The sequence below is a fragment of the Oncorhynchus nerka genome, linkage group LG14 (assembly GCF_034236695.1).
Source record: "Oncorhynchus nerka isolate Pitt River linkage group LG14, Oner_Uvic_2.0, whole genome shotgun sequence".
Taxonomy (NCBI): Eukaryota; Metazoa; Chordata; class Actinopteri; order Salmoniformes; family Salmonidae; genus Oncorhynchus; species Oncorhynchus nerka.
In genome coordinates, this window is record NC_088409.1 from 68,222,953 (window position 1) to 68,346,446 (window position 123,494).

The following is a 123,494-nucleotide window of genomic DNA, read 5'->3' on the forward strand; positions in this document are numbered from 1 at the left end:
TTGTTTCATCAGACCAGAGAACATTTCTCCAAAAAGTACAATCTTTGTCCCCATGTGCAGTTGCAAACCGTAGTCTGGCTTTTTTATGGCGGTTTTGGAGAAGTGGCTTCTTCCTTGCTGAGCGGCCTTTCAGGTTATGTCGATAAAGGACTTGTTTTACTGGGATATAGATACTGTAACGATTCTCGTCCACATCTGATGAGGAATATGAAGGGTCGGACCAAAATGCAGCATGGTACGTGTCCATGTTAACTTTATTAATCTGAACACAAAATAACAAAAGTGAAACAACGGAAAAACGAAACAGTCCTATCAGGTGACATAACACAAAACAGCAAACAACTACCCACAAACACAGGTGGGAACAGGCTACCTAAGTATGGTTCTCAATCAGAGACAACGATAGACAGCTGCCTCTGATTGGGAACCATACCAGGCCAAACACAGAAATACAAAACATAGAACAAAAACATAGAATGCCCACCCCAACTCACTCCCTGACCAAACCAAAAATAGAGACATAAAAAAAGGAACTAAGGTCAGAACTTGACAGATACTTTTGTGCCTGTTTCCTCCAGCATCTTCACAAGGTCCTTTGCTGTTGTTTTGGGATTTATTTGCACTTTTCGCACCAAAGTACGTTAATCTCTAGGAGACGGAACATGTTTCCTTCCTGAGCGGTATGACAGCTGCGTGAACCCATGGTGTTTATACCTGCATACTATTGTTTGTACAGATGAACGTGGTACCTTCAGGTGTTTGAAAATTGCTCCCAGGGATGAACCAGACTTGTGAAGGTCTTGTCACGGCTGTTGAAGGAGGAGGACCAAGGTGCAGAGTGGTGAGCGTATATATTCTTTATTTAAGATGACGCCAACAAAAACAATAAACACTACAAACAAATCGTGAAGCTAAAGGCAATGTGCCCTAAACAAAGTCAACTTCCCACATAGACAGGTGGAAAAAAGGGCTACCTAAGTATGCTACTACATACTACAATGAAATGGGCCCTTCTATCATTTGTTGAATGCAAATATACAGTATATACATCTCAAATGGCAAAAGTACTGCACTCTGGAATAGGGTGCCACTTGGTAAGCAACTTACTATAATGAAAAGGGCCCTTCTATAGTTTGTTTATTACTTATTTGGTAAGCAGTCTTTCCTGTGTTCAATTACAGCTACAAATCACTGTTCTAGGACTTTGTTAGGTCCCCGGCAGCTCTGTGCCGACCGCCTCCACCAAACATCGCCTGATGGAAATGAATTATCAATGAAAAGGGGAACACAAATGTTGGAATTTCACACGCACACGCACACGCACACGCACACAAAGCCTGGAGGAGCCCTGAAACTAGCAACTGGCTGGCTAACCAGGAGCAGGCTGGGCCGGTTGCTAAGTGACGAGTCCTGAGATGCGGCCTCAGAGTTTGGCCCACGGATGTTCAGGAAAAACACATATATTTTCCCACCCACCCTGTCTCTCTCCCCCCCTTCTCCCCCTCTCTCATCCTCCCTCCCTTCCTCCCTCCACCCTATCCCCTTCTCCCCCTCTCCCTCCCTCCCTCTGACTCTCTCCACAGTGCTGTGGTTGTAAGGCTGGCAGGGCAGGACAGGAGGCAGGGAGGGCGGGGCCTGGCCAAATGAGAAACAGATCGCCTTCACCCCACTATTGGCTTTTTCTCCCTGTGGCTTTTTTTGGTTTTCAAACGAAGAGAGAGAAAAAATAGAAAAGAACACGCTCCAAAAATAGATTTGGGAGATCGCGTGCCAGTGGGTCGTGAAACTTTTTTTTTCACTCCCTCCAGTCACGCAAGTAGCCTGGCAAGACCTTGAGTTAGAGAGCAGGAAAAAACAGAGGCCGTAAAAGACAGGAGGGAGAAGGAGAAAGTCCCTGTGGAGGAATGGAGAAAAGGAGGAGAGGAGGATTGTGGGAGACAAGGCGGGAGCATCCCTGGAGCTGGGCGTTACGCTGAGGGAGGGGTGTTGGGAAGAAGGGGAGAGAAGGGGAGGGGTGCATGGGGGGTGGGGTTGGCGTGCGAGCTGCAGGTATAAGGGGCTTATGGGTAATCCTGGTTGCAGTGGAAAGAGTATTCTCCAGATCAGGCCTGGTTGGAGATGGATAGTAGCTGTCCTCTACAGGTCCTACAGTGCAGACAGCTAGACGCCTAGACCGTGGCCCAAAACGGCATCCTATTCCCTATGTAGTGCACTACTTTTGACCTGGGCCAATAGGGATCTTGTCAAAAGGAGTACACTATATAGGACATATGCTGCCATTTGAGAGGCAGCCCTAGACCACGTCCCGGAACAAACAAACAAACAAACAAACAAACAAACAAACAAACAAACAAACAAACAAACAAACAAACAGTAGATGCACGGCACAGAGACCCCCACCACTTCCCCAGACAGCATCAGAGCTCCTCAACAAACAACCACTGTAGAGGAACCCTTAGCTGCAGGATCTTCAGTCCACCTCCACCCATTACAGCTAAGACCCTTCAAATCGCCACGAAACTTTGGAAGGAAATATGTCATAATGGCTATGGGAACACTGGCTACATTGTAAAAGAAGCAGAATTGTTATCGATTCTATTGGTTGCTAGGGATTAGCTCTACCTCAGAAGGCCCTCCCATCGTGGTCGTGTCACTACAGAACACTTGGGCTGCGTTCAAAATGCCATCCTATTTCCTACATAATGCACTACTTTTCACCAGAGTCCTATGAGCCAGCCCTCGTCAAAAGTAATACACTATGTAGGGAATAGGGTGCCATTTGCGATGCAGCCTAGCTGCCTTTGAACAGGAGACAGTAAAAATGCCACACGGCAGCCCTGCTTGCTCTACAGCAGACATGTTAAAACCATTATATCCTCCTTCCACAGTCCTTATAGTCATTATGGCTTCAAGGCTGTATAGAGCCTCTCCTCTCTCCTCCTGTCGTCTCCTCTCCTCTTTTTCTTTCCTCTCTCCTCTCCTCCTGTCATCTCCCCTCCTCTCCCCTATCCTCCCTCTTCTCTCGCTCTGAAATCTCCTTGGAACGACTGATCAAAGGTTAAAAAAAATTGCTAGCTTTATTATGACAGGACACAAGAAAAGTATTTAAAAGTTTTAAAAGAAAGCAGAGAAAATAAATCCTTGAACTGAGGAGAGTTTTCAAGTGTCTCACCACTGTGTCCAGGGAAAGTTACAATGTCCAGCACTAATACACACTGCTCACTCTACTGACCAGAGCCTGTGAGACAGAGGTCAGACTGCACCAGTTGATGTGAACGGATCCGGAAATGTGTGTGTATGTGTGTGTGTGTGTGTGTGTGTGTGTGTGTGTGTGTGTGTGTGTGTGTGTGTGTGTGTGTGTGTGTGTGTGTGTGTGTGTGTGTGTTGTGTGTGTGTGTGTGTGTGTGTGTGTGTGTGTGTGTGTGTGTGTGTGTGTGTGTGTGTGTGTGTGTGTGTGTGAGTGTGAAAAGAAAATAACCTCAACAGGCATTTCATAACACAATATAATTGGTACTCTGGTAAAAGTCATGTGGACTAATTCTACCGCAAAAGGCAAGGTCCCTTTGTTTGGCATTGGCTTGGGCAGTGAACGTGTATCTGAACTGCTTTCATTTTGATTTATGTATTTGTTTTTTGTTAGTTATATCTCATGCGTGTTGTTGGCATCCTGGCATCCCTATCTGCGTTGTTTTCACACACACACACAGACACTACACCACTCATGTACACACACACTTGCACCTCTACACTCATTACAGGTACCCATTCACACACACATGCACACACACATCCACCAACACACACACACACACGCACGCACGCACGCACGCACGCACGCACGCACGCACGCACGCACGCACACACACACACACACACACACACACACACACGTGTCAACCCACACCTGTTCCTTTAAAACATGTACATTTTATTTCCTGTTAGGGCCTATAAGTATTTCATAATATCATGTCCGTAAAAAAATAAAATTGTATCACATCTCAAATAGAGTCATTTGGTTTCTTATTCTATGAGTTATCATTTCCATGCTATAGATTTCATTGATTGTTTCTTTCCAATTTCTTATTTGTGGTGCCGGAGGTTTATACCAGTTTCTAGAAATCTGTTTAAGTGCTGTTATTCTCTGAATTCTGAAGAGGTACTTGAGGGGTGCATGAGGGATTCTCCCCAGAAGTATGTGTTCTGGATTTAGAGAGTGTGAGCATTCAAATGTGTCATCCAATACATTGTATACTTCAGCCAAGAAATGATTGAGGACTGGGCAGGAAAATATGATGTTATACAGGAGGTTGGTGGCACCTTAATTGGGGAGAATGGCTCGTGGTAATGACTGGAGCAGAATAGTTGGAATGGTGTCAAATACATCAAACACATGGTTTCCAGGTGGTTGATGCCATTCCATTTGCTCTGTTCCGGACATAATTATGAGCCTTCTGTGGTATGTGGGTGTGGTTATCCCTGCTCTCTCTTCAGTTATGCTAGTAACTTGGGGTGGTGTCACAGTTGTTCTTTGATTGTATCATAGGAGTTATGAAAAATCTTGACCTAATTCTCCAAGAGTATTCTCCCCAGAGTAGAGAGTTCGTTGCCTTAGACGTGTTTCTCTATATATCCTGCCAGTCCTCTTGGGTTTGCAGCTCGTCTTCCCAATTGGTTACCGCTATAATATTCTCATCTTTTGTTTCTTTTTCGATAATTCTGTATATGTGCCCCAGCACATTCTTGGCATTTACCTTGTTATATGTCTTTGCTATACATGTATATCTAATTAAAGAATGTATATCATTAAGCATTTTGTTATGTCCCACTGATTTAGTAAGCTAACTTCTTACTTGTAAGTAACTGTAAAATGTAGAATTCTGGAGGTTGTACTTCTTAAATGTACCCCTTGTCTGTGAACATCTGATAATACCTGGTCAGTCCCTTTTCAGCTATTTTAATGTGTCATCAATCATACTCAGCTTAAAGTCGCTATCCATTACAATTTCTCGCAGGTAGGTCAGGTCTGTTTCGATGCATTGTGTTTTGGTGATCTTTATACAGGTATTTTCTATCTTCCTAGTGGGTGTATTAATTGTCTTCATAAATATAGTTGGTTCTTTTTTTATCCATTTGTCAGATTTCCATCTGTCTCCATTTAGCTGTTGATGCCGGGTTCATCCATACAGTAATTGATTTTAGTTGGGCGGCTATGTAATAATTCATTAGGTTTGGTAGTGCTAGTCCCCTTGCTTGTTTACATTGTTTGATTGAAGTTTGACACAGGCTATTCTTCCTCCCTAGGTACATTTACTCAGGAGTTTGTCCCAATGTTTAAATGTATTTGGAGTAATAGTTATTAGTAGATCTTGGAACAGGAATATAAATCTTGTCATTCATTTTAATAGTTTCAAGTCTTCCTGTTATTGGAAAAGGTACATCATTGTAGGTACATCATTGTAGGTCCTGCCTGTTTAAGCTGTTTTTCCAGTGTTCCAAAGTTATACTGATGTAGTTTTGTCAGATCTTGGGGGTAGTAATCCCTAAGTATTTCAGTTTATTTTAATCCCTTTTAAGTTTAAACTTAGTTTTGATTTCTTGGGATATTGGTTGACCTTTTGCTTTTGATTTCCCTGTATTTTGTCTGTACCTAGATATGGCACTCTATTGCTTAATTTCATCCATGGTGGGAAATGATTGAGGTATGTTGGTAGAGAATCACATTGTCTGCGCACATTGCTAATTTGTGATCTTCCCGATTGATCTGTAGACTTTGTATTTTCCAATTGTTTCTTATATTTTCGGGCTAACAGTTCCCACTTAAAATGAAAATGAAAGGTGACAGAGGATCTCCTTGTCTTGTCCCCCTTAGGAGATCAAAAGAGTGTGATAATGTACAATTTACCCTTATTCTGGCATTTGGTCATTTGCAGACAGTTCAGAAACGTTTTACTAAAGTAAAATGTTTTACATGGATGTGTGGGTATCTAAGAGCATCTTCACAGACAAATACCTCATAAACCCTGTTATAAAAGTACATTGCTGGATAGATGTTACTCTGTTGGAGGGTATATAACTGTTTGTTTGGAAGGATTTCTCACCCTAGGAGTTTGGTACTATACTGTTCAACTTGTTAAGTACCTTTTATTCCATAATTGGTGAGTTAACATCTTTCAAGGAACAAGAAAAATACTTTGAACCTAACGTCTATGATCAAAGACGTGGCGCTGATCAAAGGAATATTGGCATATTGTTCTCCAGTAATTCGGAGTTTCAGCATTTCAACAGCTTTTTACCCAGTTGTAAACTAACAGCTTCAAACAGCTCAGTGGGAACAAAGGTGTCTTAATGAATCTATAGACATAAAACATATTTAAAGAGCTCCATCTCTCAGGAGGAGAGGAACGATAAGATCAGAGTAATTACCACATGAGTAATGTCTGTGTGTTTGAAAGTAATGAATAAGAAAGTAAGAGACAATGATTTGAGTTCAACAGAACAGAAGTCTATTTGAACTAAACTAGGATGCAGCCCAAAAGACACCCTATTCCATATTTAGTGCACTACTTTTGACAAGGGCCTATTGCGCAATATATTAACCTCTTAAGTCGACCCTCTACTTTTTTGAACATTCTGTTAAAAATCGCGCAACATTTCAGCGCCCTGCTACTCATGCCAGGAATATAGTATATGCATTTGCTTAGTCTGTGTGGATAGAAAACACTCAGACGTTTATAAAACTGGTTAAATCACTGCTGTGGCTTTACCAGAACGGCATTTACATTGAAAAGCACAGGAAAAACTGATCACTGAAAATGGGAAAATATATCCATGCGCTACTTGAACCCATTGATAAAGGTGAACCACAATTAATTGACTGAGGTTGCAGTACCTACAGCTTCCACACGGTGTCTAGAGTCTTGTCATTTCCCTTCGAGTTTTTTCTTGGTCAAACACATGCAGGGCACCGTATCTCCTCGGGTCTAGGACCGGATATTTTCGTTGAGTTTCTAGCCGGACATTTTTCCAGACGGACAGCTAATGATCTTTACATCGCCTCCTGATGAATTTTATCGCTTATTAACGTTTACTAATACCTAAAGTTGCATTACAAACGTATTTCGAAGTGTTTTGTGAAAGTTTATCGTCGACTTTTTGAATTTTAAAAAATGACGTTACGTTTTGAAACAATGTTTTTTTCGTTTATCACACAGTCTACATATAACGATATCTAGGCTTTATATGGACCGATTTAATCGAAATAAAGACCCAAATAGTGTTTATGGGACATCTAGGAGTGCCAACAAAGAAGATGGTGAAAGGTAATGAATGTTTTCTATTTTATTGTGCGGTTTGTGTAACGCCGAAATGCTAATTATTTTGTTTACGTCCCCTGTGGGTCTTTTGGTGTGTTACATGCTATCAGATAATAGCTTCTCATGCTTTCGCCGAAAAGCATTTTAAAAATCTGACTTGTTGCCTGGATTCACAACGAGTGTAGCTTTAATTCGATACCCTGCATGTGTATTTTAATGAACTTTTGAGTTTTAACTAATACTATTAGCATTTAGCGTAGCGCATTTGCATTTCCAGAGCTCTAGTTGGGACGCAAGCGTCCCGAGTAGAAGCAATAAGGTCCCATGGTCCCTAGTCAAATTTTGTGCACTTAATAGGGAATAGGGTGCCATTTGGGATGCAGATCAAGGAATGAGGACACAGGGGTGAAAGTAATATTTATTTTCAAGTCAAGATGTCCGTCAGAAAAATATAGGCTACTATTGCATGTGAATAGAGCGGCCAATATGAACTACCATCTCTAGTGACTGTGCTGTTGAAGTAAATATGATATTTTTCATTTGGTTCTGCCCAGAGTCTCTCATTTAAACTGTGTGTGATGACTACACTCCTGACTTATGACTCATCTATAGCATCATGACGGGAGTCCAGCTGTGTGTGTGTGTGTGTGTGTGTGGGTGGGGGGGGTCTATGTTACACTCACAGCAGGTTGTGCTAGGCTCTGTGATGGTTACACTCCTGTCCAGTGTTTCGTCACCCCTCCCTCTATAACCCCACTGTATGACAGTGCCCTGTGAGGAGTATAAATGAACCTGTCTAACTGTGTGTGTGTGTGTGTTCCTTGTGTGTCTGTGTTTGTGTGTGTATGTGTGTGTACGACGTGCGTACTTGCATATGTGTATGCATGTGTGTAATACAGTGCTGCATGCCAAGGTTTGGATTACATGTCCAGGAGTGTAGCAGAGCAGAGCCCTGGAGAGCAGCCTAGGCTTCAGCCCTGTTTTATCAGCCTGAAAAGGGAAGTGTTCGCCATCCAGCGCCTGGCTAGAGGAATTTTAGCCAGCACCAGGCCTTCTCACAGAGTGACGCAATGTGAACCCACGACAGGCCAGGCATAGAAAATGAAGACCTTCTCCTCAACTGACCTTCCATTATCTCTATAAGTATGTGTACATCCCAAATGGCACCCTATTCCCTATTTAGTGCACTAATTTTGACCAGCAATGTGTATAGGGTGCCATTTGGGACACACTTGCGAACAAATAACATACGATATCCATGAGTTTCCCGTGTCCCATGATGCCTTGCGTGAATTATGGGCGTTATTTCCGGTTCGAAGTAAACAAACGGTTTCTTCATCCATTCATTCATGAAGAGCTTGCCAAACTAATAATGATGTGGTAACACAACCTGACGGAGATCAAAAATGGTAATATTAGCCTACCTTTACCCTCCGTAATTGATGGTTGGGAAGATGACGTGAAGAAGTGGCCTCGTATCACGTACGGTAGCATATTCACATTCTTTGTTGAATCCGTAGCTTGCGGATTCAACCTCAACTTGAGCAACTTAAAAAGTTTGGAGGTGTACCAACCAACACAGTAACAAAGTTGGTCGGGTGATATACGCATAGAGCCGAGTCAGAGCCTGCACGCATCTCATCACAAGGCGTGGGTACTAGCATCAACGACAGGTGTCATACAGACAGCGGACACATCTCATCACAAGGCGTGGGTACTAGCATCAACGACAGGTGTCATACAGACAGCGGACACATCTCATCACAAGGCGTGGGTACTAGCATCAACGACAGGTGTCATACAGACAGCGGACACATCTCATCACAAGGCGTGGGTACTAGCATCAACGACAGGTGTCATACAGACAGCGGACACATCTCATCACAAGGCGTGGGTACTAGCATCAACGACAGGTGTCATACAGACAGCGGACACATCTCATCACAAGGCGTGGGTACTAGCATCAACGACAGGTGTCATACAGACAGCGGACACATGTCATCACAAGGCGTGGGTACGAGCATCAACGACAGATGTCATACAGTCAGCGGACACATCTCATCACAAGGCGTGGGTACTAGCATCAACGGGTTGATAATGTATTGCAGGGCCAGGACGCTCTTGTAGTCACGCTGCAGCAATTCTGTGGAAGGTCAGTAAAAGTAACAACCAAAAATGACATGAAAGTGCAGGACAACGGGTATTCCAGGAGAGGTTTGGGAAACACTGGGTTAGATAATAACTAAAAATATTTTCTTCAATATAGGTTGAGAGTGCAGTCAGGCAAGGCAAAACAGGAATGGGATGCACGGATGTGCAAAGGAAGTGGAACTTGGGTGTGAGGAAGAATGTAGGGCTGAGGAAGGCGAAACATACATTGGCATACATACATAAACACTTCAGACCCCACCACACATATCCAGGCCCATCAATGTTCCACAATCTCCCCCCGACTTTTTAGGAACCACACAGAGTTCACAAGCCACATACACTCCTCGCTAATGGCCCCACTATTTCGGCTCCAGACAAATGGTCTTCTTCAGCCAAGTTACAGAGCAGATGTAGACAGCAGCAGCAAGGCAGGCCCAAGGCAACATGATTCAGCCCACACAAACACACTGTGTCACACTGAACACAGCACAACACTAACCTGTAGGAAGTGCACAATATTATGAGGCCTATAAATGACCCCCGTGCAAGCAGCTACATTGATGGAAGAAACCAAGATCCAAAGTGCTTCACATCTACATCTACTGCATGATGCTAGGAAGCTGTCTCTAACAGCCAGCACAGCGAAACGAGTCCCCAAATGAAACATCACAGAAAAAATGTGTAAATGAGCATTTGTACCCAACCTTCACTGGCGAAGCATGACAAAGAAAACAGGTCAAGGTCATCACACTCCTGGAGAGCAGAGGGCGTGTTGTGGAGAACAGAGGCCTGGTGGTGCACCCTGACCATCCTTGGTTGTGAGCCAGCCCAGATAGGATCCTTGATGCAACACAGCTCCTTGAGATCAAGTGCCCCTTCAAGAGTTCCACGTCTCTGACAGAATTTCTGAGTCGGCCAAATGGTGACATGAAAAGCTTGGATGATGGAGAGTACCTAATTCACCCCAATGGAACAGATGGATACTACCTTCAGGTGGGTAATAATGGACAGCACCTAATTCACCCCAATGGAACAGATGGATACTACCTTCAGGTGGGTAATAATGGACAGCACCTAATTCACCCCAATGGAACAGATGGATACTACCTTCAGGTGGGTAATAATGGACAGCACCTAATTCACCCCAATGGAACAGATGGATACTACCTTCAGGTGGGTAATAATGGACAGCACCTAATTCACCCCAATGGAACAGATGGATACTACCTTCAGGTGGGTAATAATGGACAGCACCTAATTCACCCCAATGGAACAGATGGATACTACCTTCAGGTGGGTAATAATGGACAGCACCTAATTCACCCCAATGGAACAGATGGATACTACCTTCAGGTGGGTAATAATGGACAGCACCTAATTCACCCCAATGGAACAGATGGATACTACCTTCAGGTGGGTAATAATGGACAGCACCTAATTCACCCCAATGGAACAGATGGATACTACCTTCAGGTGGGTAATAATGGACAGCACCTAATTCACCCCAATGGAACAGATGGCACCTAATAATGGACAGCACCTAATTCCCAATGGAACAGATGGATACTACCTTCAGGTGGGTAATAATGGACAGCACCTAATTCACCCCAATGGAACAGATGGATACTACCTTCAGGTGGGTAATAATGGACAGCACCTAATTCACCCCAATGGAACAGATGGATACTACCTTCAGGTGGGTAATAATGGACAGCACCTAATTCACCCCAATGGAACAGATGGATACTACCTTCAGGTGGGTAATAATGGACAGCACCTAATTCACCCCAATGGAACAGATGGATACTACCTTCAGGTGGGTAATAATGGACAGCACCTAATTCACCCCAATGGAACAGATGGATACTACCTTCAGGTGGGTAATAATGGACAGCACCTAATTCACCCCAATGGAACAGATGGATACTACCTTCAGGTGGGTAATAATGGACAGCACCTAATTCACCCCAATGGAACAGATGGATACTACCTTCAGGTGGGTAATAATGGACAGCACCTAATTCACCCCAATGGAACAGATGGATACTACCTTCAGGTGGGTAATAATGGACAGCACCTAATTCACCCCAATGGAACAGATGGATACTACCTTCAGGTGGGTAATAATGGACAGCACCTAATTCACCCCAATGGAACAGATGGATACTACCTTCAGGTGGGTAATAATGGGAGCTACCTTCAGGTGGGTACAATGGACAGCACCTAATTCACCCCAATGGAACAGATGGATACTACCTTCAGGTGGGTAATAATGGACAGCACCTAATTCACCCCAATGGAACAGATGGATACTACCTTCAATGGTGGGTAATAATGGACAGCACCTAATTCACCCCAATGGAACAGATGGATATACTTCAGGTGGGTAATAATACCTTCAGGATGGGTAATAATGGACAGCACCTAATTCACCCCAATGGAACAGATGGATACTACCTTCAGGTGGGTAATAATGGACAGCACCTAATTCACCCCAATGGAACAGATGGATACTACCTTCAGGTGGGTAATAATGGACAGCACCTAATTCACCCCAATGGAACAGATGGATACTACCTTCAGGTGGGTAATAATGGACAGCACCTAATTCACCCCAATGGAACAGATGGATACTACCTTCAATGGTGGGTAATAATGGACAGCACCTAATTCACCCCAATGGAACAGATGGATACTACCTTCAGGTGGGTAATAATGGACAGCACCTAATTCACCCCAATGGAACAGATGGATACTACCTTCAGGTGGGTAATAATGGACAGCACCTAATTCACCCCAATGGAACAGATGGATACTACCTTCAGGTGGGTAATAATGGACAGCACCTAATTCACCCCAATGGAACAGATGGATACTACCTTCAGGTGGGTAATAATGGACAGCACCTAATTCACCCCAATGGAACAGATGGAAACTACCTTCAGGTGGGTAATAATGGACAGCACCTAATTCACCCCAATGGAACAGATGGATACTACCTTCAGGTGGGTAATAATGGACAGCACCTAATTCACCCCAATGGAACAGATGGATACACCTTCATGGGATACTACCTTCATGGGGTAATAATGGACAGCACCTAATTCACCCCAATGGAACAGATGGATACTACCTTCAGGTGGGTAATAATGGACAGCACCTAATTCACCCCAATGGAACAGATGGATACTACCTTCAGGTGGGTAATAATGGACAGCACCTAATTCACCCCAATGGAACAGATGGATACTACCTTCAGGTGGGTAATAATGGACAGCACCTAATTCACCCCAATGGAACAGATGGATACAGGTGGGTAATAATACCTTCAGGTGGGTAATAATGGACAGCACCTAATTCACCCCAATGGAACAGATGGATACTACCTTCAGGTGGGTAATAATGGACAGCACCTAATTCACCCCAATGGAACAGATGGATACTACCTTCAGGTGGGTAATAATGGACAGCACCTAATTCACCCCAATGGAACAGATGGATACTACCTTCAGGTGGGTAATAATGGACAGCACCTAATTCACCCCAATGGAACAGATGGATACTACCTTCAGGTGGGTAATAATGGACAGCACCTAATTCACCCCAATGGAACAGATGGATACTACCTTCAGGTGGGTAATAATGGACAGCACCTAATTCACCCCAATGGAACAGATGGATACTACCTTCAGGTGGGTAATAATGGACAGCACCTTATTCACCCCAATGGAACAGATGGATACTACCTTCAGGTGGGTAATAATGGACAGCACCTAATTCACCCCAATGGAACAGATGGATACTACCTTCAGGTGGGTAATAATGGACAGCACCTAATTCACCCCAATGGAACAGATGGATACTACCTTCAGGTGGGTAATAATGGACAGCACCTAATTCACCCCAATGGAACAGATGGATACTACCTTCAGGTGGGTAATAATGGACAGCACCTAATTCACCCCAATGGAACAGATGGATACTACCTTCAGGTGGGTAATTCACCCCAATGGAACAGCACCTACATTCACCCCAATGGAACAGATGGATACTACCTTCAGGTGGGTAATAATGGACAGCACCTAATTCACCCCAATGGAACAGATGGATACTACCTTCAGGTGGGTAATAATGGACAGCACCTAATTCACCCCAATGGAACAGATGGATACTACCTTCAGGTGGGTAATAATGGACAGCACCTAATTCACCCCAATGGAACAGATGGATACTACCTTCAGGTGGGTAATAATGGACAGCACCTAATTCACCCTAATTCACCCCAATGGAACAGATGGATACTACCTTCATGGTAATAATGGACAGCACCTAATTCACCCCAATGGAACAGATGGATACTACCTTCAGGTGGGTAATAATGGACAGCACCTAATTCACCCCAATGGAACAGATGGATACTACCTTCAGGTGGGTAATAATGGACAGCACCTAATTCACCCCAATGGAACAGATGGATACTACCTTCAGGTGGGTAATAATGGACAGCACCTAATTCACCCCAATGGAACAGATGGATACTACCTTCAGGTGGGTAATAATGGACAGCACCTAATTCACCCCAATGGAACAGATGGATACTACCTTCAGGTGGGTAATAATGGACAGCACCTAATTCACCACCAATGGAACAGATGGATACTACCTTCAGGTGGGTAATAATGGACAGCACCTAATTCACCCCAATGGAACAGATGGATACTACCTTCAGGTGGGTAATAATGGACAGCACCTAATTCACAGCCCGATGGAACAGATGGATACTACCTTCAGGTGGGTAATAATGGACAGCACCTAATTCACCCCAATGGAACAGATGGATACTACCTTCAGGTGGGTAATAATGGACAGCACCTAATTCACCCCAATGGAACAGATGGATACTACCTTCAGGTGGGTAATAATGGACAGCACCTAATTCACCCCGATGGAACAGATGGATACTACCTTCAGGTGGGTAATAATGGACAGCACCTAATTCACCCCGATGGAACAGATGGATACTACCTTCAGGTGGGTAATAATGGACAGCACCTAATTCACCCCAATGGAACAGATGGATACTACCTTCAGGTGGGTAATAATGGACAGCACCTAATTCACCCCAATGGAACAGATGGATACTACCTTCAGGTGGGTAATAATGGACAGCACCTAATTCACCCCAATGGAACAGATGGATACTACCTTCAGGTGGGTAATAATGGACAGCACCTAATTCACCCCAATGGAACAGATGGATACTACCTTCAGGTGGGTAATAATGGACAGCACCTAATTCACCCCAATGGAACAGATGGATACTACCTTCAGACAGCACCTAATTCACCCCAATGGGATAATAAGGTGGGTAATAATGGACAGCACCTAATTCACCCCAATGGAACAGATGGATACTACCTTCAGGTGGGTAATAATGGACAGCACCTTATTCACCCCGATGGAACAGATGGATACTACCTTCAGGTGGGTAATAATGGACAGCACCTAATTCACCCCGATGGAACAGATGGATACTACCTTCAGGTGGGTAATAATGGACAGCACCTAATTCACCCCAATGGAACAGATGGATACTACCTTCAGGTGGGTAATAATGGACAGCACCTAATTCACCCCAATGGAACAGATGGATACTACCTTCAGGTGGGTAATAATGGACAGCACCTAATTCACCCCAATGGAACAGATGGATACTACCTTCAGGTGGGTAATAATGGAACAGATGGATACACTTCAGGTGGGTAATAATGGACAGCACCTAATTCCCCAATGGAACAGATGGATACTACCTTCAGGTGGGTAATAATGGACAGCACCTAATTCACCCCAATGGAACAGATGGATACTACCTTCAGGTGGGTAATAATGGACAGCACCTAATTCACCCCAATGGAACAGATGGATACTACCTTCAGGTGGGTAATAATGGACAGCACCTAATTCACCCCAATGGAACAGATGGATACTACCTTCAGGTGGGTAATAATGGACAGCACCTAATTCACCCCAATGGAACAGATGGATACTACCTTCAGGTGGGTAATAATGGACAGCACCTAATTCACCCCAATGGAACAGATGGATACTACCTTCAGGTGGGTAATAATGGACAGCACCTAATTCACCCCAATGGAACAGATGGATACTACCTTCAGGTGGGTAATAATGGACAGCACCTAATTCACCCCGATGGAACAGATGGATACTACCTTCAGGTGGGTAATAATGGACAGCACTTAATTCACCTAATTCACCCCGATGGAACAGATGGATACAGGTGGGTAATAATGGACAGCACCTTCGATGGAACAGATGGGTGGGTAATAATGGACAGCACCTAATTCACCCCGATGGAACAGATGGATACTACCTTCAGGTGGGTAATAATGGACAGCACCTAATTCACCCCGATGGAACAGATGGATACTACCTTCAGGTGGGTAATAATGGACAGCAACTAATTCACCCCGATGGAACAGATGGATACTACCTTCAGGTGGGTAATAATGGACAGCACCTAATTCACCCCAATGGAACAGATGGATACTACCTTCAGGTGGGACAGCACCTAATTCACCCCAATGGAATAATGGACAGCACCTAATTCACCCCAATGGAACAGATGGATACTCCTTCAGGTGGGTAATAATGGACAGCACCTAATTCACCCCAATGGAACAGATGGATACTACCTTCAGGTGGGTAATAATGGACAGCACCTAATTCACCCCAATGGAACAGATGGATACTACCTTCAGGTGGGTAATAATGGACAGCACCTAATTCACCCCAATGGAACAGATGGATACTACCTTCAGGTGGGTAATAATGGACAGCACCTAATTCACCCCAATGGAACAGATGGATACTACCTTCAGGTGGGTAATAATGGACAGCACCTAATTCACCCCGATGGAACAGATGGATACTACCTTCAGGTGGGTAATAATGGACAGCACCTAATTCACCCCGATGGAACAGATGGATACTACCTTCAGGTGGGTAATATGGAACAGATGGATACTACCTTCCGGACACCTAATTCACCTAATTCACCCCGATGGAACAGATGGATACTACCTTCAGGTGGGTAATAATGGACAGCACCTAATTCACCCCAATGGAACAGATGGATACTACCTTCAGGTGGGTAATAATGGACAGAACACCTAATTCATTCACCCCAATGGAACAGATGGATACTACCTTCAGGTGGGTAATAATGGACAGCACCTAATTCACCCCAATGGAACAGATGGATACTACCTTCAGGTGGGTAATAATGGACAGCACCTAATTCACCCCAATGGAACAGATGGATACTACCTTCAGGTGGGTAATAATGGACAGCACCTAATTCACCCCAATGGAACAGATGGATACTACCTTCAGGTGGGTAATAATGGACAGCACCTAATTCACCCCAATGGAACAGAGATACTACCCAGGTGGGTAATAATCACACCCAATGGAACAGATGGATACTACCTTCAGGTGGGTAATAATGGACAGCACCTAATTCACCCCGATGGAACAGATGGATACTACCTTCAGGTGGGTAATAATGGACAGCACCTAATTCACCCCAATGGAACAGATGGATACTACCTTCAGGTGGGTAATAATGGACAGCACCTAATTCACCCCAATGGAACAGATGGATACTACCTTCAGGTGGGTAATAATGGAACAGCACCTAATTCACCCCAATGGAACAGATGGATACTACCTTCAGGTGGGTAATAATGGACAGCACCTAATTCACCCCAATGGAACAGATGGATACTACCTTCAGGTGGGTAATAATGGACAGCACCTAATTCACCCCAATGGAACAGATGGATACTACCTTCAGGTGGGTAATAATGGACAGCACCTAATTCACCCCAATGGAACAGATGGATACTACCTTCAGGTGGGTCATTTTTTCTTCCAGAAAATAGATTAGCTGTCTTATTACAAGTATTGAACATTGTATTGTAAACTCAAACTAATCAGTATTCTGTGCCTTCTTATTCCTTCTTTCAGACACAAGTGACCATGACATACCTGGACCTACAGAGCTGCAAGCTGGTTGTCTGGACACCAAGCGAGCACATAGAAGGGGACATTCCATTTGATAAAGACTAAACAGCTGCAGAAGTTCTACTTTTTAAACATGCCACCTCGGTTGGCTGATGATTTGGCTGAAAAGAAGATGCATCTCTGCCCAAAGTACCTGGAGCTCTTTAAGTAAATGGAGGTGAGCAGTAGATTGAATAAACTGGGAATACACAATTCAATTAGTTTGAGCGTGCACTTACTTCATTAAGTACTGTTTTAATAAATATACTGTATTTATTAAATAACACAAAATGCACTAATATATTAGATAATCAATTTATTAAGGTATTGTAATGAATGCGCTGAGAGTCGGGAAGCAAGTTCAGGGAGTGAGTGTTTTAATAAATAAAAGAAACAATGAACACGAAACACAAATAACGCACCGACATGAGAACAGAGTCAATAACACCTGAGGAAAGAACCAAGGGGAGTGACAGATATAGGGGAGATAATCAAGGAGGTGATGGAGTCCAGGTGAGTGTCATGAGGCGCAGGTGTGCAAGACGACGGTGACCTAGAGGCCGGAGAGGGAGTGTAAGTGACAGATATACCTACACGAACACAGTGTAATGATCTCTCACCAGTTTATTTTTCATAGGACAGAACTAGTTAAAATAGGCAAGTTGGTACAGGCAGTTGTGCGAGCTGACTAAACAAATACAGCTAAAACAGTTGGAATAACAAAATGTTACAAATGCTGACAATGTTTTGCAGTTCATTAATAGGAATAAAGTGATGTACATTTTTGGAATAAATAAACGATCAGTGCATGTTGTTAGTCATGTTGATTGTGTTAGACATTGTGTCTATTTGCTAGAAATAAACTCTCCTCTCAGATTTACCAGACCTGCACAGATGGTAAGTATGTTGTCAGTATTAGGGATCAAACTAATAGGCATAGTTTGTGAGAGAATCTTGTACACCTTGAGATGCCTTATTACTCGTTCCACACGAATACAGACATTAGCAATGTGTCGTGTGCGAGTGACCTGCTCATTTGTCAACTGGCATTGCTTGCGTGTAAATGCTGGTAAGACCAAGCGTACATTCCCTTCCTCGAGCAAGTCCCTAATTGTGAAGCCATCACCTCATCTCTGGTCCAGAAACCCTGAGTTCTGCGTTATGAACCCATCCGTACATTTCCCACCATAAGCCTCTGAAATGAACATAACCATTCCTGATGGAGCAGTTGCTGCTAGATATTTTAGAGAGAACACTTTCTGTGCAGTCAATAACACAAGTTGTGTTTGAAATATTCTCCTGAATAACCTAGTAGCCTTTATCGTCTCACGAGGCAGCCATGGAATGAGATCCTTGGTGTGCTCAGCAATGCTTAGCAATGACATTTATCCAGAATTTCACTGTTTTACTGACCTGACCGGGTGACCTTTTGAAGCGTCTTGATAAATCACCTATAACAAAGTTCTGTCTAAGTTTCAGTTGTTTCAACAGAATTTGGTCTACAACCAGCGTTGTTGATGATGTGGGGGCAACACCTTGTATGCAAGACACAAGAGTCTGCATCATCTTTCAATGTAACATCTGCAACAGACAGTGACCTCAGGGGATGGTGCAGTCGTCATGCCACGTGATGGGTCCTTTGGAGTAGGTGTGGTCCATTGCCTGGGCCGACTACTGTGTTTGGGCATCATGGAAGGGCTTTGAAATAGGACCTGGCTCCTCAGAAACCTTCACCACACCTGGCTCATCTGCAGGTGATGATTAGCTGAATGTGAATATAGATGTTTAGTTTATGAGATTATTAAGGATCTGGAAAAGCTAATACACTAATCAGGGATACTTGGAAAAAGATTTTAAACCCCCTGTGCCTTACTTATAGCGTTTATCAGACTATTCTCTACTGCAAATAAGCATTCTAAACCCATTGGGACACATAGACTAGGTTTAATATTTTCTAAGTAAATATTCTGTACCTATTAGCTAGAACAGCAAAAGAAATGAACATCTGCCAAATACAGGGTAAATGTTGGCTGTGGCAGGTAAACATTTCAGCTCACCTGCCACCATGGCAGATAATATTATTATAAATTAATAGAAGAAGAACCTAAGAATAATCATGGATTAAGGTTACACAATATGTACCCTATTTCTGATGTCAGGTAGCCTACCACTGACTCAGTGTTTACAATTATAAAGTGTTTAACAGATTTCACAAGTGTCAGATAATTTTTTTTTTTTTTTTAAAGTGGCTGGTAGATTAATTTTAGACCCTGACTAGAAGCTATCGTAGTCAGATTCTAGTCACAAAAACTGAAGACAAACACGCGATATCAATACTAGTTCACATGCCTGTTCTTGTGACATGTCTATCAACCCTCCCGCTGAGGTGGCGTCTCTTCTCTGGTGGCCTCTCATAACCCAGAAAGAGCGTTGGTTATGGGTTATTCTGCGTTGGCGTCTTATCAACAAAGTGAAACGAGCAAACATACAACTTTTTGGGGGGCTTTTTTAAGTTTTTCGCTTCATGGTCATTTGGAAACTGTACCAGTGAAGGGAAATCTTAATGCTTCAGCATACAATGACATTCTACACAATTATGTGCTACCAACTTTGTGGCAACAGTTTGGGGAAGGACAAAGCGAGGTCCATACAGAAATAGTTTGTCGAGATTGGTGTGGAAGAACTTGACTGTCCTGCCCAGAGCCCTGACCACAACCCCATTGAACACCTTTGGGATGAATTGGAATGCACACTGCGAGCCAGGCCGAATCGCCCGACATCAGTGCCCAACCTCACTAATGTTCATGTGGCTGAATGGAAGCAAGTCCCCGCAGCAATGTTTCAACATCTAGTGGAAAGCCTTCCCAGAAAAATGGAGGCTGTTATAGCAGCAAAGGGGGGAGCAATTCCATATTAATGCCCATGATTTTGGAATGAGATGTTTGAAAAGCAGGTGTCCATAGTTTTGGTCATAAAGTGTAGAAGGAGTATTAGATAATGGGGAACGTGTGTAAGCTACTGATCTACAAATAGATTAGACAACTACGTCAAGTGGAGGAGAACATTGGCATAATGGTCATTTTGATATGAATGTTAAAGTATATTAATAGTAATTATATATGACTGGAAAGAGCAGTATATACAGTATATGGTTTTGATGGGTTGGAGAGAGAGGGGACTGTTGTTGGAGACTGTCCTTGACTTTATATGGAGACTTTATCCTCTCAGGGCCGGTTTTCCAGACACAGTTTAAACCTAGTTCTGGACTAAGCACTTTTTATGGAGAATCGTCATTGAACAAGCTTTTTAGTCCAGGACTAGGCTTCATACTGTATCTGTCTTTGAAACCGGCCCTCAATGAAAAGCATCCTACATTGTACACATCAGATATTGAAACCACCGTTACGCTTCAATCATATTCACTCATGGAACCCCCTAGCTGGGCAGTTATATACCTGCCATTGACCTTCCATATAGCTAGCTACATACATCAACCTACCAGGAACACAAACCCTGTAACAAAGCAGGAACTGGTAGCTAGCAATCTGAATGTGTCACGACTTCCACCGAAGTCGGCTCCTCTCCTTGTTCGGGTGGCGTTCGGCGTTCGGCGGTCGACGTCACCGGCTTTCTAGCCAATGCCGCTCCATTTCTCATTATTCCATTTGTTTAGTCTTGTTTCATACACACCTGGTTAACATTCCATAATCAACTGCATGTATTTAGTCCTCTGTTCCTCTCCATGTCTTTGTGTGTAATTGTTTAGGGTGGCATTTGTTATGTATATTTTTCCAGGCGTTGCACTTTTGTTTTAGACCGTGTTTTGGCACTTGTTTAGTGTTATGTGCTGTATATTATTAACCGGTATTAAAGTGCGCCTGTTATATATATGTACTCCGCTCTCCTGCAGTTGACTTCGCCTCCATACACCTCCCCTAACAGAATGGAGTCTGGAGGAGAACCCTGCCACTTCATTTCCATGGACTGACTGCTCCTAATAACGAGGTTAGTGTGTAACTAGACCAGAAAAAGATGGGCCCCTATGGGCCCTGGTCAAAAGTAGTACACTACTTAAGGGATAGGGTGCTATTTGGGACACACTCATTTACATTCAGCCCTGGTCATAAACAATGCATTATCGACTATCCCAACCCATCTGGTCTTCATTCACTAGAGTGCTCAGTTAGTGGTCTTCTTTCTAATCTAGTCATGTAGTTGCTCCTCATATTTAACAACCACTCTTTGTTAATCAGAACAAGAGAGATAGAGACAGTACACTGTATTGTATTCACATAAGTACTTTAATCAGGCACTTTGACAAGAAGAAAAAAACATCTGGCACATCAGGGAAGATATATGATATGCGTAGACATTCGGGGGAACATGTATACTATGGGCTACGTTCGGTAAGAAAGAGGATGTACAATTGTATAAATAACAAACTGTAGAAACTGGTGAATGGACAAAGTAAAAGCTCAAAACAACATGATATCCCAGCTTCTTAATTTCAAACATATATAGCCTTGTGTTTTAGGGGCAATTTAACATGGCTTAACAAACACTTTTAAAGGTTTCTAAGTTGGAGTGTGTGCGTCCCAAATGGCACCCTATTCTCTACATGGTGCACTACTTTTATAGCACACTATAGGGAATAAAGTGCTATTTGGAACATAGCGTTTGTGTCTCAAGGTATTACTGTAGTCTCTCAGAGCCAATAAATGCAACGTTTCTTCAACTAACATGTTCACAATTCAAAATGGCATGAAGACTCACAAACTGTCAGGCTAGAAGAAGCTCCAATGTGATAAATTAAGGAAAATGTCACACAGTCACTACATGGTTGCGTCCTAAATGGCACCCTATTCCTTATTTAGTGAACTAATGTATAGGGAAGTGCACTCCTTTTGCGGAGAAAAATACCCCCATAGGGCCCTGGTCAAAAGTAGTGCACTATATAGGGAAATTGGTGTTATGTTCTGGTACCAAGAAGTGGTGCATCGTCAGACACTAGTTATTAGCTAGTTACACCTAACTATTAGTGAAAACTAATAATACTGTAAATTAACAATACTGATAATTTAAAATACTGTAGCTCAGAGAAGGAACTAAGAGAAAACTAAAAAGCAACGACAGCATTTTAGTTAGTGCTCTGGTCTCAGTCCTGCATGTGATTTGAAAAGCAGTATTTCAGAGATTAATCTGGCTATGTGCAACACAATGTCCCCTGCAAAGAAATTATGAAAATATCTGTTGCAACGAGCTCCTCCTGGTTCAGAATGCTGGAGAGAATCCCATCGATACTAAGATGAACTTAGTGAGCTACAGTCTGTCAGACGGACACACACAACCCCTACTCAAACCTCAAGAGGTACACAGACAACCCCTACTCAAACCTCAAGAGGTACACACACAACCCCTACTCAAACCTCAAGAGGTACACAGACAACCCCTACTCAAACCTCAAGAGGTACACACACAACCCCTACTCAAACCTCAAGAGGTACACAGACAACCCCTACTCAAACCTCAAGAGGTACACACACAACCCCTACTCAAACCTCAAGAGGTACACAGACAACCCCTACTCAAACCTCAAGAGGTACACAGACAACCCCTACTCAAACCTCAAGAGGTACACACACAACCCCTACTCAAACCTCAAGAGGTACACAGACAACCCCTACTCAAACCTCAAGAGGTACACACACAACCCCTACTCAAACCTCAAGAGGTACACACACAACCCCTACTCAAACCTCAAGAGGTACACACACAACCCCTACTCAAACCTCAGGGTTGTCCACAAAGAATGTAAGCGGGGCGCTGCGCCACAATGTGTACTGGCTGTGTCACTATATATATATATATATATATATATATATATATATATATATATATATATATAAAATAAAAAATAAATTGGTTTACCCCACCGTACTCAGCAGCACCACCTTGTTAAAAAATCCTGGGGAGAATTCAAACCTCACAGATCACACACAACCCCTACTCAAACCTCATGTCAGCTGTTTTGTCTTCTGTCTGTCTGGATGGTTCGACTACCACTACAATAACAACTAGACTTGTCTGTCTGGATGGTTCCACTACCACTACAATAACAACTAGACTTGTCTGTCTGGATGGTTCGACTACCACTACAATAACAACTAGACTTGTCTGTCTGGATGGTTCCACTACCACTACAATAACAACTAGACTTGTCTGTCTGGACGGTTCCACTACCACTACAATAACAACTAGACTTGTCTGTCTGGACGGTTCCACTACCACTACAATAACAACTAGACTTGTCTGTTTGGATGGTTCCACTACCACTACAATAACAACTAGACCTGTCTGTCTGGATGGTTCCACTACCACTACAATAACAACTAGACTTGTCTGTCTGGATGGTTCCACTACCACTACAATAACAACTAGACCTGTCTGTCTGGATGGTAAGACTGCCACTACAATAACAACTAGACTTGTCTGTCTGGATGGTTCGACTGCCACTACAATAACAACCCGCCTGTCTGTCTGGACGGTTCGACTGCCACTACAATAACAACTACACTTGTCTGTCTGGATGATAAGACTGCCACTACAATAACAACTAGACTTGTCTGTCTGGATGATAAGACTGCCACGACAATAACAACTGGACCTGTCTGTCTGGATGGTAAGACTGCCACTACAATAACAACTGGACCTGTCTGTCTGGATGGTAAGACTGCCACTACAATAACAACTAGACTTGTCTGTCTGGATGATAAGACTGCCACGACAATAACAACTGGACCTGTCTGTCTGGATGGTAAGACTGCCACTACAATAACAACTAGACTTGTCTGTCTGGATGATAAGACTGCCACGACAATAACAACTGGACCTGTCTGTCTGGATGGTAAGACTGCCACTACAATAACAACTGGACCTGTCTGTCTGGATGGTAAGACTGCCACTACAATAACAACTAGACTTGTCTGTCTGGATGATAAGACTGCCACGACAATAACAACTGGACCTGTCTGTCTGGATGATAAGACTGCCACGACAATAACAACTGGACCTGTCTGTCTGGATGGTTCGACTGCCACGACAATAACAACTGGACCTGTCTGTTGACATACATGACATTTGTTTTATTTTCCTTTGTTCTACTGCTGGCAACCTTGTAGTTATATTGCAGCTGGTCTCTGTGATGTTTCGGACCTCCCCTGTCTGTGTCTGAGTGGTTCTGCCCTTGTCTGGGTCTACTATGCCACTAGAATACCAAGTAGACCTGTACGGCTCATCGTGATTAAAATCACAGCAAAGACACCTGAAAAAAAGGACACGATCAATCGGTGTCAAGTTCACCTAAACTAGACTGGAGGAAGAAACAAAGGAACGTGCTCAGGACATGACTGATCCTTTCAAACAAGACTCAAAAAACTGTGTTTACATCCCGAATGGAACCCTATTCCCTTTATAGTGCACTACTTTTGACCAGGTAGTGCACTATATAGGCAATAGGTGCCATTTGGGAGACACACATATGGCACACTGAATTAGTATGAGAGGGATCCAACACTTCAGCAGATTATTTTTGAAAGCTTCTTGACCAAACACTGTATTGATACTGGTATCATGTTCTTCCAGCAACGCAAGCTCTTTTTTCGCTCCTCCGTAATAAATATTTACAAGAAATGACAGCATATCCCCCAATCAATCACACTAATAGAAATATAGAGCTTTTTTTCGTTCCAAGAACACAATGGTTAAGTACATAAAATAGAACAAACATGGAGTTCACACATACTGTTACATAGCTAGGAATATACACATATGGAAATATATTCTGAGGCTATAGCAGCCTTCTGGCACAGAATTAGTGCCATTTCTAGTCAGAAACCAAAGTCAGTATAAAAATATCTTCTACAGAATATTGACATCCTGGCTCCCCATTAGAATGTGCAAATCCTGGGTAGTTTTGTTCTCTTGACACTGATTGGATAGAGGGAAGAGGAAAAGGCAACATCCATTTTCGCCTCAGTTTTGATTCTGGTTCAGTTTGAGAGTCCCATTAGTTGATGATGCAGCTACCACCTTTTGAGCCCATTTGAGAGTTACTTCATTATTTAACTACAGTACTTAACCACACTCTGTTCTGGCCAGAATGGAAGGTACACTGTACGAAACAGTCTATTGACACCAGACTGTGACCATTACACATTAGGAGGGGTACCACCCTGCAACCTAAATAGGGTGTCAATTGATTCATCACCTCTGTCTTTTGAGGAACAATAACTCAGTATCAGTCTTCCAATCTCTAGTACCTCAGAATCTACAGAGTCTATATCCTCATCTCAGTCTACAGTCTGTATCCTCATCTGTGAGTCGATAGTCTATATCCTCATCTGTTAGTCAATAGAGTCTATATCCTCATCTGTTAGTCAATAGAGTCTATATCCTCATCTGTGAGTCGATAGAATCTATATCCTCATCTGTTAGTCAATAGAGTCTATATCTTAATTTCAGTCTACAGAGTCTATTTCCTCCTCAGTCTACAGAGTCTATATCCTCATCTGTGAGTCTATAGTCTATATCCTCATCTCGGCCTCTTCACTGTGCTCCATGCTGTGTTCAGTGGTGCTGATCATGGAGGCTGAGGGGCCCTGGGTGACGCCGAAAGGTGTGATGGCCGGGGAGCGGGCGGCCAGGGGGGACAGGGAGGGGGAGAAGCTGGGGGACATGGCTACTGAGGAGGGGGAGCCCTCGTGACTGATGGGGGACCTCCGTAGGGAGGCCAGATGGGGGAAGGAGGACCTCCCCACAGAGGGCTTAACGGGGGCAGGCTTGACCGGGACTGTCTTCGCCCCGGGGTGGGCTATGGAGGTGATTAGGGGCGGGGGGTCAATGCGAGGGGGTTTGGGGTCCACCTTGGCTTTGTGCTGGAGCGGTCTGCGAGGGTTAGGAGGGGCCGTCTCATCCTTTAACCTCGCTATCTCCGTGAAGACGCTTGCTAATGGCTGGAACTGTGGGCACCAGTCCAGCAGGTAGTCCCAGTTATAACTACCCCTCAGCTCCTCGTCACTGGCCACTATGGCTGTGAGGGAGCCGTCCACAGCGGGTTTACCATCCACTGGGAAGGCATAGTCTTTAGGGTGGGAGATGTTCAGCCCCCTCCCTACCCCCAGATAACCTCCACCATCCTCCCTGTAGACAGGCACCTGGCCAGCCAGCAGAGTCCCACTGAGACTGGCCAGCTTCTTGGCCTTGAACCACTGGTTGGCGTCCATGTTGGGCTCACAGGAGACGTCAGACAGCTGGTCAGCGTCCTGCTGGATACCAGAGTCTGGCCCGCGGGCTGAGATGTGTTCCTGCATGGACGAAGAGATGGAGGAGACACGGGGGTACTCGTTGATCATCCGGATCTCATCGTCTTCTGCCGCCTCTGCCGAGCCACGCCCGCTGGAGTGGGATGGGTCCAGGGAGCCCCCGCGGGGGTATGGCCCTCCCACACCACTCCCAGTTTGGTCAGAAGTGTACCCTGGTAAGGCCTGGTGGTAGATGCGGTCGCTCCGGTCGGTGCCAGTGACTTTAGTCTCCTCTAGTTTGTGCAGCATCGTGCCGTGGCCGGGAGAGGCTGGAGGTCTGCAGCGACTCTGCTGCTCCTTCCTCTGACGTCTCAGTCTCACACAGAACAGAGCCATGGCGATGAAGATGAGGATGAGGATGGCTCCCAGGGACACAGCGATCACACTGACCAGCAGCAGGTTCATGTCCGATGCCACGCCAAAGGAGGTGTGTGTTACGTCAACGGTGAGGCGAGCGGTGGCCACACGGGATGTCTCCAGAGGGCTGTGGGCCTTCAGGTCAAGGTTCATCACACGGACCTCCCTCTTGGACCTGCTCAGATGATGGACGTGGCTGTCCATCTTCAGGAAAACCACGCCCGTCGATGCATTGACCTGGAAGTAGGGCGAGGGGTCAGCTAGGGAGTACAGAACAATCCCGTCCACTCCCTCGTCCTCGTCTCTGGCTGTCACCTGACCAATGCTCTGGCCCTTCTTCGACCCCTCAGGAACTAAGAAGGAGAACTCTGGGTCGGAGAACACAGGGTCGTACTCATCCTCCCCTGTCACGTACACCTGGACGGTCACCGTGGCAGAGAAGTTCCCTGCGTCCATGGCCAGAGCTACAAAGTTGAACAAGTTGACTTTCTCAAAGTCGAAGGTGAAGCGAGTCCGGACCTCGCCTGACGTCTGGTTGACCAGGAAGGCGTCTTTCCCCTCTCCAGTCTTGTCCAACATGTAGTACCTCAGCTGTCCGAAGACTCCCGTGTCCTGGTCGATGGCGTGCAGCATGGTGACAAGGGTGTTGTGAGGCTGGTTCTCTCTGATGCTGGCGGTGAGGACAGGCAGGGGGAAGTAAGGTCTGTTGTCATTAATGTCCTTCACCTCCACAGTGACTGGAGCCAGCGCATAGTGACCCTGTCCATCTGACGCCTGCACAATGATCACATGGGATGCCTAGTAGGAGGAAGAGAGGGAGACAGCAGAGAGAGAGTGAGATGGAGAGATAAAGAGAGAGATTAATACTTTCTTAATCACTGAAGGGAAATGAATTGCCAGCAGCAGAATATACAAACAGGTGGATAACCAACGACTAATCCAATCTTTTCTATGTCAAACTATTTCCTATATAGTGCACTAGTTTTGACCTGGGCCCATAGGGCTCTTTAAAAAAGTAGTGCACTATATAGGAAATAGGGTGCCATTTTGGGCACATCCCAAGCCAGAAGTTCCATGGTACCTGTCTCTCATTTTCCAGTGGTCTCTGCAGCCTCAGGGCTCCGGTCCAGCGGTCTACCTGGAACATACCCGTCTCATCCCCAGAGCTGATCAGGTACTGCACCTTCCCTACTGCCGAGGAGTCTGGGTCTGTTGCAGACAGGCTGAGGACTTCAGTCCCTGCGGCTGTTCCTTCACTCAGCACCACACTGCAGGGTTCAAGGGGGTTTTGTCAATCGCTTTTCCTTAAAACATGACATTTGGTCCCCCAGTGCAAACACATGTAAAGAGTAATTAAGGACATCTAACAAACAACAAAGTACCAAAGTACCTGTACTCTGCCCTGCTGAACGCCGGAGGGTTGTCATTAGTATCCGTCACACTGATCAGCGCAGAGACAGCCGAGCTCCTCTGGGGCACGCCACGGTCCGACACGACCACGGTCAGGTTGTAACTAGACACTGCCTCGAAGTCCAGCCCCTCACCGGTCAATACCACGCTGCCTACCGTCTGGAAGCCCCGTCCTTCCAGGAAGCGTACGCTGCTCTCGATTTGGAAGGCATTGCCTGAGTTTCCGCTGGCTATGGTGAAGTCGAAGCCGCAGTTGTCGCGTGACGCGTCGCCGTCGGTCGCCTCCAGGGTCAGGATGGTGGCGCCCGGAAGGCCATCCTCCGACACCGTGGCTCTGTACTCTGATTGGTGGAAGACGGGCGCGTTGTCATTGACGTCAGTCACCTGGACCTGTACAGTAGCGATGGAGGAGAGGGCTGGTGTTCCCATGTCTCTGGACTCTATTACCACCAGGATAGAAGGGTTTTCAGAGTCAAACTCTGCCTGCTGGGTGATGAACAGGGTACCATTGCTGGGGTCGATGTAGAAGATGTCCCGGGTTGATGACATCACTCTGTAGGTGACGCGGCCGTTCTCCCCAGAGTCGCGGTCCGTGGCTGTCACAGTGACAACTGCACTGCCAGCTGGGGAGTGCTCTGCCAGAGTCATCTGGAAAACACAAACATGACCGGGTGTATTCAGGGATGTACCCAGAATAATTGAGGCATGTTGGACAGGCAGGTTAATGGTTAATGGTATCAGGTATCTGTCTTAGTAAACTAAATGAGGAAGATCGATACATACATACACACATGGCATCATTATTGATCTGCATGTACATATAATAATTCAGCTAAATCTGATCAAATTCTCATTGTCTCTTATGGCATCATTACACAAATGCCTGCCAACACAAACGCAGATCTTCCAAAGGCTAGTGGAGGCCGGTTAGAGGATAGACTACCTGGTAAAGATCCTGTGTGAACGTAGGAGCGTTATCATTGACATCCTCCACCAGTATGGTGAGGTTAGCTTCAGTCTGGTGTTTGGAGTCAGTAGCCCTGACAGTCAGCGTGTACCAGGTCTTCTCCTCGTAGTCCAGAGGGGCGGTCAGAGACACCCCGCCCCCGTAGCGGTGGATCCCAAATACGCCCTGGGAAGACAGGTCCAGGTGGAGGGTGTAGGACAGGGCGGGGCCTGAGTCCACGTCATTTCCTGTCACCTGGGTTATTACCGAGCCAACCGGAGTGTCTGGAGGGAGAGGGGAAATTGGAGGGAGAGAGAATGAGGGAGATGGAAGGGAGGAGAGAGAGAGAGAGAGAACTTACGGAGAGAGAATGAGGGAGATGGAAGGGAGGAGAGAGAGAGAGAGAGAGAGAACTTACGGAGAGAGAGAGAGAGAGAGAACTTACGGAGAGAGAGAGAGAGAGAGAACTTACGGAGAGAGAGAGAGAGAGAGAACTTACGGAGAGAGAGAGAGAGAGAACTTACGGAGAGAGAGATACATTTTTTTTATTGTTTGTTTCACTTGTGTTTATTATCTATTTCACTTGCTTTGGCAATGTAAACATATGTTTCCCATGCCAATAAAGCACCTTGAATTCCTATTGAATTGAGAGAGAGAAAACAGGGCTTGTGAGATTGTTATATGGGAACAACATTATAGCCCTAGAACTAGCTCCTACCTCATAACATATCCTATTACATCACGTTGCTTAATAGGAATATATTGCAGACTTCTGATTTCTTTTCTTTCTGAATTGGATATTTTATGCAAGAAACTGTAGACTTCAGATGTACAGCAGGATATGAACAGAGGGGAACTTGGCTTCAGAACGACTCATAAAAAGGTCAGTTTTATCACTGAGAACTGCTGAGTGCTGCTAGAGAGAGAATGAGTAAGGATCAGGGATAAGATCTCTGGACTAAAGGTTCACTGTTAAATTGACTGTGTCTCAAATGTCTGAGATTCTTGATATATACACCCCTTGGTCAAAAGTAGTGCCCTACATAGTGAATAGGGTGTCAGTTGGGTTCAAATACAGTATTTCAAATCATCTCAATACTTCGAGTGTTTGCTTTAGCCTGCCTGAAGTGTCTGATGGGGGGGGGGGGTCTGCAGTTGAGACCTGTGGGTCATTGACTTACTCTCTGGTACTCTGATCTCACGCGGCAGAGGGATTGTAGGACTGTTGTCGTTGAGGTCCACGATGATCACCGTGAGGGTCGCCGAGCCGGCCAATCGTGGTGTGCCCCGGTCCGTCGCCGTAACAACCAGCCTGATGCCATGGAGATGAAAAAATAAACTGTCAGTTGGAGTTTAGTTCTTATCTTTTATGTTTCAGGTTTCATTCTCCTACTGTCTTACATCAGAACCTGTTGTTTCCCAGAGCATGACAGAAATATAGATTCCAATACATAGAGAGAGTACAGGAACAGGGAGAGTATTTATAGATTGAAAACAAGGGTTAGCCCACTGAGGGAAACCACATGTCAGGCCCATTGTGAACAAACACACACATACACATACACTCACACACTCTCACAACCACATCCCAAGGCCCTGCACCTCACTTGGTTTGTGTCCAGATCTCTCGGTCCATGATAGCGGCGGTGGTGATGCTTCCGGTCAGCGAGTCGATCTTGAACAGGCCGCTGAGAGACGACGACCTCAGGCTGTAGGTCACCTGACCATTCTGGCCCTGGTCTAGGTCATCAGCCACCACCTGCATTGGACAGACAGGAAGTCAGAAAGAAAATCAAAACAAAAAAATCAGTCTTCTGATATCACTGGTTTTCTTTTGTCTTAAAAGCAAAGTGTACTTGTGTTTATGGTTAGCCATTTCCAATCTGTTTTAACGTGGATTTTTCTGTCATTGGCTGTTGTTCAGCCTTCATTTGCTGTTCATTGTTTTGAATGTTGTTTTGTTTTTGAAAGCAATACAAAAAAATATCAAAAATAATAATAATCTGCCAACACCTGGGGACAGACAGGAAGTCACAAGATCAGAGGTTAGAGAGGAAATCAATCAAAACAAAGAACGGATTTACAACAGCTGTGGAACAGTAACAGAACCTGGTAATGAATATGGGACTTGGAACAGTGGAACCAGAGTTTATAAAAGGGTTCTATATGGCCGTGGTTTCATACAGCATAGTATATATACTCAACAGGGACGTTGAAAACACACTGCCTTATAGGGACAGGAACAGACTGTCACCTCTCAGAACTATCACAGCAGCACTGAAACGTTCCAGGTCTTCTCTACTGTCTGAGCATCTTCTAGCCCACAACCTAACACTCCATCCACAGTCAAGCATAATACAGGTGTGTGTGTGTGTGTGTGTGTGTGTGTGTGTGTGTGTGTGTGTGTGCATGCATGCATGCTCGTTAGTGTACCTACCTGTATGATAGGAAAATGATATCCCTGTGCCTCTCGTATGTAGGCTACATAGTTCTGCAGCTGGAAGCGCGGCAGGTTGTCATTGACGTCCTGAAGGATCAGGTTGACCGCCATGAAGGAACTGGAGGATGCAGTTTCAGCCTTCACCACTAGGCGGAGTCTAGGGGACTCCTCATAATCCAGCCCCATGGAGCTCTGTACCCAGATCTCACCTGGTTAGAACAATAACAAGCACATATCTCACCTGGTTAGAACAATAACTAGGACAGATCTCACCTGGTTAGAACAATAACTAGGACAGATCTCACCTGGTTACAACAATAACTAGGACAGATCTCACCTGGTTACAACAATAACTAGGACAGATCTCACCTGGTTACAACAATAACTAGCACAGATGTCACCTGGTTACAACAATAACTAGGACATATCTCACCTGGTTACAACAATAACTAGGACAGATCTCACCTGGTTACAACAATAACTAGGACAGATCTCACCTGGTTACAACAATAACTAGGACAGATCTCACCTGGTTACAACAATAACTAGGACAGATCTCACCTGGTTACAACAATAACTAGGACAGATCTCACCTGGTTACAACAATAACTAGACATATCTCACCTGGTTACAACAATAACTAGGACAGATCTCACCTGGTTACAACAATAACTAGGACAGATCTCACCTGGTTACAACAATAACTAGGACAGATCTCACCTGGTTACAACAATAACTAGGACAGATCTCACCTGGTTACAACAATAACTAGGACAGATCTCACCTGGTTACAACAATAACTAGGACAGATCTCACCTGGTTAGAACAATAACTAGGACAGATCTCACCTGGTTAGAACAATAACTAGGACAGATCTCACCTGGTTACAACAATAACTAGGACAGATCTCACCTGGTTACAACAATAACTAGGACAGATCTCACCTGGTTACAACAATAACTAGGACAGATCTCACCTGGTTAGAACAATAACTAGGACATATCTCACCTGGTTACAACAATAACTAGGACAGATCTCACCTGGTTAGAACAATAACTAGGACAGATCTCACCTGGTTAGAACAATAACTAGGACAGATCTCACCTGGTTACAACAATAACTAGGACAGATCTCACCTGGTTACAACAATAACTAGGACATATCTCACCTGGTTACAACAATAACTAGGACATATCTCACCTGGTTACAACAATAACTAGGACAGATCTCACCTGGTTACAACAATAACTAGGACATATCTCACCTGGTTACAACAATAACTAGGACAGATCTCACCTGGTTACAACAATAACTAGGACAGATCTCACCTGGTTACAACAATAACTAGGACAGATCTCACCTGGTTACAACAATAACTAGGACAGATCTCACCTGGTTACAACAATAACTAGGACAGATCTCACCTGGTTACAACAATAACTAGGACAGATCTCACCTGGTTACAACAATAACTAGGACAGATCTCACCTGGTTAGAACAATAACTAGGACAGATCTCACCTGGTTAGAACAATAACTAGGACAGATCTCACCTGGTTACAACAATAACTAGGACAGATCTCACCTGGTTACAACAATAACTAGGACAGATCTCACCTGGTTACAACAATAACTAGGACAGATCTCACCTGGTTAGAACAATAACTAGGACATATCTCACCTGGTTACAACAATAACAGGGACAGATCTCACCTGGTTAGAACAATAACTAGGACAGATCTCACCTGGTTAGAACAATAACTAGGACAGATCTCACCTGGTTACAACAATAACTAGGACAGATCTCACCTGGTTACAACAATAACTAGGACATATCTCACCTGGTTACAACAATAACTAGGACATATCTCACCTGGTTACAACAATAACTAGGACAGATCTCACCTGGTTACAACAATAACTAGGACATATCTCACCTGGTTACAACAATAACTAGGACAGATCTCACCTGGTTACAACAATAACTAGGACAGATCTCACCTGGTTACAACAATAACTAGGACAGATCTCACCTGGTTACAACAATAACTAGGACAGATCTCACCTGGTTACAACAATAACTAGGACAGATCTCACCTGGTTAGAACAATAACTAGGACATATCTCACCTGGTTACAACAATAACTAGGACAGATCTCACCTGGTTAGAACAATAACTAGGACAGATCTCACCTGGTTACAACAATAACTAGGACAGATCTCACCTGGTTAGAACAATAACTAGGACATATCTCACCTGGTTACAACAATAACTAGGACAGATCTCACCTGGTTAGAACAATAACTAGGACATATCTCACCTGGTTAGAACAATAACTAGGGACTGAGAACCAATTGGGCAATGGATATTCATCCTTCTCCTATTCCTTGTGAGGGTTTTGTGGAGTGTAAAATGTGTTAACACACTTTTTGTCAAAATGGGTTTTATATAATATCCCACCCCAGCAGCTTACCAGTGGAGGAGCTGATTCCAAAGGAGAGTAGGGTGTTGCCACTGAAGATGCTGTAACTGATCCCACTACGGGATCCATCAGGGTACTGGGCCTGAGTCTGCACCACGGTGGTACCTGGAGGAGGACAACACACACCTCACTATCACCCTGTGTTCTATACACACACACCTCACTATCACACTGTGTTCTAAACACACACCTCACTATCACACTGTGTTCTAAACACACACCTCACTATCACACTGTGTTCTAAACACACACACCTCTCACTATCACACTGTGTCCTAAACACACACACCTCACTATCACACTGTGTTCTAAACACACACCTCACTATCACACTGTGTTCTAAACACACACACCTCTCACTATCACACTGTGTCCTAAACACACACACCTCACTATCACACTGTGTCCTAAACACACACACCTCACTATCACACTGTGTTCTAAACACACACACACCTCTCACTATCACACTGTGTTCTAAACACACACCTCACTATCACACTGTGTTCTAAACACACACCTCACTATCACACTGTGTTCTAAACACACAAACCTCAATATCACACTGTGTTCTAAACACACCTCTCACTATCACACTGTGTTCTAAACACACACCTCACTATCACACTGTGTCCTAAACACACACACCTCACTATCACACTGTGTTCTAAACACACACCTCACTATCACACTGTGTTCTAAACACACACCTCACTATCACACTGTGTTCTAAACACACACCTCACTATCACACTGTGTTCTAAACACACACACCTCACTATCACACTGTGTTCTAAACACACCTCTCACTATCACACTGTGTTCTAAACACACACCTCACTATCACACTGTGTTCTAAACACACACCTCACTATCACACTGTGTTCTAAACACACACCTCACTATCACACTGTGTTCTAAACACACACACCTCACTATCACCCTGTGTTCCAAACACACACCTCACTATCACACTGTGTTCCAAACACACACCTCACTATCACACTGTGTTCTAAACACACACACCTCTCACTATCACACTGTGTTCTAAACACACCTCTCACTATCACACTGTGTTCTAAACACAAACACCTCACTATCACACTGTGTTCTAAACACACACCTCACTATCACAATGTGTTCTAAACACACACACACACACCTCTCACTATCACACTGTGTTCTAAACACACACCTCACTATCACACTGTGTTCTAAACACACACACCTCTCACTATCACACTGTGTTCTAAACACACCTCTCACTATCACACTGTGTTCTAAACACAAACACCTCACTATCACACTGTGTTCTAAACACACACCTCACTATCACACTGTGTTCTAAACACACACCTCACTATCACACTGTGTTCCAAACACACACCTCACTATCACACTGTGTTCTAAACACACACCTCACTATCACACTGTGTTCTAAACACACACACACCTCTCACTATCACACTGTGTTCTAAACACACACACCTCACTATCACACTGTTCTAAACACACACCTCACTATCACACTGTGTTCTAAACACACACCTCACTATCACACTGTGTTCTAAACACACACCTCACTATCACACTGTGTTCTAAAGACACACCTCACTATCACACTGTATTATAAACACACGCACACCTCACTATCACACTGTGTTCTAAACACACACCTCACTATCACACTGTGTTCTAAACACACACCTCACTATCACACTGTGTTCTAAACACACACCTCACTATCACACTGTGTTCTAAACACACCTCACTATCACACTGTGTTCTAAACACACACCTCACTATCACACTGTGTTCTAAACACACATCTCACTATCACACTGTGTTCTAAACACACACACCTCACTATCACATTGCGTTCTAAACACACACACACCTCACTATCACACTGTGTTCTAAACACACACCTCACTATCACACTGTGTTCTATACACACACACCTCACTATCACACTGTGTTCTAAACACACACACACCTCACTATCACACTGTGTTCTAAACACACACACCTCACTATCACACTGTGTTCTAAACACACACACCTCACTATCACACTGTGTTCTATACACACACACCTCACTATCACACTGTGTTCTAAACACACACACCTCACTATCACACTGTGTTCTATACACACATCACATCACACTGTGTTCTATACACACACACCTCACTATCACACTGTGTTCTATAACACACACCTCACTATCACACTGTGTTCTAAACACACACCTCACTATCACACTGTGTTCACACACACCTCACTATCACACTGTGTTCTAAACACACACCTCACTATCACACTGTGTTCTAAACACACACCTCACTATCACACTGTGTTCTAAACACACACCTCACTATCACACTGTGTTCTAAACACACACCTCACTATCACACTGTGTTCTATACACACACACCTCACTATCACACTGTGTTCTAAACACACACACCTCACTATCACACTGTGTTCTATACACACACACCTCACTATCACACTGTGTTCTATACACACACACCTCACTATCACACTGTGTTCTAAACACACACCTCACTATCACACTGTGTTCTAAACACACACCTCACTATCACACTGTGTTCTAAACACACACACCTCACTATCACACTGTTCTAAACACACACCTCACTATCACACTGTGTTCTAAACACACACCTCACTATCACACTGTGTTCTAAACACACACACCTCACTATCACCCTGTGTTCTAAACACACACCTCACTATCACACTGTGTTCTAAAGACACACCTCACTATCACACTGTATTCTAAACACACACACCACTCACTATCACACTGTGTTCTAAACACACACCTCACTATCACACTGTGTTCTAAACACACACCTCACTATCACACTGTGTTCTAAACACACACCTCACTATCACACTGTGTTCTAAACACACACCTCACTATCACACTAAAACACACCTCACTATCACACTGTGTTCTAAACACACATCTCACTATCACACTGTGTTCTAAACACACACACCTCACTATCACATTGCGTTCTAAACACACACACACCTCACTATCACACTGTGTTCTAAACACACACCTCACTATCACACTGTGTTCTATACACACACACCTCACTATCACACTGTGTTCTAAACACACACACACCTCTCACTATCACACTGTGTTCTAAACACACACACCTCACTATCACACTGTGTTCTAAACACACACACCTCACTATCACACTGTGTTCTATACACACACACCTCACTATCACACTGTGTTCTAAACACACACACCTCACTATCACACTGTGTTCTAAACACACACCTCACTATCACACTGTGTTCTAAACACACACACCTCACTATCACACTGTGTTCTAAACACACACCTCACTATCACACTGTGTTCTAAACACACACACCTCACTATCACACTGTGTTCTAAACACACACCTCACTATCACACTGTGTTCTAAACACACACCTCACTATCACACTGTGTTCTAACACACACACCTCACTATCACACTGTGTTCTAAACACACACACCTCACTATCACACTGTGTTCTAAACACACACCTCACTATCACACTGTGTTCTAAACACACACCTCACTATCACACTGTGTTCTAAACACACACACCTCACTATCACACTGTGTTCTAAACACACACCTCACTATCACACTGTGTTCTAAACACACACCTCACTATCACACTGTGTTCTAAACACACACCTCACTATCACACTGTGTTCTAAACACACACACCTCACTATCACACTGTGTTCTAAACACACACACCTCACTATCACCCTGTGTTCCAAACACACACCTCACTATCACACTGTGTTCCAAACACACCTCACTATCACACTGTGTTCTAAACACACACCTCACTATCACACTGTGTTCTAAACACACACACACCTCACTATCACACTGTGTTCTAAACACACACCTCACTATCACACTGTGTTCTAAACACACACACCTCTCACTATCACACTGTGTTCTAAACACACACCTCACTATCACACTGTGTTCTAAACACACACCTCACTATCACACTGTGTTCTAAACACACACCTCACTATCACACTGTGTTCTAAACACACACCTCACTATCACACTGTGTTCCAAACACACCTCACTATCACACTGTGTTCTAAACACACACCTCACTATCACACTGTGTTCTAAACACACACACACCTCACTATCACACTGTGTTCTAAACACACACCTCACTATCACACTGTGTTCTAAACACACACCTCACTATCACACTGTGTTCTAAACACACACCTCACTATCACACTGTGTTCTAAACACACACACTCACTATCACACTGTGTTCTAAACACACACCTCACTATCACACTGTGTTCTAAAGACACACCTCACTATCACACTGTATTCTAAACACACACACACCTCACTATCACACTGTGTTCTAAACACACACCTCACTATCACACTGTGTTCTAAACACACACCTCACTATCACACTGTGTTCTAAACACACACCTCACTAACACACTGTGTTCTAAACACACACCTCTCACTATCACACTGTGTTCTAAACACACACCTCACTAACACACTGTGTTCTAAACACACACACCTCACTATCACACTGTGTTCTAAACACACACACCTCACTATCACACTGTGTTCTAAAACACACACACCTCACTATCACACTGTGTTCTAAACACACACCTCACTATCACACTGTGTTCTATACACACACACCTCACTATCACACTGTGTTCTAAACACACACACACACCTCACTATCACACTGTGTTCTAAACACACACACCTCACTATCACACTGTGTTCTAAACACACACACACCTCACTATCACACTGTGTTCTAAACACACACCTCACTATCACACTGTGTTCTAAACACACACACCTCACTATCACACTGTGTTCTAACACACACACCTCACTATCACACTGTGTTCTAAACACACACCTCACTATCACACTGTGTTCTAAACACACACCTCACTATCACACTGTGTTCTAAACACACACACCTCACTATCACACTGTGTTCTAAACACACACCTCACTATCACACTGTGTTCTAAACACACACACCTCACTATCACACTGTGTTCTAAACACACACCTCACTATCACACTGTGTTCTAAACACACACCTCACTATCACACTGTGTTCTATACACACACACCTCACTATCACACTGTGTTCTAAACACACACACCTCACTATCACACTGTGTTCTAAACACACACCTCACTATCACACTGTGTTCTAAACACACACACCTCACTATCACACTGTGTTCTAAACACACACCTCACTATCACACTGTGTTCTAAAACACACACCTCACTATCACACTGTGTTCTAAACACACACACCTCACTATCACACTGTTCTAAACACACACCTCACTATCACACTGTGTTCTAAACACACACCTCACTATCACACTGTGTTCTAAACACACACACCTCACTATCACCCTGTGTTCTAAACACACACCTCACTATCACACTGTGTTCTAAAGACACACCTCACTATCACACTGTATTCTAAACACACACACCACTCACTATCACACTGTGTTCTAAACACACACCTCACTATCACACTGTGTTCTAAACACACACCTCACTATCACACTGTGTTCTAAACACACACCTCACTATCACACTGTGTTCTAAACACACACCTCACTATCACACTGTGTTCTAAACACACACCTCACTATCACACTGTGTTCTAAACACACATCTCACTATCACACTGTGTTCTAAACACACACACCTCACTATCACATTGCGTTCTAAACACACACACACCTCACTATCACACTGTGTTCTAAACACACACCTCACTATCACACTGTGTTCTATACACACACACCTCACTATCACACTGTGTTCTAAACACACACACACCTCTCACTATCACACTGTGTTCTAAACACACACACCTCACTATCACACTGTGTTCTAAACACACACACCTCACTATCACACTGTGTTCTATACACACACACCTCACTATCACACTGTGTTCTAAACACACACACCTCACTATCACACTGTGTTCTAAACACACACCTCACTATCACACTGTGTTCTAACACACACACCTCACTATCACACTGTGTTCTAAACACACACCTCACTATCACACTGTGTTCTAAACACACACCTCACTATCACACTGTGTTCTAAACACACACCTCACTATCACACTGTGTTCTAAACACACACCTCACTATCACACTGTGTTCTATACACACACCTCACTATCACACTGTGTTCTAAACACACACACCTCACTATCACACTGTGTTCTAAACACACACACCTCACTATCACACTGTGTTCTAAACACACACACTCACTATCACACTGTGTTCTAAACACACACCTCACTATCACACTGTGTTCTAAACACACACCTCACTATCACACTGTGTTCTAAACACACACCTCACTATCACACTGTGTTCTAAACACACACCTCACTATCACACTGTGTTCTAAACACACACCTCACTATCACACACTGTGTTCTAAAAACACACACCTCACTATCACACTGTGTTCTAAAACACACACACCTCACTATCACACTGTGTTCTAAACACACACCTCACTATCACACTGTGTTCTAAACACACACACCTCACTATCACACTGTGTTCTAAAAACACACACCTCACTATCACACTGTGTTCTAAAACACACACACTCACTATCACACTGTGTTCTAAACACACACACCTCACTATCACACTGTGTTCTAAACACACACACCTCACTATCACACTGTGTTCTAAACACACACACACACCTCACTATCACACTGTGTTCTAAACACACACACACCTCACTATCACACTGTGTTCTAAACACACACCTCACTATCACACTGTGTTCTAAACACACACCTCACTATCACACTGTGTTCTAAAACACACACCTCACTATCACACTGTGTTCTAAACACACACCTCACTATCACACTGTGTTCTAAACACACACACCTCACTATCACACTGTGTTCTAAACACACACCTCACTATCACACTGTGTTCTAAACACACACCTCACTATCACACTGTGTTCTATACACACACACCTCACTATCACACTGTGTTCTAAACACACACACTCACTATCACACTGTGTTCTAAACACACACACCTCACTATCACACTGTGTTCTAAACACACACACCTCACTATCACACTGTGTTCTAAACACACACCTCACTATCACACTGTGTTCTAAACACACACCTCACTATCACACTGTGTTCTAAACACACACACCTCACTATCACACTGTGTTCTAAACACACACCTCACTATCACACTGTGTTCTAAACACACACCTCACTATCACACTGTGTTCTAAACACACACCTCACTATCACACTGTGTTCTAAACACACACTCACTATCACACTGTGTTCTAAAACACACCTCACTATCACACTGTATTCTAAACACACACACCACTCACTATCACACTGTGTTCTAAACACACACTCACTATCACACTGTGTTCTAAACACACACCTCACTATCACACTGTGTTCTAAAACACACACCTCACTATCACACTGTGTTCTAAACACACACCTCACTATCACACTGTGTTCTAAAAACACACACCTCACTATCACACTGTGTTCTAAACACACACTCACTATCACACTGTGTTCTAAACACACACACCTCACTATCACACTGTGTTCTAAAAACACACACCTCACTATCACACTGTGTTCTAAACACACACCTCACTATCACACTGTGTTCTAAACACACACTGTGTTCTCACTATCACACTGTGTTCTAAACACACACACCTCACTATCACACTGTGTTCTAAACACACACACCTCACTATCACACTGTGTTCTAAACACACACCTCACTATCACACTGTGTTCTAAACACACACCTCACTATCACACTGTGTTCTAAAACACACACCTCACTATCACACTGTGTTCTAAACACACACCTCACTATCACACTGTGTTCTAAAACACACTCACCTCACTATCACACTGTGTTCTAAACACACACACCTCACTATCACACTGTGTTCTAAAAACACACACTCACTATCACACTGTGTTCTAAACACACACCTCACTATCACACTGTGTTCTAAACACACACCTCACTATCACACTGTGTTCTAAACACACACCTCACTATCACACTGTGTTCTAAACACACACCTCACTATCACACTGTGTTCTAAACACACATCTCACTATCACACTGTGTTCTAAAACACACACCTCACTATCACACTGTGTTCTAAACACACACACCTCACTATCACACTGTGTTCTAAACACACACCTCACTATCACACTGTGTTCTAAACACACACACCTCACTATCACACTGTGTTCTAAAAACACACACCTCACTATCACACTGTGTTCTAAAACACACACCTCACTATCACACTGTGTTCTAAACACACACACCTCACTATCACACTGTGTTCTAACACACACACCTCACTATCACACTGTGTTCTAAACACACACCTCACTATCACACTGTGTTCTAAAAACACACCTCACTATCACACTGTGTTCTAACACACACACCTCACTATCACACTGTGTTCTAAAAACACACACCTCACTATCACACTGTGTTCTAAACACACACCTCACTATCACACTGTGTTCTAAACACACACCTCACTATCACACTGTGTTCTAAAACACACACCTCACTATCACACTGTGTTCTAAACACACACCTCACTATCACACTGTGTTCTAAAACACACACCTCACTATCACACTGTGTTCTAAAACACACACCTCACTATCACACTGTGTTCTAAACACACACCTCACTATCACACTGTGTTCTAAACACACACACCTCACTATCACACTGTGTTCTAAACACACACCTCACTATCACACTGTGTTCTAAACACACACACCTCACTATCACACTGTGTTCTAAACACACACACCTCACTATCACACTGTGTTCTAAACACACACCTCACTATCACACTGTGTTCTAAACACACACCTCACTATCACACTGTGTTCTAAACACACACACACCTCTCACTATCACACTGTGTTCTAAACACACACCTCACTATCACACTGTGTTCTAAACACACACCTCACTATCACACTGTGTTCTAAACACACACCTCACTATCACACTGTGTTCTAAACACACACCTCACTATCACACTGTGTTCTAAACACACCTCACTATCACACTGTGTTCTAAACACACACCTCACTATCACACTGTGTTCTAAACACACACCTCACTATCACACTGTGTTCTAAACACACACACCTCACTATCACACTGTGTTCTAAACACACACCTCACTATCACACTGTGTTCTAACACACACACCTCACTATCACACTGTGTTCTAAACACACACACACCTCACTATCACACTGTGTTCTAAACACACACACCTCACTATCACACTGTGTTCTAAACACACACACCTCACTATCACACTGTGTTCTAAACACACACCTCACTATCACACTGTGTTCTAAACACACACACCTCACTATCACACTGTGTTCTAAAACACACACTATCACACTGTGTTCTAAACACACACTCACTATCACACTGTGTTCTAAACACACACCTCACTATCACACTGTGTTCTAAACACACACACCTCACTATCACACTGTGTTCTAAACACACACCTCACTATCAAACTGTGTTCTAAACACACACCTCACTATCACAATGTGTTCTAAACACACACCTCACTATCACACTGTGTTCTAAAACACACACCTCACTATCACACTGTGTTCTAACACACACACCTCACTATCACACTGTGTTCTAAACACACACCTCACTATCACACTGTGTTCTAAAACACACACCTCACTATCACACTGTGTTCTAAACACACACCTCACTATCACACTGTGTTCTAAACACACACCTCACTATCACACTGTGTTCTAAACACACACCTCACTATCACACTGTGTTCTAAAACACACACTCACTATCACACTGTGTTCTAAACACACACACCTCACTATCACACTGTGTTCTAAACACACACTCACTATCACACTGTGTTCTAAACACACACCTCACTATCACACTGTGTTCTAAACACACACCTCACTATCACACTGTGTTCTAAACACACACACACACTCACTATCACACTGTGTTCTAAAACACACACCTCACTATCACACTGTGTTCTAAAACACACACCTCACTATCACACTGTGTTCTAAACACACACCTCACTATCACACTGTGTTCTAAACACACACACCTCACTATCACACTGTGTTCTAAACACACACCTCACTATCACACTGTGTTCTAAACACACACTCACTATCACACTGTGTTCTAAACACACACCTCACTATCACACTGTGTTCTAAACACACACCTCACTATCACACTGTGTTCTAAACACACACACCTCACTATCACACTGTGTTCTAAACACACACCTCACTATCACACTGTGTTCTAAACACACACCTCACTATCACACTGTGTTCTAAACACACACCTCACTATCACACTGTGTTCTAAACACACACACCTCACTATCACACTGTGTTCTAAACACACACACCTCACTATCACACTGTGTTCTAAACACACACCTCACTATCACACTGTGTTCTAAACACACACACACTCACTATCACACTGTGTTCTAAACACACACCTCACTATCACACTGTGTTCTAAACACACACCTCACTATCACACTGTGTTCTAAACACACACCTCACTATCACACTGTGTTCTAAACACACACCTCACTATCACACTGTGTTCTAAACACACACCTCACTATCACACTGTGTTCTAAACACACACACCTCACTATCACACTGTGTTCTAAACACACACACCTCACTATCACACTGTGTTCTAAACACACACACACCTCACTATCACACTGTGTTCTAAACACACACCTCACTATCACACTGTGTTCTAAACACACACCTCACTATCACACTGTGTTCTAAACACACACACCTCACTATCACACTGTGTTCTAAACACACACCTCACTATCACACTGTGTTCTATACACACACACCTCACTATCACACTGTGTTCTAACACACACACCTCACTATCACACTGTGTTCTAAACACACACACACCTCACTATCACACTGTGTTCTAACACACACACCTCACTATCACACTGTGTTCTAAACACACACACCTCACTATCACACTGTGTTCTAAACACACACCTCACTATCACATTGCGTTCTAAACACACACACACCTCACTATCACACCCTGTTCTAAACACACACCTCACTATCACACTGTGTTCTAAAACACACACCTCACTATCACACTGTGTTCTAAACACACACTCACTATCACACTGTGTTCTAAACACACACACTATCACACTGTGTTCTAAACACACACTCACTATCACACTGTGTTCTAAACACACACACCTCACTATCACACTGTGTTCTAACACACACACCTCACTATCACACTGTGTTCTAAACACACACCTCACTATCACACTGTGTTCTAAACACACACCTCACTATCACACTGTGTTCTAAACACACACCTCACTATCACACTGTGTTCTAAACACACACCTCACTATCACACTGTGTTCTAAAAACACACACTCACTATCACACTGTGTTCTAAACACACACCTCACTATCACACTGTGTTCTAAACACACACACCTCACTACACCCTGTGTTCTAAACACACACTCACTATCACACTGTGTTCTAAACACACACCTCACTATCACACTGTGTTCTAAACACACACACCACTCACTATCACACTGTGTTCTAAAACACACACTCACTATCACACTGTGTTCTAAACACACACCTCACTATCACACTGTGTTCTAAACACACACCTCACTATCACACTGTGTTCTAAACACACACCTCACTATCACACTGTGTTCTAAACACACACCTCACTATCACACTGTGTTCTAAACACACATCTCACTATCACACTGTGTTCTAAACACACACACCTCACTATCACATTGTGTTCTAAAACACACACACCTCACTATCACACTGTGTTCTAAACACACACCTCACTATCACACTGTGTTCTAAACACACACACCTCACTATCACACTGTGTTCTAAACACACACACACACCTCTCACTATCACACTGTGTTCTAAACACACACACCTCACTATCACACTGTGTTCTAAACACACCTCTCACTATCACACTGTGTTCTAAACACACACCTCACTATCACACTGTGTTCTATACACACACACCTCACTATCACACTGTGTTCTAAACACACACCTCACTATCACACTGTGTTCTAAACACACACCTCACTATCACACTGTGTTCTAAACACACACCTCACTATCACACTGTGTTCTAAACACACACCTCACTATCACACTGTGTTCTAAACACACACCTCACTATCACACTGTGTTCTAAACACACACCTCACTATCACACTGTGTTCTAAACACACACACCTCACTATCACACTGTGTTCTAAAACACACACTCACTATCACACTGTGTTCTCACTATCACAACACACACCTCACTATCACACTGTGTTCTAAACACACACCTCACTATCACACTGTGTTCTAAACACACACTCACTATCACACTGTGTTCTAAACACACACCTCACTATCACACTGTGTTCTAAACACACACCTCACTATCACACTGTGTTCTAAACACACACACTCACTATCACACTGTGTTCTAAAACACACACCTCACTATCACACTGTGTTCTAAAACACACACACTCACTATCACACTGTGTTCTAAACACACACCTCACTATCACACTGTGTTCTAAACACACACCTCACTATCACACTGTGTTCTAAACACACACACCTCACTATCACACTGTGTTCTAAACACACACACTCACTATCACACTGTGTTCTAAAACACACACACTCACTATCACACTGTGTTCTAACACACACACCTCACTATCACACTGTGTTCTAAACACACACACCTCACTATCACACTGTGTTCTAAACACACACACTCACTATCACACTGTGTTCTAAACACACACACTCACTATCACACTGTGTTCTAAACACACACCTCACTATCACACTGTGTTCTAAACACACACTCACTATCACACTGTGTTCTAAACACACACTCACTATCACACTGTGTTCTAAACACACACACCTCACTATCACACTGTGTTCTAAAAAACACACACCTCACTATCACACTGTGTTCTAAACACACACCTCACTATCACACTGTGTTCTAAAACACACACACCTCACTATCACACTGTGTTCTAAACACACACTCACTATCACACTGTGTTCTAAAACACACACCTCACTATCACACTGTGTTCTAAAACACACACCTCACTATCACACTGTGTTCTAAACACACACTCACTATCACACTGTGTTCTAAACACACACTCACTATCACACTGTGTTCTAAAACACACACCTCACTATCACACTGTGTTCTAAACACACACCTCACTATCACACTGTGTTCTAAACACACACCTCACTATCACACTGTGTTCTAAACACACACCTCACTATCACACTGTGTTCTAAACACACACACTCACTATCACACTGTGTTCTAAACACACACCTCACTATCACACTGTGTTCTAAAACACACACACCTCACTATCACACTGTGTTCTAAACACACACCTCACTATCACACTGTGTTCTAAACACACACCTCACTATCACACTGTGTTCTAAACACACACACTCACTATCACACTGTGTTCTAAACACACACCTCACTATCACACTGTGTTCTAAAACACACACTCACTATCACACTGTGTTCTAAACACACACACCTCACTATCACACTGTGTTCTAAACACACACCTCACTATCACACTGTGTTCTAAACACACACTCACTATCACACTGTGTTCTAAACACACACTCACTATCACACTGTGTTCTAACACACACACTCACTATCACACTGTGTTCTAAAACACACACACCTCACTATCACACTGTGTTCTAAAACACACACCTCACTATCACACTGTGTTCTAAAAACACACACCTCACTATCACACTGTGTTCTAAACACACACACTCACTATCACACTGTGTTCTAAAACACACACCTCACTATCACACTGTGTTCTAAACACACACCTCACTATCACACTGTGTTCTAAACACACACCTCACTATCACACTGTGTTCTAAAACACACACACCTCACTATCACACTGTGTTCTAAACACACACCTCACTATCACACTGTGTTCTAAACACACACCTCACTATCACACTGTGTTCTAAACACACACCTCACTATCACACTGTGTTCTAAACACACACACTCACTATCACACTGTGTTCTAAACACACACTCACTATCACACTGTGTTCTAAACACACATCTCACTATCACACTGTGTTCTAAACACACACACCTCACTATCACACTGTGTTCTAAACAACACACACCTCACTATCACACTGTGTTCTAAACACACACCTCACTATCACACTGTGTTCTAAACACACACCTCACTATCACACTGTGTTCTAAACACACACACACCTCACTATCACACTGTGTTCTAAACACACACACCTCACTATCACACTGTGTTCTAAAACACACACCTCACTATCACACTGTGTTCTAACACACACACCTCACTATCACACTGTGTTCTAAACACACACACCTCACTATCACACTGTGTTCTAAAACACACACCTCACTATCACACTGTGTTCTAAACACACACTCACTATCACACTGTGTTCTAAACACACACTCACTATCACACTGTGTTCTAAACACACACACCTCACTATCACACTGTGTTCTAAACACACACCTCACTATCACACTGTGTTCTAAAAACACACACCTCACTATCACACTGTGTTCTAAACACACACCTCACTATCACACTGTGTTCTAAACACACACTCACTATCACACTGTGTTCTAAACACACACCTCACTATCACACTGTGTTCTAAACACACACTCACTATCACACTGTGTTCTAACACACACACCTCACTATCACACTGTGTTCTAAACACACACACTCACTATCACACTGTGTTCTAAAACACACACTCACTATCACACTGTGTTCTAAAACACACACTATCACACTGTGTTCTAAACACACACTCACTATCACACTGTGTTCTAAACACACACTCACTATCACACTGTGTTCTAAACACACACTCACTATCACACTGTGTTCTAAAACACACACCTCACTATCACACTGTGTTCTAAACACACACACCTCACTATCACACTGTGTTCTAAACACACACCTCACTATCACACTGTGTTCTAAACACACACCTCACTATCAAACTGTGTTCTAAACACACCTCACTATCACACTGTGTTCTAAACACACACCTCACTATCACACTGTGTTCTAAACACACACCTCACTATCACACTGTGTTCTAAACACACACCTCACTATCACACTGTGTTCTAAACACACACCTCACTATCACACTGTGTTCTAAACACACACACGTCACTATCACACTGTGTTCTAAACACACACACCTCACTATCACACTGTGTTCTAAACACACACACACTCACTATCACACTGTGTTCTAAACACACACCTCACTATCACACTGTGTTCTAAACACACACACCTCACTATCACACTGTGTTCTAAACACACACACCCCTCACTATCACACTGTGTTCTAAACACACACACCTCACTATCACACTGTGTTCTAAACACACACACCTCACTATCACACTGTGTTCTAAACACACACACCTCACTATCACACTGTGTTCTAAACACACACACACCTCACTATCACACTGTGTTCTAAACACACACCTCACTATCACACTGTGTTCTAAACACACACACTGTGTTCTCACTATCACACTGTGTTCTAAACACACACCTCACTATCACACTGTGTTCTAAAACACACACACTCACTATCACACTGTGTTCTAAACACACACCTCACTATCACACTGTGTTCTAAACACACACACCTCACTATCACACTGTGTTCTAAACACACACTCACACACACTGTGTTCTAAACACACACACCTCACTATCACACTGTGTTCTAAAACACACACCTCACTATCACACTGTGTTCTAAACACACACACCTCACTATCACACTGTGTTCTAAACACACACACTATCACACTGTGTTCTAAACACACACCTCACTATCACACTGTGTTCTAAAACACACACTCACTATCACACTGTGTTCTAAACACACACCTCACTATCACACTGTGTTCTAAACACACACCTCACTATCACACTGTGTTCTAAAACACACACCTCACTATCACACTGTGTTCTAAACACACACTCACTATCACACTGTGTTCTAAAACACACACTCACTATCACACTGTGTTCTAAACACACACACACACTGTGTTCTCACTATCACACTGTGTTCTAAAAAACACACACCTCACTATCACACTGTGTTCTAAACACACACCTCACTATCACACTGTGTTCTAAACACACACTCACTATCACACTGTGTTCTAAACACACACACCTCACTATCACACTGTGTTCTAAAACACACACCTCACTATCACACTGTGTTCTAAACACACACACTCACTATCACACTGTGTTCTAAACACACACCTCACTATCACACTGTGTTCTAAACACACACCTCACTATCACACTGTGTTCTAACACACACCTCACTATCACACTGTGTTCTAAAACACACACCTCACTATCACACTGTGTTCTAAAACACACACTCACTATCACACTGTGTTCTAAACACACACACCTCACTATCACACTGTGTTCTAAAACACACACCTCACTATCACACTGTGTTCTATACACACACACCTCACTATCACACTGTGTTCTAAAACACACACACCTCACTATCACACTGTGTTCTAAACACACACCTCACTATCACACTGTGTTCTAAACACACACCTCACTATCACACTGTGTTCTAAACACACACCTCACTATCACACTGTGTTCTAAACACACACCTCACTATCACACTGTGTTCTAAACACACACCTCACTATCACACTGTGTTCTAAACACACACTCACTATCACACTGTGTTCTAAAACACACCTCACTATCACACTGTGTTCTAAACACACACACTCACTATCACACTGTGTTCTAAACACACACCTCACTATCACACTGTGTTCTAAACACACACTCACTATCACACTGTGTTCTAAAAACACACACTCACTATCACACTGTGTTCTAAACACACACCTCACTATCACACTGTGTTCTAAACACACACCTCACTATCACACTGTGTTCTAAACACACACCTCACTATCACACTGTGTTCTAAAACACACACTCACTATCACACTGTGTTCTAAACACACACCTCACTATCACACTGTGTTCTAAACACACATCTCACTATCACACTGTGTTCTAAACACACACACCTCACTATCACATTGCGTTCTAAACACACACACACTCACTATCACACTGTGTTCTAAACACACACCTCACTATCACACTGTGTTCTATACACACACACCTCACTATCACACTGTGTTCTAAACACACACACACCTCTCACTATCACACTGTGTTCTAAACACACACACCTCACTATCACACTGTGTTCTAAACACACACACACTCACTATCACACTGTGTTCTATAACACACACCTCACTATCACACTGTGTTCTAAAACACACACCTCACTATCACACTGTGTTCTAAACACACACACCTCACTATCACACTGTGTTCTAAACACACACCTCACTATCACACTGTGTTCTAAACACACACACTCACTATCACACTGTGTTCTAAACACACACACTATCACACTGTGTTCTAAAAACACACACTCACTATCACACTGTGTTCTAAACACACACTCACTATCACACTGTGTTCTAAACACACACCTCACTATCACACTGTGTTCTAAAACACACACACTCACTATCACACTGTGTTCTAAACACACACCTCACTATCACACTGTGTTCTAAAAACACACACCTCACTATCACACTGTGTTCTAAAACACACACCTCACTATCACACTGTGTTCTAAAACACACACACTCACTATCACACTGTGTTCTAAACACACACTCACTATCACACTGTGTTCTAAACACACACTCACTATCACACTGTGTTCTAAACACACACCTCACACATCACACTGTGTTCTAAACACACACCTCACTATCACACTGTGTTCTAAACACACACCTCACTATCACACTGTGTTCTAAACACACACCTCACTATCACACTGTGTTCTAAACACACACACTCACTATCACACTGTGTTCTAAACACACACCTCACTATCACACTGTGTTCTAAAACACACACTCACTATCACACTGTGTTCTAAACACACACACCTCACTATCACACTGTGTTCTAAAACACACACTCACTATCACACTGTGTTCTAAAACACACACCTCACTATCACACTGTGTTCTAAAAACACACACCTCACTATCACACTGTGTTCTAAAACACACACTCACTATCACACTGTGTTCTAAACACACACCTCACTATCACACTGTGTTCTAAACACACACCTCACTATCACACTGTGTTCTAAACACACACCTCACTATCACACTGTGTTCTCTCACTATCACAACTAAACACACACACCTCACTATCACACTGTGTTCTAAACACACACACCTCACTATCACACTGTGTTCTAAACACACACCTCACTATCACACTGTGTTCTAAAACACACACACACACTGTGTTCTAAACACATCACATCACACTGTGTTCTAAACACACACTCACTATCACACTGTGTTCTAAACACACACCTCACTATCACACTGTGTTCTAAACACACACACCTCACTATCACACTGTGTTCTAAAACACACACACCTCACTATCACACTGTGTTCTAAACACACACCTCACTATCACACTGTGTTCTAAACACACACCTCACTATCACACTGTGTTCTAAAACACACACACTCACTATCACACTGTGTTCTAAACACACACCTCACTATCACACTGTGTTCTAAAAACACACACCTCACTATCACACTGTGTTCTAAACACACACCTCACTATCACACTGTGTTCTAAACACACACCTCACTATCACACTGTGTTCTAAACACACACCTCACTATCACACTGTGTTCTAAAACACACACCTCACTATCACACTGTGTTCTAAAACACACACCTCACTATCACACTGTGTTCTAAAACACACACACCTCACTATCACACTGTGTTCTAAACACACACCTCACTATCACACTGTGTTCTAAACACACACCTCACTATCACACTGTGTTCTAAAACACACACCTCACTATCACACTGTGTTCTAAACACACACTCACTATCACACTGTGTTCTAAACACACACCTCACTATCACACTGTGTTCTAAACACACACCTCACTATCACACTGTGTTCTAAACACACACCTCACTATCACACTGTGTTCTAAACACACACACACCTCTCACTATCACACTGTGTTCTAAACACACACCTCACTATCACACTGTGTTCTAAACACACACCTCACTATCACACTGTGTTCTAAACACACACCTCACTATCACACTGTGTTCTAAACACACACCTCACTATCACACTGTGTTCTAAACACACACACCTCACTATCACCCTGTGTTCTAAACACACACCTCACTATCACACTGTGTTCTAAACACACACTCACTATCACACTGTGTTCCAAACACACACCTCACTATCACACTGTGTTCCAAACACACACCTCACTATCACACTGTGTTCTAAACACACACCTCACTATCACACTGTGTTCTAAACACACACACACCTCTCACTATCACACTGTGTTCTAAACACACACCTCACTATCACACTGTGTTCTAAACACACACCTCACTATCACACTGTGTTCTAAAACACACCTCACTATCACACTGTGTTCTAAACACACACACTCACTATCACACTGTGTTCTAAACACACACTCACTATCACACTGTGTTCTAAACACACACCTCACTATCACACTGTGTTCTAAAACACACACCTCACTATCACACTGTGTTCTAAAACACACACACCTCACTATCACACTGTGTTCTAAACACACACCTCACTATCACACTGTGTTCTAACACACACACCTCACTATCACACTGTGTTCTAAACACACACACACCTCACTATCACACTGTGTTCTAAACACACACCTCACTATCACACTGTGTTCTAAACACACACCTCACTATCACACTGTGTTCTAAACACACACACCTCACTATCACACTGTGTTCTAAACACACACACACCTCACTATCACACTGTGTTCTAAACACACACACCTCACTATCACACTGTGTTCTAAACACACACCTCACTATCACACTGTGTTCTAAACACACACCTCACTATCACACTGTGTTCTAAACACACACCTCACTATCACACTGTGTTCTAAACACACACCTCACTATCACACTGTGTTCTAAACACACACACCTCACTATCACACTGTGTTCTAAACACACACCTCACTATCAAACTGTGTTCTAAACACACACCTCACTATCACACTGTGTTCTAAACACACACTCACTATCACACTGTGTTCTAAAACACACACCTCACTATCACACTGTGTTCTAAACACACACTCACTATCACACTGTGTTCTAAAAACACACACCTCACTATCACACTGTGTTCTAAACACACACACTCACACTATCACACTGTGTTCTAAAACACACACACCTCACTATCACACTGTGTTCTAAAACACACACTCACTATCACACTGTGTTCTAAACACACACTCACTATCACACTGTGTTCTAAACACACACACCTCACTATCACACTGTGTTCTAAACACACACCTCACTATCACACTGTGTTCTAAACACACACCTCACTATCACACTGTGTTCTAAACACACACCTCACTATCACACTGTGTTCTAAAACACACACCTCACTATCACACTGTGTTCTAAACACACACCTCACTATCACACTGTGTTCTAAACACACACACTCACTATCACACTGTGTTCTAAACACACACACCTCACTATCACACTGTGTTCTAAAACACACACCTCACTATCACACTGTGTTCTAAAACACACCTCACTATCACACTGTGTTCTAAACACACACCTCACTATCACACTGTGTTCTAAACACACACCTCACTATCACACTGTGTTCTAAAACACACACCTCACTATCACACTGTGTTCTAAACACACACACCTCACTATCACACTGTGTTCTAAACAAACACACACCTCACTATCACACTGTGTTCTAAACACACACACTATCACACTGTGTTCTAAAACACACACCTCACTATCACACTGTGTTCTAAACACACACACCTCACTATCACACTGTGTTCTAAACACACACCTCACTATCACACTGTGTTCTAAACACACACCTCACTATCACACTGTGTTCTAAAACACACACCTCACTATCACACTGTGTTCTAAAACACACACACCTCACTATCACACTGTGTTCTAAAACACACACCTCACTATCACACTGTGTTCTAAAACACACACCTCACTATCACACTGTGTTCTAAAACACACACCTCACTATCACACTGTGTTCTAAACACACACCTCACTATCACACTGTGTTCTAAACACACACACCTCACTATCACACTGTGTTCTAAACACACACCTCACTATCACACTGTGTTCTAAACACACACCTCACTATCACACTGTGTTCTAAACACACACACTCACTATCACACTGTGTTCTAAACACACACACCTCACTATCACACTGTGTTCTAAACACACACCTCACATCACACTGTGTTCTAAACACACACCTCACTATCACACTGTGTTCTAAAAAACACACACACCTCTAAAACACTATCACACTGTGTTCTAAACACACACACCTCACTATCACACTGTGTTCTAAAACACACACCTCACTATCACACTGTGTTCTAAACACACACCTCACTATCACACTGTGTTCTAAACACACACCTCACTATCACACTGTGTTCTAAACACACACCTCACTATCACACTGTGTTAAAAACACACACACTCACTATCACACTGTGTTCTAAACACACACCTCACTATCACACTGTGTTCTAAAACACACACCTCACTATCACACTGTGTTCTAAACACACACCTCACTATCACACTGTGTTCTGTCACTATCACACTGTGTTCTAAACACACACACCTCACTATCACACTGTGTTCTAAACACACACACTCACTATCACACTGTGTTCTAAAACACACACCTCACTATCACACTGTGTTCTAAAACACACACCTCACTATCACACTGTGTTCTAAAACACACACACCTCACTATCACACTGTGTTCTAAACACACACACCTCACTATCACACTGTGTTCTAAACACACACCTCACTATCACACTGTGTTCTAAACACACACACCTCACTATCACACTGTGTTCTAAACACACACCTCACTATCACACTGTGTTCTAAACACACACCTCACTATCACACTGTGTTCTAAACACACACCTCACTATCACACTGTGTTCTAACACACACACCTCACTATCACACTGTGTTCTAAACACACACCTCACTATCACACTGTGTTCTAAACACACACACCTCACTATCACACTGTGTTCTAAAACACACACTCACTATCACACTGTGTTCTAAACACACACCTCACTATCACACTGTGTTCTAAACACACACCTCACTATCACACTGTGTTCTAAACACACACCTCACTATCACACTGTGTTCTAAACACACACCTCACTATCACACTGTGTTCTAAACACACACCTCACTATCACACTGTGTTCTAAACACACACACCTCACTATCACACTGTGTTCTAAACACACACCTCACTATCACACTGTGTTCTAAACACACACCTCACTATCACACTGTGTTCTAAACACACACACCTCACTATCACACTGTGTTCTAAAACACACACCTCACTATCACACTGTGTTCTAAACACACACCTCACTATCACACTGTGTTCTAAACACACACCTCACTATCACACTGTGTTCTAAACACACACCTCACTATCACACTGTGTTCTAAACACACACCTCACTATCACACTGTGTTCTAAACACACATCTCACTATCACACTGTGTTCTAAACACACACACCTCACTATCACATTGCGTTCTAAACACACACACACCTCACTATCACACTGTGTTCTAAACACACACCTCACTATCACACTGTGTTCTATACACACACACCTCACTATCACACTGTGTTCTAAACACACACACACCTCTCACTATCACACTGTGTTCTAAACACACACACCTCACTATCACACTGTGTTCTAAACACACACACCTCACTATCACACTGTGTTCTATACACACACACCTCACTATCACACTGTGTTCTAAACACACACACCTCACTATCACACTGTGTTCTATACACACACACCTCACTATCACACTGTGTTCTATACACACACACCTCACTATCACACTGTGTTCTAAACACACACCTCACTATCACACTGTGTTCTAAACACACACCTCACTATCACACTGTGTTCTAAACACACACACACCTCACTATCACACTGTGTTCTAAACACACACCTCACTATCACACTGTGTTCTAAACACACACCTCACTATCACACTGTGTTCTAAACACACACCTCACTATCACACTGTGTTCTAAACACACACCTCACTATCACACTGTGTTCTAAACACACACACCTCACTATCACCCTGTGTTCCAAACACACACCTCACTATCACACTGTGTTCCAAACACACCTCACTATCACACTGTGTTCTAAACACACACCTCACTATCACACTGTGTTCTAAACACACACACACCTCACTATCACACTGTGTTCTAAACACACACCTCACTATCACACTGTGTTCTAAACACACACCTCACTATCACACTGTGTTCTAAACACACACCTCACTATCACACTGTGTTCTAAAACACACACTATCACACTGTGTTCTAAACACACATCTCACTATCACACTGTGTTCTAAACACACACACCTCACTATCACACTGTGTTCTAAACACACACCTCACTATCACACTGTGTTCTAAACACACACCTCACTATCACACTGTGTTCTAAACACACACCTCACTATCACACTGTGTTCTAAACACACACACACCTCTCACTATCACATCACACTGTGTTCTAAACACACACACCTCACTATCACACTGTGTTCTAAAACACACACCTCACTATCACACTGTGTTCTAAACACACACCTCACTATCACACTGTGTTCTAAACACACACCTCACTATCACACTGTGTTCTAAACACACACCTCACTATCACACTGTGTTCTAAACACACACACACCTCTCACTATCACACTGTGTTCTAAACACACACCTCACTATCACACTGTGTTCTAAACACACACCTCACTATCACACTGTGTTCTAAACACACACCTCACTATCACACTGTGTTCTAAACACACACACCTCACTATCACACTGTGTTCTAAACACACACCTCACTATCACACTGTGTTCTAAACACACACCTCACTATCACACTGTGTTCTAAACACACACCTCACTATCACACTGTGTTCTAAACACACACCTCACTATCACACTGTGTTCTAAACACACACCTCACTATCACACTGTGTTCTAAAACACACTCACTATCACACTGTGTTCTAAACACACACCTCACTATCACACTGTGTTCTAAACACACACACACCTCACTATCACACTGTGTTCTAAACACACACCTCACTATCACACTGTGTTCTAAACACACACCTCACTATCACACTGTGTTCTAAACACACACACCTCACTATCACACTGTGTTCTAAACACACACACCTCACTATCACACTGTGTTCTAAACACACACACCTCACTATCACACTGTGTTCTAAACACACACACCTCACTATCACACTGTGTTCTAAACACACACACACCTCACTATCACACTGTGTTCTAAACACACACCTCACTATCACACTGTGTTCTAAACACACACACCTCACTATCACACTGTGTTCTAAACACACACACCTCACTATCACACTGTGTTCTAAACACACACCTCACTATCACACTGTGTTCTAAACACACACCTCACTATCACACTGTGTTCTAAACACACACCTCACTATCACACTGTGTTCTAAACACACACCTCACTATCACACTGTGTTCTAAAACACACACCTCACTATCACACTGTGTTCTAAACACACACCTCACTATCACACTGTGTTCTAAACACACACCTCACTATCACACTGTGTTCTAAACACACACCTCACTATCACACTGTGTTCTAAAACACACACTCACTATCACACTGTGTTCTAAAACACACACCTCACTATCACACTGTGTTCTAAACACACACCTCACTATCACACTGTGTTCTAAACACACACCTCACTATCACACTGTGTTCTAACACACACCTCACTATCACACTGTGTTCTAAAAACACACACCTCACTATCACACTGTGTTCTAAAACACACACCTCACTATCACACTGTGTTCTAAACACACACCTCACTATCACACTGTGTTCTAAACACACACCTCACTATCACACTGTGTTCTAACACACACACCTCACTATCACACTGTGTTCTAAACACACACCTCACTATCACACTGTGTTCTAAAAACACACACCTCACTATCACACTGTGTTCTAAACACACACCTCACTATCACACTGTGTTCTAAACACACACCTCACTATCACACTGTGTTCTAAAACACACACCTCACTATCACACTGTGTTCTAAACACACACCTCACTATCACACTGTGTTCTAAACACACACCTCACTATCACACTGTGTTCTAAAACACACACCTCACTATCACACTGTGTTCTAAACACACACACCTCACTATCACACTGTGTTCTAAACACACACCTCACTATCACACTGTGTTCTAAACACACACCTCACTATCACACTGTGTTCTAAAACACACACCTCACTATCACACTGTGTTCTAAAACACACACCTCACTATCACACTGTGTTCTAAACACACACCTCACTATCACACTGTGTTCTAAACACACACCTCACTATCACACTGTGTTCTAAACACACACCTCACTATCACACTGTGTTCTAAACACACACTCACTATCACACTGTGTTCTAAACACACACCTCACTATCACACTGTGTTCTAAAAAACACACACACCTCACTATCACACTGTGTTCTAAACACACACCTCACTATCACACTGTGTTCTAAAACACACACCTCACTATCACACTGTGTTCTAAAACACACACACCTCACTATCACACTGTGTTCTAAAACACACACACCTCACTATCACACTGTGTTCTAAACACACACACCTCACTATCACACTGTGTTCTAAAACACACACCTCACTATCACACTGTGTTCTAAACACACACACCTCACTATCACACTGTGTTCTAAACACACACACACACCTCACTATCACACTGTGTTCTAAACACACACACACCTCACTATCACACTGTGTTCTAAACACACACCTCACTATCACACTGTGTTCTAAACACACACACCTCACTATCACACTGTGTTCTAAACACACACACCTCACTATCACACTGTGTTCTATACACACACACCTCACTATCACACTGTGTTCTAAACACACACACCTCACTATCACACTGTGTTCTATACACACACACCTCACTATCACACTGTGTTCTAAACACACACCTCACTATCACACTGTGTTCTAAACACACACCTCACTATCACACTGTGTTCTAAACACACACCTCACTATCACACTGTGTTCTAAACACACACCTCACTATCACACTGTGTTCTAAACACACACACCTCACTATCACCCTGTGTTCTAAACACACACCTCACTATCACACTGTGTTCTAAAGACACACCTCACTATCACACTGTATTCTAAACACACACACCACTCACTATCACACTGTGTTCTAAACACACACCTCACTATCACACTGTGTTCTAAACACAGACCTCACTATCACACTGTGTTCTAAACACACACCTCACTATCACACTGTGTTCTAAACACACACCTCACTATCACACTGTGTTCTAAATACACACCTCACTATCACACTGTGTTCTAAACACACATCTCACTATCACACTGTGTTCTAAACACACACACCTCACTATCACATTGTGTTCTAAACACACACACACCTCACTATCACACTGTGTTCTAAACACACACCTCACTATCACACTGTGTTCTAACACACACACCTCACTATCACACTGTGTTCTAAAACACACACACCCTCACTATCACACTGTGTTCTAAACACACACACCTCACTATCACACTGTGTTCTAAACACACACACACCTCACTATCACACTGTGTTCTATACACACACACCTCACTATCACACTGTGTTCTAAACACACACACCTCACTATCACACTGTGTTCTAAACACACACACCTCACTATCACACTGTGTTCTATACACACACACCTCACTATCACACTGTGTTCTAAACACACACCTCACTATCACACTGTGTTCTAAACACACACCTCACTATCACACTGTGTTCTAAAACACACACACCTCACTATCACACTGTGTTCTAAACACACACCTCACTATCACACTGTGTTCTAAACACACACCTCACTATCACACTGTGTTCTAAACACACACCTCACTATCACACTGTGTTCTAAACACACACCTCACTATCACACTGTGTTCTAAAACACACACCTCACTATCACACTGTGTTCCTAAAAAACACACACCTCACTATCACACTGTGTTCTAAACACACACACTCACTATCACACTGTGTTCTAAACACACACCTCACTATCACACTGTGTTCTAAACACACACCTCTCACTATCACACTGTGTTCTAAACACACTCACTATCACACTGTGTTCTAAACACACACCTCACTATCACACTGTGTTCTAAACACACACCTCACTATCACACTGTGTTCTAAACACACACCTCACTATCACACTGTGTTCTAAAACACACATCTCACTATCACACTGTGTTCTAAAACACACACCTCACTATCACACTGTGTTCTAAACACACACACCTCACTATCACACTGTGTTCTAAACACACACCTCACTATCACACTGTGTTCTATACACACACACCTCACTATCACACTGTGTTCTAAACACACACACACCTCTCACTATCACACTGTGTTCTAAACACACACCTCACTATCACACTGTGTTCTAAACACACACCTCACTATCACACTGTGTTCTAAACACACACCTCACTATCACACTGTGTTCTAAACACACACCTCACTATCACACTGTGTTCTAAACACACACCTCACTATCACACTGTGTTCTAAAACACACACCTCACTATCACACTGTGTTCTAAAACACACACACCTCACTATCACACTGTGTTCTAAACACACACCTCACTATCACACTGTGTTCTAAACACACACCTCACTATCACACTGTGTTCTAAACACACACCTCACTATCACACTGTGTTCTAAACACACACCTCACTATCACACTGTGTTCTAAACACACACACCTCACTATCACCCTGTGTTCCAAACACACACCTCACTATCACACTGTGTTCCAAACACACACCTCACTATCACACTGTGTTCTAAACACACACCTCACTATCACACTGTGTTCTAAACACACACACACCTCACTATCAAACTGTGTTCTAAACACACCTCACTATCACACTGTGTTCTAAACACACACCTCACTATCACACTGTGTTCTAAACACACACCTCACTATCACACTGTGTTCTAAACACACACACCTCACTATCACACTGTGTTCTAAACACACACACCTCACTATCACACTGTGTTCTAAACACACACCTCACTATCACACTGTGTTCTAAACACACACCTCACTATCACACTGTGTTCTAAAACACACACACCTCACTATCACACTGTGTTCTAAAACACACACCTCACTATCACACTGTGTTCTAAAACACACACCTCACTATCACACTGTGTTCTAAACACACACACCTCACTATCACACTGTGTTCTAAACACACACTCACTATCACACTGTGTTCTAAACACACACCTCACTATCACACTGTGTTCTAAAACACACACCTCACTATCACACTGTGTTCTAAACACACACACCTCACTATCACACTGTGTTCTAAACACACACCTCACTATCACACTGTGTTCTAAAACACACACCTCACTATCACACTGTGTTCTAAACACACACCTCACTATCACACTGTGTTCTAAACACACACCTCACTATCACACTGTGTTCTAAAACACACACCTCACTATCACACTGTGTTCTAAAAACACACACCTCACTATCACACTGTGTTCTAAAACACACACCTCACTATCACACTGTGTTCTAAACACACACCTCACTATCACACTGTGTTCTAAAACACACCTCACTATCACACTGTGTTCTAAACACACACACCCCTCACTATCACACTGTGTTCTAAACACACACCTCACTATCACACTGTGTTCTAAACACACACCTCACTATCACACTGTGTTCTAAACACACACACACCTCACTATCACACTGTGTTCTAAACACACACCTCACTATCACACTGTGTTCTAAACACACACCTCACTATCACACTGTGTTCTAAACACACATCTCACTATCACACTGTGTTCTAAACACACACACCTCACTATCACACTGTGTTCTAAAACACACACACCTCACTATCACACTGTGTTCTAAACACACACCTCACTATCACACTGTGTTCTAAACACACACACCTCACTATCACACTGTGTTCTAAACACACAAATCACACTAAACACACACACCTCACTATCACACTGTGTTCTAAAACACACACCTCACTATCACACTGTGTTCTACACACACACCTCACTATCACACTGTGTTCTAAACACACACCTCACTATCACACTGTGTTCTAAAACACACACCTCACTATCACACTGTGTTCTAAAAACACACACCTCACTATCACACTGTGTTCTAAAACACACACACCTCACTATCACACTGTGTTCTAAACACACACACCTCACTATCACACTGTGTTCTAAAACACACACCTCACTATCACACTGTGTTCTAAACACACACCTCACTATCACACTGTGTTCTAAACACACACCTCACTATCACACTGTGTTCTAAAACACACACCTCACTATCACACTGTGTTCTAAACACACACCTCACTATCACACTGTGTTCTAAACACACACCTCACTATCAAACTGTGTTCTAAACACACCTCACTATCACACTGTGTTCTAAACACACACCTCACTATCACACTGTGTTCTAAACACACACCTCACTATCACACTGTGTCCTAAACACACACACCTCACTATCACACTGTGTTCTAAACACACACACCTCACTATCACACTGTGTTCTAAAACACACACCTCACTATCACACTGTGTTCTAAAACACACACCTCACTATCACACTGTGTTCTAAAACACACACACCTCACTATCACACTGTGTTCTAAACACACACACCTCACTATCACACTGTGTTCTAAACACACACACACCTCACTATCACACTGTGTTCTAAACACACACACCTCACTATCACACTGTGTTCTAAACACACACACCTCACTATCACACTGTGTTCTAAACACACACACACCTCACTATCACACTGTGTTCTAAACACACACCTCACTATCACACTGTGTTCTAAACACACACCTCACTATCAAACTGTGTTCTAAACACACCTCACTATCACACTGTGTTCTAAACACACACCTCACTATCACACTGTGTTCTAAACACACACACCTCACTATCACACTGTGTTCTAAACACACACACCTCACTATCACACTGTGTTCTAAACACACACCTCACTATCACACTGTGTTCTAAACACACACACACCTCACTATCACACTGTGTTCTAAACACACACACCTCACTATCACACTGTGTTCTAAACACACACACCTCACTATCACACTGTGTTCTAAACACACACACCTCACTATCACACTGTGTTCTAAACACACACCTCACTATCACACTGTGTTCTAAACACACACACCTCACTATCACACTGTGTTCTAAACACACACACACCTCACTATCACACTGTGTTCTAAACACACACACACCTCACTATCACACTGTGTTCTAAACACACACACCTCACTATCACACTGTGTTCTAAACACACACACCTCACTATCACACTGTGTTCTAAACACACACACACACCTCACTATCACACTGTGTTCTAAACACACACACACCTCACTATCACACTGTGTTCTAAACACACACCTCACTATCACACTGTGTTCTAAACACACACACCTCACTATCACACTGTGTTCTAAACACACACCTCACTATCACACTGTGTTCTAAACACACACCTCACTATCACACTGTACTCTAAACACACATACACCTCACTATCACAATGTGTTCTAAACACACACACCTCACTATCACACTGTGTTCTAAACACACACCTCACTATCACACTGTGTTCTAAACACACACCTCACTATCAAACTGTGTTCTAAACACACCTCACTATCACACTGTGTTCTAAACACACACCTCACTATCACACTGTGTTCTAAACACACACCTCACTATCACACTGTGTCCTAAACACACACACCTCACTATCACACTGTGTTCTAAACACACACTCACTATCACACTGTGTTCTAAACACACACCTCACTATCACACTGTGTTCTAAAACACACACCTCACTATCACACTGTGTTCTAAACACACACCTCACTATCACACTGTGTTCTAAACACACACACTCACTATCACACTGTGTTCTAAAACACACACCTCACTATCACACTGTGTTCTAAAAACACACACCTCACTATCACACTGTGTTCTAAACACACACCTCACTATCACACTGTGTTCTAAAACACACACTCACTATCACACTGTGTTCTAAAAACACACACCTCACTATCACACTGTGTTCTAAACACACACCTCACTATCACACTGTGTTCTAAACACACACTCACTATCACACTGTGTTCTAAACACACACACCTCACTATCACACTGTGTTCTAAACACACACACCTCACTATCACACTGTGTTCTAAACACACACACCTCACTATCACACTGTGTTCTAAACACACACACCTCACTATCACACTGTGTTCTAAACACACACACACCTCACTATCACACTGTGTTCTAAACACACACACCTCACTATCACACTGTGTTCTAAACACACACCTCACTATCACACTGTGTCCTAAACACACACACCTCACTATCACACTGTGTTCTAAACACACACACACCTCACTATCACACTGTGTTCTAAACACACACCTCACTATCACACTGTGTTCTAAACACACACACACCTCACTATCACACTGTGTTCTAAACACACACACCTCACTATCACACTGTGTTCTAAACACACACACCTCACTATCACACTGTGTTCTAAACACACACACCTCACTATCACACTGTGTTCTAAACACACACCTCACTATCACACTGTGTTCTAAACACACACCTCACTATCACACTGTGTTCTAAAACACACACTCACTATCACACTGTGTTCTAAAACACACACCTCACTATCACACTGTGTTCTAAACACACACCTCACTATCACACTGTGTTCTAAACACACACCTCACTATCACACTGTGTTCTAAAAACACACACCTCACTATCACACTGTGTTCTAAAAACACACACCTCACTATCACACTGTGTTCTAAACACACACCTCACTATCACACTGTGTTCTAAACACACACACCTCACTATCACACTGTGTTCTAAACACACACACACACTGTGTTCTAAACACACACCACTATCACACTGTGTTCTAAACACACACACCTCACTATCACACTGTGTTCTAAACACACACACCTCACTATCACACTGTGTTCTAAACACACACACCTCACTATCACACTGTGTTCTAAACACACACACCTCACTATCACACTGTGTTCTAAACACACACACCTCACTATCACACTGTGTTCTAACACACACACCTCACTATCACACTGTGTTCTAAACACACACCTCACTATCACACTGTGTTCTAAACACACACACCTCACTATCACACTGTGTTCTAAACACACACACCTCACTATCACACTGTGTTCTAAACACACACCTCACTATCACACTGTGTTCTAAACACACACACCTCACTATCACACTGTGTTCTAAACACACACACCCCTCACTATCACACTGTGTTCTAAACACACACACCTCACTATCACACTGTGTTCTAAACACACACACCTCACTATCACACTGTGTTCTAAAACACACACACCTCACTATCACACTGTGTTCTAAACACACACCTCACTATCAAACTGTGTTCTAAACACACCTCACTATCACACTGTGTTCTAAACACACACCTCACTATCACACTGTGTTCTAAACACACACCTCACTATCACACTGTGTTCTAAACACACACACCTCACTATCACACTGTGTTCTAAACACACACACCTCACTATCACACTGTGTTCTAAAAAACACACACCTCACTATCACACTGTGTTCTAAAACACACACCTCACTATCACACTGTGTTCTAAACACACACACTCACTATCACACTGTGTTCTAAAAACACACACCTCACTATCACACTGTGTTCTAAAACACACACCTCACTATCACACTGTGTTCTAAAACACACACCTCACTATCACACTGTGTTCTAAACACACACACCTCACTATCACACTGTGTTCTAAACACACACCTCACTATCACACTGTGTTCTAAACACACACCTCACTAAACACACATCACACTGTGTTCTAAACACACACCTCACTATCACACTGTGTTCTAAAACACACACCCTCACTATCACACTGTGTTCTAAACACACACTCACTATCACACTGTGTTCTAAACACACACCTCACTATCACACTGTGTTCTAAACACACACCTCACTATCACACTGTGTTCTAAAACACACACCTCACTATCACACTGTGTTCTAAACACACACCTCACTATCACACTGTGTTCTAAACACACACACCTCACTATCACACTGTGTTCTAAACACACACACACCTCACTATCACACTGTGTTCTAAACACACACACCTCACTATCACACTGTGTTCTAAACACACACACCTCACTATCACACTGTGTTCTAAACACACACCTCACTATCACACTGTGTTCTAAACACACACCTCACTATCACACTGTGTTCTAAACACACACACCTCACTATCACACTGTGTTCTAAACACACACACCTCACTATCACACTGTGTTCTAAACACACACACCTCACTATCACACTGTGTTCTAAACACACACCTCACTATCACACTGTGTTCTAACACTGTGTTCACACCTCACTATCACACTGTGTTCTAAACACACACTCACTATCACACTGTGTTCTAAACACACACCTCACTATCACACTGTGTTCTAAACACACACCTCACTATCACACTGTGTTCTAAACACACACCTCACTATCACACTGTGTTCTAAACACACACCTCACTATCAAACTGTGTTCTAAACACACCTCACTATCACACTGTGTTCTAAACACACACCTCACTATCACACTGTGTTCTAAACACACACCTCACTATCACACTGTGTTCTAAACACACACACCTCACTATCACACTGTGTTCTAAACACACACCTCACTATCACACTGTGTTCTAAACACACACCTCACTATCACACTGTGTTCTAAACACACACCTCACTATCACACTGTGTTCTAAACACACACACCTCACTATCACACTGTGTTCTAAACACACACCTCACTATCACACTGTGTTCTAAACACACACCTCACTATCACACTGTGTTCTAAACACACACACCTCACTATCACACTGTGTTCTAAACACACACCTCACTATCACACTGTGTTCTAAACACACACCTCACTATCACACTGTGTTCTAAACACACACCTCACTATCACACTGTGTTCTAAACACACACCTCACTATCACACTGTGTTCTAAACACACACCTCACTATCACACTGTGTTCTAAACACACACCTCACTATCACACTGTGTTCTAAACACACACACCTCACTATCACACTGTGTTCTAAACACACACACACCTCACTATCACACTGTGTTCTAAACACACACCTCACTATCACACTGTGTTCTAAACACACACCTCACTATCACACTGTGTTCTAAACACACACACCCCTCACTATCACACTGTGTTCTAAACACACACACCTCACTATCACACTGTGTTCTAAACACACACACCTCACTATCACACTGTGTTCTAAACACACACCTCACTATCACACTGTGTTCTAAAACACACACTCACTATCACACTGTGTTCTAAAACACACACCTCACTATCACACTGTGTTCTAAACACACACACCTCACTATCACACTGTGTTCTAAAAACACACACCTCACTATCACACTGTGTTCTAATCACACACACACACCACTATCACACTGTGTTCTAAACACACACACCTCACTATCACACTGTGTTCTAAAAACACACACCTCACTATCACACTGTGTTCTAAACACACACACTCACTATCACACTGTGTTCTAAACACACACCTCACTATCACACTGTGTTCTAAACACACACACCTCACTATCACACTGTGTTCTAAAACACACACTCACTATCACACTGTGTTCTAAACACACACCTCACTATCACACTGTGTTCTAAAACACACCTCACTATCACAACTAAAACACACACTCACTATCACACTGTGTTCTAAACACACACACACCTCTCACTATCACACTGTGTTCTAAACACACACCTCACTATCACACTGTGTTCTAAACACACACCTCACTATCACACTGTGTTCTAAACACACACCTCACTATCACACTGTGTTCTAAACACACACCTCACTATCACACTGTGTTCTAAACACACACCTCACTATCACACTGTGTTCTAAACACACACCTCACTATCACACTGTGTTCTAAACACACACACACCTCACTATCACACTGTGTTCTAAACACACACCTCACTATCACACTGTGTTCTAAACACACACACACTCACTATCACACTGTGTTCTAAACACACACACCTCACTATCACACTGTGTTCTAAACACACACACCTCACTATCACACTGTGTTCTAAACACACACACCTCACTATCACACTGTGTTCTAAACACACACACTCACTATCACACTGTGTTCTAAACACACACCTCACTATCACACTGTGTTCTAAACACACACCTCACTATCACACTGTGTTCTAAACACACACCTCACTATCACATTGCGTTCTAAACACACACACACCTCACTATCACACTGTGTTCTAAACACACACCTCACTATCACACTGTGTTCTAAAACACACACTCACTATCACACTGTGTTCTAAACACACACCTCACTATCACACTGTGTTCTAAACACACACCTCACTATCACACTGTGTTCTAAACACACACACCACTATCACACTGTGTTCTAAACACACACCTCACTATCACACTGTGTTCTAAACACACACCTCACTATCACACTGTGTTCTAAACACACACCTCACTATCACACTGTGTTCTAAACACACACACACCTCTCACTATCACACTGTGTTCTAAACACACACCTCACTATCACACTGTGTTCTAAACACACACCTCACTATCACACTGTGTTCTAAACACACACCTCACTATCACACTGTGTTCTAAACACACACACACCTCTCACTATCACACTGTGTTCTAAACAACACACACCTCACTATCACACTGTGTTCTAAACACACACCTCACTATCACACTGTGTTCTAAACACACACACCTCACTATCACACTGTGTTCTAAACAACACACACCTCACTATCACACTGTGTTCTAAACACACACACTCACTATCACACTGTGTTCTAAAACACACACACCTCACTATCACACTGTGTTCTAAACACACACCTCACTATCACACTGTGTTCTAAAACACACACCTCACTATCACACTGTGTTCTAAACACACACCTCACTATCACACTGTGTTCTAAAACACACACTCACTATCACACTGTGTTCTAAAACACACACACCTCACTATCACACTGTGTTCTAAACACACACCTCACTATCACACTGTGTTCTAAACACACACCTCACTATCAAACTGTGTTCTAAACACACACCTCACTATCACACTGTGTTCTAAACACACACCTCACTATCACACTGTGTTCTAAAACACACACACTCACTATCACACTGTGTTCTAAAACACACCTCACTATCACACTGTGTTCTAAACACACACCTCACTATCACACTGTGTTCTAAAACACACACTCACTATCACACTGTGTTCTAAACACACACCTCACTATCACACTGTGTTCTAAAACACACACCCTCACTATCACACTGTGTTCTAAACACACACCTCACTATCACACTGTGTTCTAAACACACACCTCACTATCACACTGTGTTCTAAACACACACCTCACTATCACACTGTGTTCTAAACACACACCTCACTATCACACTGTGTTCTAAACACACACCTCACTATCAAACTGTGTTCTAAACACACACCTCACTATCACAATGTGTTCTAAACACACACCTCACTATCACATTGCGTTCTAAACACACACACACCTCACTATCACACTGTGTTCTAAACACACACCTCACTATCACACTGTGTTCTAAACACACACCTCACTATCACACTGTGTTCTAAACACACACACACCTCACTATCACACTGTGTTCTAAACACACACACCTCACTATCACACTGTGTTCTAAACACACACACCTCACTATCACACTGTGTTCTAAACACACACACTCACTATCACACTGTGTTCTAAACACACACACCTCACTATCACACTGTGTTCTAAACACACACCTCACTATCACACTGTGTTCTAAAACACACACCTCACTATCACACTGTGTTCTAAACACACACCTCACTATCACACTGTGTTCTAAACACACACCTCACTATCACACTGTGTTCTAAACACACACTCTCACTATCACACTGTGTTCTAAACACACACTCACTACACCTCACTATCACACTGTGTTCTAAACACACACCTCACTATCACACTGTGTTCTAAACACACACCTCACTAACACACTGTGTTCTAAACACACACCTCTCACTATCACACTGTGTTCTAAACACACACCTCACTAACACACTGTGTTCTAAACACACACACCTCACTATCACACTAAACTAATTACAGTAAACACACCTCACTATCACACTATCACACTGTGTTCTAAACATTAATTACAGTATACACACTCACTATCACACTGTGTTCTAAACATTAATTACAGTATACACACCTCACTATCACACTGTGTTCTAAACATTAATTACAGTATACACACATCACTATCACACTGTGTTCTAAACATTAATTACAGTATACACACCTCACTATCACACTGTGTTCTAAACATTAATTACAGTATACACACCTCACTATCACACTGTGTTCTAAACATTAATTACAGTATACACACCTCACTATCACACTGTGTTCTAAACACACACCTCACTATCACACTGTGTTCTAAACACACACACCTCACTATCACACTGTGTTCTAAACACACACCTCACTATCACACTGTGTTCTAAACACACACACCTCACTATCACACTGTGTTCTAAACACACACCTCACTATCACACTGTGTTCTAAACACACACCTCACTATCACACTGTGTTCTAAACACACACCTCACTATCACACTGTGTTCTAAAACACACTCACTATCACACTGTGTTCTAAAACACACACCTCACTATCACACTGTGTTCTAAACACACACCTCACTATCACACTGTGTTCTAAACAAACACTATCACACTGTGTTCTAAACACACACTCACTATCACACTGTGTTCTAAACACACACACCTCACTATCACACTGTGTTCTAAACACACACTCACTATCACACTGTGTTCTAAAAACACACACACTCACTATCACACTGTGTTCTAAACACACACACACCTCACTATCACACTGTGTTCTAAACCTCACTATCACACACTAAAACACACACTCACTATCACACTGTGTTCTAAAAACACACACCTCACTATCACACTGTGTTCTAAACACACACCTCACTATCACACTGTGTTCTAAACACACACCTCACTATCACACTGTGTTCTAAAAACACACACCTCACTATCACACTGTGTTCTAAAACACACACCTCACTATCACACTGTGTTCTAAAACACACCTCACTATCACACTGTGTTCTAAACACACACACACACCTCACTATCACACTGTGTTCTAAACACACACACCTCACTATCACACTGTGTTCTAAACACACACCTCACTATCACACTGTGTTCTAAACACACACACCTCACTATCACACTGTGTTCTAAACACACACACCTCACTATCACACTGTGTTCTAAACACACACACCTCACTATCACACTGTGTTCTAAACACACACACTCACTATCACACTGTGTTCTAAACTAAAGTACACACTCACTATCACACTGTGTTCTAAACACACACCTCACTAACACACTGTGTTCTAAACACACACACCTCACTATCACACTGTGTTCTAAACACACACACACCTCACTATCACATTGCGTTCTAAACACACACACACCTCACTATCACACTGTGTTCTAAACACACACCTCACTATCACACTGTGTTCTAAACACACACCTCACTATCACACTGTGTTCTAAACACACACCTCACTATCACACTGTGTTCTAAACACACACCTCACTATCACACTGTGTTCTAAACACACACCTCACTATCACACTGTGTTCTAAACACACACCTCACTATCACACTGTGTTCTAAACACACACACCTCACTATCACACTGTGTTCTAAACACACACCTCACTATCACACTGTGTTCTAAACACACACCTCTCACTATCACACTGTGTTCTAAACACACACACCTCACTATCACCCTGTGTTCTTAACATTAATTACAGTATACACAACTCACTATCACACTGTGTTCTAAACATTAATTACAGTATACACACATCACTATCACACTGTGTTCTAAACATTAATTACAGTATACACAACTCACTATCACACTGTGTTCTAAACATTAATTACAGTATACACACATCACTATCACACTGTGTTCTAAACATTAATTACAGTTCTAAACACACACTATCACACTGTGTTCTAAACATTAATTACAGTATACACACATCACTATCACACTGTGTTCTAAACATTAATTACAGTATACACACCTCACTATCACACTGTGTTCTAAACATTAATTACAGTATACACACATCACTATCACACTGTGTTCTAAACATTAATTACAGTATACACACCTCACTATCACACTGTGTTCTAAACATTAATTACAGTATACACAACTCACTATCACACTGTGTTCTAAACATTAATTACAGTATACACACCTCACTATCACACTGTGTTCTAAACATTAATTACAGTATACACACCTCACTATCACACTGTGTTCTAAACATTAATTACAGTATACACACCTCAGGCTCACAACAAAACAGAATCAAATAAACATGGCCTGTTCCTACCTTTGGCAGCGTTCTCCTGCAGACTGACATCTCTAGCGTGGCGTGAGAAGCGGATCCCCCTGTAGGTCTGTTCTCTGATGTAGATGACCACCACACCTAGAGAGGACTGGGCTGGGCTGCCCTGGTCCATAGCCTCTACAATCAGAGTCCTCTGGCCCTGGGTCAGTCCCTGCAGCTTCTCTGTAGCCTGGGATGAATGAATGAATGAATGAATAAATGAAGTATTTTCATCTGAAGTCTCCCTATACAAGCCATCCCTTACAGGGGTTATTTAAATACCCTGATGAATAATGAAACAACACCTGTATGTCCCCGGTCAGAGAGTTAATGGTGAAGCCCCGGACAGGGCTGGCGAAGCGGTAGAACACTGAGCCGTTGGCCCCAAAGTCACGGTCCTCTGCCCGCATGGTGGCCAGGACGCGGTGGGAGGAGACACTGGAGAAGAATAAGAATAATTTTATTATAATTTTTAAAATCCTATACATGGATGTCCAACTAAAACCTGGGCACAACAGTAGATGATGGCATCTAAGACACACAATAGTAGATGATGGCATCTAAGACACACAACAGTGGATGATGGCATCTAAGACACACAACAGCAGGTGATGGCATCTAAGACACACAACAGTAGATGATGGCATCTAAGACACACAACAGTAGATGATGTCATCTAAGACACACAGCAGCAGGTGATGGCATCTAAGACACACAACAGTAGATGGTGGCATCTAAGACACACAACAGCAGGTGATGGCATCTAAGACACACAACAGTAGATGGTGGCATCTAAGACACACAACAGTAGATGATGGCATCTAAGACACACAGCAGCAGGTGATGGCATCTAAGACACACAACAGTAGATGATGGCATCTAAGACACACAGCAGCAGGTGATGGCATCTAAGACACACAACAGTAGATGATGGCATCTAAGACACACAGCAGCAGGTGATGGCATCTAAGACACACAACAGTAGATGATGGCATCTAAGACACACAACAGCAGGTGATGGCATCTAAGACACACAACAGCAGGTGATGGCATCTAAGACACACAACAGCAGGTGATGGCATCTAAGACACACAACAGTAGATGGTGGCATGCAACAAAGAAGACATGTGAAAGAGTACAGATAAACCCTCCGGATGCAAGCCCACTCCAAACCAGATTCTTCCTTGTCAGACATGGGATTCGAACTGACAGACTTCCTGTTCGCTAACCTGTAGGCTACCTACCTGGAGGCAGAGATGTTGATAACCAGGGGATCCTGGATGAAGAATGGAGCATTGTCGTTCACGTCCTGTACATACACGGTGACCGTGGCGGTGGAGTTGCGTGGGCTGGCGGGGGACGAGTCTGTGGCACAGACATCGAAAGTGTACGACGCAGTTCGTTCCCGGTCGAGCGGCGCGGCGGTGATGACATGTCCCGTGTGCTGGTCAATGATGAACATGCCCTGGGAACCGCGCAACAGGAAGTACAGCACCTGGGATGAGAACAGAGCACAGTCGATTAGATTAGATTACAAAAAGTAACATCACTTTTAATGCTTAATGAAGCCTTCATTAACCCTTTGAAGGTCTAGATAGATGGCTTCCTTTTGTTAGCAAAATGTCATAAAGGGTGGCAAAAGTGTTATGCTACATTTGGCAAACCTTAAGGGGGCTCAGGAGTCATTGGGCTCTAATCAAAAGTAGTACACTATGTAGGGACTAGCGTGCCATTTGGGACGCAAGCCTATGAGTTCAGTCTGTGTACCTGGCTGTTAGACCCTTGGTCCAGGTCAGTAGCAGAGACCTCCAGCACCAGGGAGCCAATAGGAGCATCCTCAGAGAGGTCAGCGGTGTAGCTGGAGCTGGTGAACTGGGGGCTGTGGTCGTTGACGTCCAGGAGAGTGACCTCTACAGTGGCCGTGCTGCTCAGGGCCGGAGAGCCCCCGTCAAGGGCTGTCACTGTCAGACTGTACCTGGCCCTACGTTCCCTGTCCAGCGGTCTGGAGGTGGAGAGAACACCTGACTTCCTGTCCACACGGAAGTCACCTGATGGGTCGCCTGCTAGAGGAGGGAGGGAGGAAGTGGGAGAAACAGAAGAGGAAAAAGGAAGCGAGGAGGATGCGAGAAAGAGATGCAGAATATGAAAGGTAAATCTCACAATTGCGATCAATGGATCAGTAAATTATAAATTCAATTGGATTCCTGTGATCTACAAATAGTTGGATCTTACCTGTGATCTTGTAGGTCATCTCTCCGCTGTCCCCAGTGTCCAGGTCCGTAGCTCTGAGGGTGAACAGCTCAACAGCCTCCATGTTCTCAGGCACCTCCAGACTGTAGTACAGTCTACTGAACGTTGGGGCGTTGTCATTCTCATCCAACATCCGGATCCTCACTGACGCCCGGGCAAAGTTAGGAGGCATGCCACCGTCTCGGGCATACACTGGACAAAAGGGGAGATTAGGAATTAAACAAGGCTTCAGCAGTCTAAATGTATTTATTAACTAAACCATATTGTGTTTCTAAGAGAGATGTAAGACAAACAGAGAAAATAACACCAACATGGCCATTGTACCACTCATGTATCCCATAAAATCAGAACTATAAAAACATGGCCAGTTTGGAATGTTGTGGGTTCCTCATATAAAGGGCCAGTTAACTGTCAGAGTGTACAGTTGTGGGGCCTCTCTGTCCAGGGCTTTAGTGGTTAGGATTAGGATAAGGGTCAGGGTTAAGGACCAGGGTTAGAGCCAGGAGTTAGGCTGAGGGGTTACGGGTTAAGGGTCAGGGGACAGGGTCAAATGTTATGGTCAGAGCCAGTTACCTGTCAGTGTGTATTGTTCCTGTGCCTCTCTGTCCAGGGCTTTAGTGGTGGTTATAACACCTGTAGCTGGGTGAATGCTGAAACCCTCATCAGAGATGCCTCCATATGTCACCTGGCCATTGGTACCTGGAGAGAGAGAGACAGAAAGAGAGAGAAGGAGCATATGAAGTCAAACCCGAATACTATCTGTCAGCAGCCTACACCATCCCCTTGGCCCTTACCTTCAATGTTCTGAAGATGTGAAGGGTCTGGGTAGGTATACACACTGCAGCAGTGGTGGAGCTTCCACAATATTGCTTCCATCTTACAGATACAGTTTGAAAACATCAAAGGGTTAGGGCCAGTGGGAAGTGGTAGGGAGAAGGATTGGAGCCGGCTGTGTAAGTCAAATGGGCATCATTTTCATAGGGAGCTGGGCCGGCAGAGTCCTATTCCATTCAGTCATGTTATACTTTGAGCCCTCTCTACCCCCGGGCACTGAAAACATGCGCAAATAAGTGTTGCGAAAAAAAACACGATAATTTTTTCTCACCAAAAAGAGCAAAGACAGCAGCATTCCTGTTTTTATTTGTTTGTAGTTGGTTTTGCTGTGTAAGCGGATGGCTGGGCTGCACCGGGGTGGGCGGAGGCTGGTAGATTGTGTGTGTGTGTTGTGTTGTGTGTGTGTGATAGCGTGCTAACAGAGAAAGACTCTGGCACCATCACCTTACCCCACTAATCACCCTGGAGAGAAACTTTATAATCCTTCTGGGTTATGTGCTCTTGACTAACTCCAGGGGAATGTGAACACACACACACACACACACTCACACAAACAGACACACACACACACACTCACCGTCCCCCAGCACGGTCTTCAATTAAAACCAACTGTTACTGCCGATGCTGATGATGTGAACATACGTTGAACACATGGAGGATCAACACTTAGAACAAGAGGCTCTGCTGGCTGAAACTGAGTTCAATTTTTTAAAAGAAACAGTACAGCAAATATGTAGAAGAACTGTGTGTCATCATGTGTACTTTGTATATTACTATGTCATAAAGAAGGCCACCATAACATAGAGTTTATGATGAGGGCTTTACAGTCATGTGCTTGTCAGTGCTGTATACTATGTATGTAACGACTGAATCTCCTGTGTTAGCCCACTGAGCTCAAGCCTAGCATCTCTCACCTTGGTCCAGGTCGGAGGCTGACACCACCAGAACAGTGGTTCCTGCAGGCTGGTTCTCTGTAATCTGGGCTTGGTACTGGTTCTCCTGGAACCAGGGCACCTGGTCGTTCACGTCGATGACCTGGACAGACAGCAGCTGGCTGGATGAGAGTGCTGGTACCCCGTGGTCCTGGGCTACGATGGTCAGGTTGAACAGGACCTGCTCCTCCCGGTCGATGGGCTTCAGGATAGACAGAGAACCTGGAAATGTAGAGGAGAGGGGTAAGAGAGGGAGCCTGGGGTGGAGGAGAGGGGTAAGAGAAGGATCCTGGGGTGGCGGAGAGGAGAGGGGTTAGAGAGCGAGCCTGGGGTGGAGGAGAGGGGTAAGAGAAGGATCCTGAGGTGGAGGAGAGGAGTTAGAGAGGGAGCCAGGGGTGGAGGAGAGGAGTTAGAGAGGGAGCCTGGGGTGGAGGAGAGGAGAGGGGTTAGAGAGGGAGCTTGGGGTGGAGGAGAGGGGTTAGAGAGCGAGCCTGGGGTGGAGGAGAGGGGTAAGAGAAGGATCCTGGGGTGGAGGAGAGGAGAGGGGTTAGAGAGGGAGCCTGGGGTGGAGGAGAGGAGAGGGGTTAGAGAGGGAGCCTGGGGTGGAGGAGAGGGGTAAGAGAGGGAGCCTGGGGTGGAGGAGAGGAGCTAGAGAGGGAGCCTAGGGTGGAGGAGAGGAGTTAGAGAGGGAGCCTGGGGTGGAGGAGAGGAGCTAGAGAGGGAGCTTAGGGTGGAGGAGAGGAGTTAGAGAGGAAGCCTAGGGTGGAGGAGAGGAGAGGAGCTAGAGAGGGAGCCTTGGGTGGAGGAGAGGAGCTAGAGAGGGAGCCTGGGGTGGAGGAGAGGAGCTAGAGAGGGAGCCTAGGCTGGAGGAGAGGAGTTAGAGAGGAAGCCTAGGGTGGAGGAGAGGAGCTAGAGAGGAAGCCTGGGGTTGAGGAGAGGAGCTAGAGAGGAAGCCTGGGGTGGAGGAGAGGAGCTAGAGAGGAAGCCTAGGGTGGAGGAGAGGAGCTAGAGAGGAAGCCTGGGGTGGAGGAGAGGAGCTAGAGAGGGAGCCTGGGGTGGAGGAGAGGAGCTAGAGAGGGAGCCTAGGGTGGAGGAGAGGAGTTAGAGAGGAAGCCTAGGGTGGAGGAGAGGAGCTAGAGAGGAAGCCTGGGGTGGAGGAGAGGAGCTAGAGAGGGAGCCTGGGGTGGAGGAGAGGAGCTAGAGAGGGAGCCTAGGGTGGAGGAGAGGAGTTAGAGAGGAAGCCTAGGGTGGAGGAGAGGAGCTAGAGAGGAAGCCTGGGGTGGAGGAGAGGAGCTAGAGAGGGAGCCTGGGGTGGAGGAGAGGAGACTATACATATTCAAGGATGGAGAGAGAGCCTAGGGAGAGCCCTGGTCAAAAGTAGTGAACTTAGTTGGGATGCAGGGTGCTATTGGGAAGCAGACTCAGCTGGTCCCTCTCCCTACCTATTGTGCAGTCACACCCTGTGAAAGGTCCCTGTGGTCCAGCACAATTCTGCTAGCTTCAACTTATACTGCTAGCTTTAACACACTGCTAGCTTCAACTTTCACTGCTAGCTCCAACACTCTGCTAGCTTCAAGTTTCACTGCTAGCTCCAACACTCTGCTAGCTTCAACTTTCACTGCTAGCTCCAACACTCTGCTAGCTCCAACACTCCACTAGCGTCAACTTTCACTGCTAGCTCCAACACTGTGCTAGCTTCAACTTTCACTGCTAGCTCCAACACTCTGCTAGCTTCAACTTTCACTGCTAGCTCCAACACTCTGCTAGCTTCACAACTCTGCTAGCTTCGCTTTCACTGCTAGCTTCACTTCTCTGGTAGCTTCATCTTTCACCAGTGATTCTTCCCTCTCCGTCGGAGGCCAAGCGCTGCTGCTTGCCAAGAGCTTCACTTACTTACACACACCCACCCACCCTGTTCACCCAGTCATCTGTGTGTGTGGATCTATTCCCATGAAAGGCAGAAACAAAACACCAAAGAACCCCAACCTCAGACTGCTGGGAACCATTAAAGGAGCGATTAGAACTGCATGTGTGTGTGTGCGTGTTTGTGTGTGTGACTCAGTCCCTCTTTTGAGACTTTGATAACACCCACACACACGCACACTATTTGCAGTTTGGTCTTCTGGGCTTTGTTGTGGTGTGTGAGACATGCGTTGACCCTGGCTCCACCCCTCCCCCACTGCCCCACCAATCAGGAACCAAGGAATCCCCTGGTCGGCTGAGGAGATAGAAACAGGAAGCTGTCAAGATCTATCAGGTGTGTCACAGAGAGAGGGCGGCCATATTGATCTGGTTCCAGTATGTGTGTGTGTGTGTGTGTGTGTGTGTGTGTGTGTGTGTGTGTGTGTGTGTGTGTGTGTGTGTGTGTGTGTGTGTGTGTGTGTGTGTGTGTGTGTGTGTGTGTATACGTTCATGCCTTGCCCATCTTGAACTGGTTCCAGCAATGCAGGTAATTAGTCAGTATAATGACAGTTAATGGCATGAGTTAATCCTCTGACCACCTGGTCTGCTCCTGTCCTATCCTGTCCACCGGCCCAGGCCAGGGTCTACGATGACAGGAGAAACGGTCCCATCTCTACACATTCTGTTTTGGTTAGGTTCCCATTACACCAGTACAACAGGGAGCTGTGTAGGAGAAGCCTACTACAGATCATGGTAACCGTGGATCCTTCTGGGTGGAGGATGGGTGTCTCCTAACTCTATTAAGGGTTCTTTCCACCTCTGGGCTAAATGGAAATATTAAATCAAACTATGTGTGTCGAGTTTCCCTTTGATCCAGATGAATCCCAGTCAACTCCTGGAATAAACCTCTTTATTTAGGATATTTTTTGGTCCAGGAGTAGGCTTAATCTAGGCCTGAGAATTTGCCCCTGAAAGTTTTAAATTTGTATCAATTTGTGTAAGACGACACTGTTCCCTAGACTAATCCTATTCATAGAAGAAACTAATAGAATGTCTAACATGAGAAGAAACATGTGGGAGCAAGGAAACATCTTTACCTTAGTTCACCTCATTCTTCAGAACTGTGACTGCTCTACTCTAATACAACCATACATACACAATAAAACACTACGTAAACCAAAGAGACTGGAATTCCTCTCTCTCTCACTGAGGAGTCACAACGGCTGAAACTATTCCAGCCACTAACTCTGACCATACTAAAGGCTCTGGGGCAAGTTATCTCAGAGAGTACGGAGATACAGAGAGAAAACAACAAACCCAAAAACTTAAAACAGAACCAACATAACCCCCCTCATCCCTCCTTCCCCTCCCGCCTCACTCTCTCTTTGACGGTTGCGGCTCATTAAAGCATGAAATTGAAATGGAGTCAGTGCTGTGCCCTCTCTTTCCTCTGCTCCCAGGGCCAGGTAACGAGAAGGAGAGGGAAGCCCTAATCTCAGCGATGCATTGCAGGCCTGGTGTGTGTGTCTTTGTGTGTGTGTGTAATCTCAGCGCAGCACGGCAGCCCTGCCCGTTGCGTGTCTAGCAGTGTATGTTCACTGCCAGCCACACTCGATGCGGCCTTCTGCTATGGAAAAAGTAGTTAAACTGCAGCCAGATAGCTGTATCGTTACTTACAGCGATGGTGGTTGTTACAGCTGCAGCAGTGTTGGAGGTGGTAGGGTTTAGCGCTCAGGTAGGCAGGCATACGCAATGTACTGGGGTAACTTCGTTAACTCTGATTCGTCTCTCACACGACATCTCTTCACACTTCCCTGTTTATACTGTTTTAACTGTGCTAGGGCCTGATTATAGGTTGAACATTATGAGACTCTCTCACAGACTCAACCACATGCAAGCTAGTAATATGGTACCAATAGCCTTCTGACATCAGACCATGTGTTTACAGTACAGCTGGCAACTACATGATTGCTCTCGTGAGAAAACAATACCGTGTGCCAGTGTTACCGACTGGGTTTGAACTCGTCCCCTGCATGCCACAAGGCTGTGTTATCCAGCTGAGCTAAAGCCTAGGCATTAGCTTGGGGAGCTGACAAAAGCATTCAGGTCTCAGACTAGGTTACCTTTCCGTGAGCGTGGCTCATCAAGCCACTTCCATCACACTAGGAGTTCTTTAAATGACCCACCAGTATTACGGTTGAGGCTGAACGTCCCTCCAGCATTGCCAGTCTCGATGAAGTAGCTGACCCGTCTGTTCTCCCCCTGGTCGGCATCTCGCGCCACAACGTAGAGAACCACGAAGCCCACAGGCTGGTCCTCCATGACACTGACCGCGGAAGGCGAGCTAAACACTGGAGCGTTGTCGTTCTCGTCTGTCACAAACACCCTCGCTGTCACGGAGCCCCAGCGCCGCTGGCTGCCGTTCAGGGCGGAGTCTGTCGCCTGTATGACCAGGATGAGGGAGGAAGTAACCTCATGGTCCAGTTCCTGCGCCAGGGTCAGGACGCCAGTGGAAGGGTGAAGGGTCAGGATGTCAGGGAGGTCAGGGTACTGGAACACAGTAGAATTAAATATAACTTTATCAGTCCAGGGTACTGGAACAGAGTAGAATAGAATATAATGTTTTCAGTCCAGGGTACTGGAATAGAGTCAAATACAATATAACTTTATTAGTCCAGGGTACTGAAACAGAAGAGAATACAGAAGAGAATGACTTTATTAGTTCATCTGCAGAGATATAAATAATTATTCTGCTCTACTCCCTAAACCACTAGTTTATGGGGTTAAGTGTCTTGCTCAAGGGCACAACGGCAGGAGATGGTCTAGTTGCCAGTGAGTACATCTCAAATTTTCACGACCGGTCTGGAATTTGAAATAGCAATGTATCTGTTACTGATGTTTGCTTCTCTAACCTGTGGGTTCTAACCCTAACCTCCTAACTCTAACCACCTAACCCTAACCTCCTGACCCTAACCTTCAAACCCTAACCTCCTAACCCTAACCACCTAACCTCCTCCGGACCATAACCTCCGAACCATAACCTCACCCTAACCTCCTAACCCTAACCTCCTACCCCTACCTCTTAACCATAACCTCCTAATCCTAACCTCCTAACCCTAACCTGTGTTAGAGGTCCATCAGCCAACTTCTTGGGCTACAATACCTATTTTGCCAATTGGCCTGGAACCTTTTACTGCCTACATGAAGCCCTGCCAATCCAACACGACTGGTCTGCCAACGTAACCGTCCAAGGGGGCTACAACAACAGACTTCTTCCGTCGAGACGTTCCCCCTAAGGCACTTCTGCTAGCCTGCTATCCCCGGACCGCTAGCTGTCTGAATCGCCATGTCTCCAGCTCGCCTAGCCTCCCACTGGTGCCTATGATCACTCGGCTATGCATGCCTCTCCCTAATGTCAATATCTCTTGTCCATTGCTGTTTTGGTTAGCGATTATTGTCTTATTTCACTGTAGACTCCAGCCCTGCTCAATATGCCATAGCTAGCCCGTTTGTTTCACCTCCCACACATGTGGTGACCTCACCTGGTCTAAATGATGTCTCTAGAGACAAAACCTCTCTCATCGTCTCTCAATGCCTAGGTTTACCTCCACTGTATTCACATCCTACCTTACCCTTGTCTGTACATTATGCCTTGAATCGATTCTTCCGCGCCCAGAAACCTGCTCCTTTTAGTCTGTGTTCTGAACGCACTAGACAACCAGTTCTTATAGCCTTTAGCCATACCCTTATCCTACTCCTCCTCTGTTCCTCTGATGATTTAGAGGTTAATCCAGGCCCTGCAGCGCCTAGCTCCACTCCCATTCCCCATGCGCTCTCATTTGTTGACTTCTGTAACCGTAAAAGCCTTGGTTTCATGCATGTTAACATTAGAAGCCATATGTGAATTGATTGCCCTCCATCTATCTTCAGAGCTCGTACTGTTAGGTGCCCTAAACTGTCAAACTCTCTCTAAAACATTTCAGAGAGCAGGCCTTTCTAATCAACCTGGCCCGGGAATCCTGGAAGGATATTGACCTCATTCCATCAGTAGAGGATGCCTGGTTATTCTTTAAAAGTGCTTTCCTCGTCATCTTAAATAAGCATGCCCCATTCAAAAAATGTAGAAGCAGGAACAGATATAACCATTGGTTCACTCCAGACCTGACTGCCCTTGATCAGCACTAAAACATCCTGTGGAGTTCTGAATTATGCAACTTTTCGGGGAAGTTAGGAACCAATACACACAGGCAGTTAGGAAAGCAAAGGCTAGCTTTTTCAAACGAAATTTGCATCCTGTAGTACTAAGTCCAAAAAGTTCTGGGACACTGTAAAGTCCATGGAGAATAAGAGCACCTCCCAGCTGCCCACTGCACTGAGGCTAGGAAACACTGTCACCACCGATAAATCCACGATAATTGAGAATTTCAATAAGCATTTTTCTACGGCTGGCCATACTTACCACCTGGCTACCCCTACACCAGTGAACAGCCCTGCACCCCCCAGAGCAACCTGCCCAGACTTCCCCATTTCTCCTTCACCCAAACCCAGATAGCTGATGTTCTGGAAGAGTTGCAAATTCTCAACCCCTACAAATCAGCTGGGCTAGACAATCTGGACCTCTTTCTAAAATTATCCACTGCAATTGTTGCAACCTCTATTACTAGCCTGTTCAACATCTCTTTCGTCCGTCTGAGATTCCCAAAGATTGGAAAGTTGCCGCGGTCATCCCCCTCTGCAAAGAGGGAGGCACTCTAGAACCAAACTGTTACAGGCATATATCTATCCTACCCTGCCTTTCTAAGGTCTTCGAAAGCCAAGTTAACAAACAGATCACCGACCATTTCGAATCCCACCGTACCTTCTCCGCTATGCAATCTGGTTTCTGAGCTGGTCATGAGTGTACCTCAGCCACGCTCAAGGTCCTAAACGATATCATAACCGCCATCGATAAAAGACAATACTGTGCAGCTGTATTCATCGACCTGGCCAGGGCTTTCGACTCTGTTCAATCATCACATTCTTATCGACAGAATCAACAGCCTTGGGTTCTCAAATGACTGCCTCGCCTGGTTTACCAACTACTTCTCAGACAGAGTTCAGTGTGTCAAATCGGAGGGCCTGTTGTCCGGACCTCTGGCAGTCTCTATGGGGGCGCCACAGGGTTCAATTCTCGGGCCGACTCTTTTCTCTGCTGGTGATTGCTGCTGGTGATTCTCTGATCCACCTCTACGCAGACGACACCATTCTGTATATTTCTGGCCCTTCCTTGGACACTGTGTTAACTAACCTCCAGACGAGCTTCAATGCCATACAACTCTCCTTCCGTGGCCTCCAACTGCTCTTAAATGCAAGTAAAACTAAATGCATGCTCTTCAACCAATAGCTGCCCGCACCTGCCCGCCCATCCAGGATCACTACTCTGGAAGGTTCTGACTTAGAATATGTGGACAATTACAAATATCTAGGTGTCTGGTTAGACTGTAAACTCTTCTTCCAGACTTACATTAAGCATCTCCAAACCATTAAATTTAGAATCGGCTTTCTATTTCATAACAAAGCATCCTTCACTCATGCTTCCAAACATACCCTCGTAAAACTGACTATCCTACCGATCCTTGACTTCGGCAATGTCATTTAAAAAATAGCCTCCAACACTCTACTCAGCAAATTGGATGCAGTCTATTACAGTGCCATCCGTTTTGTCACCAAAGCCCCATATACTACCCACCACTGCAACCTGTATGCTCTCGCTGGCTGGCCCTCGCTTCATATTCGTCGCCAAACCCACTGACTCCAGGTCATCTATAAGTCTTTGCTAGGTAAAGCCCCGCCTTATCTCAGCTCACTGGTCACCGTAGCAGCACACACCCATAGCATGCGCTCCAGCAGGTATATTTCACTGGTCACCCCCAAAGCCTATTCCTCATTTGGCCGCCTTTCCTTCCAGTTCTCTGCTGCCAAAGACTGGAATGGATTGCAAAAATCACTGAAGCTGGAGACTCAAATCTCCCTCACTAACTTTAAGCATCAGCTGTCAGAGCAGCTCACAGATCACTGCACCTGTACATAGCCCATCTGTAAATAGCCCATCCAACTACCTCATCCCCATATTGTTATTTATTTATGCTCCTTTGCACCCCAGTATCTCTACTTGCACATTCATCTTCCGCACATATATCACTCCAGTGTTTAATTGCTAAATTGTAATTACTTCGCCACTACGGCCTATTTATTGCCTCACCTCCCTAGTCTTACCTCATTTGCATACACTGTATATAGATTTGTTCTATTGTGTTATTGACTGTACGTTTGTTAATTCCATGTGTAACTCTGTGTTGTTGTTTGTGTCGCACTGCTTTGCTCTATCTTGGCCAGGTCGCAGTTGTAAATGAGAACTTGCTCTCAACTGGCCTACCTGGTTAAATAAAGGTGAAATAAATAAAAACATTTTTTTAAACTAATCCTAATCTCCTAACCCTAACCTCCTAATCCCAACCTCCTAACCATAACCTCCTAACCATAACCTCCTAACCCTAACCTCCTAACCCTAACCTCCTAACCCTAACCTCCTAACCCTAACCTCCTAACCCTAACCTCCTAACCCTAACCTCCTTCTTTTGCTCTACTCCCTAAACCACTAGTTTAAGGGGTTAAGTGTCTTGCTCAAGGGCACAACGGCAGGTATCTGTTACTGATTTTTGCTTCTCTAACCTGTGGGTCCTACCCCTAACCTCCTAACCTTAACCTGCTAACCCTAACCTCCTAACCCTAACCCCCAAACCCTACCTGGTGCAGGATGGAGTAGGTCAGCAGGCTGTTGGGTCCTGATCCATCCTGGTCCGAGGCCTGGAAGGTGTAGATGGACGCCCCAGGCTCCATGTTCTCAGGTATCACCATGGTAACGGGGTCCTCCGGGAAGTAGGGTGCGTGGTCGTTGCTGTCCTTCACCTCGATGTCCAGCTGCACCAGGTGGCTGCTGGGTAATGTCATGGAGAAGTCGTCCACCTCTATCTGTAGTGTGTAGCGGGCAGATCGCTCGTAGTCCAGCTCCCTCGCCAGGTACACGTCACCTGTCTGACGGTCCACCATGAACGTTCCGTCTCGGTCTGACCCGCCCACCACCGTATAGGTCACCTGACCAGCCTCAGGGAGCTCTAAGCTGTCATGTGACTTCACAGAGCCAATCACAGAGCCCGGTTTGGCCTCCTCGATGGAGTTTAAGTATATGGAGAGGGAGTTGGCTTTGGAAGGAGCTCTGCTCGCACTCAGGACCTGTGGACAGAGAGATAGGGTATTGGTAAAGCATATTATATATCCTCAATGCACCACTCAGGACCTATAGACAGAGCCATGGGGATATGGTAAGCATACTGTATATCCTCAATACACCACTCAGGACCTATAGACAGAGACATGGGGATATGGTAAGCATACTGTATATCCTCAATACACCACTCAGGACCTATAGACAGAGCCATAGGGATATGGTAAGCATACTGTATATCCTCCATACACCACTCAGGACCTATAGACAGAGCCATAGGGATATGGTAAGCATACTGTATATCCTCCATACACCACTCAGGACCTATAGACAGAGCCATAGGGATATGGTAAGCATACTGTATATCCTCAATACACCACTCAGGACCTATAGACAGAGACATGGGGATATGGTAAGCATACTGTATATCCCCAATACACCACTCAGGACCTATAGACAGAGACATGGGGATATGGTAAACATACTGTATATCCTCAATACACCACTCAGGACCTATAGACAGAGCCATAGGGATATGGTAAGCATACTGTATATCCTCCATACACCACTCAGGACCTATAGACAGAGCCATAGGGATATGGTAAGCATACGTTATATCCTCAATACACCACTCAGGACCTATAGACAGAGACATGGGGATATGGTAAGCATACTGTATATCCTCAATACACCACTCAGGACCTATAGACAGAGCCATAGGGATATGGTAAGCATACTGTATATCCCCAGTACACCACTCAGGACCTATAGACAGAGACATGGGGATATGGTAAGCATACTGTATATCCTCAATACACCACTCAGGACCTATAGACAGAGACATGGGGATATGGTAAGCATACTGTATATCCTCAATACACCACTCAGGACCTATAGACAGAGCCATAGGGATATGGTAAGCATATATCATCAATATATTGGTGTTAAAGGTTTGTAGGTAGCTAACTTCATCACCAGGTTCAATAGGGAGAGCCGGCTGGAGGACAAAATTAGTAGCTAGCTAATCAATGTTTTTTATAACTGGGATCTTCAAACAATCTGTTAACCTTTGAGGAACATTTTGAGCAACTATGAAAATCATTGACATTAATGATAATCCATTTAGCAAGATAGCTGAACATGAACACTCAGCAGACTCACGCTATGTGTCTAATAAAGACCATTATACATGCCTTGTGGCAGTTGGAGCTACATTTTCCAAAACAACGCTAAAGAATCCAAATATTCAATGGGACGCTGTGAACCTGCAACAGATTTCCCCCCTTCCACTCTCTTTTCTCACTGTGAATAAAAGAAACTGAACGTTTTAAGAGTTTTTTACAAACTCCCACAACAGGCCTGCTAGTGCTAATCACGTTTAATCAGATAGGCATGTCACTGCCAGGAAAAATAATAAGGGATAAAAGTCAACATAATCAAAAAAGGAAATTGTAGTAAGCTTTCAGATCTCACTGCAGTGGGCTGGACTCGGGCGTCTACAGTATTGAGTTTTTACACCTCCCTTGATGACCAATCAGAAGAACATGAAAGACTTCAGCTTTGACACATCGCTCCCTTTGTATGGAAACAGGCCCCAGAAGTTACACATATACCACATTGTTCTAATAAGCCTGTTTTTCAGATCGCTCAAAGCAGGGGATGGAGTCACAGGGTTTAAATATCTGACAGAGAGAGAGAGAGAGAGCGAGAGAGAATAAATGAATGAAAGTGAGAGAGTTAGACCAGGAGAAATAGAGAGAGAGAGAGCAAGACAAGGAGAAAGAGAGAGGAAGGAAAATAAAAGTTTTGTACTCTTATCCATTTTTCTCCTCAACAAATACTTGTTTATACTTAATTCATTACAATTACAACCTACAACACCTTGATAACCCATAGGTACACTATACAGCACCACTATGTTGGCAGTCACTAAACAGCCCATGCTCTTTATGAAACATAATATGACAATCTATTAATTAACTCCACATTAAACGGCAAATTGAATGTCAACAAGCGTTAGAATTTGTGAGATCATATCCTGTCCCTACTGCTGTACTTGTCTTGGACGAGGGCTCTGATAGAAACATGTCAACAGACAAGAACAACACAGCCATGTTAAATCCTATTACACACTAATTATTACTCACATTCTTCACAGAGAAATGAGGGAAGGAAAAAAATAAAAGAAATAAGGAACACAGAGACGCTGTTTTACTGCAGCCATTACAAGACCCTTCTATTTTCCTGGAACCTTAGAGATTCCGGTCTGTGTTCCAAATGGCAACCTATTCCCTACATAGGGCACTGGCCAAAAGAAGTGCACCATACAGGGAATAGGGTGTCATTTGGGATGCATCTTGGATTTACAGCTACAGAGTTCCTTCCATTGTGCTGGCCTGGTCGGTCACTATTAAGTTGTATATTAAATATTAATTAAATTAACTTGAATGGTGTATTTTATGTGGGTGCATATACCAGGCGGTGTCGTATTGAAGTGAGGCTACTGTATTAAAAGTGTTGAAGTCATTCAGTATGGTCTTGATCAGAGCAATCACAGCTGGTGATCATCATGGGCCAGATGGGAGCACTTGATTCATACCTACTGCAGTTTTCCATCTCTTTTGAAAAGTCACAGAGAAGGAGAAGTGAGGGAGGAAGGAAGGAAGGAAGGAAGGAAGGAAGGAAGGAAGGAAGGAAGGAAGGAAGGAAGGAAGGAAGGAAGGAAGGAAGGAAGGAAGGAAGGAAGGAAGGAAGGAAGGAAGGAAGGAAGGAAGGAAGGAAGGAAGGAGACTGCCACGTCTATTTGGAACGACTTTGTTGTGAGGGGCCAGACTTCTAGAGCCAGACTTCTAGAGCCAGACTTCTAGAGCAAGCTTGACGTAGTACTTCTCCCAATACTTTAGTTAAATATGGGATATTTGATAGATTGGTGTTGGCTATGATGTAGTAGTTTTCTGACCCTTATGATTAGGATACAGCTAGATCTGTGAGAAGAAAGGTGGTAGGGGATAGGAGATAGCAGTCTGAGGTAGGGCTCATACCTGTATGTGGGGGGTTAGGGGTCTCACCTGTATGTGGGGGGTTAGGGGTCTCACCTGTATGTGTAGTGTACAGGTAGAGCTGTGAGAGGGAAGGAGTTATGGGCTAGGGGTTAGGGGTCTCACCTGTATGTGTAGTGTACAGGTAGAGCTGTGAGAGGGAAGGAGTTATGGGCTAGGGGTTAGGGGTCTCACCTGTATGTGTAGTGTACCGGTAGAGCTGTGAGGGGGAAGGAGTTATGGGCTAGGGGTTAGGGGTCTCACCTGTATGTGTAGTGTACAGGTAGAGCTGTGAGAGGGAAGGAGTTATGGGCTAGGGGTTAGGGGTCTCACCTGTATGTGTAGTGTACAGGTAGAGCTGTGAGGGGGAAGGAGTTATGGGCTAGGGGTTAGGGGTCTCACCTGTATGTGTAGTGTACAGGTAGCGCTGTGAGAGGGAAGGAGTTATGGGCTAGGGGTTAGGGTCTCACCTGTATGTGTAGTGTACCGGTAGAGCTGTGAGGGGGAAGGAGTTATGGGCTAGGGGTTAGGGGTCTCACCTGTATGTGTAGTGAACAGGTAGCGCTGTGAGAGGGAAGGAGTTATGGGCTAGGGGTTAGGGGTCTCACCTGTATGTGTAGTGTACAGGTAGAGCTGTGAGGGGGAAGGAGTTATGGGCTAGGGGTTAGGGGTCTCACCTGTATGTGTAGTGTACAGGTAGAGCTGTGAGAGGGAAGGAGTTATGGGCTAGGGGTTAGGGGTCTCACCTGTATGTGTAGTGAACAGGTAGCGCTGTGAGAGGGAAGGAGTTATGGGCTAGGGGTTAGGGGTCTCACCTGTATGTGTAGTGTACAGGTAGAGCTGTGAGAGGGAAGGAGTTATGGGCTAGGGGTTAGGGGTCTCACCTGTATGTGTAGTGAACAGGTAGCGCTGTGAGATGGCTGGCCTCGGTCAGTGGCAGTCACAGTGAAGCTGTACTCAGCTCTGTCAGAATGACTCAGAGGAGAGGAGGAACGCAGTTCACCTGTAGTCGGGTTCAAAGAGAAACGCTCTGCTCTGGGACCTGTAGAGGAGGGAGGGAGAAAGAAAAAGAGAGCGAAAGAAAAAAAGAGACCGAGAGAGAGAGATACAGAGTGAGTGAGTGAGTGAGTGAGTCCAGCTACAAATTGTTACACAGAGTTGTTTTTGGAAACAATGCCAGAAAAAAACAATGCATTCCTCACATAATCACTCAACGGCAGAAAATAGCAAATTACTCTTCAATCATTAACTTATACACAATCCCTCCCTTACTCTCTCCCTCTCTCTCTTCCTTCTTCCATCCCTCTCTCACCTGACATGGAGTAGTACACCGTGCCGTTCTCTCCCTCATCAGGGTCTTTGGCCTGTACTTTCCCCAGCAGTAGACCTGATGCCTGGCCCTCCATCACCTACGGAATGAAATCACAAGGTAAAACGGTGACTTGTTTCCTTCTCAACGCTGACCACTAACATATCATGTGAGACCCCATGCCCTAAGGGCCCTGGTCAAAAGTAGTGTACAATATAGGGAATAGGCTGCCATTTGGGACGCAACCTCACTATCACCTGCATGGTCAGTCCTCTGCCAGGCTGGCTGTGTCTGAAGGAGGGAGTGTTGTCGTTCTCATCCAGGACGGTAATGAAGGCTGTCCCTGTAGCGCTGCGTGGGGGAGTACCTCCATCCTGGACCACCAACAACACCTGGTAACTACTCTGCTGCTCCCTGTCCAGACCTACACGGGTACTGATCTCACCTGAGGGAGAGAGGGAGAGGACACAGGGAGAGAGGAAGGAGGGAGAGAGAGAGAGAGAGAGTGAGAGAAACGGGAGGGAGAGAAGTAATGATGAGAAAGTAAAGGGAGAGCATGTCATCTTTGATCACCCACACACACACACACACACACACACACACACACACACACACACACACACACACACACACACACACACACACACACACACACACACACACACACACACACACACACACACAGGCATGGCAGCAACCTGAACAGCTGCAGTGAAGGTTAGAGTTATCTCGAGAGCGGCTACACACAATCTCACAGCAGGCCAATTAGGGCCCAGCAGGACACTCAACACTGCAGCTAACCTGATTTATTTTCACAGAGAACATACAGCACAGGGAGCTGCAGTAGGAGAATGAGTGAGGGTGAATGGTCATGTAAATTGTGGTGTTGTGTGTCTATTCTGAGTGCCACATCTGAAGTTCCTGTGGTAAATATAAAGTTATTATACACGGAGTGTGCAACGCCGCTGAGTCTTTCCTGCTCAACAGTTTCCCGTGTGTCTCAAGAATGGTCCACCTCCCAAAGGACATCGAGCCAACTTGACAACTGTGGGAAGCATTGGAGTCAACATGGGCCAGCATCCCTGTGGAACACTTTCGACACCTTTTAGAGTCCATGCCTGGACAAATTGAGCCTGTTCTGAGGGCAAAGGGGGGCTCAATATCAGGAAGGTGTTGTTAATGTTTTGTACACTCAGTGTATTTTTTTTTAGTCCATTCATTAACCAGTCGTTGAACTACCTGTGTGTGAGTTGATCTGGAAGCTTCTGTCTGGGTGTAGGAGTCTGTAACTGAGCCTGCCGTTGAGCCCTGAGTCGCGATCCATAGCCGAAACCCGTCCGAACCCTGACCCCGCCGGAAGGTTCTCTCTCACGGCCAGGAAAGCCCTCTCCTGTGTCAAACGAGGTGAGTTGTCGTTTTCATCGGTCACCGACACCCTCACCGTGGCACTGCCCGTCTTCGTCAGCTGTCCGTGGCCCGACGTGGCCAGAACCATCAACATGTACATGTCCTTCACCTGGGCAAAGGTCATGGACACACTTTTAAAGGACATGACACTTTCAATTCAAGTTTGTCAGACGTTTTCAGGCCTCTAAAGAAGTCTAATGTCAGATGAATAAGACCAACATGATCGATATCAATCAAAGTGGCTAAGAAGCATTCAGTGTGCGGGTCTGGACAAGTTTATATATCTTCCTGTCACATGTCCCTCACCTCTCTGTCCAGGGCGCTCTTCACAAACAGCCAGCCGCTGTCTGCTGCAATGCCAAACCCTGCTGCGTCTCCGTCAGGTCTCAGGTAGTACGCCAGTGGAGAGGAGGAGCCTGAACCCGTGGTGTCCAGGCTCAGAGCTCGCACCTGTAGATGGATGAATTAAGTGATTCATCAGAAATACATACAAAACATTACAGAACTGACAGTTCTGTTTGATATGTGAGATATTATGTCTATTGTTATATACAGAAAAATGTGTCCAAGACAATCTTCCCCTTTCAACCTGTGGATGAACAGTATACATGATGTGCAGCAGATATTGGGCCGGTTTCCAGGATACAGATGAAGCCTATTTTGGACAAGAGAAATCGCTTTCAATGGAAATTCAAATGGTTGTTACTCCACGGTAGGATTACTATAGTCTGGGTCTGGGAAACCTGCCCTCAATATCATTTTCTTACATACAGCAGAGTTGTATCCAATACTATTTTCCTCTTAGGGACAATAAAGGGTTCCACTTTATTTGGATAGTCCCATGTAGATGATCTGCAGATACTCAAACTATCAACAACCGATCAACTGCAACTCTGTTGATACATAACAGCGTGCTGATGTTACGTTTAGGGATAGTTAGAAGACATTTTTGTTGGCTGTTAGTTGAACAATCTACAGGACATACCTGTAGGAAGCGTGTGCTGAGCGGCGTGTTCTCCCTCAGCTCCACGCGGTAGGTCAGGGTGTCGAACACGGGACCGTGGTCGTTCTCCGCCTGGACGTGCACCACCAGCATCATGGTAGAGCTTAGCTGCGGCGCGCCGCCATCTTTAGCTGTCACCGTCAGGTCGTAACGCGGCGTTACGTCGTATGACAGCCCGCCAACCAGCCGGATCTCCCCTGTGCTGCGCTCCATGGAAAAGGTTCTTTGACCTCCGATTGAGGTCGCGGTGGAGGAAAGATCAAAGGTCATCTGGCCGTTGAGGCCGGAGTCCCGGTCTTTGGCCTGGACTCTGTAGACCACGGTCCCTATCTCTGTGTGCTCCGGGAGGAGGAGAGACTCAGAAGAGGAGGGCATGAAGACAGGAGCGTTGTCGTTGATGTCCTGGATGGTGATGTGGACGTGGGTCTGACCGAAGGCAGGGGGGCTGCCGCTACGAGCCTGGAGCTCCAGAGTTAGAGAGGGCTGGGCCTCGTGGTCCAGAGGAAGGCTGGTCCGCAGGGCACCACTCTCTGGGTCCACAGTGAAGTAGCCAGCAGGGTCTCCAGAGGAGATGGTGTACAGGATGTCCTTACTGGGGCCGCCTGGGAACAGACAGGGGAAGTTGAATGTTTTATTAGTCTTATGTACAGGATACACATGGTATACACCATCCAACGAAATGCCTCCTTGCAGGTTCTTTATCACCAACGCAACAACAATAAGAAATAATAAAAGACAACAGTATGAACATAAAGTAAATGGCTCAGTAGAATAGAATACATATCTTAGCATAAGTATAATACAGGAAGGAACCATTTATAGTCCAATATTTTACGTGTATTGGGGAAGGGATGCAAGTGTTTAAACTGTGCAGTATTTATCAATCATAATAACAGTCTGGTAGCAGCAGTTGTGATGTGTGTGTAGCATGAATGTGTGTGCGTGTGTGTGTGTGTGTGTGTGTGTGTGTGTGTGTGTGTGTGTGTGTGTGTGTGTGTGTGTGTGTGTGTGTGTGTGTGTGTGTGTGTGTGTGTGTGTGTGTGTGTGTGTATTTGTGTGGGTGTGTGAGTGTGTGAGTGTTTGAGTGCATGTTTGTGAATACAGATGCAATTGTGTGTGTGATTTTATTTGTATCTTTTGTGAGATGTGAGATGACAAGATCCAGAGCCAAACCAAACGAGGAGAATAGAACCAGACCAGACGAGGAGAATAGAACCAGACCAGACGAGGAGAATAGAATCAGACAAGACGAGGAGAATAGAACCAGACCAGACGAGGAGAATAGAATCAGACAAGACGAGGAGAATAGAACCAGACCAGACGAGGAGACCAGAAGCAGTCCAGACGAGGAGACCAGAACCAGAACAGACGAGGAGAATAGAACCAGACCAGACGAGGAGAATAGAACCAGACCAGACGAGGAGAATAGAACCAGACCAGACGAGGAGACCAGAACCAGACCAGACGAGGAGAATAGAACCAGACCAGACGAGGAGACCAGAACCAGTCCAGACGAGGAGACCAGAACTAGTCCAGATGAGGAGACCAGAACCAGACCAGACGAGGATGACCAGAACCAGAGCAGACAAGGAGACCAGAACCAGAACAGACGAAGAGAATAGAACCAGGACAGACGAGGAGGCCAGAACCAGACCAGACCAGATGAGGAGACCAGAACCAGACCAGGCAGAGAGCACTTCAGTTACAATATACTCCCCCTCAGTCATTTGTCAAGTATTTTACACTGTGACAGAGTCCTAAATATCCAAAGTAATGATTATAAAAACAATGTGCTGGGATGGAATGTGTGATTAATGTGATTTCTAAACGAGGTGTGTACAGTGGCTCGCTGCCTATTTGAACAACTGGTACAGGGAGCACAGAGGGAGCACAGAATGCCCCAGTGAGTCCTTTCAGCACATGCTGCCCACATACACACACACACACACACACACACACACACACACACACACACACACACACACACACACACACACACACACACACACACACACACACACACACTCACAGCAACACACACAGCAACACACACAGTAACACACACACACAAACACACAGTGAAACAATCAGAAGTTCCAATTCCAAGTCACACCCACCGTTCTTACTGATGGCCTGTACGATGCCAACCTCAGTCCCTCGCAGTACGTTTTCAGATACAGTGAAGCTGTACTGGCTGTGTTCGAACACAGGGGGCGCCACCAGGCCTGCCACCACACTGATGTTGACCCGGGCGTTGACCAGTGCTGCCAAACCCCCTCCGTCCTGGGCTGAAACCACCATGGGGATCACCGTGTTGGCCTTGCCATGCAGCGACCGGGACAGGGAGATCACACCTGGTGGAGAAAGGACACAAATCACAGTGGTCAAGGTCAGACACAGCTCCAAATACACACACAGAGACATGAGGATGGACACACACACACAAACACACTTTATACACACAGTTCAAGGAAAATTCAATTCCAGCGCGCTGGCATCTGGCATCTGTAAGATCTATTAAACACATGGTGGAAAATACAATAATGCCTTTTTCCTCGATACACCTGTAACTACATAAGAAGTTAATACAGTACCAACCTGTGTCTTTGTTGTTAAAGCTGTACTACATGTAAAAACACCAACCTGTGTCTTTGTTGTTAAAGCTGTACTACATGTAAAAACAGCAACCTGTGTCTTTGTTGTTAAAGCTGTATTACAGTAAAAGTACCAACCTGTGTCTTTGTTGTTAAAGCTGTAATACATGTAAAAACACCAACCTGTGTATTTGTTGTTAAAGCTGTACTACATGTAAAAACACCAACCTGTGTCTTTGTTGTTAAAGCTGTACTACATGTAAAAACACCAACCTGTGTCTTTGTTGTTAAAGCTGTACCACATGTAAAAACACCAACCCGTGTATTTGTTGTTAAAGCTGTACTACATGTAAAAACACCAACCTGTGTATTTGTTGTTAAAGCTGTACTACATGTAAAAACACCAACCTGTGTATTTGTTGTTAAAGCTGTACTACATGTAAAAACACCAACCTGTGTATTTGTTGTTAAAGCTCTACTACATGTAAAAACACCAACCTGTGTCTTTGTTGTTAAAGCTGTACTACATGTAAAAACACCAACCTGTGTCTTTGTTGTTAAAGCTGTACTACATGTAAAAACACCAACCTGTGTATTTGTTGTTAAAGCTGTACTACATGTAAAAACACCAACCTGTGTATTTGTTGTTAAAGCTGTACTACATGTAAAAACACCAACCTGTGTCTTTGTTGTTAAAGCTGTACTACATGTAAAAACACCAACCTGTGTCTTTGTTGTTAAAGCTGTACTACATGTAAAAACACCAACCTGTGTCTTTGTTGTTAAAGCTGTACTACATGTAAAAACACCAACCTGTGTCTTTGTTGTTAAAGCTGTACTACATGTAAAAACACCAAAAAACACCAACCTGTGTCTTTGTTGTTAAAGCTGTACTACATGTAAAAACACCAACCTGTGTATTTGTTGTTAAAGCTGTACTACATGTAAAAACACCAACCTGTGTATTTGTTGTTAAAGCTGTACTACATGTAAAAACACCAACCTGTGTCTTTGTTGTTAAAGCTGTACTACATGTAAAAACACCAACCTGTGTATTTGTTGTTAAAGCTGTACTACATGTAAAAACACCAACCTGTGTCTTTGTTGTTAAAGCTGTACTACATGTAAAAACACCAACCTGTGTATTTGTTGTTAAAGCTGTACTACATGTAAAAACACCAACCTGTGTATTTGTTGTTAAAGCTGTACTACATGTAAAAACACCAACCTGTGTATTTGTTGTTAAAGCTGTACTACATGTAAACACAAAAACACCAACCTGTGTATTTGTTGTTAAAGCTGTACTACATGTAAAAACACCAACCTGTGTATTTGTTGTTAAAGCTGTACTACATGTAAAAACACCAACCTGTGTATTTGTTGTTAAAGCTGTACTACATGTAAAAACACCAACCTGTGTCTTTGTTGTTAAAGCTGTACTACATGTAAAAACACCAACCTGTGTCTTTTTGTTGTTAAAGCTGTACTACATGTAAAAACACCAACCTGTGTCTTTGTTGTTAAAGCTGTACTACATGTAAAAACACCAACCTGTGTCTTTGTTGTTAAAGCTGTACTACATGTAAAAACACCAACCTGTGTCTTTGTTGTTAAAGCTGTACTACATGTAAAAACACCAACCTGTGTATTTGTTGTTAAAGCTGTACTACATGTAAAAACACCAACCTGTGTCTTTGTTGTTAAAGCTGTACTACATGTAAAAACACCAACCTGTGTATTTGTTGTTAAAGCTGTACCACATGTAAAAACACAAACCTGTGACTTTGTTGTTAAAGCTGTACTACATGTAAAAACACCAACCTGTGTCTTTGTTGTTAAAGCTGTACCACATGTAAAAACACCAACCTGTGTATTTGTTGTTAAAGCTGTACTACATGTAAAAACACCAACCTGTGTATTTTTGTTGTTAAACCTGTGTCTTTGTTGCTGTACTACATGTAAAAACACCAACCTGTGTATTTGTTGTTAAAGCTGTACTACATGTAAAAACACCAACCTGTGTATTTGTTGTTAAAGCTGTACTACATGTAAAAACACCAACCTGTGTATTTGTTGTTAAAGCTGTACTACATGTAAAAACACCAACCTGTGTCTTTGTTGTTAAAGCTGTATGTAAAAACACCAACCATGTAAAAACACCAACCTGTGTATTTGTTGTTAAAGCTGTACTACATGTAAAAACACCAACCTGTGTATTTGTTGTTAAAGCTGTACTACATGTAAAAACACCAACCTGTGTCTTTGTTGTTAAAGCTGTACTACATGTAAAAACACCAACCTGTGTATTTGTTGTTAAAGCTGTACTACATGTAAAAACACGAACCTGTGTATTTGTTGTTAAAGCTGTACTACATGTAAAAACACCAACCTGTGTCTTTGTTGTTAAAGCTGTACTACATGTAAAAACACCAACCTGTGTCTTTGTTGTTAAAGCTGTACTACATGTAAAAACACCAACCTGTGTCTTTGTTGTTAAAGCTGTACTACATGTAAAAACACCAACCTGTGTATTTGTTGTTAAAGCTGTACTACATGTAAAAACACCAACCTGTGTCTTTGTTGTTAAAGCTGTACTACATGTAAAAACACCAACCTGTGTATTTGTTGTTAAAGCTGTACTACATGTAAAAACACCAAAAAACACCAACCTGTGTATTTGTTGTTAAAGCTGTACATGTAAAAACACCAACCATTTGTTGTTAAAAACACCAACCTGTGTATTTGTTGTTAAAGCTGTACTACATGTAAAAACACCAACCTGTGTATTTGTTGTTAAAGCTGTACTACATGTAAAAACACCAACCTGTGTCTTTGTTGTTAAAGCTGTACTACATGTAAAAACACCAACCTGTGTCTTTGTTGTTAAAGCTGTACTACATGTAAAAACACCAACCTGTGTATTTGTTGTTAAAGCTGTACTACATGTAAAAACACCAACCTGTGTCTTTGTTGTTAAAGCTGTACTACATGTAAAAACACCAACCTGTGTATTTGTTGTTAAAGCTGTACTACATGTAAAAACACCAACCTGTGTATTTGTTGTTAAAGCTGTAAAAACACCAACATTTGTTGTTAAAAACACCAACCTGTGTCTTTGTTGTTAAAGCTGTACTACATGTAAAAACACCAACCTGTGTATTTGTTGTTAAAGCTGTACTACATGTAAAAACACAAAACTTTGTTGTCTTTGTTGTTAAAGCTGTACTACATGTAAAAACACCAACCTGTGTATTTGTTGTTAAAGCTGTACTACATGTAAAAACACCAACCTGTGTATTTGTTGTTAAAGCTGTACTACATGTAAAAACACCAACCTGTGTATTTGTTGTTAAAGCTGTACTACATGTAAAAACACCAACCTGTGTCTTTGTTGTTAAAGCTGTACTACATGTAAAAACACCAACCTGTGTCTTTGTTGTTAAAGCTGTATTACAGTAAAAGTACCAACCTGTGTCTTTGTTGTTAAAGCTGTACTACATGTAAAAACACCAACCTGTGTATTTGTTGTTAAAGCTGTATTACAGTAAAAGTACCAACCTGTGTCTTTGTTGTTAAAGCTGTACTACATGTAAAAACACCAACCTGTGTCTTTGTTGTTAAAGCTGTACTACATGTAAAAACACCAACCTGTGTCTTTGTTGTTAAAGCTGTACTACATGTAAAAACACCAACCTGTGTCTTTGTTGTTAAAGCTGTATTACAGTAAAAGTACCAACCTGTGTCTTTGTTGTTAAAGCTGTATTACAGTAAAAGTACCAACCTGTGTCTTTGTTGTTAAAGCTGTATTACAGTAAAAGTACCAACCTGTGTATTTGTTGTTAAAGCTGTACTACATGTAAAAACACCAACCTGTGTCTTTGTTGTTAAAGCTGTACCACATGTAAAAACACCAACCTGTGTATTTGTTGTTAAAGCTGTACTACATGTAAAAACACCAACCTGTGTATTTGTTGTTAAAGCTGTACTACATGTAAAAACACCAACCTGTGTCTTTGTTGTTAAAGCTGTACTACATGTAAAAACACCAACCTGTGTATTTGTTGTTAAAGCTGTACTACATGTAAAAACACCAACCTGTGTATTTGTTGTTAAAGCTGTACTACATGTAAAAACACCAACCTGTGTATTTGTTGTTAAAGCTGTACTACATGTAAAAACACCAACCTGTGTCTTTGTTGTTAAAGCTGTATTACAGTAAAAGTACCAACCTGTGTCTTTGTTGTTAAAGCTGTACTACATGTAAAAACACCAACCTGTGTATTTGTTGTTAAAGCTGTATTACAGTAAAAGTACCAACCTGTGTCTTTGTTGTTAAAGCTGTACTACATGTAAAAACACCAACCTGTGTCTTTGTTGTTAAAGCTGTATTACAGTAAAAGTACCAACCTGTGTCTTTGTTGTTAAAGCTGTATTACAGTAAAAGTACCAACCTGTGTCTTTGTTGTTAAAGCTGTACTACATGTAAAAACACCAACCTGTGTCTTTGTTGTTAAAGCTGTAATACATGTAAAAACACCAACCTGTGTCTTTGTTGTTAAAGCTGTACTACATGTAAAAACACCAACCTGTGTCTTTGTTGTTAAAGCTGTATTACAGTAAAAGTACCAACCTGTGTCTTTGTTGTTAAAGCTGTACTACATGTAAAAACACCAACCTGTGTCTTTGTTGTTAAAGCTGTAATACATGTAAAAACACCAACCTGTGTCTTTGTTGTTAAAGCTGTACTACATGTAAAAACACCAACCTGTGTCTTTGTTGTTAAAGCTGTATTACAGTAAAAGTACCAACCTGTGTCTTTGTTGTTAAAGCTGTACTACATGTAAAAACACCAACCTGTGTCTTTGTTGTTAAAGCTGTAAAAACACCAACCTGTGTCTTTGTTGTAAAAAACACCAACCTGTGTATTTGTTGTTAAAGCTGTACTACATGTAAAAACACCAACCTGTGTATTTGTTGTTAAAGCTGTACCACATGTAAAAACACCAACCTGTGTCTTTGTTGTTAAAGCTGTATTACAGTAAAAGTACCAACCTGTGTCTTTGTTGTTGAATCTGTATTACAGTAAAAGTACCAACCTGTGTCTTTGTTGAGGGTGAAGAAGGGGGAGTTGCCCCTGGGGACGGTTCGGTACGTGACCCTCCCGTTCTCCCCAGTGTCGGGGTCAAGGGCCGTAACCTTGACAACAGAAGTGCCAGGAGCACTCTGGGAGCTAAGGCTGACGGCGTAGCTCACAGGGTAGAAGACTGGTCTGTTGTCATTGATGTCCAGCAGGTCCACCCTGACGTAGGCCACAGAGTTCAGACCGCCCTGCAGGGGAATAGAAAGGAAAATCAAACAATAAATCAAAAAGACAACTCTCATTGGAATGTGTTAGAAGTATCAGTGACATTCTGTGTTGGTTTGTTGGAGATTTATGTGAAACCAATAATAAAACAATGGACAAATCCAGAATTTTCTGGGACAGTCACCACATGAAGTGTCCTGGGGTAGGAATGTTTTTTATTTCAACATGCTTCAGTTAAGCTGAGCACCTTTCCCCTTTTATATCAAAGCCCAGCTGTAGTGAGAGAGGTGTTGGGTTTGCACCTCTTCTAAGGACAAAAAGCTCTCTGTTCTACTAGACTTTGCATGCTGTTGTATATCAGCAGGACAAAGTGGTAAACAAACACATTTGACCACATTAATGGAGAGAGTTCAAATCAGCAGGAACCCTGGTAAAGACGTCTGACTCTGAAATCTAGTCCTGGCAGGTTGGTGGAGGGATACGGATTGATAGCTTCCCCAGGGAAACAGCAATCTGTCAGGATCTGTGGGGGTTGAGAGGGCTCGCTACTGCCACAGAGCAGAGAGCTCTGTTTCCCTGGCGGCTCGTTCTGAACAGAATACAGAGCAGGCTTTTCATTTGGCCGGACTGATGAGAGGGTGGAGGAGGGAGGAGGGAGGAGGGAGGAGGGAGGAGGGGGAGCAGCGGTCCAACTTATTAAATATTACTGCTCTCTGCCTGTCTGACTGTATGTCTGCATGTCTGCATGTCTGTCTGTGTATGTCTGTCTGACTGTCTGCCTGCCTGCGTTTCTGTCTGTCTGTCTGCATGTCTGTCTATCTGACTGTCTGTCTGCCAGTCTGCTTGACGTTGTATGTATATTTCTCTCTCTCTCTCTCTCTCTCACTCTCTCTTCTCTATCACTCTCTCTTCTCTATCTGATTATTTTACCATGACTGCAGTGATTTCCATTCATTTCTACCCTTTAACTTTCAAGTATGATTTGGCGGGTGGCGCTACAGGATGCTATCACAGCACAGTCCTGCCAGGAAGACTCATTCACAGCACAGTCCTGCCAGGGAGACTCAGTCAAAGCACAGTCCTGCCAGGGAGATTCATTCAAAGCACAGTCCTGCCAGGGAGACTCATTCAAAGCACAGTCCTGCCAGGGAAATTCATTCACAGCACAGCCCTGCCAGGGAGGCACATTCACAGCACAGTCCTACCAGGGAGATTCATTCACAGCACAGTCCTACCAGGGAGATTCATTCACAGCACAGCCCTGCCAGGGAGACTAATTTACAACACAGCCCTGCCAGGAAGGCACATTCACAGCACAGTCCTACCAGGGAGACTCATTCACAGCACAGCCCTGCCAGGGAGATTCATTCACAGCACAGCCTGCCAGGGAGACTCATTCAGACTATTTTATTTGGCTGCACTAATGACAGATTTGCTGCTCTGCTGTGTTCTGCTCTGCCTGGCTGGGGAGCTGCTCCCCTCTCTACTAGCTATCCTGGCTCTGGCTCTATAGCTGCATCGAATAGCCAGGGTTCTGCTAGCTATTTGTCTGCTGTGAACCCTGCTGTGAAATGTCGGTTAAAAAGATCCATTCAATTGTTGGAAGCATTAATATTACCAGTGTGCTGGAGTTTTTCTTCTTTTAACCCTGCTGTTATAAACACTGTGAAAAACACTGCTTTAAGAGATCACTGTCAGGGGTTTAATGTACTCACAGGGAGAGATTAGAATGCCACTCTATTCCCATAGGGCTCTGGTGAAAAGGAATGGACTATATAGGGAATGCAGACATTGGATGAGGATGGAGAGATAGCCAAGAAGTGGGTCTATAGAGAGAAGAGGGTGGAGAGATAGCCAAGAAGTGGGTCTAGAGAGAGAAGAGGGTGGAGAGATAGCCAAGAAGTGGGTCTAGAGGGAGAAGAGGGTAGAGGGATAGCCAAGAAGTTGGTCTAGAGAGAGAAGAGTGTGGAAAGATAGCCAAGAAGTGGGTCTAGAGAGAGAAGAGGGTGGAGAGATAGTCAAGAAGTGGTTCTAGAGAGAGAAGAGGGTGGAGAGATAGCCAAGAAGTGGGTCTAGAGAGAGAAGAGGGTGGAGAGATAGTCAAGAAGTGGGTCTAGAGAGAGAAGAGGGTGGAGAGATAGCCAAGAAGTGGGTCTAGAGAGAGAAGAGGGTGGAGAGATAGTCAAGAAGTGGGTCTATAGAGAGAAGAGGGTGGAGAGATAGCCAAGAAGTGGGTCTAGAGAGAGAAGAGGGTAGAGGGATAGCCAAGAAGTGGGTCTAGAGAGAGAAGAGGGTGGAAAGATAGCCAAGAAGTGGGTCTAGAGAGAGAAGAGGGTGGAGAGATAGTCAAGAAGTGGTTCTAGAGAGAGAAGAGGGTGGAGAGATAGCCAAGAAGTGGGTCTAGAGAGAGAAGAGGGTGGAGAGATAGTCAAGAAGTGGGTCTAGAGAGAGAAGAGGGTGGAGAGATAGCCAAGAAGTGGGTCTAGAGAGAGAAGAGGGTGGAGAGATAATCAAGAAGTGAGTCTATAGAGAGAAGAGGGTGGAGAGATAGCCAAGAAGTGGGTCTAGAGAGAGAAGAGGGTGGAGAGATAGTCAAGAAGTGGGTCTATAGAGAGAAGAGGGTGGAGAGATAGCCAAGAAGTGGGTCTAGAGAGAGAAGAGGATGGAGAGATAGCCAAGAAGTGGGTCTAGAGAGAGAAGAGGGTGGAGAGATAGTCAAGAAGTGGGTCTATAGAGAGAAGAGGGTGGAGAGATAGCCAAGAAGTGGGTCTAGAGAGAGAAGAGGGTGGAGAGATAGTCAAGAAGTGGGTCTAGAGAGAGAAAAGGGTGGAGAGATATGGAGGAGGGGAGAAGAATAAACTCCTCCATAATAAAGAATAAAGTCCACTGCGGGACTTGTTCCGGAGAGGTTGAGGAAGGTGGAGGGAGAGATGGTTGGTGGAGGGTAAATGGAGGGAAGAGTGCAGAGGGAAGGAGAGATTAGGAGGATGGAGAGATACAGTAGGAGATGTGTGGAGACTCACCCCGTCCACGGCGGTGACGGTAAAGTCGTAGCTGGTTGGTCCCTGATCCCTGTCCAGAGCCACGTTGGTACAGATCTGTCCTGTCTCCTTCCCTACAGAGAACTGGGAGGGGACAGCACTGTTGATGCCTGACCCCAGAGAGTAGCTGATGGAGCCGAAGGAGCCACCGTCCGCATCTGTCGCTGTCACCTGCAGAGAGGGAGATAAAAGAAGAGGATGTCTGGGTTAGACAGTTTGTCTTAAGGGGATCTATCACTGTTATGCCTATGAAGACACAATAATCTTAGGAGCTAGACAAGATAAGGAAATATTTACTAACTTTTGGAGGACATTGAATGTTGACTTCAAAAAATAATATTATTCCACTACCATAAATTACTTTTGGACAGCTGAAGCAAGCACACAATTTGACTTCAGGAAAATGACCCTTCTAGTTAGACCAATGTATTTTAGCATGTACCCTGTGGGATAATTTTGGATAGTACCACTAGTATGAACGAGAACCCACACAAGACAGTACAAGACAGTACATAGCAGGACAGTACATGACAGTAACAGTAACAGTACAGTTCAGTACAGGACAGTATCAGTAACAGTAACAGTAACAGTACAGTTCAGTACAGGACAGTAACAGTACAGTTCAGTACAGGACAGCAACAGTGACAGTAACAGTAACAGTAACAGTACAGGACAGTAACAGTAAAAGTACAGGACAGTAACAGTCAGGACAGGACAATACATAGCAGGGCGGTACAGTACAGTACAGGACAGTAACATTACAGTACAGTACAGGACAGTAACAGTAACAGTACAGTACAGTAACAGTACAATACAGTACAGGACAGTAACAGTACAGTAACAGTACAGTACAGTACAGTACAGGACAGTAACAGTACAGTACAGTACAGGACAGTAACAGTACAGTACAGTACAGGACAGTAACAGTAACATTACAGTACAGTACAGGACATTAACAGTACAGTACAGTACAGTAACAGTAACAGTACAGTACAGTACAGGACAGGACAGTAACAGTAACAGTACAGTACAGTACAGTACAGGACAGTAACAGCACAGTACAGGACAGTAACAGTACAGTACAGGACAGTAACAGTACAGTACAGTACAGGACAGTAACAGTACAGTACAGGACAGTAACAGCACAGTACAGGACAGTAACAGTACAGTACAGTACAGTACAGGACAGGACAGTAACAGCACAGTACAGGACAGTAACAGTACAGTACAGTACAGTACAGGACAGTAACAGCACAGTACAGGACAGTAACAGTACAGTACAGGACAGTAACAGTAACAGTACAGTACAGTACAGGACAGTAACAGTACAGTACAGTACAGGACAGTAACAGTACAGTACAGTACAATACAGTACAGTACAGGACAGTAACAGTACAGTACAGGACAGTAACAGTAACAGTACAGTACAGTACAGGACAGTAACAGTACAGTACAGTACAGGACAGTAACAGTACAGTACAGTACAATACAGTACAGTACAGGACAGTAACAGTACAGTACAGTAACAGTACAGTACAGTACAGTAACAGTACAGGACAGTAACAGTACAGTACAGTACAATACAGTACAGTAACAGGACAGTAACAGTACAGGACAGTAACAGTACAGTACAGTACAATACAGTACAGTACAGTACAGTACAGGACAGTAACAGTACAGTACAGTACAATACAGTACAGTACAGGACAGTAACAGTACAGTACAGTAACAGTACAGTACAGTACAGTACAGTACAGGACAGTAACAGTACAGTACAGTACAGGACAGTAACAGTACAGTACAGTACAGGACAGTAACAGTACAGTACAGGACAGTAACAGTAACAGTAACAGTACAGTACAGTACAGTACATAGCAGGACGGTACAGGACAGTACAGGACAGTACATAGCAGGACGGTACAGTACAGTAACAGTAACAGTACAGTACAGGACAGTAACAGTAACAGTAAGAGTAACAGTACAGGACAGTAACAGTACAGGACAGTAACAGTAACAGTACAGGACAGTAACAGTACAGGACAGTAACAGTAACAGTACAGGACAGGACAGTACATAGCAGGACAGTACAGTACAGTACATAGCAGGACGGTACAGTACAGTAACAGTACAGTACAGGACAGTAACAGTAACAGTAACAGTAACAGGACAGGACAGTACAGTAACAGTAACAGTAACAGTAACAGCACAGTAACAGTAACAGTAATAGTACAGTACGGTACAGTACAGTATAGGACAGTAACAGTAACAGTACAGGACAGTAACAGTAACAGTACAGGACAGTAACAGTACAGTAACAAACAGTACAGGACAGGACAGTAACAGTACAGGACAGTAACAGTACAGTAACAAACAGTACAGGACAGTACAGTACAGTACAGTACAGTACAGGACAGACCAGTAACAGTAACAGTAACAGTAACAGTACAGTACAGGACAGACCAGTAACAGTAACAGTAACAGTACAGTACAGTACAGTACAGTAACAGTAACAGCATAGTAACAGTAACAGTACAGTACAGTAACAGTAACAGCACAGTAACAGTAACAGTACAGTAACAGTACAGTACAGTACAGTACATGACATTAACAGTAACAGTAACAGTAACAGCACAGTACAGTACATTAACAGTAACAGTAACAGTAACAGGACAGGACAGACAGTACAGTAACAGTAACAGTAACAGTAACAGCACAGTAACAGTAACAGTACAGTACAGTACAGTACAGGACAGTAACAGTAACAGTAACAGTACAGGACAGTAACAAACAGTACAGTACAGGACAGGACAGTAACAGTAACAGTAACAGTAACAGCACAGTAACAGTAACAGTAACAGTACAGTAACAGTAACAGTACAGGACAGGAACAGTACAGGACAGTAACAGTAACAGTACAGGACAGTAACAGTACAGTAACAAACAGTACAGTACAGGACAGTACAGTAACAGTAACAGTACAGTACAGTACAGTACAGTACAGTACAGTACAGGACAGACCAGTAACAGTAAGAGTAACAGTAACAGCACAGTAACAGTAACAGTAACAGTACAGTACAGTACAGTACAGTACAGTAACAGCACAGTAACAGTAACAGTACAGTACAGTAGAGTAACAGCACAGTAATAGTAACAGTAACAGTACAGTACAGTACAGTACAGTACAGGACAGGACAGGACAGACCAGTAACAGTAACAGTAACAGCACAGTGTAACGGCGTTCGTCTGTTGTTGAAAGAGAGTCGGACCGAAATGCAGCGTGGTGGTTACTCATGTTACTTTAATGACGGAAAATGGAACGATACATAAAATAACTATGAAGACAAAACAACAAACGGAACGTAAAACTTATTACAGCCTATCTGGTGCACACTACACAAAGACAGGAACAATCACCCACAAGATACAAAGTGAAACTCAGGCTACCTAAATACGGTTCCCAATCCGAGACAACGAGAATCACCTGACTGATTGAGAACCGCCTCAGGCAGCCAAGCCTAACTAGACACACCCCTAATCATACACAATCCCAATGCTAATAAAACCCCAATACGAACCCAAACACATAACCCATGTCACACCCTGGCCTGACCAAAATATATAACGAAAACACAAAACATATTGACCAAGGCGTGACAGAACCACCCCCCTAAGGTGCGGACTCCCGGACGCACCTCAAAACCATAGGGAGGGTCCGGGTGGGCGTCTGTCCATGGTGGAGGCTCCGGCTCGGGACGTGGACCCCACTTCATTAAAGTCATAGTTCCTCCCCTTCGTGTCCTGGGATAATCCACCTTCGCCGCCGACCATGGCCTAATAGTCCTCACCCAGATCCCCACTGGACTGAGGGGCAGCTCGTGACTGAGGGGCAGCTCAGGACAGAGGGGCAGCTCGGGACAGAGGGGCAGCTCGGGACAGAGGGGCAGCTCGGGACAGAGGGGCAGCTCGGGACAGAAGCAGCCCGGGACTGAGGGGTAGCCCGGAACTGAGGAGTAGCCCAGTACTGAGAGGAAGCCCAGTACTGAGAGGAAGCCCAGTACTGAGATGACGCTCAGGCAGGTAGTAGGCTCCGGTAGATCCTGGCTGGCTGGCGGATCTGGAAGATTCTGGTTGACTAGCAGATCTGGAAGATTCTGGTTGACTGGCAGATCTGGAAGAGACTGGTTGACTGGCAGATCTGGAAGAGACTGGTTGACTGGCAGATCTGGAAGAGACTGGTTGTCTGGCAGATCTGGAAGATTCTGGTTGACTGGCAGATCTGGAAGAGACTGGTTGACTGGCAGATCTGGAAGAATCTGGTTGACTGGCGGATCTAGCTGCTCTATGCAGACTGACAGCTCTGGCTGCTTTATGCTGGCTGACAGCACCCTGCAGACTGACAGCTCTCTGCAGACTGGCAGCTCAGGCTGCTTCATGCAGACTGACAGCACTTGGCAGACTGACAGCTCTCTGCAGACTGGCAGCTCAGGCTGCTCCGAACAGGCAGGAGGCTCCGGCAGCGCAGGAGAGGAGACAGGCTCTGGCTGCGCTGAACAGGCGGGAGACTCCGACAGCGTAGGAGGGAAGGAAGGCTCTGGCTGTGTTGAACAGGCGAGGCGCACTGAAGGCCTGGTGCGTGGTGCTGGAACTGGTGCTACAGGATCGAGGACACGCACAGGAAGCCTGGTGCGGGGAGCTGCTACCGGAGGACTGGTGTGTGGAGGTGGCTTTGGATAGACCGGACCGTGCAGGCGCACTGGAGCTCTTAAGCACCGAGCCTGCCCAAGCTTACCTGGCTCGATGCCCACTCTAGCCCGGCCAATACGAAGGGCTGGTATGTACCGCACCGGGCTATGCACCCGCACTGGAAACACCGTGCGCTCCATAGCATAGCACGGTGTCTGCCCGGTCTCTCTAGCCCACCGGAAAGCACAGGGAGTTTGCGCAGGTTTCCAACCTGGCATAGCCATACTCCCTTCTAGTCCCCCCCAATAATTTTTTGGGGTTGCTTTACGAGCTTCCTTGCCAACCGCGTTCCCTCGTATCGTCGGCTCCTATCTCCGGCTGCCTCGGCTCTCCTTAGTGCCTCCACCTGTTCCCATGGGAGGCGATCTCTTCCGGCCAATATCTCCTCCCAAGTGTAACAACCTTTACCATCCAACACGTCTTCCCATGTCCACTCTCCGAATAACTCATCCTCCTTTTGCTGCTCCAGCTGTCGCTGCCTGTTTATACCAGCGCCTCTCCGTTTTAGCCGGCGTGTTTTCCTTTTCGACTCCATTCGCCTATAGCCCTCTTCGCATTGCTGCAGGGAATCCCAGGCGGGCTCCTGCACTCTCTCTGGGTCGGCCGCCCACCTGTCGATTTCTTCCCACGTCGTATACTCCATGCCTCTACCGTCCATAACGTCCTCCTTTCGCTGCTGAAGCTGTCGCTGCCTGTAACCAGGCCACTCGGTCCGTTTGTGGTGGGTGATTCTGTAACGGCGTTCGTCTGTTGTTGAAAGAGAGTCGGACCGAAAAGCAGCGTGGTGGTTACTCATGTTACTTTAATGACGGAAAATGGAACGATACATAAAATAACTATGAAGACAAAACAACAAACGGAACGTAAAACTTATTACAGCCTATCTGGTGCACACTACACAAAGACAGGAACAATCACCCACAAGATACAAAGTGAAACTCAGGCTACCTAAATACGGTTCCCAATCCGAGACAACGAGAATCACCTGACTGATTGAGAACCGCCTCAGGCAGCCAAGCCTAACTAGACACACCCCTAATCATACACAATCCCAATGCTAATAAAACCCCAATACGAACCCAAACACATAACCCATGTCACACCCTGGCCTGACCAAAATATATAACGAAAACACAAAACATATTGACCAAGGCATGACACACAGTAACAGTAACAGTAACAGTAACAGTACAGTACAGTAACAGTAACAGTACAGTAACAGTAACAGTACAGTACAGTACAGTACAGTACAGGACATTAACAGTAACAGTAACAGCACAGTAACAGTAACAGTAACAGTACAGGACAGTAACAGTAACAGTAACAGTAACAGTACAGGACAGTACAGGACAGGACAGACCAGTAACAGTAACAGGACAGTACAGTACAGTACAGTACAGTACAGGACAGGACAGACCAGTAACAGTAACAGTAACAGTACAGGACAGTAACAGTAACAGTAACAGGACAGGACAGTACAGTACAGTACAGTACCGGACAGGACAGACCAGTAACAGTAACAGTAACAGCACAGTAACAGTACAGTACAGTACAGTACAGTACAGTACAGTACAGTAACAGTAACAGTAACAGCACAGTAACAGTAACAGTACAGTACAGTAACAGCACAGTAACAGTAACAGTAACAGTACAGTACAGTACAGTAACAGTACAGTACAGTACAGGACAGACCAGTAACAGTAACAGTAACAGTAACAGTAACAGTACAGTAACAGTAACAGTACAGTACAGTACAGGACATTAACAGTAACAGTAACAGCACAGTAACAGTAACAGTAACAGTACAGGACAGTAACAGTAACAGTAACAGGACAGGACAGGACAGTACAGTACAGTACAGTACCGGACAGGACAGACCAGTAACAGTAACAGTAACAGCACAGTAACAGTACAGTACAGTACAGTACAGTAACAGTAACAGTAACAGTAACAGCACAGTAACAGTAACAGTACTACTGAATAGAACTTTCGCATTCCGGTCGCATTCCGCTTCGCTCCACAGGTAGTATCACATTTTCATTTCATTTCATTACAGTCCCAACGGTGTGATTTGTTTGATCGTAGCTAGCTACATAGCTAGCTACATAGCCGTCTTTGTTTCAAAGATAATTGTGTAGTCTAGAGCGATTTTCTAGGTTAGCTAGCCAGCTATTGTCGTTCTCCTAACGCAACGTAACGTAACCAACACTGCTAGCTAGCCAGCTAGCTCCCGAAAAGCAGCATTGTAGAAACTTCACACTCAACGGTACGACTTGATTAGGGTAGTGTCAACAACGCAGCTAGCCTACCCCAGCAGTACTGTATCATTTTAATCATTTTAGTCAATTAGATTCTTGCTACGTAAGCTTAACTTTCTGAACATTCGAGACGTGTAGTCCACTTGTCATTCCAATCTCCTCTGCATTAGCGTAGCCTCTTCTCTAGCCTGTCAACTATGTGTCTGTCTATCCCTGTTCTCTCCTCTCTGCACAGACCATACAAACGCTCCACACCGCATGGCCGCGGCCACCCTAATCTGGTGGTCCCAGCGCGCACGACCCACGTGGAGTTCCAGGTCTCCGGTAGCCTCTGGAACTGCCGATCTGCGGCCAACAAGGCAGAGTTCATCTCAGCCTATGCCTCCCTCCAGTCCCTCGACTTCTTGGCTCTGACGGAAACATGGATCACCACAGACAACACCGCTACTCCTACTGCTCTCTCTTCGTCCGCCCACGTGCTCTCGCACACCCCGAGAGCTTCTGGTCAGCGGGGTGGTGGCACCGGGATCCTCATCTCTCCCAAGTGGTCCTTCTCTCTTTCTCCCCTTACCCATCTGTCTATCGCCTCCTTTGAATTCCATGCTGTCACAGTTACTAGCCCTTTCAAGCTTAACATCCTTATCATTTATCGCCCTCCAGGTTCCCTCGGAGAGTTCATCAATGAGCTTGATGCCTTGATAAGCTCCTTTCCTGAGGACGGCTCACCTCTCACAGTTCTGGGCGACTTTAACCTCCCCACGTCTACCTTTGACTCATTCCTCTCTGCCTCCTTCTTTCCACTCCTCTCCTCTTTTGACCTCTCACCTTCCCCCCCTACTCACAAGGCAGGCAATACGCTCGACCTCATCTTTACTAGATGCTGTTCCTCCACTAACCTCATTGCAACTCCCCTCCAAGTCTCCGACCACTACCTTGTATCCTTTTCCCTCTCGCTCTCATCCAACACTTCCCACACTGCCCCTACTCGGATGGTATCGCGCCGTCCCAACCTTCGCACTCTCTCCCCCGCTACTCTCTCCTCTTCCATCCTATCATCTCTTCCCTCTGCTCAAACCTTCTCCAACCTATCTCCTGATTCTGCCTCCTCAACCCTCCTCTCCTCCCTTTCTGCATCCTTTGACTCTCTATGTCCCCTATCCTCCAGGCCGGCTCGGTCCTCCCTCCCGCTCCGTGGCTCGACGACTCATTGCGAGCTCACAGAACAGGGCTCCGGGCAGCCGAGCGGAAATGGAGGAAAACTCGCCTCCCTGCGGACCTGGCATCCTTTCACTCCCTCCTCTCTACATTTTCCTCCTCTGTCTCTGCTGCTAAAGCCACTTTCTACCACTCTAAATTCCAAGCATCTGCCTCTAACCCTAGGAAGCTCTTTGCCACCTTCTCCTCCCTCTTGAATCCTCCTCCCCCTCCCCCCTCCTCCCTCTCTGCAGATGACTTCGTCAACCATTTTGAAAAGAAGGTCGACGACATCCGATCCTAGTTTGCTAAGTCAAACGACACCGCTGGTTCTGCTCACACTGCCCTACCCTGTGCTCTGACCTCTTTCTCCCTCTCTCTCCAGATGACATCTCGCGTCTTGTGACGGCCGGCCGCTCAACAACCTGCCCGCTTGACCCTATCCCCTCCTCTCTTCTCCAGACCATCTCCGGTGACCTTCTCCCTTACCTCACCTCGCTCATCAACTCATCCCTGACCGCTGGCTACGTCCCTCCTGTCTTCAAGAGAGCGAGAGTTGCACCCCTTCTGAAAAAACCTACACTCGATCCCTCCGATGTCAACAACTACAGACCAGTATCCCTTCTTTCTTTTCCTCCAAAACTCTTGAACGTGCCGTCCTTGGCCAGCTCTCCCGCTATCTCTCTCAGAATGACCTTCTTGATCCAAATCAGTCAGGTTTCAAGACTAGTCATTCAACTGAGACTGCTCTTCTCTGTATCACGGAGGCGCTCCGCACTGCTAAAGCTAACTCTCTCCTCTGCTCTCATCCTTCTAGACCTATCGGCTGCCTTCGATACTGTGAACCATCAGATCCTCCTCTCCACCCTCTCCGAGTTGGGCATCTCCGGCGCGGCCCACGCTTGGATTGCGTCCTACCTGACAGGTCGCTCCTACCAGGTGGCGTGGCGAGAATCCGTCTCCTCACCACGTGCTCTCACCACTGGTGTCCCCAGGCTCTGTTCTAGGCCCTCTCCTATTCTCGCTATACACCAAGTCACTTGGCTCTGTCATAACCTCACATGGTCTCTCCTATCATTGCTATGCAGACGACACACAATTAATCTTCTCCTTTCCCCCTTCTGACGACCAGGTGGCGAATCGCATCTCTGCATGTCTGGCAGACATATCAGTGTGGATGACGGATCATCACCTCAAGCTGAACCTCGGCAAGACGGAGCTGCTCTTCCTCCCGGGGAAGGACTGCCCGTTCCATGATCTCGCCATCACGGTTGACAACTCCATTGTGTCCTCCTCCCAGAGCGCCAAGAACCTTGGCGTGATCCTGGACAACACCCTGTCGTTCTCAACTAACATCAAGGCGGTGGCCCGTTCCTGTAGGTTCATGCTCTACAACATCCGCAGAGTACGACCCTGCCTCACACAGGAAGCGGCGCAGGTCCTAATCCAGGCACTTGTCATCTCCCGTCTGGATTACTGCAACTCGCTGTTGGCTGGGCTCCCTGCCTGTGCCATTAAACCCCTACAACTCATCCAGAACGCCGCAGCCCGTCTGGTGTTCAACCTTCCCATGTTCTCTCACGTCACCCCGCTCCTCCGCTCTCTCCACTGGCTTCCAGTTGAAGCTCGCATCCGCTACAAGACCATGGTGCTTGCCTACGGAGCTGTGAGGGGAACGGCACCTCAGTACCTCCAGGCTCTGATCAGGCCCTACACCCAAACAAGGGCACTGCGTTCATCCACCTCTGGCCTGCTCGCCTCCCTACCACTGAGGAAGTACAGTTCCCGCTCAGTCCAGTCAAAACTGTTCGCTGCTCTGGCCCCCCAATGGTGGAACAAACTCCCTCACGACGCCAGGACAGCGGAGTCAATCACCACCTTCCGGAGACACCTGAAACCCCACCTCTTTAAGGAATACCTAGGATAGGATAAAGTAATCCTTCCCCCTTAAAAGACCTAGATGCACTATTGTAAAGTGGCTGTTCCACTGGATGTCATAAGGTGAAAGCACCAATTTGTAAGTCGCTCTGGATAAGAGCGTTTGCTAAATGACTTAAATGTAAATGTAAACAGTACAGTACAGTACAGTACAGTAACAGCACAGTAACAGTAACAGTAACAGTACAGTACAGTACAGGACAGACCAGTAACAGTAACAGTAACAGTAACAGTAACAGTACAGTAACAGTACAGTAACAGTAACAGTACAGTACAGTACAGGACATTAACAGTAACAGTAACAGCACAGTAACAGTAACAGTAACAGTACAGGACAGTAACAGTAACAGTAACAGGACAGGACAGTACAGTACAGTACAGTACAGTACAGTACAGGACAGGACAGGACAGGACAGACCAGTAACAGTAACAGGACAGTACAGTACAGTACAGTACAGTACAGGACAGGACAGGACAGACCAGTAACAGTAACAGTAACAGTAACAGTACAGGACAGTAACAGTAACAGGACAGGACAGTACAGTACAGTACAGTACAGGACAGGACAGGACAGACCAGTAACAGTAACAGGACAGTACAGTACAGTACAGGACAGGACAGACCAGTAACAGTAACAGTACAGGACAGTAACAGTAACAGTAACAGGACAGGACAGGACAGTACAGTACAGTACAGTACAGTACAGTACAGTACAGGACAGGACAGGACAGGACAGGACAGGACAGACCAGTAACAGTAACAGTAACAGTACAGGACAGTAACAGTAACAGTAACAGGACAGGACAGGACAGTACAGTACAGTACAGTACAGGACAGGACAGGACAGACCAGTAACAGTAACAGTAACAGGACAGTAACAGTAACAGTACAGTACAGTACAGAACAGTAACAGTAACAGTAACAGTACAGTACAGAACAGTAACAGTAACAGTAACAGTAACAGTAACAGTAAGTAACAGTACAGGACAGTAAACAGTACAGGACAGTAACAATAACAGTAACAGTAACAGTAACAGTAACAGTACAGGACAGTAAACAGTACAGGACAGTAACAATAACAGTAACAGTAACAGTAACAGTACAGGAAAGTAACAATACAGGACAGTAACAATAACAGTAACAGTACAGAACAGTAACAGTAACAGTACAGGAAAGTAACAGTACAGGACAGTAACAGTACAGAACAGTAACAGTAACAGTACAGGACAGTAACAGTACAGGACAGTATAGGACACCAGGTGTTGTTGGAGGGAGTCTTTTCTTCTCGTCTGTATTGTTTATCTGAGTTAGAGCACAAGCCAAACCGCCTCCTCTGATAGAACGAGGCACTGGGGGAGGGAGGGAGGAGAGGATGACTTCCCCAGTCCTGCCTGCGTTTAGCCGGGAGAGATGCCAGCAGTAGAGACAGCCAGGCTGGTTCAGAAGTGGAGTGGCGTCTGTCTGAACAGCCCAGTGACAGAGGGAGGATGGGGAGGGAGGGAGGGGGATGGGGGGGAGGGCTGGGGAGCAGCAGTGTACCCCCCACAGCACGCCTCACTGCCTCCCTGCCTCACCACATTATAACTCTAATGTTCTACCCCTCAACGTCTGGTTCTAATACACCTCACATCTACAGTACAGAGAGAGCTGAGAGCTGGGGCTGGTGGGTTCATAACAGACAACCTCCACTCAGTTCAGCCCAACTCCCCAGCCAGCCACTAGTCAGCCGCGGAGAGGAGACTGTAGCAGTTCCCTGGATTAGACTAACCAAACAAGCCAATCAGAGAGCCTCCTGGGTACTGGCAGGGTAATCGTTTGCAAGTGTTGGCTCGGGATCGCAGCTAGAAAGAGATTACAGATGGGGTTAAGCCTCACAAGTTGATTAGAGTTCTCTCTTCCTTCCATCTCAAAAAGGGGGGATCTCTCTGGGAAGGAAAGTACGACTACTACTACTGCAGTATGGCTGCTCTGTGCCTAACAGGGCAGCTAGGAGAGAGCTATGAGAGACTGGGCCAAGGAAAATACAGCCAGCCATGCTTATCAAAAGCACACACTTCCCTGTCCTGGCCTGGCCCTGGCTCCTGTGAGTGTACGAGGTGATGATGATTCTCAACTGAAACAGGATCTCTGTTCTGTATGGTCGTACGGAGCTGTGTGTGTGTATGTGTGCATACGTGTGTGTGTTTTTGTGTGTGTGTGTGTTTGGCCTAACGACAGCCAAAGGACAGTGAGAGAGCCAGCAAGAGAGCCTGTGATGTTGGCAGAGAGAGACACACCAAAGAGAAGGCTAGTAAACCACAGGAGGGGTCAGAGACCGGGAGCTTGTTGAGGAGAGGTGAGCATCTCTGTTAAAACACAGCAACTCTCTAGGCCTGAAGCTGTAGCTTCAATATTCTATTATCTGACAGGGGGCACATTATTAATAACTACTGCACTGCTCCCTCTTGTTCTCACCACAGTAGCATGACTGAACCTGGACAAGTTAAACACTGAGTACTGGTCGTGGCTTACTGTAGGAGACGGCTTGATTTGTGTGTGTGTGTGTGTGTGTGTGTGTGTGTGTGTGTGTGTGTGTGTGTGTGTGTGTGTGTGTGTGTGTGTGTGTGTGTGTGTGTGTGTGTGTGTGTGTGTGTGTGTGTGTGTGTGTGTGTGTGTGTGTGTGTGTGTGTGTGTGTGAGTGAGAGAGAGAGAGAGAGAGAGAGAGAGAGAGCTATATGAGTAGACACAAACGTAGCTTTCCATTTCAGCCACAACCAGGCATGGAGGAATGTTTATTTTCCTAGCCAATACCACCGTCATAAAAAATGGCACCTGTACAATACTCACATTAAATATTTATGATATGAGGGCTGACAAATGAACTGGTAGAATGCACCTGGGATTTACAGTGGAGGGGAAAGAATGGAACTATGATTTCAGAGGTAGAGGCTATGGAGTTCGCTACTCTCATATGAGCGCAATACTGAAGCTGGAGGGAAAACACTCTTCTGTAGCATAGCATTAAAAAAGTGCCAGACACAAAAATAGTGAGGCTCTCCTGGCTGCATAGCCTGGATGGACAGTGGAGTAGTGTAACAGTATTACTAGGACCTGGAGTTATTCCTGGCTCGGTCATGTGGTTGAGAAAGACTCATGGCCCTAAGAATAACACATGAAAAGCAGAGCAAGGAGAATAAAGTATCTTCCAGTAAAGAGATGGATAGGGTGACCGGGGGAGAGAGAGAGAGAGAGAGAGAGAGAGAGAGAGAGAGAGAGAGAGAGAGAGCGAGAGAGAGAGAGAGAGAGAGAGGGAGAGAGAGAGCGAGCGAGAGAGAGAGAGAGAGAGAGAGCGAGAGAGAGAGAGAGAGAGAGAGAGAGAGAGAGAGCGAGAGAGAGAGCGAGAGAGAGAGAGAGAGAGAGAGAGAGAGAGAGAGCGAGAGAGAGAGAGAGAGAGAGAGAGAGAGAGAGAGAGAGAGAGAGCAGGCCAGTTGTGGATGTTGAACTAATGAATTAGCATTCTACATGACTGCAGTGAGACAAAAGTGCACGGCACCAACCACAGTTCACACGCACACACCACAGCTCTGCCTCAAAGGTGAATGGATACAACTGAATGCTAATCTGGTTAGGGCTAGAAAGAGAACGAGAGAGAGAGGATGGAGGATGGAGAGAGAGAGAGAGAGAACAGTACAGTCCAGGGATTGGGAGCTATGAGACTGTTGTATGTTGTGAAGACAGATATCAGGAGTAATAGGAGGCATGTGGACAGGTTCACCTCCAGTTCAGAATGCTCTCACCAGCCTGATGCCCGTTATACATGATAGAGACAGATGTACTGATCCAACTGTTATCTACAATCTCTCCACGCTTGATTTCAGGGAAACACACATTGACAAACATATCCAGTGGATGTTAGACTATAATAACGTTGCTCTAAACTCAACCCTCTAAACGTAACCATATATTTAGCTCCAAATGCAGAGGAGTTTTATGTTGTTGTACTATAATGAAGGTACAATAGAATTGATATAGAACCCTAAACGTTCACAATACTACGCCTGTGGAGAGCAATCAGAATGATCTCAACTCTACAGGGACCTGGAATCTCTATTCTTCTCTCATTCTAGGTGAGCTGAGGCTGAGGACTAGGTCTGCCTGTCCAGGAGATGTGTCCCAAATAACACCCCATCCCTACAAAGTGCCCTATGAGCCCTGATCAAAAGTAGTGCACTAAATAGAAAATAGGATGCCATTTCAGATGCAGGCAAGAAGATGACAGCATAACATCTCCACTCAGCTGGACAGGCTTGGTTAATAATGAGACAGAATGTCTTTGTCCTAAATGGCACAGTAGTGCACTATAGGGAATACTGGAATAGGGTGCCATTTGGGACGCCGACAGAATAATTAGCCAAACCACAGACAGACAGACAACTGGGAGTGACGAGGAGGATTAACCCAATAAAATTACATCTCTGGCGTTCATAAAAAAAAGTCCTGATGGAAGGAGTTGTGGTAAATCATACACAGTGAGAGAGATAGAGAAACAGAAATGGAGGGAGAGACAGAGAGGGAGAGAGAGGGGAAGCGGAAGAGGGAGAGAACGAGATGAGGGGAAGGTGTAAATCACTCACAATGTGCTAAGACTAATAAGAACCATGTGATTAAGATTGATGTCCGCTCACCATGCGCCTACCATGTCGCAATGCTGAGTATTTAAATCTGGTATCTGGTGTTGTGTTGTTATAATTATAATCACAGCCAGACCGTTCCTTCCCTTTATACAGTATGGGTCCCAAATGGCACCCTATTCCTTATTCCCCAATAGGGCTCTGGTCAACAGCAGTGCACTATATAGGGAATAGGGTGCCATTTGGGACACACCCATAGTCACAGCGGTGAAAACATACTGTACTTACGTTAACTAACAGTGCAGCTCAGTTCCAGCCTTGGCAGGGATACATGTGTGTTGTGTTATACATTTCCATCTTGAATCCATGGTTCCATCATCGAGTAACGTCACAGTTCCACTCTCCTCCAGCTAATGGAATAAGGCTCAGGGCTTTGTCCCAAATGGCACTTTATTCCATATATAGTGGGCCTGATCAAAAGCAATGCACTAACTAGAGTATAGGTATGACATTTGGGACACAGTCAGGGGTCTGTGAAGCTGATGATTTGACCTCTGAACTTTAGCCGATGCTACACAGGGTGAGTGAACTCTGACCCAATACAAACCAACCTGTAGACACTAGCCAATCAGCCGCTGTCTTGTTCAAACGCTTGTAAACAACAACTAAGTATATGTGTGCTTCAGCCAACTGTTCTTGTTCTTGAATTTCATTGACAATGAGTCAGTCACAGGTGTTGGATAAAGATTTACATACAGACCTGGTAACCAGGCAAGAACATAACTACATACAGACCTGGTAACCAGGCAAGAACATAAGTACATACAGACCTGGTAACGAGGCTAGAAGAGAACTACATACAGACCTGGTAACCAGGCTAGAAGAGAACTACATACAGACCTGGTAACCAGGCTAGAACATAACTACATACAGATCTGGTAACGAGGCTAGAAGAGAACTACATACAGACCTGGTAACCAGGCTAGAACATAACTACATACAGACCTGGTAACGAGGCTAGAAGAGAACTACATACAGACCTGGTAATCAGGCTAGAAGAGAACTACATACAGACCTGGTAACGAGGCTAGAAGAGAACTACATACAGACCTGGTAACCAGGCTAGAACATAACTACATACAGATCTGGTAACGAGGCTAGAAGAGAACTAAATACAGACCTGGTAACCAGGCTAGAACATAACTACATACAGATCTGGTAACGAGGCTAGAAGAGAACTACATACAGACCTGGTAACCAGACTAGAACATAACTACATACAGATCTGGTAACGAGGCTAGAAGAGAACTACATACAGACCTGGTAACCAGGCTAGAAGAGAACTACATACAGACCTGGTAACCAGGCTAGAAGAGAACTACATACAGACCTGGTAACCAGGCTAGAAGAGAACTACATACAGACCTGGTAACCAGGCTAGACCATAACTACATACAGATCTGGTAACCAGGCTAGAACATAACTACATACAGACCTGGTAACCAGACTAGAACGTAACTACATACAGACATGGTAACCAGGCTAGAACATAACTACATACAGACCTGGTAACCAGGCTAGAAGAGAACTACATACATATCTGGTAACCAGGCTAGACCATAACTACATACAGATCTGGTAACCAGGCTAGAAGAGAACTACATACAGACCTGGTAACCAGACTAGAACATAACTACATACAGACCTGGTAACCAGGCTAGAAGAGAACTACATACAGACCTGGTAACCAGGCTAAAACATAACTACATACAGACCTAGTAACCAGGCTAGAACATAACTACAAACAGATCTGGTAACCAGGCTAAAACATAACTACATACATACCTGGTAACCAGGCTAGGAGAGGACTACATTATAGACCTGGTAACCAGACTAGGAGAGAACTACATACACATCTGGTAACCAGGCTAGAACATAACTACATACAGACCTGGTAACCAGACTAGAACGTAACTACATACAGACATGGTAACCAGGCTAGAAGAGAACTACATACAGACCTGGTAACCAGGCTAGAAGAGAACTACATACAGACCTGGTAACCAGGCTAGAAGAGAACTACATACACATCTGGTAACCAGGCTAGAACATAACTACATACAGATCTGGTAACCAGGCTAGAACATAACTACATACAGACCTGGTAACCAGACTAGAACGTAACTACATACAGACATGGTAACCAGGCTAGAAGAGAACTACATACAGACCTGGTAACCAGGCTAGAAGAGAACTACATACA

General features: G+C 44.2%; 1 protein-coding gene across 1 annotated transcript; it reads right to left on the reverse strand.

The window, feature by feature from the left end:
- Nucleotides 1-26,129: 26,129 nt before the first annotated feature.
- LOC115141275 (protocadherin-16-like) lies at nt 26,130-111,766 on the reverse strand. Its single transcript, XM_065027217.1, has 27 exons — nt 111,500-111,766; nt 106,471-106,659; nt 103,239-103,470; nt 97,666-97,902; nt 95,531-96,150; nt 94,852-94,995; nt 94,378-94,654; nt 93,396-93,583; nt 93,142-93,238; nt 92,714-92,871; nt 88,314-88,799; nt 83,714-84,077; nt 79,608-79,847; nt 78,433-78,558; nt 77,842-78,051; nt 77,377-77,672; nt 76,854-77,104; nt 75,915-76,047; nt 75,613-75,799; nt 34,535-34,648; nt 32,059-32,270; nt 31,229-31,380; nt 30,803-30,933; nt 29,619-29,905; nt 28,656-29,323; nt 28,347-28,533; nt 26,130-28,063 (listed from the first exon to the last, which is right to left on the reverse strand). The coding sequence occupies exons 1-27, from the start codon at nt 111,764-111,766 to the stop codon at nt 26,132-26,134; spliced, it is 8,385 nt and encodes a 2,794-aa protein (XP_064883289.1). The 3' UTR covers nt 26,130-26,131.
- Between the last annotated feature and the right edge of the window lie 11,728 nt (nt 111,767-123,494).

Coding starts and splice junctions, on each gene's coding strand:
- LOC115141275 (XM_065027217.1), bottom strand. CDS start 111,766: ATGGAGTCGAAAAGGAAAACACGCCGGCTAAAACGGAGAGGCGCTGGT. Junction 103,471..106,470: donor CCGTCACCGCCGTGGACGGG/GTGAGTCTCCAC, acceptor ATTCCCCTGCAG/GGCGGTCTGAACTCTGTGGC. Junction 76,048..76,853: donor ATCAACATCTCTGCCTCCAG/GTAGGTAGCCTA, acceptor ATTCTTCTCCAG/TGTCTCCTCCCACCGCGTCC.